General features: G+C 37.0%; 1 pseudogene; it reads right to left on the bottom strand.

Annotated features, from left to right (window-relative positions):
* Nucleotides 1–44,551: 44,551 nt before the first annotated feature.
* On the bottom strand, nt 44,552–96,704 carry LOC138434143 (craniofacial development protein 2-like; annotated as a pseudogene).
* Nucleotides 96,705–144,179: the final 47,475 nt, after the last annotated feature.

Here is a 144,179-nt window from a genome sequence, read left to right as displayed (position 1 = left end):
CTTAACATTGTCCTTGGAAGCAGAGTGAGTCAGTTTTCTAATATCAAACTCCTGTTCTATTAAGATGAATAGGAACAAGTGATTTTGTACTAATGAATGCAAAATATTGTATTAACTAGACAATTTCTGGTTCCCATCCCACTCTGTTATTCAGTCGCTTAATACTTAGGAAGTTACTTAAACTCTTCAAGTCGAAGTTCTTTCATCTATAAACTGAAGAAAATAAGGCCTACACAACTGTTTCAAAGGATTATATCAAAGATCAAATGAATTAATGTACTAAAAGTTAATCGCAGTTATAATAAGTGGTTAACAATTTATATTAACAATTACAATGTTACTGCTTTTGCTCTTCACAGTGGGAAAAATGGAGAGTGATCAGGTAGAAAAAAGTTAAGTGGTGCTCTTTAAGTGTATAAATTGATACTACTCTACCAACTACTCTGGATTCCACAGTGATTAAAATAAGGTTCATAAAGCAGTTCCAAAATGCATAAAGTTGCCTTATTTCTGCCAGGCCTTTTTCTCATATGAGTCTCTAGGCCAGGAATATCCTTTCCAACATATTGCCTGATAAATGTTTATCTGCTCTATAGACCCTAACTTGACATATATCTATGTCACAAAACTGTGCTTATCTTTCCAGCTCCTCACTATACATAGTACTTTCATCATCAACATATTTTGTTATGACTTTGTTAAAGCATCCAGCACATTTACCACCTAATTACTTATACGTTTGGCTCCCATCATAGATATGCCAACGTGAAGGACAAAACTACTTATTTGTCATTTCCCAGTGCATAGCAATGGGCTTCCCTGATGGCTCAGTGGTAGAGAATTCACCTGCCAATGCAGGAGATGTGGGTTTGATCCCTCCATCAGGAGCTCCCTGAAGAAGAAAATGGCCCACCCCAGTATTCTTGCTTGGGAAATCCTATGGACAGAGTAACCTGGCAGGTTATAGTTTATGGAGCTGCCAAGAGACAGACACAACTTAATGACTGAGCACTTGATACATGAATACATGCTTCCTGGATGAATGAAAGAACATATTAATGAATGAATGAGTGAATTTCTCCTGCAGGATTTGTTCATTTCTTACAAGTCAACAGCAACTGATTTGTAATAAAATCAATTGCTTCTTCACATGCTAGTAAAGTAATGCTCAAAATTCTCCAAGACAGGCTTCAGCAATACATGAACCGTGAACTCTCTGATGTTCAAGCTGGTTTTAGAAAAGGCAGAGGAACCAGAGATCAAATTGCCAACATCTGCTGGATCATGGAAAAAGCAAGAGAATTCCAGAAAAACATCTCTTTCTGCTTTATTGACTATGCCAAAGCCTTTGACTGTGTGGATCACAAGAAACTGTGGAAAATTCTGAAAGAGATGGGAATACCAGACCACCTGACCTGCCTCTTGAGAAATCTGTATGCAGGTCAGGAAGCAACAGTTAGAACTGGACATGGAACAACAGACTAGTTCCAAATAGGAAAAGGAGTGTGTCAAGGCTGTATGTTGTCACCCTGCTTATTTAACTTCTATGCAGAGTACATCATGAGAAACGCTGGACTGGAAGAAACACAAGTTGAAATCAAGATTGCCGGGAGAAATATCAATAACCACAGATGTGCAGATGACACCACCCTTATGGCAGAAAGTGAAGAAGAACTAAAAAGCCTCTTGATGAAAGCGAAAGAGGAGTGTGAAAAAGCTGGCTTAAAGCTCAACATTCAGAAAATGAAGATCATGCCATCTGGTCCCATCACTTCATGGGAAATAGATGGGGAAACAGTAGAAACAGTGTCAGACTTTATTTTTTTGGGCTCCAAAATCACTGAAGATGGTGATTGCAGCCATGAAATTAAAAGACCCTTACTCCTTGGAAGAAAAGTTATGACCAACCTAGATGGTATATTCAAAAGCAGAGACATTACTTTGCCAAGTAAGGTCTGTCTAGTCAAGGCTATGGTTTTTCCTGTGGTCATGTATGGATGTGAGATTTGGACTGTGAAGAAGGCTGAGCACCGAAGAATTGATGCTTTTGAACAGTGGTGTTGGAGAAGACTCTTGAGAGTCCCTTGGACTGCAAGGAGATCCAACCAGTCCATTCTGAAGGAGATCAGCCCTGGGATTTCTTTGGAAGGAATGATGCTAAAGCTGAAGCTCCAGTACTTTGGCCACCTCATGTGAAGAGTTGACTCATTGGAAAAGACTCTGATGCTGGGAGGGATTGGGGGCAGGAGAAGAAGGGGATGACCCAGGATGAGATGGCTGGATGGCATCACGGACTCGATGGACTTGAGTTTGAGTGAACTCTGGGAGATGGTGATGAACAGGGAGGCCTGGCATGCTGCGATTCATGGGGTCGCAAAGAGTCGGACACGACTGAACGAATGAACTGAACTAAACTGAAAATCAATTGTTTCTAGTCCTCTTTCTGAAAGCATTCTTTGGTTATGCTTGGGTGATAATTATCTATTTTAATACAGTATCTACCAGATATTTGGCATTGCCATCTTCTGTAATTATTTTTTTTTATTTCCCAGCGTGATATTTTCTTTATTGATTAAAGTGAAATAAAATAAAATGGAGATTATGCCGTCTTCTAACTTGCTATCCTTGTTTCTTCCATTCTTTTGCCACCCACTCTGCCTCAGCAGAGTAGGACTTACACTAAATCACTTTATAGACCTTATTCTACAAGTTAATGTGAGTATCTCCCAATTTTGGAATTCAGAAGTGTTTCTTTAGCTCCTATTTTCATTTTCTCCTTGAGGTATATTTGACCTTGCTGATCCTTTTTTTCCTTGCATTTTTTAATATTCTATTTCTGGTTTTCTTCCTCAAAAGCTAAGCTTTGCAAGTAATAATAGAGAAAAGTTAGACAATATAGAGTAATTTGCTCATTATGATTTTCTTTTAACATAGGAAAAAAATGGAAGGGGTTAACAGTGTTCATGGATATTGATGCTAAGAAGGAAATTCTGGGATAGTTGCGTTAATGGAAGATAAGAAACCTCTGGAGTATATATCCAGGTTATTGTTGATAAATTTCAGAGTTGAAGGTGGAACTGTGCAAGATTTTCTGGAATTGTAAATTGAAAAAGAGGAATATTTTTCAGAGGAATGCTATGACATACATATCTAATATCCATTATATATAGTATTGGACATATATAAAAAATTCTATGATTTCACTTGTAATTATTTATGAGCCATTAATATCCTAATCTGGTTTAAGTAAACCATTGATTATTGCTTAAAATCTATACATATGGAGAACTCAAAATACTCGTTGTTTAGTTTACAGCACCATGTTTGTTCACATGTTTAATGAGATCATGACATGAAATTTGAGCAAACTCTGGGAGATGGTGAAGAACAGGAAAACCTGATGTTCTGCAGTTCATGGGGTCTCAGAGTCAGACACGCTGTGTCAACCCAGCAACAACAACATACTGAAGCCAATTTTGCCAACCACCCACAAATATTAATTCTTTAATTATAAACCACAGATTGTATACTCTATGATTCTGCATTTTTAAAATCCAAGCAAGTTCAAGGGTATTCTAGTTAATTTATCAGACCATGAAAAGAATGATCTGTATCTGAAAAAGTTGGAGAGAAAGTATGGATGAAACTGTTAATAAAAATATAAATGTGAAATTGTTGATTAAGTCAAGAAGTTGAGTGGAAAAAAAGTTTCATTAAAGTATAAAATTTACGGATAAAGAACATGAAAGGCCAGGTAGAAATATACCTTCAGAAATTGTTTTTAAAAATAGTAGGTTGAAATACCAAGAGAGGAAGACACCGAGGAAGAAGGAGAGAGACACAGAAAGAAATATGTGACCTGATATATTTCTAAGTAAAGCAAGGTTTAGGAAGAAACTTTCAGGGGACCAAAGTTTGGGAGAATAGAGATGCAAATTTGGATGTACGTGAAAAAGGCTCAGCAAGGGCTCTTTCTACCAGTTAGAAAAAGGAATAAATATATTAGAAAGAAATAGAAAACTTCAGAAGTCGATGAGAAATGACAAGTATTCTCCAAGTAAACCTGAAGCAAATAAATAAATACAATCTGAAAAATATTTTAATTATAGTAAGTCCCCTATATATGAACCTTCAAGTTGTGAGCTTTTCAAAGATGTGAACATGCATTCTATCAAAGTCAGGCTTGAGTGAAATTGCAGCTTACCCTCTGTCTTCTATTGCTGATGATCCCTCAGCTCTACCATCTCCCATCTCCTCTCCATCCTCCAGTCAGTAACTTTTCTTGCTTGTTCACTCAATGCCAGCCCCCGTGTGCCAGCTGTTATACTGTACTACTGTACTTTTCAAGGTACTGTACTATAAGACTAAAAATGTTTTCTTCATTTTATGTATCATTTGTGTGAAAAGTATATTATAAACCTATTGCAGTGTAATGCTATATGGCTGATCGTGTTAGCTGGGTACATAGGCTGACTGTGTTGAACTTACAAACAAGTTGGACTTAGGAACATGCTTTTGGAATGAAACTCATTCCTATGTCGAGGAATTACTACAGCGGCAAAATGGGCTATTGAAGGATTTTATTTGTTAATGCTGTCAGTCTATGAAAGGACAGCTCATTTAGAAATGCAAATCTGAAGTCTGCTTCATTGGGCTCTACTTAACAGGATTTGTGACTTTTATTTTAAAAAAAAAAATGATTTTTTCTTTACCTGTGTGAGAAAGTTCCCTTTGGGATTCTCCGAATGTAGGTGAATATGAATTCAGTTTTTATAGAGCTGGAGTGGGATATTTGAGTGTGGCTCTTTCAGAGCAGCTAAAATTTGGAGTGATTGTAAAGTTCCAAGAAAGGCTATAGACCCAGGAAATTTTGCAAGAAAATGTACTGAATGTTAAAACAGAAAAGAATAAAAGACACTAGTTTAAAGCCTAAGAGTTTATTGTGACCTCCGTAGGTTAGTTTAAATCGGGATAAAGGACATTTAGCATTTCCTACTACTTTTAACTCTTGTAATCTGAAATTTTTGACAAAATGTTTCATTAATCAGTGTGATATTTTGCATGCATTTAGGATATTTAGCATATAACTTGTTGAGCATTTATTATGGGAAGGTAAGACACAAGGATATTCAGTTCAGCTCAGTTCAGTCGCTCAGTCGTGTCCGACTCTTTGCAACCCCATGAATCGCAGCACGCCAGGCCTCCCTGTCCATCACCAACTCCTGGAGTTCACTCAGACTCACGTCCATAGAGTCCGTGATGCCATCCAGCCATCTCATCCTCTGTCGTCCCCTTCTCCTCCTGCCCCCAATCCCTCCCAGCATCAGAGTCTTTTCCAATGAGTCAACTCTTCTCATGAGGTGGCCAAAGTACTGGAGCTTTAACTTCAGGCTCATTCCTTCCAAAGAAATCCCAGGGCTGATCTCCTTCAGAATGGACTGGTTGGATCTCCTTGCAGTCCAAGGGACTCTCAAGAGTCTTCTCCAACACCACACTTCAAAAGCATCAATTCTTCGGCACTCAGCCTTCTTCACAGTCCAATTCTCACATCTATACATGATCACAGGAAAAACCATAGCCTTGACTAGACGGACCTTAGTCGGCAAAGTAATGTCTCTGCTTTTGAATACACTATCTAGGTTGGTCATAACTTTTCTTCCAAGGAGTAAGCGTCTTTTAATTTCATGGCTGCAATCACCATCTGCAGTGATTTTGGAGCCCAAAAAAATAAAGTCTGACACTGTTTCCACTGTTTCCCCACCAAGGGTATAGTTAAACAAAATTGCCATGAATTTAATATGAACACAACAAACGTGAAAATGTTATTCTGATTTGTTCATGACACCAAAAAGAGCAGTTTATTTTCCCAGTATTCTGTATGTAAAATCAATTAACTTTTTTTTTAAGTTGTATTGCTTTATGTCAGACCCATTTATGGTGATTTGCTATTTGTCAGAGAAAGAGCAATCAAGAATTGTAGTTCTTACAATTGTTCAAAAAATGTCATATTATTTGCCATCATCATTAAGCAAACAAATAAATAAATCCCAAGTAAGCTACTTTTGAGCCAACATACTTTCTTAAGAGAAATAAAATTAGCAATTGAAATGCTAATCTATTGCAATACAATTTTTCATTCATTGAAATATTAATTTAACAAACATTTCATTTTATTCAATATTGACATATTTAATAGATGTCGTATCAATATTTGATCCAAGCCTAGGATATAAATTTAGTCTTAATTAAAATGTGATAGATATTGCTAAGTGAATTATATACTGGGTGAACTATATCTGATTCTGAAAGTGATTGGTCTTCTTATTGAAAAATTAATCTTTATCGAAAAGTGATACATCTCTTCCAACTGAACTAACTCAAATTTGCAATGATTTTTGTTTTGTGTGCAAAAGTAAGGCAAGGATCAAGTTTGCCCTCATGTGGACTTCAAAAGCAGATCAGAGTTCCCAGACATTAAGAGGGTGAAGAATGTTGGGATCATAGATTTATGTATTCAGATTATAGGCAAGCTTTTAAACAACATGTGCCTTTTCTTAAAGAAGCTTTTTTTTTTTCCCCCTATTTGGAAACATCTTACATTTTCATAGGTGCATACATTTTCATGACAATGATTTTAGTCATATTTTTAAAACTTCAAATATAATTTTTACCCATTGGTAATTTTGTCAAAATTTTAAAATGCTTTAAGGCAGCAACTTTTGCCCTAAATTGCGATTAAAACAAATTGGAAAATCTAAATTTTCCCCTCTCCAGTAGATATTCACTATTCCAAGAAATCTCAATAAATCTAAAACTAAATCTAAATGATAATATCCAGTTGATTTTTTTATTATAAGATGAATTAAATTACATTATTCTTATAACTTCAATAGGATTTGGCTTGTCTGAAGCAAATCAATTTTAATTTACTCCAAAAATAGAAATTCAGACTATGTATTTAACAAAATATAATTATTTTCTGTTACCCAGGACTTAGTTTTATCAATCAACAAGCTGTAATTTCAGTTAAACATTCACAATTTGTTCTGAAATAATCCTGAATTTTAGCCTATGTTATTTTCCTCAGTTTTAAGAAAACAGCATAGCATCTATAGTTCCTGGCAAATAGTAGTTGCTCATGAAATTTGTAATGAATGAATAGATAAATACCTAGCCTTTGCTGCTCTAATGATCTGGATTTTTTTTTTTTCTTATTGTCTACAAAATCTCTATGATTTTCATGTTGCGGAAAAGTGGAAATCAAATATCACATTCTTTACTTTTATTGTCAGTGGATTAAGGTGAAGCTTTAGAAAACATGTTTCTATTTTTAATGCTATTGGGGAGACTTTGTTTCATAGGTATGTACTGTCACTGTGCCGTGCTCAGTAGTGTCTGACTCTTTGCGACCCTATGAACTGTATCCAACCAAGCTCATCTGTCCATGGAATTTCCAGGCAAGGATACTGGAATGGGTTGCCATTTTCTACTCCAGGGGATCTTCCCAACCTAGGGATTCAAATCCATGTCACATACATCTCCTGCATTGACAGACAATTATTTACCACTCTGCCATCTGGGTATCCAGGCATAGATATATACTAAATAAAGTACAAATCATGAAATAAAGAAGTTAATTTTATAGAGGATTTTTCCTAATTGAAATAAAGCTACAGTTTAGAACTAAAAATAAACAGTTTACTTATAAGTAAGTATTGGCTATCTTGTGCTAAGAAGCCATCTTAAAGGTTTATTTGTCAGAGGTCAACAGAGGTCATCAGAGGTTTTGAACCATCTTTTTAAGGAATTTAAGCAGCACAAGTGCCCTTTGCTATGGCAAGGGGAAATAAGATGGAGAACTGGTCATCAGCTTTTAAAGCTTTCATCAGAAGGTGGTACAAGCTATATCTTGGTGTATTGCTCTTCATCCTGCTCACGACACCAATTGTCTTTTTGCATCTCACTGTGTGCAGTATTCATTGAACCCAGGGTAGGCAAGGCATGAGCTAAGAGCCTGAAAGAAAACTCAGAGAGCCTTAGGAACTTCAGATGCATTTATTCTCTCCTGGCCGACACAGCAACCATAACAACAGACACTGTATATTCTCTCCTCTCGTGACTGACCCAATGGGCACAGCCCTGATGCGGTGGTAAAATGCTGCTGCTTTTTGGTGGAGCTCATATATCTGGGCCACACAAAGTGTATTGTGACCAAGCAAGTACCTTGTGAGGTTCATTTGCAGTGCTATAATGATCTCAGCTGTTACATAGTCAATACTCACAAAACATGGGGTGAGAGAGCCTGAGCATGCTGTCTGCTAATTTGTTCTCTCCCCACATGTGGCCAGCCCAAGTTATATGGTCTGTGTGTTAGTTGCTCAGTCATGTCTAACTCTTTGCAATCCCATGGACTGTAGCCTGCCAAACTCCTCTGTAGCCTTTCCCTTTTCCAGGAAATCTTCCTGATCTATGGATTGAACCCAGGTTCCCACATGGCAGGCACATCCTGGGCCACCAAGGAAGTAAGTTATATGGGGATTCCTAAATTCAAAAGAGTGTGAAGTGTAATTCTCCCATATCCTCAAGAGTATAGGAAAACAATAGGTAGTGAAGAGTGGAAATGTCCATCATAGTTTGTAAGAAATGATGTAATTTAAAAGCTTCAGATTATTTGAATGTGAAAGAGTTTTCAATTTGTTTAAAAGTAAACAAAGGTCCGTCTAATCAAGGCTATGGTTTTTCCAGTGGTCATGTATGGATGTGAGAGTTGGACTGTGAAGAAATCTGAGTGCCCAAGAATTGATGCTTTCGAACTGTGGTGTTGGAGAAGAATTTTGAGAGTCCCTTGGACTGCAAGGAGATCCAACCAGTCCATTCTAAAGGAGATTGGTCCTGGGTGTTCTTTGGAAGGACTGATACTAAAGCTGAAATTCCAGTACTTTGGCCACCTCATGCGAAGAGTTGACTCTTTGGAAAAGACTCTGATGCTGGGAGGGATTCGGGGCAGGAGGAGAAGGGGATGACAGAGGATCAGATGTCTGGATGGCATCACCGACTCGATGGACTTGAGTTTGAGTGAACTTCGGGAGCTAGTGATGGACAAGGAGGCCTGGCGTGCCGCGATTCATGGGGTCGCAAAGAGTCGGACACAACTGAGTGATTGAACTGAACTGAACTGAAGCAAAATGATCACAGATGAAGAGAAATGCTGTGGGAAAAAAAAAAAAAAGGAGTTTTACATATGAAATGTGTGTAACTCAGTGATTCTAGCATAAAAACACTGACATACTTGACTTTTCTGCTTTATAATTTTTGGTTTATCTTTAGCTCATTTATCTGATTTATCTTTGCATATCCATAGCTCTTAGTGACTATAGCATTATACTTATCACATAGTAGGTTTTCAGTACATATTTAGCACTTAAAAATAAGTCAACAGTCACAAATGTAATACCATACCTAAAATCTTAGAACACTAATATTCTAAACTGTCAGATTATCATAGGAAGGAGGAGGATAATGCCGAGGATAAGTCTGAGGATGCTTAATGAGAGGATGAGCTTTTGGAATCTGGAATGTCCAGGGAACCAGCGCTAGTGTCATGGGTCTCAGAGAGCATTCTGAAGAATGTGGACACTGAATTGAAGGATGATAGAATTTGATCTAATGAAAATGATTCAGAATCCTCAGAGGAATGAAGACATTGGAAATATGTATTCCATGTACACAAATAACCACCAACCTAAAATTGGTCTTATGCACCTCAAGATTTCAAAACAAATTGACTAAAATTTTAAGAGCTCTTCTAATCCTTAATCTAAGATCCCTTTACAAATTTTTGCAGAGTTCTTCTAATGCCCATACATCTATTTCTCTGAATATCTTGCTGCATTATACAATTAAGCACCTTGAATTTATGCTGACTGTTCTTCATTTTTATTTTACTCTAAGAAGTTTTATCCAAGAACCCACGGTCTACATTTTATAACTTACATTTTTTACGATGAACTTAAACATAATGGAATTTAACACTATTATAGTAACACCCTGATTAACCAGAATTTGTTCTGGTTAATTGCATTTTCTAATAATTACATTTAACAAGTGAATTCTAATCCTTTAAAATGTTGTCAAGAAATTCTTTTCTTCCTCAAATGCATCTGTTCATTTACTAGTTTAATAAGTAAAGCATAAGTGAAGATAATTGAATCTCTATGATAATTGAGAATCTGGTAATGCCTGGAGGGGTCTCATTCTGAAACGAAATTCTCATTGTAAAATTGTACCATCTTAGAGACACAGATGTAAAGATTAATACAGTTTGACTGAGTGACTCCAAGACTAGGCCAGAAAACAAAAATTTTTATGAAACTCACTACACACACATACACACATATTTTCCTGTAGTTTATGAATCCTTCTAAAGTTCAATATATATCAAATAATTTTTGACGAGCTGAGGATCCAGCTTAGTTGAATTCTGTTGATTCAAGATCTTGCTATGTTGAAAAAATGAAGCTATTTTTCAAAGTTGAATTTTAAAAATTATAATTTCCCACTGTAATTAAAGTCTTGAAGGTCTGGTATTGAACATCTGATATCTACCTACTAATTATATAATTTTATATGTGTGCATGCAGGTAGATTATTTTTTGCCACAACAGTATGTTTCTTACATAGAAAAGCATAGGGAAATGCATAACAAAAACAAATATATCAATCTCCCAGAATAAACTTTAAATTTTATATTAGAGTTTTTATAGAAAATATCACCTTTCCTCTCTAAAGCTATTTATCTCAAATTTATCATTAATCATTCTGTTTTTATATTTTATTCTATGTGCTTTTCTACTTTTAGTATTTATGTTTTGTATTTTAAATTGTTCTTAAATGTATATGATTTCAGCAGTATAATTATAAACTCTATTCTCATATACATATGGACTTGAACCACATAACCTGAGTACTTTATACATAGAATATGTATATATAATTTTCATGTTATCAAACTTCACATGAATTATAAGTATTATTCTGCAATTCACTTTTTATTTATGAAAAAAATTAAGATTTTATAATATTTGCTTTTTAAAATTATAGTTCATTGACTATGTTGCTATGTGATATTTAATCATGTAACCCTAAACTTACTTACTTTTGATTAAATAAACACTTTAATTATTAATAAAGTCTTATTATTATAAACAGTGATGCATTAAATGTTATTATACATGTCTCCTTGTATACATCAAAGAAAGTTTCTCAAGAATACACGCCTAGAAATAAAATCGCTGGGTCTATTGCTAGAGACATAGTCATTTGACTGCATAAGGTCAATAGTTCTCCAAGTAAATTGAACATATTGTACACATATTTTAACAGGCTTTTATAGCTTCAAACCTTTGCCATACTTGTTATGATGAGAATTTTACAGAGTACTGAATTGTAGTAATAACCTACATTTCTGTGTGTTTTTTATTTCCTCTTTAAATATTCATTTCTCTTTTTTGTTTTCCTGTTCTGTAAATTGTCTGTTCATATTTTTTGCCTAGTTTCTTGGACAAGGCATTTATTAATAATTTGATGGCATATTATATTAGCAAGCAATGTCATATGCTACTGGTGAGAATAAAAAACGGCCTGGTCTCTATGGGAGTGGGGGAGTTAATAATGTTTAGCACAATTGCATTTATTTCTACCTTTTAACTGAGCAGTCCCATTCTAGTAGTCTATGCTGAAGACAAACTGGTAAAACTATAATAAAATTGACCACAATCTGTTTTTTACAGACTATCTGTGTAACAAATTTTAGAAATAATTCAAACATCCATCTGGTTGAACAAATGCCAATCTACAGAATGGAGTACTGTGAAGCTACAAAAATAATAAGAAATAACTTCACATACTATCATGAAATTATTGTTAAGTTAAACAAAATGAAGAATAAAATTGTATAGTATATTATCATGTATTATATATATATCATTTAGATATATATATAACATATGCATATATATATACACATAATACACACCTCTTTCATATATATGTATAAATCTTAGGCTTCTTTGAATATATCTTGTTTTATCGATTTCAATTTATAACCATATTTCAAGTAAAACTAAATACCTTACAAATTGAAATACATAAAATAAAACACATTTAAACTATTAACTTTACTATATATTCAGTTTGTGGCATAGAGATAAACCATTTCAGTTTAGTTGCTCAGTCATGTCCGACTCTATGTGATCCCATGAATCGAAGCACACCAGGCCTCCCTGTCTATCACCAACTCGCAGAGCTCACTCAAACTCATGTCTTTCGAGTCGGTGATGCGATCCTGCCATCTCATCCTCTGTCATCCCCTTATTCCTCCTGCCCCCAATCCCTTCCAGCATCAGGGTCTTTTCCAATGAGTAAACTCTTCCTATTAGGTGGCCAAAGTATTGGAGTTTCACCTTCAGCATCAGTCCTTCTAATGAAAACCCAAGGCTGATCTCCTTTAGAATGGACTGATTGGATCTCTTTGCAGTCCAAGGGACTCTCAAGAGTCTCCTCCAACACCACAGTTCAAAAGCATCAATTCTTCAGTGCTCAGTTTTCTTCACAGTCCAACTCTCACACCCATACATGACCACTGGAAAAACCATAGCCTTGACTAGATGGACCTTTGTTGGCAAAGTAATATCTCTGCTTTTGAATATGCTGTCTAGGTTGGTCACAACTTTCCTTCCAAGGAGTAAGCATCTCTTAATTTCATGGCTGCAATCACCATCTGCAGTGATTTTGGAGCCTCCCAAAAATAAAGTCTAACACTGTTCCCACTGTTTCCCCATCTGTTTCCCATGAAGTGATGGGACCAGATGCCATGATCTTCGTTTTCTGAATGTTGAGCTTTAAGCCAGCTTTTTCACTCTCCTCTTTATTTTCATCAAGAGCCTTTTTAGTTCCTCTTCACTTTCTGCCATAAGGGTGGTGTCATCTGCATATCTGAGGTTATTGATATTTCTCCTGGCAATCTTGATTCCAGCTTGTGCTTCTTCCAGTCCAGCGTTTCTCATGATGTACTCTGCATATAAGTTAAATAAGCAGGGTGACAATATACAGCCTTGATGTACTCCTTTTCCTATTTGCAACCAGTCTGTTGTTCCATGTCCAGTTCTAACTGTTGCTTCCTGACCTGCATACAGATTTCTCAAGAGGCAGTTCAGGTGGTCTGATATTCCCATCTCTTTCAGAATTTTCCACAGTTTATTGTGATCCACACAGTCAAAGGCTTTGGCATAGTCAATAAAGCAGAAATAGATGTTTTTCTGGAACTCTCTTGCTTTTTCCATGATCCAGCAGATGCTGGCAATTTGATCTCTGGTTCCTCTGCCTTTTCTAAAACCAGCTTGAACATCTGGAAGTTCACGGTTCACGTATTGCTGAAGCCTGGCTTGATGAATTTTGAGCATTTCTTTACTAGAGACTTCCCTGGTGGCTCAGACAATAAAGCATCTGCCTGCAATGCATGAGACCTGAGTTCAATCCCTGGGTTGGGAAGATCTCCTAGAGAAGGAAATGGTGACTCACTCCATTATTCTTTCCTGGAAATTCCCATGGATGGAGGAGCCTGGTAGGCTACATTCCATGGGGTCAAAAAGAGTCAGACACGACTGAGTGACTTCACTTACTAGCATGTGAGGTGAGTACAACTGTGCAGTAGTTTGAGCATTATTTGACATTGGCCTTTTTTTAGGATTGGAATGAAAACTGACCTTTTCCAGTCCTGTGGCCACTGCTGAGTTTTCCAAATTTGCTGGCATATTGAGTGCAGCACTTTCACAGCATCATTTTTCAGGATTTGAAATAGCTCAACTGGAATTCCATCACCTCCACTAGCTTTGTTCATAGTAATGCTTTCTAAAGCTCACTTGACTTCACATTCCAGGATTTCAATTACATATAAATATAATAATTTAATTATATATGTTAATCTATTTTATTACTTCTATCATTAGTAATAATATCACTGTTATATACATAAATTAGATATTCCTACAATTCAATATAGATAATATAAATGTAAATTTATATTGTTAACATTAGATCCAACTTGTTATTTAATACTAATATTTATACTAATTAACATTAGATCCAACTTGTTATTTAATATTGTTCTAAGGAAAATGAAAATTTTTAATTTATAGCATGAGTTTTAACATTTATTCTTACATGTGCAAGGTCAATTTTAAATGTACATATAAAAGTACTTAACTAATATGCTGAATCACCAAAATTACACACTTTCTATTTTCAGCTTAGACATACAAGTGTATTTCTTTATTAGCTCAATAATGGAAATCTGCACAAAATGAACTCAACCTGGTTGAATATTGCACATTCAACTAAATTTTCTACCACTGCTGCTGCTGCTAAGTCGCCTCAGTCATGTCCAACTCTGTGCGACCCTGTAGACGGCAGCCCACCCGGCTCCCCCGTCCCTGGGATTCTCCAGGCAAGAACACTGGAGTGGGTTGCCTATTCCTTCTCCAATGCATGAAAGGGAAAAGTGAAAGTGAAGTCTCTCAGTTGTATCCGACTCTACCACTGACACACTATCAAAAAGAGAAGGACTAAAAGGAAAAGAAAGTACTGCTTTTTCTTTTTCCTTCTCTGTCATCAATATTAGTATAAGTATTTGTTAACAGAGAAATATCATGAGTATGAAAGAATATGGTAGAGTTCATTGGTCGTGCATATTTCTTAGAATACCATTGATTTCTTTCTGCACCTGAAGCAAATTTGTTGTTCACATGCAAAGTATAGCTTCTCAATGGCTGTTTCCCCACTTATCCTGTTATATACTTGACATTCTTCTTTTGTACTTGTTTTGAGTCCTGCTGACCCCTCATGCATCTTTGCACCAGAATTCTGACATCTCGGCGGGACGTTGGAACCACCATATGCAAATAGGGCAACAGACAGAGCTGTGCACACATGCAATGCGTGTATCTTCTCGGCTAAATTGTATGCTCTTCTGTCCCATCAGACTTTGCTCACAAAATACATGTGCAAAGATAACATTATTAAGAATTCTAGGGCAGTGATAGCATTAAACTAAGCACAAAACCCTTCTACGCACAGGACCCTGTCTGACTTCCCAGGCCGGATGTCCATGAAGCAAACTTTGTTTATGCATATTCTCTTCATGTCTGAGCCCTCAAAATGTTGCTTCATAATGTGGTTAGTTACTATATATACTTCTAAGAATTAAGCAAAAAGCCGCAAATAAAATGTCTATATCTCATTATTAGATTTTTTCCATAACAAAAGAGGAAGAAATACAGTACAAAATGGAGGTTCATGAAAATGACTTAAAGTGAAAGAAAGTGAAGTCGCTCAGTCATGCCTGACTCTTTGCGACCCCATGGACTGTACCCTACCAGACTCTTCCCTCCATGGGATTCTCCAGGCAAGAATACTGAAGTGGATTGCCATTTCCTTCTCCAGGGGATCTTCCTGACCCAGGGATAGGACCCAGGTCTCCCGCATTGTAGGCAGATGCTTTAACCTCTGAGCCAAGAATGACTTAAATAGAGAATAAAAGTAGGCTTTAGTAAAAAACAAAAGATTGTAAGTAGAAGAGAGGAAATGATTGATGAAGAAAGATTTAAGAAGATCCAAAGGGATTGGTTCCATAAAATTTAGCATTTCTCTTTTTTTAATTTTTATTTTATAGTTGATTAACAATGTTGTGTTTGTTTCAGGTGTACAGCAACATAATTCAGTTATACATATGCATGTAGCTATTCTTTTCCAAAGTTTTCCCATTTAGGTCTTTACAAAATATTTAGCAGAGTTCCTTGTGTTATAGAGTAAGTTCTTCTTGGTTACCTATTTTAAATATAGCACTCTATATGTCAATTGCCTAATCAAAATCTATTTCTCAGATCACAAAGATGGAGTAATCACTAGGAGTATCTGATCATGTTTTATTTCATTGTACTTTGCCCTCTTCTCAACTGCTAAGGAAATTCTTATCAACAAGGAAATAAAGGATTATAAAAACTACCCAGGAGTAAAGCTATGAAAATATCTAAAAACCAGGTGAGAAGTACTTACATTTTAAAGATGAGATTTATACTTGATTTTAAGACTTGTTTTGTGGATTAGAATCCTATTTAACTATTTTTTATTTCTAAATTATATGTATATATCTCTTTTAAAAAATCTCGTTTTTAATTTTCTGCAATATTCTGGCAAGAAAAATTCTTCTGTATATATTGAAAAAGGTATTTAATGATGACATTTTAATATAAAGTGGGTCATAGCAAAATTTGGCATAATTTAATTACCAGATTGAGTAGCTCTTAATATAACATATTGTAGGAGGACTTGCATGCCCCTAGACTACTGTTAACAAGGAGAAAACAATTTATGAGAAACTTTGAGAAAAAATTCCAGCTTATTTAACATTTTAATTTCTGAAATTTCAAATCCTTTTTTTCTTTATAACTCTTTTATATGCCACTATGGAATGATTAAAAAAAGTTGCCTTCCTCCACCTCCTACTTTTTGGATATCAGTTACATGATTAACCATATTCACTGGGTATTTTTATCTGTATAATATTTAAAATGAAAAGTTGATATTGTTTTAAAGCAGAGATACAGATGACTACAGCATAATAGAGTACAAAGTGTAGGGTGAGGGTACAATGTGTGTGGAAGCAGGAAAGGCTGTAGCTAAAAGGAATCATGTCCAAAATGTAGAAACTGTTGGGATGAAGATATTGAAAGTAATTTAAAAATTGCAGCCCTAGTAGAAAAAAGAAAGACAAAGAATTTCAGAAATTAAAACAGGAAAGGTTTCAGATGATATGTTGCAGAAAGTTCCCATGCCTTTGAGACCTCAATAGTTATTCTAAAACAACAACCAAAAAGTTGTTCTGTTGTGAAATGATGTTTGAAAAAGTTATCCTTAACAAAATTAATCCATTTTCTTTTCTGTAAAATGTGTAATAGATTATGATATATAAATGTGTATTAGGATTTTTCAGACAAAGGTCACAAGAAATATTCTACAAACTTCTTAAGCTTTCATGTCCCCTTGTTGTTTATTATAAAGACACATTGAATTTTTGAAGAACCTATTTCCCTATATCATTTTCAGTTCAGTTCAGTTATTTCCCATGACACTGAGATGAGTAATTTTCTAAAAACACACAAATAATTAATGGGAGTGAGAAAAGGGCAAAGGATATTAGTATTGAAATGTGCAACTTCTATATGCCAATCATTTGACATACATCTTACTTAATTTTCATGATAACTCTAAATGATAGACATTAACCTCCATTAGAGATGAGGAAACTGGTCTTAAGAACAGCAGGTCAATTCAGTTGAGTCACTCAGTTGTGTCCGACTCTTTGTGACCCCATGGACTGGAGCACACCATGTTTCCCTGTCTGTCACCCACTCCCAGAGCTTGCTCAAGCTCACATCCATCGAGTCAGTGATACCATCCAATCATCTCATCCTCTGTCATTCCCTTCTCCTTCTGATTTCAATCTTTCCCAACATCAGAGTCTTTTTCAATAATCAATTCTTTACATCAGATGGCCAAAGTAATGCAGTTTTCAGGATCAGCCATCACTCCTTCCAATGAATATTCAAGACTGATTTCCTTTAGGATTGGCAGGTTGGATCTCCTTGCAATCCAACAGACTCTCAAGAGTTTTCTTCAGCACCACAGTTCAAAAGCATCAATATTTGCCCCTCAGCTTTCTCTACAGTCCAACACTCAATCCATACATGACTACTGGAAAAACCATAGCTTTGACTAGATGGACCTTTGTCGGCAAAGTAATGTCTGCTTTTTAATATGTTGTCTAGATTGGTCATAACTTTTCTCTAAAGGGGCAAACATCTTTTGATTTCATGGCTGCAGTCACCATCTGCAGTGATTTTGGAGCCCCCCAAAACAAAGTCTGTCACTGTTTCCACTGTCTCCCTATCTATTTGCCATGAAGTGATGGGACCAGATGCCATGAACTTAGTTTGTAAACTATTGAGTTTTAAGTCAAATTTTTAACACTCTTCTTTCACTTTCATCAAGAGGATCTTTAGTTCCTCTTCACTTTCTACCATAAGGGTGGTACCATCTGCTTGCCTGAGGTTATTGCTCTTCTCCCAGCAATCTTGATTCGAGCTTGCGTTTCATCCAGCTGAGCATTTCGCATGATTTATTCTGCAAAAAAATTAAATAAATGGGGTGACAATATACAGTCTTGATGTATTCATTTCACGATTTGGAACAAGTCCCCTGTTCCATATCCAGTTCTAACTGTTGTTGCTTGATCTGTATACAGAATTCTCAGGAGGCAGGGAAGGTGGTCTGGTATTCCAAAGTCTCTTCTGATTCACACAGTCAAAGGCTTTGGCATAATCAATAAAGCAGAAGGAAATGTTTCTCTGGAATTCTCTTGCTTTTACTATGATCCAAAGAATGTTGACGATTTGATCTCTGGTTCCTCTGCCTTTTCTAAATCTAGCTGAAACATTTAGAAGTTCACAGTTCACACGCTGTTGAAGCCTGGCTTGGAGAATTTTGAGTATTACTTTGCTAGCCTGTGGGGGCTTCCCTGGTGGCTTACAGGGTAAAATATCTGCCTGCAATGAGGAACACTCAGCTTGGATCCAGGACCTGGTTTCAATCCCTGGGTGAGGAAGATCCCCTGGAGAAGGAAATGGCAACCCACTCCAGTACTCTTGCCTGAAAAGTCCCATGGACCGAGGAGATGAGTGCAATTGTGCAGTACTTTCAACATTCTTTGGCATTGCCTTTCTTTGAGATTGGAATGAAAACTGACCTTTTGCAGTCCTGTGGCTACTGCTGAGTTTTTTTCCCAAATTTGCTGGCATATTGAGTGCAGCACTTTCACAGAATTATCTTTTAGGATTTGAAATAGCTCAACTGGCTTTGTTCGTAGTGATGCTTCCTAAGGCTCACTTGACTTCACATTCCAGGATGTCTGGCTTGAGGTGAGTGATCACACCATCGAGGTTAGCTGGGACATGCAGTTGTGTAGTTTGTTTTTTGTATAGTTATTTTGTGTATTCTTGCCACCTCTTCTTAATATCTTTTGCTTCTGTTAGGTCCATATCATTTCTTTCCTTTATTGTACTCATCGTCACATGAAATGTTCCCCTGGTATCTCTAATTTTCTTGAAGAGATCTCTAGTCATTCCTGTTCTATTGTTTTCCTCTATTTCTTTGCATTGATCACTAAGGAAGGCTTTCTTATCTCTCCTTGCTATTCTTGGGAGCTCTGTATTCAATGGGTATACCTTTCCTTTTCTCCTATGCCTTTAGCTTCTCTTCTTTTCTCAGCTATTTGTAAGGGCTCCTAAGACAACCATTTTGCGTTTTTACATTTCTTTTTCTTGGAGATGGTCTTGGTCACTGCCTCTTATACAATCTCAGGAAACTTTGTCCATAGTTCTTCAGGTACCCTGTCTATCAGATCTAATCCCTTTAATCCATTTCTCACTTCCACTGTATAATCGTTAGGGATTTGATTTAGGTCATACCTGAATGGTCTAGTGGATTTCCCTACTTTCTTCACTTGAAGTCAGAATTTGCCAATAAGGAGTTCATGATCTGAGCCACAGTCAGCTCCCAGTCTTGTTTTTGCCAACTCTATAGAGCTTCTCCATCTCTGGCTGTAAAGAATAGAATCATTCTGATTTTGGTATTGACCGTCTGGTGATGTACATGTGTAGAGTCTTCTCTTGTGTTGTTGGAAGAGGGTGTTTGCTATGACCAGTGCATCCTCTTAGAAAAATTCTATTTGCCTTTGCCCTGTTTTCTTTTGTAGTCTAAGGCCAAATTTGCCTGTTACTCCAGATTTCTCTTCACTTCTCACTTTTGCATTCCAGTCCCCTATGATGAAAAAGACATCTTTTTTTGGTATTAGTTCTAGAAGGTATTGTAGGTCTTTATCAGTTCAGTTCAGGTCAGTCTCTCAGTCATGTCCGACTCTTTGCGACCCCATGAATCGCAGCATGCCAAGCCTCCCTGTCCATCACCAACTCCTGGAGTTCACTCAGACTCATGTCCATTGAGTCAGTGATGCCATCCAGCCATCTCATCCTCTGTCGTCCCCTTCTTCTCCTGCCCCCAATCCCTCCCAACATCAAAGTCTTTTCCAATGAGTCAACTCTTTGCATGAGGTGGCCAGAGTACTGGAGTTTCAGTTTTAGCATCATTCCTTCCAAAGAAATCCCAGGGCTGATCTCCTTCAGAATGGACTGGGTGGATCTCCTTGCAGTCCAAGGGACTCTCAAGAGTCTTCTCCAACACCACAGTTCAAAAGCTTCAATTCTTTGTTGCTCAGCCTTCTTCATAGTCCTACTCTCACATCCAAACATGACTGCTGGAAAAACCATAGCCTTGACTAGATGGACCTTAGTCGGCAAAGTAATGTCTCTGCTTTTCAATATGCTATCTAGGTTAGTCATAACTTTTCTTCCAAGAAGTAAGCGTCTTTTAATTTCATGGCTGCAGTCACCATCTGCAGTGATTTTGGAGACCCCCAAAATAAAATCTGACACTGTTTCCCCATCTATTTCCCATGAAGTGATGGGACCACATTCCATGATCTTCGTTTTCTGAATGTTGAGCTTTAAGCCAACTTTTCCACTCTCCATTTTCACTTTCATCAAGAGGCTTTTTAGTTCCTCTTTACTTTCTGCCATAAGGGTGATGTCATCTGCATATCTGAGGTGATTGATTTTACTCCCAGCAATCTTGATTCCAGCTTGTGCTTCTTCCAGCCCAGCATATAAGTTAAATAAGCAGGGAGACAATATACAGCCTTGACGTATTCCTTTTCCTATTTGGAACCAGTCTATTGTGCCATGTCCAGTTGTAACTGTTGCTTCCTGACCTGCATACAGATTTCTCAAGAGGCAGGTTAGGTGGTCTGGTATTCCCATCTCTTTCAGAATTTTCCACAGTTTATTGTGATCCACACAGTTTATTATGATCAAAGGCTTTGGCATAGTCAATAAAGCAGAAATAGATGTTTTTTCTGGAACTCTCTTGCTTTTTCAATGATCCAGTGGATGTTGGCACTTTGATCTCTGATTCCTCTGCCTTTTCAAAAACCAGCTTGAACATCAGGAAGTTCACGGTTCACGTATTGCTAAAGCCTGGATTGGAGAATTTTGAGCATTACTTTACTAGCATGTGAGATGAGTGCAATTGTGCGGTAGTTTGTGCATTCTTTGGCATTGCCTTTCTTTGGGATTGGAGTGAAGTGTTCATTTTCAGCTTCTTCAGCATTACTGGTTTGGGCATAGACCTGAATTACCATGATAGTGAATGTTTTTCCTTGGAAACAGACAGAGATCATTCTGTTGTATTTGAGATTGCACCCAAATACTGTATTTATGGAGAAGGAAGTGGCAGCCCACTCCAGTATTCTTGTCTGGAAAATTCCAAGGACAGAGGAACCTGGGGTCACATAGAGTCAGCCATGACTGAGCACATCAGCAGCACTGCTTTTTGGACTCTTGTTGATTATTAGGGTTACCCACTTCTTCTAAGGGATTCTTGCCCACAGTACTAGATAAAATGGTTATCTGAATTAAATTTGGCCATTGAAGTTCATTTTAGTTCACTGATTCCTAAAATGCTGATGTTCACTCTTAACCATCTCCTTCTTGAACAGTTCTAATTTACCTTGATTCGTACCTAACATTCCAGGTTCTTATGAAATATTGCTCTTTACAGCATTGACTTTACTTCCAGCACCAGTCACATCCACAGCTGGGTGTTGTTTTTGCTTTGGCTCTGTCTCTTCATTCTTTCTGGAGTTATTTCTCCACGCTTCTCTAGTAGCATATTAGGCATCTACCAACCTGGGGAGTTCATCTTTCAATGTCATATGTTTTTTTGCCTTTTCATAGTGTTCATGGGTTTTTCAACGCAAGAATACTGAAGTGGCTTTCCATTCCCTTCTCCAGTGGACCACATTTTGTTAGAACTCTCCACCATGGCCTAAAGGTCTTGGGTGGCCCTCCAAGGCATGGCTCATAATTTCATTGAGTTAGAGAAGGCTGTGGTCAATGTGATCAGTTTTATTACTTTACTGTGATAAAGTAATATGATAAAACTTTGTTGTTTTTCATTCTGTCTGCCCTATGAAGGATAAGAGGCTTATGGAAGCTTCCTGATGGGAGAGACCTGTGGGGGAAAATGGGTCTTGTCTGAATCTTGTCTGATTCAGTAAATCATGAATCCAATTATCTGTTGATAAGTGGGGCTCTGTTCCCTCCCTGTTGTTTGGCCTGAGGCCAAACTATGGTGGAGGTAATGAAGATAATGGTGACCTCCACTATGGCATTCAGTGTCCCTGACCCTGCAGCTGTTGACCCATGCCTCCACTGGAGATTCCTGTACACTCACAGGCAAGTGTGGGTCAGTCTCTTGTGGGGTCATTGCTCCTTTCTCCTGGGTTCTGGTACACTCAAGATTTTGTTTGTGCTCTCCAATTATCTCTTTCCCTAGTTCTGTGGAAGTTCTGTAATCAAATCCCACTTGCCTCCAAAGTTAAATTTCCTGGTGTTGGGAAATCTTTTATGGGTCTTAGAACTTTCTTAACAGTGAGAGAATTTCTCTGGTATAATTGTCCTGCCATTTGTGGATAATCAGCTTGGTGGCTCTGTTATGAGTTTAATGGTGAACGCCTCTAAAAGGGCTTAAGCTACAAGCTGTGTGACCCAGGTAGCTGTCCCCAGAGCCCCTGCCCCAGCGACAGGCCACTGCTGACCCATAACTCTGCAGGAGACTCAAACACAAGTCTATCTCAGTTTCTGTAGGGGTCTCTGGGTCCTGGTGTGCGCAAGATTTTATTTGAGCCCTCTGAGGATCTCTGACAGGTATGGGGTTTGATTCTAAATGCAACTTCGCCCCTCCTACAGTCTTGCAGGGGCTTCTCCTTTGCCCTTGGATATGGGATATGTTTTTTTTGGTGGGATCAAACATTCTCCTGTCGATGATTGTTCAGCAGCAAGTTGTAATTTTGGAGTTCTTGCAAAAGAAGATGAGCATGTGTCCTTCCAATCTGCCATCTTGCCAGATTCTTGTGATGGCTTTAGAGAGGCTCTCTCAGTAAGTTGAGAGTGTGGGGTCTTGAGAGGTGGACCTGCTGACCAATCCCTTCTTCCCAGGTGTCCCATGTCTTTACCATCAATTTCAACCCCTAGGCCGATGAGTGTGAAGTTAGGAGTGTGAATTGCCCAGGATTGGGGTGTGCTGGGGCTGTGTTCACACCCCTCTCCCCACAGGGATCCTGGGTGTGGTGGAGGCCTACCAGAACTGCCTGCCCTGGGTTCAGTAATTTAGACATAAAGCTACAAAATAGAACAAACTTCATTTTGGTTCAAAAGATGATAATTTACTTATTCTACTTTAAAGCATGAAACAAGGTTTTTATTCAGTTCTTAATCTAAAAGATATATTGGAAACATTGTTGTGGTTCAGTCACAAAGTCATGTCTGTCTGACTTTGGAACCCCATGGACTACAGCATGCCAGGCTTCTTTGTCCTTCAGTATCTCCTGGAGTTGCACAAACTCATGTCCATTGAGTCAGTGATGCTGTCCAACCATCTCATCCTCTGTTGCCCCCTTCTCCTCCTGCCCTCAATCTTTCCCAGCATCAGGATCTTTTCCAATGAATCAGCTCTTTGCATCAGGAGGCCAAAGTATTGGAGCTTCAGCATCAGTCCTTCCAATGAATATCCAGGGTTGATTTCCTTTAGAATTGACTGGTTTGATCTCCTTGCAGTCCAAGAGACTCTAAAGAGCCTTCTCCAGCACCACAGTGAAAGCATTAGTTTTTCAGCAATCAGCATTCGCTATGATCCAACTCTCACATCCCAACATGACTACTGGAAAAACCATAGCTTTGACTAGACAGACCTTTGTCAGCAAAATGATGTCTCTGCTTTTAAATATACTGTTTAGGTTGGTCATAGCTTTTCTTCCAAAGAGTAAGCAGTTTTAAATTTCATGGTTCACAGTGATTTGGGAGCCTAAGAAAATAAAATCTGCCACTGTTTCCATTTATCCCCCATCTATTTGCCATGAAGTGATGGGACCAGATGCCATATTTGGATATGAATCAACTGTTTTTTGAAAAGCAATAGCTAATAATTAATAATTCTATAGTACTTGCTAACTGTCAGTTACTCTTCTAATTATTTTAATGATATATAGCTATACAGTATAATATAACAACACAGTGAAGTAAGTCCTACAAGAGACAGGCCAAATAACTTGTCCCGGGTCCACAGTTCATAAATCCTGGAGCTGTTATTTGAACCCAGATGTTGTGTTCTCAAATTTCAAATATAAAATGTGTCCTTGGGAAATAATATATTCTTTAAAAGGTCATTTGCAAAGTGAATTGCCATATATTGAATTAAATAACCAAAATAATTATTCCATAAATTTTTATGGCACCTCCTATGTGCCAGGCATTGTTTAAAACATTAGGGATAGAGTGCTGAATTAAGCTTAGTTCATTTCTCTCAGGGAGCCAACATTTTCATCAGGGGGAGAGTAATGTTAAATAAAATATATATTGAATTAAATAAAATATATATTGTGATAAAAACTAAGGAAAATGAAATAGATAAATAGAATAAAACAAAGGTGTGCCAGTGTGGAATTGGTTACTCTAGATCACTAGGATGGGTAGGATTTTCTTCACTGATACAGTGTGAGGGGAGATGAGTCCTGAATGAGAAGAACTCCAGATGAAGGTTTGGAAGGAGATCCAGTGTAGAAAATTTGCATCAGGAAAGACCTGCTGTTGGTGATCTTCGCTGATAGAATAATCAGAAAGTCAGCCAGGAGACCACAAGAGCTGGGACTTTTTCCTAAATAAAATAAGAAGCCTTTGCAGAATTTTAGGAAGGGGAAATTTAGTTTATGTACCCTGCCCATATTCATTGGGCCTGACCATTGAGCTATTTTTCAGCTGATTTGCAACTGCTTATATCTGTACATCTTTGCCTGGGCTTTCTCTAAAGCTTTGGAAGGCTGGTCTTTCCTAACAAAAGAAGGCAAAAATGCAGAAAAGGCACACTCAGACAATGATTACTGTATATGACTACCCCAACTCCTTCAAAAAACTCATCTGGTAAGATTACTCCAAAAAGACATCATCCAGAGTTTCTTGAAGAAATTAATATTTAAGAATTCAGGACCCTCTGGCTTGTTAACATCCTTTATTAGTTACCTTTATTTCTCTTCTCACTTCTTCACTCCCATGCCAAATATTGTTTTACTTCAAAAATAAGACTCTCACACATGAATCTTTGTCTAGCATCTGCTTCTGATGGGACCCAAATGGAAGCAATTTTGATTTATTGACTAAAATAACCACCTTGACCCTTGTGAAGAGTGGAATGAAAGCAAGGACACAAATAGTGGGCTGTTTTAGTGGCTCAAGGGAAAGATGATAGTGACATAAATTAAAAAGTAGAAATGGAGAGGGTGGATTCATTAAGAAAACACTTTGAGGGTAAGGTTGATAGGAATTGCTAGTATAATGTCTGTGTATGTGGCAGAATGTCACGTGTGCATGTGGTGCAAGCTCAAACACAACAGAATGATCTCTGTCTGTTTCCAAGGCAAAACATTCACTATCAAGGTAATCCAGGTCTATGGCCAAACCAGTAATGCTGAAGAAGCTGAAAATGAACACTTCTATAAAGACCTACAAGAACTTCTAGAACTAACTCACAAAAAAGATGTCTTTTTCATCATAGGGGACTGGAATGCAAAAGGAGGAAGTGATAATCTGGAGTAACTGACAAATTTGGCCTTAGAGTACAAAAGAAAGCCGGGCAAAGGCAAACAGAACTTTTCCAAGAGGATGCACTGGTCATAGCAAGCACCCTCTTCCTACAACACAAGAGAAGATTCTACACATGGACATCACCAGATAGTCAATACCAAAATCAGATTGATTTTATTTTTTGTAGCCAGAGATGGAGAAGCTCTATAGAGTTGGCAAAAACAAGACTGGGAGCTGACTGTGGCTCAGATCATGAACTCCTTATTGGCAAATTCTGACTTCAAGTGAAGAAAGTAGGGAAATCCACTAGACCATTCAGGTATGACCTAAATCAAATCCCTAACGATTATACAGTGGAAGTGAGAAATAGATTAAAGGGATTAGATCTGATAGACAGGGTGCTTGAAGAACTATGGACAAAGTTTCCTGAGATTGTATAAGAGGCAGTGACCAAGACCATCTCCAAGAAAAAGAAATGTAAAAACGCAAAATGGTTGTCTTAGGAGCCCTTACAAATAGCTGAGAAAAGAAGAGAAGCTAAAGGCATAGGAGAAAAGGAAAGGTATACCCATTTAATGCAGAGCTCCCAAGAATAGCAAGGAGAGATAAGAAAGCCTTCCTCAGTGATCAATGCAAAGAAATAGAGGAAAACAATAGAACAGGAATGACTAGAGATCTCTTCAGGAAAATTAGAGATACCAGGGGAACATTTCATGCAAAGATGAGTACAATTAAGGAAAGAAATGGTATGAACCTAATGGAAGCAAAAGATATTAAGAAGAGGTGGCAAGAATACACAAAATAACTATACAAAAAACAAACTACACAACTTCATGTCCCAGCTAACCTCGATGGTGTGATCACTCACCTCAAGCCAGACATCCTGGAATGTGTGAAGTCAAGTGGGCCTTAGGAAGCATCACTACGAACAAAGCTAGTGGCAGTGATGGAATTCCAGTTAAGCTATTTCAAATTCTAAAAGATAATTCTGTGAAAGTGCTGCACTCACTATGCCAGCAAATTTGGAAAAAACTCAGCAGTGGCCACAAAACTGCAGTTTTCATTACAATCTCAAAGAAAGGCAATGCCAAAGAATGTTCAAAGTACCACACAATTGCACTCATCTCCTCGGTCCATGGGATTTTTCAAGCAAGAGTACTGGAGTGGGTTGCCATTTCCTTCTCCAGGGGATCTTCCTGACCCAGGGATTGAAACCGGGTTCTGGATCAAAGCCGAGTGTCCCTCATTGCAGGCAGATGTTTTACCCTGTAAGCCACCAGGGAAGCCCCCACAGGCTAGCAAAGTAATACTCAAAATTCCCCAAGCCAGGCTTCAACAGTGTGTGAACTGTGAACTTCCAAATGTTCCAACTGGATTTAGAAAAGGTAGAGGAATGAGAGATCAGATCGTCAACATCCATTGGAGCATAGTAAAAACAAGAGAATTCCAGAAAAACATTTCCTTCTGCTTTATTGATTACACCAAAGCCTTTGACCGTGTGAATCACAAGAAACTTTGGAAAACTCTTAAAGAGATGGGAATACCAGACCACCTTCCCTGCCTCCTGAGAATTCTGTATACAGATCAAGCAACAACAGTTAGATCTGGACATGGAACAGCAGACTGATTCCAAATTGGGAAAGGAGTATATCAAAATGACCTCCCCAATATACCTCTCCATTTTCAGTGATACGAAAACATTTTTGTATTCTGTAGAATGGAATCAAGCAGAGAAGAAATTTTGAAGATTTCTTTAGTAGTTTGTTCAGCACGTACAGAGATAGACACACACACACTCACACAATTACAATATGACTGAAGGATAGAAATGTTTTGAGAATATAATTTGTCTGAATGATGAAAGATTGAGTGTTAAGTCAATATTGGGCTATAGTGGATATTGAAGCCCAGTATCTCTGTTTGATGACCATCTATGATTTAGAAATAATAAATTATGCTTAAAGTTTTATATGTATCTAATTAAATTTAAAAGCTATATCAGGCATATTTACATTTGTAGACCCATTTTAGAATATTTTTCAAAATTCTCAGTGGCTAATTTCCTCTGAGGTCATTATCCCACTCATTGCAGTATTAAATATACTCTTATTTTCAAATGGCACATACAGGAATAGCACTCACCTTTTGGGCAAAACCAAATATTTTAATTAAAAAGATTATTCCCATAATATGGTTTTGAAAAGAAATGTTATCCCTGGATTCATAGCTTGAGCAATTCTCAGAGATCTTTTGTCTTCAACTAATCTGAACAGTTGGCAGATTATAAAAATCATGTCAACAAGCTTTTGTTCAAATTTTTAGCCTTCATAAATTCAAAACTAAAAAAGGTTGTCTTTTTAGAGCATCCTCGTAAAGTCTGTTGCTTTGAAATTTGATTAGTGAGAATAATACTTGTTTTGAGTACCTCAATTTTCTTTAACATTCTTCTCTTTTGTTCACGTTCCTCATATAATTATAGTACTTGTCTAAGATGATTTTTCATGGAAGCTGCACTGTAGTACATGGCTTTGTGGTTTTTCCTATCGTGAGATGAAATGTTGAGGTGTCAAAACAGGTATTCTGACTTTAATTAACCTCACAAGGTCTAAAAAACTTTACAAATAGTACCTTTTTCTATGGAAAAAAAATGTGAGATAAATGGAAATAAATAACTAACAATGAGTTAGTTCTTAAAACTTCATTTTTTAATGTTATGAATGAATGCACACCAGATGACCCTGAAATGTTAAGATTATAATATAATACACTATTGAGCTTCCCCAGTGGCTCAGCTGGTAAAGAATCTGCCTGCCAATGCAGGAGATGCAAGAGATGGGTTCTACTCCTGGCTCAGGAAGATCCTTGGAGAAGGAAATGGCAACCCACTCCTATATTCTTGCCTGAAAAATTCCATGGACAGAGAAACATGGCGGGCTAGAGTTCATGGGGTCACAAAGAGTTGGACAAGTCTGAGCATGCATGCATGCACACATACTCATAATGTGATATTTATTGCTTTTTTCCTTGAATTATTACTTAAGTTATATAAAGCATAATTTCAGTCAAAAATATATGATGGTCTTTCTAGACTAATTTCAGGAACACACTCATTTTTGCTATCTATATTAACACACAATCTATTTATGTTTTAGTGTAACTATTTGCTAGTTCCTAATACTGTCCCATTAGTTCAGTTCAGTTCAGTTCAATTCAGTTGCTCAGTCGTGTCCGAATCTTTGCCCCATCACTTCATGGGAAATACATGGGAAAACAGTGGAAACAGTGTCAGACTTTATTTTGGGGGGCTCCAAAATCACTGCAGATGGTGATTGCAGCCATGAAATTAAAAGCCTCTTACTCCTTGAAAGGAAAGTTATGACCAACCTAGATAGCATATTCAAAAGCAGAGATATTACTTTGTCAACAAAAGTCCATCTAGTCAAGGCTATGGTTTTTCCAGTGGTCATGTATGGATGTGAGAGTTGGACTGAAGAAAGCTGAGCGCCAAAGAATTGATGCTTTTGAACTGTGGTGTTGGAGAAGACTTGTGAGTCCCGTGGACTGCAAGGAGATCCAACTAGTCCCTTCTAAAGGAGACCAGTCCTGGGTGTTCATTAGAAGGACTGATGCTGAGGTTGAAACTCCAATACTTTGTCCACCTCATGAGAAGAGTTGACTCATTGGAAAAGACCCTGATGCTGGGAGGGATTGGGGGCAGGAGGAGAAGGGGACGACAGAGGATGAGATGGCTGGATGGCATCAACAACTCTATGCATATGAATTTGGGTGAACTCCAGGAGTTGGTGATGGACAGGGAGGCCTGGTGTGCTGCGATTCACGGGGTCACAAAGAGTTGGACACGACTGAGTGACTGAACTGAACTGAACTGAACAATGTCTTATGTGTGTGTGTATTTATACACGCTTAAGTTACAAATTACTTTGCATGTTTCTAGTTCAAGATCATTTCTCACAATGAAAACATACATGTTGACCATCTATTGTGTGCAAGGCATGTTTTCCAGTATAGTGCTTGCCCAACAATAAATTTAAAATACCTAATTTTTTATGATATAGAATCACAGAATTTGGTCCTGAAGGTCTTTGGAGAATCGTCTTCTCATTTTCTTTGCAATTATCTTTTAAGGAAAAGAAAAAAAAAAAAAAAGAAGGGCTATAATGTAAATAAGCAGCTTATAAAATTCGAATAGAACTGAACAGAATGACTAAACAACTTCTTAATCAATTGATTCGTCAATATCTTTAGCACAGGCAAGGAAATAGAGTTAAGGGCAATAGCAGGCTTTTTTTGTTTAGTTTGGTTTTCACAAACTGCTGTCAGCAGACTGGAAACCCAGCAAAGCCAGTGGTATAATTCCAGTCCATCACCCCATGCCTGAGAGCTCGGGAAGAGAATATTACAAATCTCAATTCAAGAGCAGAAAAAAATTGATTTCCCAGCTCAATAAGCAGGAAGGAAGAGGACAAATCCTCCCTCTTCCACCTTTTCTAGTTAGTTCCTCAGTGACTAGGGTGATACCTATCCACACAGGGGAGGGCAGTTTACTGAATCCACTGATCTAGATGTTAATCTCATTCAGAAATACCCTAGGAGACAAATTCGGAAATGATATTTAATCTGTGCACCCTGTAGCCCAGTCAAGCTGACACATAAAGCATTCTATCACAATGGCCTTGAGTTATATAGTGATGAGAGCACAGCTAAAAAATACTGGAAGCTATACCACTGGTTTTGCTGGGTCAGCAATCTTAGTTGAATTGGTGTGTGAGGTTAGTGTGAGTACTGTATAAAAATTTCGTATAATCAATAGGCAAAAGACAAACAAGCTGGAAATAAAGTTTGAGCATATCACAGTAGGGTAAATAAAAAAGGCCAAAAAAAAAAAAAAAAGTTCAGAGTTGCTATTGCATTGAGAAATGAAAGTAAAGGTTACAAAGAGGAACCATGTAGTTCATAGTCAGTTGGTCAAAATAAATAAGTCTAATCTGATTTGGAAGGAACAATACACACAAAGCATATATATATATATATATACGTGTGTGTGTATATAATGTAATAGGCAAATCTTACAAAGCTGAACATTTGCTTTTCCAATGACTTAGCAGTGATGTCTTCAGCAGGAAACATGCATAAGTGCATTTATACAATGTTCTTTATAGCGGAACACTGGAAACAAAACAAATGCCCATCAGATGGGAAAGGACAAGTAGTAACTATATAGTTACACAAAGATATATTGCATGGCTTTAAAAATGAGCTACTAATAGAATCACCATGTGTCAACATGTACAATTCTTAGTAACATGATGTTAAGCGAGGAATGTAAGTTATAGTATAAACTGTGTAGCGTCTGACTAATACTTAATTGTAGGACTGGGCAATAATTTATGAATATTTATCATAGTATCAATGCAAATAAAGAAATGAAATAGGAGAGAACAGCACATAAACCCATAAACACAGTGTGTCTTTAACCAAGGATTGTGATTAACTAAAAAATATAAAAATGGAAAGCAATAAGTAAATTTAAATTAATAAAAATCCACATAATCACACAACTTTACCAGTTATCAGCCTTTAAGAAATCTCCATTTTCCATCATTAAAATGCACATTGTCTACATATATGTTTGAGAACTATATATTTGAGTAAGTTAGAGTAATATTTGACCCTAGAAACTACTGGTTTCAGTTCTCAAAAGATCCTAATTCCCTCTTCTTCTTTTTCTAATTATTCTGATTGAAATCCCACAATGTTTGACACACAAAGCTAGAAACCAAATAGAGTAGCTCTTCTTTATATCAGTCTCTTGCATTTTAATTTGTACGTATCTCATTCTAAATTCATCTTTATCTAAGATGCAGAGGGAATTTGAACTGTACAGCAGGAAATGACTTTAATTGAATGTAAATCTTGATTGTAATGCATTAACTTACATTAATAAGAGTAACAATAATCAAATGATGTCTAGGGCTTAAAATTTTCCTGACATTGTTCTGTGTTTGTTTGTACATTTCATTTACTCCTCATAACATGTCTAGGAGATTAATATTTTTGGAATTCACTTTTGTATAGATGAAAAAAACTGAGGCATAAAATAATTGTTATGGGTTGAATTGTGTGCCCCCCTCCAACTTCATACGTTGAAGTTATACACTTCAGTATCTCACAATGTGTTTGTATTTGGAGATAGGATATTAGCTTTAAAGAGATCATTAAGGTTAAATCAGGTCAGATATCAGAGAAGGCAATGCCAACCCACTCCAGTACTCTTGCCTGGAAAATCCCATGGACGGGGGAGCCTGGTGAGCTGCCGTGTATGGGGTCACACAGAGTCGGACACGACTGAAGTGACGCAGCAGCAGCAGAGATCAGAAATGGGCTTTCCTGATGGCTCAGTGGTAGAGAATTTGCCTGCCAACCAGGAGACATGGGTTCAAACCTTCAGTCAAGAAGATTCCCTGGAGAAGGAAATGGCAGTCCACTCCAGGATTCTTTCCTGGAAAATCCCATGGACAGAGGAGCCTAGTATACTACAGTCTATGGGTCACAAAAGAGTCATACATGTCTTAGCAACCAAACAAGAAAGACAGAAGACATGCAGACCTTAATCCATTAGGACTGCTATCCTAATATGAAGGGAGATTAAGACACAGATACCCACATAGGGAGAATTATATGAAAACACTGAAACACATCTCCAAGCCAAGAAGAGAGGTCTTAGAATAAATTAACCCTGCCACATCTTGATCCAAGACTTCTAGCCTCCATAAATGTAAGGAAATAAATTTCTGTTATTTATGCCACCTGTTTGTGGTACTTTATTATGGCTGTTGTAGCAAACTAATACTGTGACTTGTTCAATCAGTTAGTAAAATGGTGAAGGTTGAGTATAAATCAAGAAATTAAGGCTACATTATAAGAAACTCCACGACCTTTCACTGGTATGAGTTAAATTTTAAAATGAGAGGAAAGGATAGAGCCTAGAAGATGGTCTGTAATTACAATGTTCCCTGAGCTTTGCAGAAGGTTTAAGTGACATGTTCCTTTTCAGTTTTACATTATCAAATTAATTTATTTACAAATTCATTTCTCTATAGTGCTCAATTTGCTTAAATATCTGATATGCTTCAAATTATCACCATCTGAATATGTTGCTTTCCTCTTTGTATGCCTTTCTTTTATCTTGTCTTAAATGTTTTTTATTGAATTACTAGGGCTGCTGGGACAAAATATCACAAGCTGTGTGATTTAAAACAACAGAAATGTATTCTCTAACAATTCTGAGGACCTTTAATCTGAAATCTAGCTGTAGATAGGGTCGTACTATCTCTGAAAAGTCTACAATAGGATCATTGCTTGTTTCTTCATAGATTCCAATAGTTGCTGGCAATCCTTGGTGTTGCCTTGCTGATGGCACCTGGACTTCAGTCTCTGCCTCTATCTTTATATGGCCTTCTTTCCTATAGGTATGTCTTGGCACCTATGTTTCCATATTCTTGAAGAACACCAGTTACTGGATTTAGGGCCCAGTGTGACTCCATCTTAATTACATCCACAAAGACCTGTTTTCCAAATAATGTCCTATTCACAAGACTTGTAGGTTAGGATTTGGGCATACTTTGGGGAGGGACAAAATTTACTTCACAACACCCTCATAGACTATTTTCTACCATATAGTCAGATAAGTCTAAAATAAAGTCATACTCAGTCTAAACAGACCAAAATATTTACAATATGTATAGCCTATTTTTAAATTTTATTATTCAATGTCATATGAAGTCATTAACTGTATTTAATCTCCTATCAGATGTCAACATCTATGCTCTACTAGATAATTAATAAATTATTAGTCAATGAAAACAAAAAAAGTCAACAGGTTGATTTCATTCTTTGCTTTAGGCCAATTACACAGCCCATCTTCTTCATCTGCTATTGAATTTGAAAATATGATTCTAGCTTATGGAGAAAAGGAAGCTAGGACAAAATAGTGAGTAGCAATATTTATTACTTTATGTACATTATAAGCTTCCTAAAAACTAGTGCAATATGTAATGTCTTTATGGGGCATATTTTATCCCCCCTCCCCGATATCTCACACACTGTTATAACAGAAGTTCAGTGAGGGAATGATTGCTGCCTCCAAGTTTAGATCAAATTTCCTCTTGCTGGCCAACTTCATTTATTTATTTCATCAATATTTAGTGTTTCCAATTATTTTCTAAATACAATGCAGTGCATTTAAGAATGAATTTTAAAACATCTGTGACTTAGAGTTTCTGATCACTTTCAAATTAATTTTTTGAATTAAAGGATAACTTCTTCCAGTTTATGTGTCTTCTTGCTTATTTTATATGTTTTTTATTCATATTCTATTAGCGAATGAAATAAAATAGAAACTCTTGAAAACAGACTTTGTTGTTTCATGAGCATACCTTGAAGATACTATAAATTGAAGTATGTTGTAATAAGTCTAAGTCTAAGTCACTTCAGTCATGTCCGACTCTGTGCAACCCCATAGATGGCAGCCCGCCAGGCTCCTCCGTCCCTGAGATTCTCCAGGCAACAACACTGGAGTGGGTTGCCATTTCCTTCTCCAATGCATGAAAGTGAAAAGTAAAGTGAAGTCGCTCAGTCGTGTCAGACTCTTAGCGACCCCATGGACTGCAGTCCACCAGGCTCCTCCATCCAAGGGATTTTCCAGGCAAGAGTACTGGAGTGGGTTGCCATTGCCTTCTCTGATGTTGTAATAAACACACGTGAAATAATAGAGAAGTGAGAAATAAAATTAAGTTGTAACCTTAAACAAACCTTTATAGAAGAAAATTGATAGCATAGTTTTCATTAGCAAAGTTTAAATCTTTGGATTTAATATTATAAACATTATCACTCCCATCACTCAATATATGCCAATTGCCAAAAGAGAAATTTAACTATACCTGATAAATACAGTAGATTCACATGCAATTTGAGAAGTAGTTCTTGCTACTATTCTGTAAATTTGAGATTGTTTCAAATGTTAAAAAGTTAAATTAATTAAGAGAAGCTCTGAACCTATAATAAAATTCAGGATAGGAAAATTCACTTTTTTATAAAAGGTTTAAAGCATTGAGAGATTCTATTTGGATTCAAACTCAGTACCTGTAATGATAGCAATAATGATATATAGCTTGAAATGTGATAGAGATTAAAAATATTTCTGCTATAATTTTTTTCTTTTATTCTGTGTCTATATGAGATGATGGGCTTCCGTTGTAGCTCAGTGGTAAAGAATTCACCTGCAAAGCCAGAGATGAAAGTTTGATCCCTGCAGAAGGAAACGGCAACCCACTCCAGTATTTTTGTCCAGGAAATCCAATGGACAGAAGAGACGCACGCTACAGTTCATGGGGTCGCAGAGTCAGAGATGACTTTCTACTAAACAGCAACCACATATGAGACGATGGATGTTCAGCAAATTTATTGTGGTAATCCTTTTATAATGTATTTAAATCATCATTATACTGTATGCTTTAAATTTATACAGTGTCAAGTATATTCAATAAAACTCAAAGAAAATAAGTAAAAATTAATTTCACTAGACTTTGGTGGTAGAAACTTATCTTTTTAACTAATATATTATCAGTACAGTGTCTACCATTAATACATATTTATTAAACAAATGAACAAATGTGGTAAATAATAATCAGTAAATAAATGGTAATTTAAACTATTAAAAAATATATATGAGAGACACACCAAGACCTTTGCTAATGTGGATACCAAATAGAATGCCATTCACAGATTTAAAATAACATTGCTTTTTCTGAAAGGAAAATGTACAGACTTTATTCCAGGTCAACTAAAAACTTATACTATGCCTAAGAAAGTAGAACATTGTTACAGCCTTTTATGTTACCTTGGAAAAAGGTTATTTCAACATTATCATTAATTTGTTAGTATAAAACTGGCTAATTTCCCCAAGGTTCTTAAAATTTGAGAGCACATCTTTGAGGCTTCTGAAGTGCAATTATTGGAAAATGAATAAAAAGCTTAAATTGGAATAAATGTAATAATCTTTGTTTGACTTCTCCTAATATCACAATCAATCCAAAGAGAATTTTACTTTGTGCAGAGCTTAAAATGAAAATACACCTCTCTTGCAGCTTAGAGTTTCAATGTGTATACGCTTAATTTAATCTTGTTTTAAGCAAAAAAAAAATAATAATAAAGACATTTATGGAATCAATTAATCATACTTTAATATAAATAAAAATAACTATAACCTGAAACTTCTAAATTATTGATAAGTTATACTAGACTTCTAAGGAGTATAAAAAGGTCAGATATAATTTCAGACAAATTTTCCCTTTTGTCTGTGACTTTGGCCCAAAGACCAAACATTATGGACTGTGTTGAATTGGAAGAAAGCCTGATGACTCTGGTCTCTGAATCACATATGCATTCCTGACCATGTGAGATGGCCCAGCAACACTGCATTTATAAAAATAAGTTCGGCCAGAAGTCACATCTGAGATTTTGTTGTCTTGTGTGCCTCAGGGAAAGATGGAGAGAATAGTTTGTAGGTTAGGGAATGAGTAGTCTGGGAAGGGGAAAAAGCTGACTGGGTGAAATCCAAATGCCTTTAGTAGCAGAATGGCAGGAAAGTTGGGAAAGCCATATTTTAATACATTTTGTCTTATGTAACATCACCCTTTAACTTGTGTGGTAAATTAGAAACAAGTCTAACCAGTTTACTTGATCTTGTTTGTTTTCCTCCTTTCTTCTAACATCATTTAACATTCCAAGGACGAGAGCCACCTCCCAGGTAGAAGTTCTTTTTTTCAGATATGTGATTTCAAACCCATTTTGAGGAACTGAGCGAAGCATGGGCATAATAACCAAATGAAAACATTAGGAGAGGGGTCATAAATGTATATTTGTCCCTATTTTTGATATTCTGTAATTTTTTAGTCCTCACTAAATTTCATCTACTAATGTAGTGTCTAAAATGTAAGTTCCTAAGGAAGGTAGGAAAGTTATAATATGACAAACCTAGACAACATATTTAAAAGCAGAGATATCACTTTGCCAACAAAGGTCTATATTGTCAAAGCTATGGTTTTTCCAGTAGTCATGTATGGTTGTGAGAGCTGGAACATAAAGAAGGCTGAGTGCCGAAGAATTGATGCTTTTGAATTGCAGTGTTGGAGAAGACTCCTAAGAGTCCCTTGGACAACAAGGAGATTAAGCCAGTCAATCCTAAAGGAAATCAATCCTGAATATTCATTGGAAGGACTGATGCTGAAGCTGAAGCTCCAATATTTTGACCATCTTATGCAAAGTGCTGACTCATTGGAAAAGACCCTCAAGCTGGAAAAGCTTGAAGGCAAAAGGAAAAGGGAGCAGGAGAGGATGAGATGGTTATACAGTTTCACCAACTCAAAGGACATGAATTTGAGCAAGCTCTGTAAGAGAATGGAGCAGAGAGGTCACAGAGAGTTGGACCTGACTTAGCAACTGAACAACAACAACAAGCATTTTCTTACTTCTTGACCCTTTCAGGATTAATCATCTTTGGAGGCTTAGGGTTGAATCTTTGTACCTTAATGCTTAGAATGTACCACTGATAAAACATGTCTCAGTGAAAAGCAAGGTGCAAGAGCAAGAAAGCTACTTAGTTATTTTCAGATACATTTGAAAAATTCAGTATTTTTATCATGAATTTTATCATGAATCATTTCTGTATCATGATTGATTACAGAATTGCATTCTTGAATTATAGGAAAGATGATATCATTCTTTATCATTGCTTGCCTAGGAAGCTTGGAGAAACTTTATTCGTTCACTGTCTTCAGACTGAAGATGTGATATTCTTGAGGTTGAAGAAAATACCATCATATAAACTTTCCTTTAACTTTTTATTCAGCAAACTTAATCTAATTTAAAATTCTAGAATTTATAACTTGAATATATAGATTACTTTTAATAAAAAAGAAAATTAAGTTTAGCATCATAAACCAAAATATTTACTTTAAGAAATTAATGAGAGATTTTATAAGAAAAGACAGTTCATTGTTAATAATCCCTTAGCTAAGGAAAAAATACAGACATATTTTTCCAGGACTTATTTTAGATATTAAATTTTCTTGAATTTACATCTACAAAAATGACCTGAACTATAAGAGGTTATGCACAATAGAATTACAAAAATGCTTGAAAACTAAGGATTTAAATATCAAGCTAATGTCTGCTGAACAGTGTTCATGCTAATATCTTGCTCTACAATATTAAAGGATACCAAGTATCATGCGTATTCTCCTGTAAATCTAGATTAAAAGATGTCTCTTAAGGTTATACTTTTTTTGATTCATTGTTTGCATATTAATTTGGAAACAACTCAAATTACACACACACACACACACACACACACACAAACAGTTTCATAGCTAAATTACCCATTTAAGTGAAAAATGGCTCAGTTTAACAAAAGTTGTTCATTCACTAAGTTGTTTCTGACTCTTTGCAACCCCATGGGCTAGAGCACACCAGGCTATACTCCCCTCCACTATCTCCCAAAGTTTGCTCAAGTTCACGTCTATTGAGTCAGTGATGCTATCTAATCATGTCCTACTTTGCTGCCGTCTTATGCTTGGTTTTCAATATTTTCCAGTGTCATGGTCTTTACAATGAGTCAGCTCTTTGCATCAGGTGGCCAAAATACTGGAGCTTCGGCTTCAACATCAATCCTTCCAATGAATATTCAGGGTCAATGTCCATTAGGATCAACTGGTTTAATATCCTTGCAGCATAACAATAAACCCTGATTAATATCAGGCTTTATTCCAATTTAGAGTCAGTTGACACAGTCATCAATGAGTGGCTATTTTACAGGATCATTTTGCCCTCCAAAAACTGTAATGCTTCTTCTGAAACATTTGTCACATGGATGGCATCACCGACTCGATGGACATGAGTTTGAGTCAACTCCAGGAGTTGGTGATGGACAGGGAGGCCTAGCATGCTGTGATTCATGGGATCGCAAAGAGTCGGACATGACCGAGCAACTGAACTGAACTGAACTAGATTGGTCATAACTTTTCTTCCAAGGAGCAAGCATCTTTAATTTCATGAACTGAACTGAACTGAACTGAAACTCAACATACTAACTTTTTTCCACTCAGCACTGTAAATAATATGCACTAACATCTTATTTGTCAAACCCATTTTATTTTCTCTTTATAATTTCTGTTTGCAAGACCCTCTATTCCCAAGAAACTCAACACTAAACAGTTTTAGAATCAGTAGTAAATATATGTTTGATTTGGTCTAATTTGCTATGACTTAACAAGTAATAGTAACTAGTTAACTATTGGTAATTGGTGTTGAAACAGTGATTTTTATCCATCAGAGGTTTTTCAAACAAAAAATAAAATACAAAGCTATCACTCATTCACATTCATTTTGATAATCCTTGGTGAATGGGTCTAACAGCAAATGAATGTACAAGTTCCTCAAATGTTAAATTTGTCTTTATTATATATAGTATTTGCTCATTTATCTGCAAATAATGAGCATTGCACCCTTGATAAATCCGGGGAAAAACAGAACTCTTCCTCTCATAAAGTTTGCATCTATTTGTAAATTTCAGTTAACTCTTGTCAATATTAAAAAAAAAAAAAATGTCATTTGCAGATCTACTCTACTAATGTTGAAGCAAAATGGGACAATGGATAGGAGTAGTCATTCATCCATCCATCCATTTATTTCTCCTTTTCTTTTAAAATCCCTTCAAAACATTTATGCTATACTCTATGCTATACATGTATGCTAAACTCTTTCATTATGATGGGAAAAAAAGATGCAGCCTTCATCATAGGGCCTGCATCTAGGAGCTTGAAGTCTAAGGTACACATGGAAACACATAATTACCATATATCAAGGCATTCATTTTGCAAATGTTTATTGAAGTCTTCCTTGTCTCTATGACAGATGTGGGAGATATGACAGTACCAAAACTGTTCTGGTCCTGCCTTCATGGGTTTTTACAATCTTGAGAGGTTGCAAGGCTGGCGAGACAACAAGTTATAAAAATCATATTACAAATAAACAATAACTTTAAAATATGGGAAGTATTATAAAGTATAGATAAATAGGACATGAACATTTTTAGACTGAGGACAAAATTATCTATCACAAAGCGACTTCAGCTAAAAGCTGAGTTCTAGAAGGAAAAAGAAGAGAAAGAGAAAGAAGGAAAAGAGATAGATGACAAAAAGAAAAATAACTTTAATGGAGAATTAGCTAAAGTCATATTCTTGATAGTGCTGATAAGTGAAAATGCAGGATTTATTGGGGAAAAAATATGTGTGACCTTTACACACTTCATGCAAATCATCTTTCATTTCAGTTTCTCTTGATTTTTTTAAAAGCAAGCCGGACTTTATTTTCATTAGTACACATTTAAAATGCTGAATATATAGTGCCACTTTAAAATTTAGTAGATGACTTATTAAAGAAGCTATGTGCCAATACAGGAGATGCAAGAGATGCAGGTTCGATACCTGGGTTGGGAAGATCCCCTAGAGGAGGAAATGGCAACCCACTCCAATATTCTTCCCTGGAGAATTCCATGGAGAGAGAACTATTAGGGGCTATAATCCATGGGCTCACAAACAGCTGGACATGTCTGAACAATTGATCATAGCTCAGAGATAAATTAAATAAACATACTCTTTCTAGAATTTCTTTCATATTAATCTTATAAAAGCTTAATAATCTTATTCAAATCAGTTCAGTTAGTTTCAGTTCAGTTGCTCAATAATTTCTGACTCTTTGCAACCCCATGGACTGCAGCATACAAGGCCTCTCTGTTATTCACCAACACCCAGAGTTTACTCAAACTCATGTCCATTGAGTTGGTAAACCATCCAAGCATCTCATCCTCGGTCATCCCCTTCACCTCCCACCTTCAATCTTTCCAAGCATCAGGGTCTTTTCCAATGATTCAGTAATTTACATCAGGTAAACAAGGCATTGGAGTTTCAGCTTCAGCATCAGTCCTACCAATGAATATTCAGGACTGATTTCCTTTAGGATGGACTGATTGGATCTCCTTGCAGGCCAAGGTTCTCTCAAGAGTCTTCTCCAACACCGCAGTTCAAAAGCATCAATTCTTTGGCGCTCAGCCTTCTTTATAGTCCAACTCTCACATACAAACATGACGAGTGGGAAAACCATAGCTTTGACTAGACAGACCTTCTTTGGCAAAGTAATGTCTCTGCTTTTTAATATGCTGTCTAGGTTGGTCATAGCTTTTCTTCCAAGGAGCAAGCGCCTTTTAATTTCATGAATTCAGTCATTATCTGCAGTTATTTTGGAGCCCCCCCCCCCAAAAAAAAGTCTGTCACTATTTCCATTGCTTCCCTATTTGCCATGAAGTGATGGGACCAGATGCCATGATGTTAGTTTTCTGAATGTTGAGCTTTAAGCCAGCTTTTTCACTCTCCTCTTTCATTTTCATCAAGAGGCTTTTTAGTTCTTCTTCGATTTCTGACATAAGGGTAGTGTCATTTGCATATTTGAGATTATTGATATTTCTCCTGTCAATCTTGATTCCAGCTTGTGCTTCTTCCAGCCCAGTGTTTCTCATGATGTGTACTCTGCATATAAGTTAAATAAGCACGGTGACAAGATACAGCCTTGATGTACTCCTTTTTCTATTTGGAACCAGTCTGTTGTTCCATGTCCAGTTCTAACTGTTGCTTCCTGAACTTCATACAGATTGAGAACAAGAGGCAGAACAGGTAGTCTGGAATAATCTCTAAGAATTGTCCACTCTTTGTTGTAATCCACATAGTCAAGGGCTTTGGCATAGTCAATAAAGCAGTAGATGCTTTTTTGGAACTGTCTTGCTTTTTTGATAATCCAGAGGATGTTGACAATTTGATCTCTGGTTCCTCTGCCTTTTCTAAATCTAACATCTGGAAGTTCACAGTCCATCTACTGTTTAAGCCTGGCTTGGAGAATTTTGAGCACTATATTACTAGAATGTGAGATGAGTGCAGTTGTGCAGTAGTTTGAGCATTCTTTGGCATTGCTTTTCTTTGGAATTGGAATGAAAACTGACCTTTTGCAGTCCTGTGGCTACTACTGAGTTTTCCAAATTCGCTGGCATATTGAGTGCAGCACTTTCACAGCAGCACCTTTCAGGGTTTGAAATAGCTCAACTGGAATTCCATCACCTCCACTAGCTTTTTTCCTAGTGATGCTTCCTAAGGCCCACTTGACTTCACATTCCAGGATGTCTAGCTCGAGGTCACACCGTCCTGCCACCTCATCTAAGTTATCTGGTAAACCTGACATACAGTTTTCCTGACCTAGGAGTCGAACCCAGATCTCCTGCATTTTAGTCAGATTCTTTACTGTATGAGCCACCAGGGAAGCCCAAAAGAGTATATATCAACTCACCAAAGTTTAAATACTATACAGCTAGATGCAACTGTATGTCAAGTTTACCAGATAACTTAGATGAATAGATTGTTTTCCCTCTAAAGATAAATTATCTTGAAGATATCATTGGTAAAGTACAGAGTGTTTAACGTTCAACAAATCACATTTCAGTCAGTTCAGTCACTCACTACTGTCCGACTGTTTGCGACCCCATGAATCGCAGCACGCCAGGCCTCCCTGTCCATCACCATCTCCTGGAGTTCACTCAGACTCACGTCCATCAAGTCCGTGATGGCATCCAGCCATCTCATCCTCTGTCGTCCCCTTCTCCTCCTGCCCCCAATCCCTCCCAGCATCAGAGTCTTTTCCAATGAGTCAACTCTTTGCATGAGATGTCCGAAGTACTGGAGCTTCAGCTTTAGCATCATTCCTTCCAAAGAAATCCCAGGGCTGATCTCCTTCAGAATGGACTGGTTGGATCTCCTTGCAGTCCAAGGGACTCTCAAGAGTCTTCTCCAAGACCACAGTACAAACACATCAATTCTTCGGTGCTCAGCCTTCTTCACAGTCCAACTCTCACATCCATACATGACCACAGGAAAAACCACAGCCTTGATTAGCAGACCTTAGTCGCCAAAGTAATGTCTCTTCTTTTGAATGTACTATCTAGGTTGGTCATAACTTTTCTTCCAAGGAGTAAGCGTCTTTTAATTTCATGGCTGCAGTCATGATCTGAAGTGATTTTGGAGCCCCCCAAAAAATAAAGTCTGACACTGTTTCTACTGTTTCCCCATCTATTTCCCATGAAGTGATGGGACCAGATGCCATGATCTTCGTTTTCTGAATGTTGAGCTTTAAGCCAACTTTTTCACTCTCCTCTTTCACTTTCATAAAGAGGCTTTTTAGCTCCTCTTCACTTTCTGCCATGAGGGTGTTGTCATCTGCATATCTCAGGTTATTGATATTTCTCCTGGCAGTCTTGATTCCAGCTTGTGTTTCTTCCAGTCCAGCGTTTCTCATGATGTGCTCTGCATAGAAGTTAAATAAGCAGGGTGACAATATACAGCCTTGACGTATTCCTTTTCCTATTTGCAACCAGTCTGTTGTTCCATGTCCAGTTCTAACTGTTGCTTCCTGACCTGCATACAGATTTCTCAAGAGGCACGTTAGGTGGTCTGGTATTCCCATCTCTTTCAGAATTTTTCCACAGTTTATTGTGAGCCACACAGTCAAAGTCTTTGGTGTAGTCAATAAAGCAGAAATAGATGTTTTTCTAAGAATTCTCTTGCTTTTTCCATGATCCAGCAGATGTTGGCAATTTGATCTTTGGTTCCTCTGCCTTTTCTAAAACCAGCTTGAACATCAGGGAGTTCACGGTTCACGTATTGTTGAAGTCTGGCTTGGAGAATTTTGAGCATTGCTTTACTAGCATGTGAGATGAGTGCAATTGTGCGATAGTTTGAGCATTCTTTGGCCATTGCCTTTCTTTGGGATTGGAATGAAACCTGACCTTTTCCAGTCCTGTGGCCACTGCTGAGTTTTCCAAATTTGCTGGCATATTGAGTGCAGCACGTTCACAGCATCATCTTTCAGGATTTGAAACAGCTCAACTGGGATTCCATCTCCTCCACTAGCTTTGTTCGTAGTGATGCTTTCTAGGGCCCACTTGACTTCACATTCCAAAATATCTGGCTCTAGATTAGTGATCACATCATAATGATTATCTGGGTCATGGAGATCTTTTTTGTACAGTTCTTCAGTGTATTCTTGCCACCTCTTCTTAATATCTTCTGCTTCTGTTAGGTCCATACCATTTCTGTCCTTTATCGAGCCCATCTTTGCATAAAACGTTCCCTTGGTATCTCTAATTTTCTTGAAGAGATCTCTAGTCTTTCTCATTCTGTTGTTTTCCTCTATTTCTTTGCATTGATCTCTGAAGAAGGCTTTCTTATCTCTTCTTGGTATTCTTTGGAATTCCTCATTCAGATGCTTATATCTTTCCTTTTCTGCTTTGCTTCCCTTCTTTTCATAGCCATTTGCAAGGCCTCCCCATACAGCCATTTTGCTTTTTTGCATTTCTTTTCCATGAGGATGTTCTTGATCCCTGTCTCCTGTACAATGTCACGAACCTCATTCCATAGTTCATCAGGCACTGTATCTATCAGATCTAGTCCCTTAAATCTATTTCTCACTTCCACTGTGTTATCATAAGGGATTTGATTTAGGTCGTACCTGAATGGTCTAGAGGTTTTCCCTACTTTCTTTAATTTAAATCTGAATTTGACAATAAGGAGTTCATGATCTGAGCCACAGTCTGCTTCTGGTCTTGTTTTTGTTGACTGTAAAGAGCTTCTCCATCTTTGGCTCCAAAGAATATAATTAATCTGATTTCGGTGTTGACCATCTGGTAATGTCCATGTGTAAAGTCTTCTCTTGTGTTGTTGGAAGAGGGTGTTTGCTATGACCAGTGCATTTTCTTGGCAAAACTCTATTAGTCTTTGCCTTGCTTCATTCCTTATTCCAAGGCCAAATTTGCCTGTTAGTCCAGGTGTTTCTTGACTTCCTACTTTTGCATTCCAGTCCCCTATAATGAAAAGGACATCTTTTTTGGATGTTAGTTCTAAAAGATCTTGTAGGTCTTCATAAAACCATTCAACTTCAGCTTCTTCAGCATTACTGGTTGGGGCATAGACTTGGATAACTGTGATATTGAATGGTTTGTTGGAGACGAACAGAGATCATTCTGTCATTTTTGAGACTGCATCCAAGTCCTGCATTTCGGACTCTTTTGTTGACCATGATGGCTACTCCATTTCTTCTGAGGGATTCCTGCCTGCAGTAGTAGACATAATGGTCATCTGAGTTAAAATCACCCATTCCAGTCCATTTTAGTTTCTGATTCCTAGAATGTCGACGTTCACCCTTGCTATCTCTTGTTTGACCACTGCCAATTTGCCTTGATTCATGGACCTGACATTACAGTTTCCTATGCAATATTGCTCTTCACAGCATTGGTTCTTGCTTCTATCACCAGTGACATCCACAACTGGGTCTTGTTTTTGCTTTGGCTCCATCCCTTCATTCTTTCTGGAGCTATTTCTCCACTGATCTCCAGTAGCATATTGGGCACCTACTGACCTGGGGAGTTCCTCTTCTGGTATCCTATCATTTTGCCTTTTCATACTGTTCATGGGGTTCTCAAGGCAAGAATACTGAAGTGGCTTGCCATTCCCTTCTCCAGTGGACCACCTTCTGTCAGACCTCTCCACCATGACCCGCCTGTCTTGGGTTCCCCCTCAGGCATGGCTTGGTTTCACTGAGTTAGACAAGGCTGTGGTCCTAGTGTGATAATACAATGACAAGTAAAACTTTATCCTTAAAGACCCAACTAGATGGAGCATATTTTCTCTATCATTTGACATCAAGAATTCAAAACTGGTTACAGCTTAGGAATTGATACTTTACTTTAGTTTTGGTTTGCATTCCTCTAAATATATTTTAATACAATTTTAGAATGAAAAAGTAGAAAACTGCTTTCTGCTTTATTGAAAAATAAAAAGACCCTTTTAAATGAGAATGAAAAATGTAAAATAACGCATAACTATAGAAACCAAGCCTCCTCCTTTATGCCCTCACTATTCCTTATAATACACCTCAAACATAATACATTTAATGCATAGTGGCCTTGATTTATTTGTTTATATGCTTTTATCTCCTGCCAGTATTAGTTTTTTGAGATCAAGGATAATATCTCATTTTTCTTCATATCCCCAGCGCATGTAAGAATGTTCAGTAGCTCTTAACAAATCTTTATGAGTTGACTCCACACTTTGAAGTCTGAAAAATGTTTTCACATACTATTAATGTTTTTTCCAGCTATATAGCATTAGTTATAATTATGTTGTAAACAAAAATTTTCAAGTTCAGTGGTATAATTCTATAAGGTATGGGCGCAGCATAGCATAACACAAGGTATAGGCTTCCCAGAGCCTCAGTGGTAAACAATCCACCTGCCAAGCAAGAGATGTGGGTTTGATCCCTGGAACAGGAAGATCCCCTGGAGACGGAAATGGGAACCCACTCTCATGTTTTGCCTGGGCAATCCCTGGACATCGGAGCCTGGTGGGCTATAGACAACGGGGTTGCAAAGAGTCAGGCATGAGTAAGGAACTAAACAAGAACAACAAAGCTACATGTTCCTTTCTGGGGATTCTTGCTCATTCGGTTGTTGGAAGAATTCAGTTCATTTTGATTTTGCGACTGATGTCTCCATTAACTTGCTGGCCGTCAGCTGACAGCTGTTTCCAGCCTCTAGGGTCTGGCTGTATTCCTCTACCAAGCTCCTTTCCTGTTTCCAAAGCCAGTAACAATGTGAGTCTCTCTCATACTTTGACTCTCTGCTGCCTCTTCTGTCATCAGATCTTTGACCGTTCTGCCTTCCTCTTCAGCTTTGGGAACACATATCATTGGGCCCATCCAGGATAATCTCCCCACTTAAAGTCTTAATTCCATCTATAAGATCTCTTTTGTCTTGTAAAATAACATATTTAAAGGTTCCAAGGATTAGGGCAATTTGGGGGCCATTATCCAATCTGGTGGGCTTCCCTGGTGGCTCAGAAGATTAAGAACATGCCTGTGATACAGGAGACCTAAGTTTGATATCTGGGTCAGGATCTCCCCCTGAAGAAGGGAATGGGAACCCACTCTAGCATTCTTTCCTAGAAAATCCATAGACAGAGGAGCCTGGCCAGCTACAGTCTATGGGGTCATAAAGAGTTGGACATGACTAACAGACTAAGTATGCACTCATGCAATCTGTCATATGGAGTATTTTCCTAACAGACCTTATTTTATAAATGAAGCACCTGAGGGAAGAAGGCAAGGTGTTTTTCCACAGTTCACACATGTTAATCACAGAATTTCAACTCCAAACAACCCATCTGTCATCCATGTTGGATCTTTCCACTGTACCAAATTATCATTTTAAACCCAAAAGTAATCATTAGAAAACTCTTCTGAACGCATGTAAGAATTAAAGATTTTAAAATTAAAAAAATAAAAAATAAAAAATAAAAAAAAATAAAAATAAAAATAAAATAAAAAAAAAAAAAATTAAAGTCATCCAAGTACTTCCCTGGTGGTCCAGTGGTTAAGAATCTGCCTTGCAATGCAGGAGATGAGAGTTCGATCCCTGGTTGTGGAACTAAGTTCCACGTGTGGAACTAGTTCCCACATGCGAGGGGCAACTAAGCCAAAGTGTCTCAACTACTGAGCCTGCATGCGACAACAGAAGATTCCTTCATGCTGCAGCTAAGACCAAATGTAGCCAAAAATAAATAAATAAATGTGCTTTAAAATGAAATTAAATTTTTCCAGTAAAAGCAAACAGGCAAACATAGCCAACTGCAGCTTTTGAGATAAAAGGGTTAAAATAATATCCATTTTTAAAAAAATAAATAACTACCCAGAGTATATGCACATGCAAAATGAAGGTAAATAAAAACTAGGAAGAAAAGCAGGAGAGCAAAAGGCATATATATTATTGACCCCTATCCCAGTTTCCTTCATCATGGTTACACCACAAGCCTTCAGACCTAAAGCAAAATTGATGTCAGATAATGAACAGTTTGAAGAGTATAAGCAGAGATAAACTATTGCCCCTTGGACTAACAGTATAAGACTGCAGCCTATGGCATGGAGAGAGTATTTGTATAGATTGATCAGAGCTACCATAAAATTTCAGTTTCTTTATATGGCAACTTACTTCATGTTGAGACTTGGCATAGTTGTATACCTTAATAAATTTATACCAGAACAAGCCAAGCCTTATCAGAGACATAGAATGTCTTGACATACTCTAAAATTTCTGAGTTACACTGTGAGCATCAAAATATTTAATCTAATAGCTGTGCTTTGCAGTTAGTATGTGGTTTGCTCCTGTTGACATTAAAAAGAGGAAAAAACACCAGAAGCACACTAACCATCCCTTATCCCATAAAATACTTTAAGAACTGATGAAAAACAAAAACTCATGAATTCCTTATTTTAAATGTGGCTTTTTCAATAGAAGCAGATTAGTGTCTATCTATAGCCCAACCCCCAAAGAGTAACACTTATCCAAAAAACTCTTTCTCTGTATGAAAATAGAATGTAGCTATAACTTAATAAAACTCATCTAAAAGTATAATGATTAAAAATTGTAATAGCTAACTTCATATTAAATGAAATTATAACTATATTGTAACAATAAATTAAAACTATAAGCCAATTCACTTTTTCACATTTTACAAAACCAGTTAAAAAGTCCAATTTTGTTTTGTTTTTATTTTCTATTTCTTTCTTAGGTTAAAAAATTGAAATAAATAAATGTACAAATTTAAAACTCTGCACTCAACATGTGATTGTGCATACTAATGAGGGATCAAAGCATTGGTATTCAAAAATAAGAAGTAATCTCCCAAACATTCGTGCTTTTCATGAGAATGTGGTCATATATACAACTGGATAAACACACAGGCTCTGTCCACATGATCACAAATCAACTGGTTAAACAGTGAACAATTTAGGGAGCCTATGTTTGCTTTGTTTACAGGATGTCAAGTGTTTGATATTTTGTTTGTATATGTTAGCAATTCTACTGCTTAATTAATTTAAGCCACTAGACATTTTAATATATCTAGATTAAGCCATATTTGTATGAAAATATTCCCATGTGCAGATCCTCTGTGTCTAACTTCTGTAGCCATCAGAATCAGCCTTGTGTGATAGACACAGCATAATGAAAGGGAAACATCTAGAATTAAGCATGGAATTAATCATCTTTTCTCATTGAACCAGATATGCCTTTATGTGGGGGGGAGGGGAATACATGCACAAAAATATTCACAGGCAAAACTTGACCGGTGACTGCAAACATTACAGCTGTTGTCATTTTGTTATATTTTGCTTTGATTTAAGAGTGGCAATATGAACAGTCGAAGGAAGTAGCATGGATGAAAAGAGCACAGGGCTTGAGAACTAGGAGACCTGAGATATTTTGTTTCATCTAAAGATTGTCTTTTCAAGCTATTTGGCAAAATCACTTAACCTCTCTAGATCTTGGATTCCTCATCCTTAAAAGGAGTCTTATGTAAGTTTATTATCTCTAAGAAATTGACTCATTCCTGGCAGACAGTGTGTATACTTTCAGATAACATCAGATCTGTCTGGTTTCTCTTCTACAGCCAGCCTAGACTATGCCACAAATAGCAGCCCAAACCATCTGGAAGCTAGGAAATAAACCAGCTTCTCATACATGACTTAGATCAGAGTTCCTCAAACTTCTATGTGCATAAGAATCACCTTGAGGCTTTCCTTAAAGATTCCAACCTGTCCCAGCCTCAGTTACTCTGATTCAGGTGTCATGTGACAGGGCCTAAAAGCCTATATGTTGTCATCTAAAATGATTCTTCCCCAGATGATTCTCAGACTATACTTTGAGAAACACCTACCCACACCTAAGGGAAACCATAACTGTAGGGAGAGCATCATCTGTAGAGTGAGCAATTAACATTTGTCTTTGGATTATGGCTATAATCATAAATGAGCTCCTGGTATAGTCCTGATTGTTTAGCAGGTGGTTTAGTCTGGTTTCCCCAGATGACAACACTGAGATTAGATTTTGTGTACAAGGACTCTCAAGAGAAATCAGAATGGGAATAAGGAAATCAGGATAGCTTCAGGCCAAGAAATCTAGCAAGGTAAAATTGTACATTCAGAAAGATTTGGAGTATAAATTACCTTGTAGCTTATTGCATATCCAGGTAACACAGCTGAGCCTTTAAACTAAGGCTCCACACCTTATTGACTGCTGCAAGACCTGAGGTAACCAAAACTAGCAGGCATCTTGCTCTCTGAGACAAGTGGTTCCAGCATCAAAAAGACTGTCTTTGAAAATGACTGCAGATTTCAGTCTTGAGGAGGGGAGCATGAAATTGAGGTGCACTTTCTAAGGGTGTCTGATTGAGCTGGGATTCAACAGACTACACTTCAGATGACTTTCTCATATTCTGCTTTCCTTTGTTAAGTCTGCTTACATACTAAATACTTGCAAGCCTAACATTTCCTGCTATGACATTCAGTTGGTCTGAGAATCCTGAAAATGGAGTTTAAATACTGAAGGAATTAACCCCAAAATATGCCGTTCTGGCATATGGATTATTGTGAATTAAAAGCTATTGAGAGATAGCAGGTGTCATACAAACACTCTGACCTTCCTTTTTCTTTCTAAAAGCAGAAGATAAAACTCCATGTAAAAGGTGTAGCAGGAGGAAGGAAGACATTAGCAGAGATGGGAAAAGGAGGCTCAGAAATCTGTACAAACAAATATTGTTAAATTAACCCTTACTTCCTAGCAATTTTTCTACAATTGAGTGCCTATTTCAAACCTCTTTTATTCTCATATAAGTTCTCAGGTCGTCAACCCATTGAAAAGACTCTCAAGTAATAATTTAATCAAAAGTGCACCCTTTTCTCCTGTTAATCTGTTTAATTATTTCAATTTTTTTGACCAGCCACAGCCTCTAAGAAGGCCTAGAAGACTTGTTTCATCCTTAAAAGAGCCAATCCAATTGAATTTTTCTGCTTTACATTTCCTAATTCTGATCTCAGTGTGCTTTCTCAGAATTCCATCACAATGTAGCATACACTTGTCATAGAATTTAAAATTCAAAATATAACATTGCTTCTCATTCTTTCATGAAACCTTATGAATTCTGGACTTCAATCCTCAGACTACTACCTGCTAGGTACACACTATCTTCCTGAACTTCCTATTTGATCTCTCCTCTGTCATGCTTAGACTTCCCTAGGATAACTGCTCATCCAAACAAGTCTAGTTTGATTCAGTCGAAATTAAACAAGATTAACTGGAATCTACAGACCAGATTTGCAAGGAAAAAAAATAAAGTCTTTGTAATTGCATGATAACTAAAACTCAACATTCAGAAAACTAAGATCATGGCATCTCGTCCATGGCATCACTCCATGGCAAATAGATGGGGAAACAGTGGAAACAGTGACAGACATAACTTTGGAGGGCTCTAAAATCACTGCAGATGGTGACTGCAGCCATGAAATTAAAAGACGTTTGCTCCTTGGAAGAAAAGCTGTGACCAACCTAGACAGCCTATTAAAAAGCAGAGACATTACAACGAAGGTCCGTCTAGTCAAAGTTATGGTTTTTCCAGTAGTCATGTATGGATGTGAGAGTTGAACTATAAAGAAAGCTGAGCACCAAAGAATTGATGCTTTTGAACTGTGGTGTTGAAGAAGATTCTTAAGAGTCCCTTGGACTGCAAGATTAAGTCACTCTGTCCTTAAGGAAATCAGTCTGGAATATTCATTGGAAGGACTGATGCTGAAGCTGAAACTCCAATACTTTGATGGGAAGAACTGACTCATTGGAAAAGACCCTGATGCTAAGAAAGATTGAAGTCAGGATGAGAAGGGGGCAATAGATGATGAGATGGTTAGGTAGCATCACTGATACAATGGATGTGAGTTTGAGTATGCTCTGAGTGTTGGTGATGGACAGGTAAGCCTGGCGTGCTGCAGTCCATGTGGTAGGAAAGAGTCGGACATGACTGAGTGATTGAACTGAAATGAATAACTAAAAAGATGTGCTTATGTAACATTTGAACACTGAAGTTAAATGTTCTTAACTTCTCTATTTAGTTAATTTAATCCAAAGCACAAAATGGTCTGTTCTCTAAGTCCTATGCAAACTGATAGCTAGGACTATATAATAAAGATAGTAAAAAGTGTTCATTGAATTGGTTTAAAAAAATCAATTAAAATAATCTCATATCTTTTATTGTCCTACTATTGGGACCATTGAATTGCATATAAATCAAAGTTGTTTATTTATTAGAAATGTGCAGATAGGATTTTTTGTTTTCTGTTTTCCCTTGTAAAGATATTAGTGAATTAAAGTTCTAGAAACATTTCTATATGTAGTTATAATGCACTTCTAGTAATTAGGAATGAATAGAGTTAACTCTGGATATAGTGATCTAAGGTACATATCTGAAAAAAAACTTTGACAAATATTGAAGATATTTTTATAAGATGATGAATTTAGAGTAGCAGGAAGTAGTTGTTTACTTACATATTATTTATTTTATAAGATACTTGTCTACTTATCAGACAGAAGACAAAACCTAAAAAACTATATTGTGTGTGTGTGTGTTTATGTAACTAAAAGTGTCTTCAATATTGGAGAACAAAGAAGGTAAGTCAATCAGTTTTCATATTCCCTTGTCATTATTCAGTCACAAAATCATGTCCAACTTTTTGCAACCTTGTGGACTGCAGCACACCAGGCTTCCCTATCCTTAACTAGGGAGCCTCTCAGGGTGCTGGTAATTTATTTTTTCTTGTTGGTGGTGCTATTATGCAAATGTTTATGTCATGAAAATTTATTGAGATGTGTATTTAAAATATGTGTACTTTTCTGCATATGTATACTTGCTTCAAACTGGTCATTATAAATGGAGGCTGATGGCAGAATTTTTAAAGAGTTTTATGAGTTAAATTAAGTCTGAGAACTCCAGCACATGTATCAGTGTGTTTTTCTTTATTTTTTGTCATTTCTTAATTTGGTTAATTCACATTTTTTTTTAAAGATTCCTTTATATCTGTGTTCATAGATTATGCTGCTGCTGCTCCTGCGGCTAAGTCACTTCAGTCGTGTCTGACTCTGTGCAACCCCATAGACGGCAGCCCACCAGGCTCCCCCGTCCCTGGGATTCTCCAGGCAAGAACACTGGAGTGGGTTGCCATTTCCTTCTCCAATGCATGAAAGTGAAAAGTAAAAGTGAAGTCACTGAGTCGTGTCCAACTCTCAGTGGCCCCATGGACTGCAGCCTACCAGGCTCCTCCATCCATGGGATTTTCCAGGCAAAAGTACTGGAGGAGGGTGCCATTGCCTTATACTGGTCTATAGTTCTTTTTCTGTCATATCTTTTCATGTGTACTAAGTCCCTTCAGTCATGTCTGATTGTTTGTGACCCCATGGACTGTAGCCCGCCAGGCTCCTCTGTCCATGGGATTCTCCAGGCAAGAGTGCTGGAGTGGGTTGCCATTTCCTTCTCCAGGGGATCTTCCCAACCCAGGGATTGGGCCCAATTCTCTTTTGTCTCCTGCTTTGGCAGGCAGGTTCTTTACCACTAGTGCTACCTGGGAGGCCCTCTATCTTTATTTGGCTTTACTATCAGAGTGATGCTAACTTCATAGAATGAGTTTAGAAGTGTTCACCCCTCCTATACTTTATGAAAATGTTAGTAAAGGATTGGTATTATTTTTTCATTTATATGTTTAATAGAATGCACCAGTGAAGCCACTTTGGATTAGACATACCTTCTTTTTCTTTATTACCAATTCAATTTCTTCTTCTTTTTTTTTTTAATTGGAGCATAATTGCTTTACAATATTGTGTTGGGAGAGGGTGTGGAAAAAAGGGAACCCTCTTGTACTGTTGGTGGGAATGTACATTGATACAGCCATTATGGGGACCAGTATGGAGGTTCCTTAAAAAACTAAAAGTAGAACAACCATATGACTCAGGAATCCCATTACTAGGCAAACACCCTGAGGAAACAATAATACAAAAAGATATATGCAACCCAATGTTCAATGCAGCATTGTTTACAATAGTCAGAACTTGGAAGAAATCTAGATGTCCATATGCAGATGAATGGATAAAGAAGATGTACATATATACAATGGGATGTTACTGAGGAACAAAATTAAGTCATCTATAGTGATATGGATGAACACAGAGTCTGTCATACAGAGAGAAAGAAGTCAGAAAGAGAAAAACAAATATTGTATGATAACAAGAAGCGAAGTGAAGTAAAAAAGTTGCTCAGTTGTGTCTGACTCTTTGTGACCCCATGAACTATACAGTCCATGGAATTCTCCATGCCAGAATACTGGAGTGGGTAGCTTTTCCCTTCGCCGGGGGATCTTCCCAACCCAGGGACTGAACCTAGGTCTCCCACACTGCAGGTGGATTCTTTACCATCTGAGCCACCAGGGAGACCCAAGAATACAGAATGGGTAGCCTATCCTTTCTCCAGCAGATCTTCCTGACTCAGGAATTGAACCAGAGTCTCCTGTATTGCAGGCAGATTCTTTACCAACTGAACTATCAGGGAAGAAGGCAGTGACCAAAACCATCTTAAAGAAAAATAAATGCAAAAAGGCAAAGTGGATGTCTGAGGAGGCTTCACAAATAAGTGAAGAAAGAAGAGAAGCAAATAGCAAGGGAGAAAGGGAAAGATGCCCAACTGAATGCAGAGTTCCTGAGAATAGCAATAAGAGATAAGAGGATTTTCTTAAATGAACAAAGAAAATAAATAAAAGAAAGCAATAGAATGGGAAATATTAGATATCTCTTCAAGAAAAATGGAGATATCAAGGGAACATTTCATGCAAAGATGGGCATGATGAAGAATATAAATGGTAAGAACCTAACAGAAGCAGAAGAAATTAAGAAGAGGTGGCAAGAATACACAGAACTATACAAAAAGATCTTAATGGCCCAGATAACCACAGTGGTGTGGTCACTTCCCAAGAGCCAGAAAATCTGGAGTGTGAAGCCAGGGGGGCCTTATGAAGCATTACTGCAAACAAAACTAGTGGAGGTGAGGAATTTCAGTTGAGCTATTAAAATCCAAAGACGATGCTGTTAAAGTGCTGCACTCAATATGTCAGCAAATTTAGAAAACTCAATAGCAGCCAAAGGACTGGAAAAGGGCAGTTTTCATTCCAATCCCCAAAAGGGGCAATGCCAAAAAATGTTCTAATTACCACACAATCATTCTCATTTCACAAGCTAGCAAGATAATGCTCAAAATCCTTCAAGCAAGGCTTCAGCAGTATGTGATTTGAGAACTTCGAGACGTACAAGATGGATTTAGAAAAGGCAGAGAAACAACAGATCAAATTGCCAACATTTGTTGGATCATGGATAAAACAATAGAAGTCCAGTAAAATATGTACTTCTGCTTCAGTGACTATGCTAAAGCCATTGATTATGTGGATCACAACAAACTGTTGAAAAATTCTCAAAGAGATGAAAGTACCAGACCACCTTACCTATCTCCTGAGAAACCTGTATGTGGGTCAAGAAGAAACAGTTAGAACCTTACATGAAACAACTGACTGGTTCCAAATTGGGAAAGGAGTACATCAAGGCTATATATTGCCACTGCTTATTTAACTTATATGCAGAGTACATCATGCAAAGTGCTGGGCTGGATGAATCACAGACTGGAATCAAGATTGCCAGGAGAAATATCAACAACCTCAGATATGCAGATGATATCACTCTAATGGCAGGAAATGAAGAACTAAAGAGCTTCTTGATGAGGGTAAAAGAGTGGAGGAACTGATTTGAAACTCAACATTCAAAAAACTAAGATCATGACATCAGGTCCCATCACTTCATGGCAGAAAGAAGGGGAAAACATTGAAGCAGTGATACATTTTATTTTCTCGGGCTCTAAAATCACTGCAGATGGTGAGAAATTAACAGCCATGAGAAATTAAGATACTTGCTCCTTGGAAGGAAAGCTATGGAAAATCTAGCCAGCATAGTACAAACCAGAGACATCAATTTGCTGACAAAATCTGCTATGGTTTTTCAATACTCATGTACAGATGTTGAGTTGGACTATAAAGAAGGTTGAGTTCCAAAGAGCTGATGCTTTCAAACTGTGGTGAAGAGAAGACTCTTGAGAGTCCCTTGGACTGCAAGGAGATCAAATTAGTCAATCCAAAAGAAAATCAATCCTGAATACTCATCGGAGTGTCTGTTGCTGAAGCTCCTATACATTGGCCATTTGATGCAAAGAGCTGACTCACTGGAAAAAGACACTATGCTGAAAAAGATTGAGGGCAAAAGGAGAAAGGGACAGCAGAGGATGAGATGGTTGGATTGCATCACTGACCCAATGGACCTGAATTTGAGCAAACTCTGGGAGATCGTAGAGTATGCAGAAGCCTGGCATGCTGCAGTCAAGGGGCTTGCACAGAGTTGGACCTGACTTAGTGATTAAACAACAGCAACAATGAAATCTAGAAAAATGGTATTGATGAACCTATTTTGCAGAGCAGTAATGAAGGCACAGACCTAGAAAACAGACTTGTGGACACAGAATTGGAGAAGGAAATGGTGGGACAAAATGAGTTATTGACATATATACATTATAATGTTCAAAATGGTTTGCTAGCAGTATGCTGCTGCATAACTTAGAGAGCTCAGCTTGGTGCTCTCTGATGATCTAGAGGGTGGGATGTAGGAGTGGAGGGAGGCTCGAGGGTGAGGGGATACATGTATACCTGGTGGCTGAGATGGGAAAGAGTCTACCTGCAATGCGGGAGACCCGAGTTCCATCCATGGGTCAGGAAGATTCCTGGAGAAGGAAATGGCAACCCACTCCAATATTCTTGCCTGGAAAACTCCATGGATGGAGGAGCCAGCCAGTCTACAGTCCATGGGGTAGCAAAGAGTTGGACACAACTGTGTGACTTCACTATTAGCCTATAGCTGATTCACATTGTTGTAAAGAGCAGGTTTAAATCAATTTATTGTTTTGGTTCATCTAACAACCTAACACATACTGCTGCTACTGCTGCTAAGTCACTTCAGTCGTGTCCGACTTTATTTGCGACCCCATAGACAGCAGCCCACCAGGCTCCCCCGTCCCTGGGATTCTCCAGGCAAGAACACTGGAGTGGGTTGCCATTGCTTTCTCCTAACACATACTAGCACTAACTAAATAACTTTTTGGCCTCTCCAAGCATTTATTAAAATGTGTTGGCCAACAAGAAGAGTTTAGAATTGACAAATGAAGTATCTCAAGATAATATGGATAGAAAATTCATCTTCTGTGAATGGATAATAATGTAGGTACATAATCTTTCCAAGATGGCAGAAGTTGGGATGTGGATACTGAGGGAATTCTGTTGATTTTAGAAGACAGAGGACGTGACAAGTATAATCTTTTTTTTGTAAGAGAAAGGAGTGGTTATAGTTATAGACTTTAAAATATTTTGAGTTTCACTTGAACACATTGAATAACTATTTTCTGCTTAGAATTTAAAGAGATCTACTAGATTATCATGAGTAGCGAAAAGCATTCTTTCACGGCATGGCATAATTTATCTGCCAAACTCAAGTTAATTGCCTGAGATATTTTGCCATATTAACAAGCCAAGTTAATCCACAGGGATTGTATTTTTGTAACACTAATCAAATTCATTTTTTTTCATTGCTCAAAGCTATTCATAAAAGTTATAATAAAATCTAAGTTTTACCTATTTTGGATAATGCCTATCTTTTGTGCTAAATAGCCTTTATAGTTTGACATTTGAGATCCCACATGAATGATTTACAATAAATCACATAGAATAAAGTGCTATTAAATGTTAAGCTAGGTTACCAAAGACTGGTGAGGATACAAAAAGGATAAGACAATTTAAAAGGGCAGTATTTACCTATGTAACATCTATCTGTCATCTCTTAGCTATCTGTTTATTTTTTAAAAAAGAAATTCTTATATCTATAGAAACACATATATAAAGGAAAAGTGATTTTTTTTAAACCATAAAGGCATGTAAGACTGAAGTTTATTGAAGGACTACCATTATTTCTTGTCAATTGATTGACTTTAAATAAGAAAGCAGCCCAAAACTGCAATCAATTTCACATTATTTTATAAGGATTCTTTCATTTGTTTGAGTTACAAAAGTCATTTTTACCTAAGAAATAAGGCATGCAGGCTAAAATTTTCCAAGAATATTTACTTCAAAACCTCAGTTTTACTTTTATTTATTTCAGAAAATAGATCTTTATTATTAGTTCACATGCTCTATTACATTAACAATAACTAAGTCCAAAATAGCAGTAAAAACTCTGAGTCACTTAAAAAGTGTCATCTCTCTCAAATGAATAACCAAATGTGACATATATGCACCACTGATACTGTATAGAAAAGAGATAAGAAATAAGTAATACTACCCCTGCATAGCACAGGAAACTCTACTGATGCTCTATGGTGACCTAAATGGAAAGGAAATTTTAAAAAGGGGGATATATGTAAACATATAGCTGATGCACTTTGCTGTACAGCAGAAACTAATTAAAGATTTTAAAATTTAAAAAATAAAAAACTAAAAAAAAAAAAAATCAAAAAAAAAAAACTTTCAGTTGTAAGATGAATAAGTATTAGGAATATAATGTACAACATAATAAATATAATTAACACTGCAAAAAAAAAAAGAAACTAATATAACACTGTAAAGCAACTACATTCCAATAAAATTAATAAAAATGCTAACCAACTGTGATGCAGAAGTGAACACAGCTCCAATGCTCATTTAAATCTAGAATTATAAGAATCACTTACGTATGGCTTGTGATGAAAGCATATTGAAAGGAAAGGGGAGAAAGCTGCTTCTTCTTGTCAGATAATTTCATGGTAAGAATAAGTCTCCTTAGACATATCCTGCAGGGAAGTAATTTAAAGAAGTCCTTTCTCAGCTTGACAATTGTCCTCATGATTTCAGTTTCTTTATTAATTCAAGGATCCATAAACGAGAATGATAAATTAAACCTATGTCAAAATTTATTTAAAGGAATTCCCTATGATGAAACTATTGATTGAAATATGAAGATCTTTACTAACTTTTGAGAAATTTCTCCTTCCCATAAAAATGTTTTACAAATGTTTCCAAATTGGTGTGTGCTTTAACCTCTAAAATGACAGCTTAAGCCAATCATTAGGTTAGACACAAGATTTATCCAAGTAATAACAAGGCAATAATAAAAAAAAATGATATCATCTAGAACATTTTAAGTGTAAATTTTACTTTTGTTTTAGGTTATCCTCTTAGGCATAGTCTAAAAACTTACTTACATTTCAATAAGTAAGAATTCAATAACTGTCTGAGATTTACAGCTACTAAAAAAAGAAAATTTACAGGTATCAAAAAAGAAGAATTGATGCTTCCAAACTGTGGTGTCAGAGAAGACTCTTGAGAGTCCCTTAGACTGCAAGATCAAATCAGTCAATCCTAAAGGACATCAACCCTGAACATTCATTGGAAGAACTGAGGCTGAAGCTGAATCCCCAATACACTGGCACCTAATACAAACAGTCAAGTTATTGGAAAAGTCCCTGATGCTGGGAAAGCTTGAAGGCAAAAGAAGAGGATGACAGAGGATGAGATGGTTGGTTGGCATCACCGACTCGATGGACGTGAGTTTGAGCAAGCTCTGATAGTGAAGGACAGGGAAGCCTGGTGTACTGAAGTCCATGGGATTGCAAAGAACTGCGGGACTCAACAACAACAAAAGAAAATGCTTTCTATAGTTATAACTAATAAATCTGAGGTGTATTAAATATTATATGTATTGGAAATATATTCATTTCACTTACTAGATAGTGATATTAACTCAGTGATAATTAGTTATACCAAGAAATCATATCAAATAATTTTCCAAAATGATGTTATTGATTCAACATACTTTCAAAACTAAAAATATAAGTATAGTGTGCTTATGATAGCAGCACACACTATATATAATTACCATCTAAACACTGCATACCCATGTCAACCAAAATTGTCTTGTTCTTTTTAATATATAATATATTTAAATATAGTTATATATATTATATATTATAATTATATATAATTATATTTATATATATTTATATTAGATTTATAATATATTTATTTAATATATTGTATATTTTATATAATATTTATCTAATACATTATATATTTATAGTATATTATATAAAATTATATATAATTATATATTATAATTATATATAACTATATTAAATATAATGTATATTAAATTATATTATATAATTATATATATTATAATACATTTATAATATATTTATATAATATATTGTATATATTTATATAATATATTATATGTATTTAATATATAATATAATATTTGTATTTATATTATATAAAATTATAATTATATATTATAATTATATATATAATGATATTAAATATAATATGTATATTAAAAAGAACAAGACAATTTTGGTTGACATGGGTATGCAGTGTTTAGATGGTAATCTCAAATCTTTTATTTTTATTTTTTTAATTATTTTTGTCAAATATATCTATAGCATAGTGTCCACCACCATATACCTAAGATGGGTTAACAATGGGTGTACATTTCTTCCATTAAGAGTTGAAATCTATTTCTTGTCCCTTTGGGCCTGGGCTAAGCTTGCTATAACTGGGTTTGTTCAATAGCATCGAGCAGAAATGACATCATGCATCTTTGAAGTTGAGTTTTGGATCTACAAATTCTATTTTGGCTCTCTCAAAACACTTCATCTTTGGAATCAGTCAATTACATGAAAGATTTGTGGATTCTGCTGACTTATTCCGTTTGGATTAGCCCATCACCTTAGTCAAGTATAGGTAGGGAATCATGTCAGAAAGCCTCACTTCATGGAAAAGCCATGTAAAGAAGACTCAGGTACTCACTGATAGACCCAAATGACCTCCAGACACCAACTACCAGTCACAGGAATGAGCCCTGTTGGATACTTCAGTCCAGTCCAGTCTCTTGATGACTGTTGTCCCAAGCTAATACCACGTGGAGCAGAATAAGCATCCAGGTGATTCTTGTCAAACCACAGATTCATGAGAGATAAAAAGCATTTGCTTTGGGGAAGGTGGGAGGGAGGCTTAACTGGAAGGGGATATGTATACATATAGCTAATTCATGTTGTTGTACAGCAGAAACTAACACAATATTGTAAATCAATTATGCTCCAATTAAAAAGTAGATAAAAACAAATTTTAAAAACACTTGCATTGTTTTGGCACTGATTTTTGAGTGAAAGGAAATTGACATTCAATTACCTATTATCAGTTTATTGTGTGAAAACAGATCATTGAAGCAACCTTTTAAGGATTATAGAAAAAATGGAGTGTTTTTAGAGAAGAGGGTTCACTTTGACATCTTCACAGTTGTAAATATTAGAATGGGCTTTGAGATTAGTGTTACTGCTTTCAGCTTGTTGTCAATAATAGTAGGTGTCCTCAGCTTCCCTCTGAGCCATGTTCATTCAGTCAGGTCTTTGAGGCCCAGTCTGTGGATCGCTTTATGGCAAATACTCTAATGTCCTTGTGAAGACCATCCTGAGTTTTATCCTCAATACAAGAATGCAGCTGGAGCACAGACAACATAACTAACACTTTTCAGTCCCTCCTTCTGTGAGCTGACATGATTTCCTACATTTCTTGACTAGATGATGGGTTAATCCAAATGGAATAGGTTAGCAGGATCCACAACCCTTTCATTCAATTGACTTTGAAATCATATGGTTTTCAGTCCAACTGAAGACTCATGAAAAATCTATCTAACACTCTCCAGAGGCTTCTTTTAGAATATTGAATGATTTTATCATAGAGGTAGTTGAACTGTTTCAAAATATGTTTTGTAACTGTAAGTCTTATTGGAATTTCTTTAACATAACAGTGAATAGAGAAACATGATGATGTAAAGAAGACAAAGAAGAAAAGTATTAGAACTCTGATCTAAATATTTAATGAATATTGGTTCATGTATTTTCTGTTAAGTTTACAAATGAATAATATTGTTATGTTTATAATCTAGTTTTGATGCCAGACATGCAAACAGTTAACTGCAGTGTAACTCAGAATGAAAAAAAAAAAGAAGCTTAAACAACAACTTACATGAGTCCAGAGGAAAGAAAGTTTTATTCTGATTTTAGAATTTTACTGGAGAAGAAAAAATAGGGTTTAAAGATATCTTGATAAAGGAAAAATAGGAATTAGTAAAAGAGATGAGGACAAGAAGATGTCGCTAGGTAATGATGAAGGTAGCTGAATTCCAGATTGAGAAAATGCAGTGAACAAAGGAATAGCAAGCATAGGGAATTTGGAAATTTTGATATGAATAACATAATAGGAAGATAACTGAGAAACAGGGGTTTGAAGCCATAGTCTTGTATGGATGTTAGAGGTGGAGCATAAAGAATGCTGAGTGCTGAAGAACTGATGTTTTTGAATTGTGTTGCTGGAGAAGACTCTTGAGAGTCCCATGGAGAGAGCAAGGAGATCAAACCAGTCAATCCTAAAGGAAATCAGTCCTGAATATTCATTAGAAGAACTGATGCTGAAGCTGAAACTCCTAATACTTTGATATGAAGAACTGACTCATTGGAAAAGACCCTGATGCTGGGAAAGATTGAGGGCCAAAGAAGAAGGCAATGAAAGAGGATGAGATGGTTGGATGGCATCACTGACTCAATGCACATGAGTTTCAACAAACGCTGGGAGATAATGAAGGACAGGGAAGTCTGGCATGCTTGCAGTTCATGGGATCGCAAAGGGTCAGACACGACGTAACTGAATAACAATGGTACTAGGGAATGATTCTAGGTGGGACAGTTGGATTATATGACCAGACTGATCTTGTGGAAAGTAAACTGGTGACAGGATGGAGGATACTCTGAGAAGAGGATGGACGTGTAGCACACAGAATAGAGAAAAAGTGGAAATACCTAAGAGTAATTGGGAGTCAATTATGGGATAATCTTCTTAAAGACTATCTTTGGTCTTGAGGTTGGAAAGAAACAACTTTGAACTTTCCAGCTTGGGTGGCTGGGAAGATAGTGCTATAATTATCCTGTTGAATAGGACAGGAATCCTTTGCTACAGAAAAAAAGAAAAAGAGGCATAATAAAAGTGTTTTGGTCTTATGTGGAGATTGCATGTATTTGCAATTCATCTGTAAAACTCATAAGAAAAAAACTTAGAAAGTATTATCAGTAGAAAATAAACCATTTGTAGAAAGAAACTAAAGCCATGGGCAAAGAGGAAATGTGCAGAAAAGAGTAAAATAAAACCTCTGATAATCCCAATGATTCAGGGAAATAGAAACAGAGACACCAGTGAAGCGGAATAAGAAAATCATGAGAGTCACATCACTGAATCAAGCAGGTTCATGGAGACGGGGTCAAATATTACAAAAGGTTACAGATGATGAAAACCAAAAGCCAAAATCAGACCCAGTAATGAGAAGAGTATCATAAAGAAATTGAGAAAGCAGGCATGCACCAATATTTCAAGACAATTAGCAGAGAAAAGAAGAGACCATTACAAAAATGCTATCTGAGGTACCCAGATCATCAACATGTATAACAGCTTCTCAGAAGAGATCAGTTATAAATGATCCAAAAATGCATCGGAGTATAGAATAATGAATTTTAGATTAGTGATTTACAACATAAAGCATTTCATTTAAGGAATGTACTATTATAAATTCCTTAATGATATTGGCACTGCTAAAACAGAGAACACATGGACTATTTAGAAGCCACATCTGGGTAGTTTTCATTTATTTTCATTTAAAGTTATAGCCAAATTTATCTTAAACATTTTTGCATAATTTTATATGATGTGAATATGTATTGAGTACATACAAGGGAAATGTATAATTAAACTTTGATTATGATTTCATCTCAAACTATATTTCTTTTCTAACACCCAGGAACTAATTCATTATATTAATGCATACACAATTATTAGTGATCTTAAAATGTAATAATCAAACTTTTAATTCTACCTGGCTAGTCTTAAGATACTGAATAAACAGATTGTCATTCCCTTTAATACTTGGCACTGTTCATTAATCAAAAAAGGCTTCACTTTCATGCTGCTAAGTCACTTCAGTCATGTCCGACTCTGTGCGACCCCATAGACGGCAGCCCACCAGGCTCCCCCATCCCTGGGATTCTCCAGGCAAGAACACTAGAGTGGGTTGTCATTTCCCTCTCCAATGCATGAAAGTGAAAAGTGAAACTGAAGTCGTTCAGTCATGTCCGACTCTTCGTGACCCCATGGACTGCAGCCTACCAGGCTCCTCTGTCCATGGGATTTTCCAGGCAACAGTACTGGAGTGGGTTGCCATTGTCACAAAGTTCTATAGTTTACAATAATAGGGCAATGCCACAGTATTTTGAAATTCCTTTTTTTTTTGAAGAATGAACTATAAAATCTCCATGTTTATAAAAAACAACAAAAAAAATGAAATTGACAAAAACAAGGCAACTCTGTCTCCAAAATAGTTCATGAAATCCCTTGTAGACTGCTTTCAGTCTCTTATTAGAGGTGTCTCTTCTGAAGATCAACTTCTGCTTAAATTATTTTGGTTAATTCAATGTACGTAGCAGTTTCACTTTCTGTAGCAAATGTTGTCATGAAACCCTGTACTTATCCAGTCAGGTAATTCTGATCGACCATGACCAAATACTCTAGGAAGGATTCCAGGAGGTCAAAGCTGTGCATGTGAGAGCATGAGGTGTTGCTGTCACTACTTGTTTTTTTTTTCAAATATGTTTGGAAAGCTTGGGGAAATACCTCTAGAGAATCTGGATATTTTCCACTTGTTTGTGATTAAAAACAAATTTAAAAAAGTCTCCTTTAACAGAAGACACTTAATTAAAGCTAAAGGAAAAAGCTAACCACTTAACAGCAGGGGTACCCATGGATACAAATGCTTCATTAATTGGATGAAAACAGAGGAGAAAAACCTTTCCAAAAATATTACTATGTGTTTCTGAACACATTTCATTAAGTGCATTCTTTAATCAGTGATCAGCCTAGACGTCCCATAGTCACAGCTTCAAAACACTTTTAGATAAAACACTACAAAAGAAGGGCAGGATGGAAATTAGAAGCATATTCTTTTTTGCTATGAAGAGCAAAAAGAACATTATCTGCTCATATATTGAACTTGTGTATCACTACAAAGAAAAGACTGTTCATTCATTCATGAATTCAATCATCCCTAATGCCTGTGGTCCAATGCTAGATACTAAGTACAGATCAGTGACCAATAATGACGCTCATCAATAGGGAGCTCCAGTCTCCTGTCATAAGAGCCATAAGACAGATGCATACAAAGTGCTCCAGGAAGACTATGGTGATATGAAATATCAATAACTTCAGACATGCAGATGACATCACCCTTATGGCAGAAAGTGAAGAAGCACTAAAGAGTCTCTTGATGAAAGTGAAAGAGGAGAGTGAAAAAGTTGGCTTAAAGCTCAACATTTAGAAAACTAAGATCATGGCATCCAGCCCCATCACTTCATGACAAATGGATGGGGAAACAATGGAAAGAGTGAGACACTTTATATTTGGGGGCTCCAAAATCACTGCAGATGATGACTGCAACCATGAAATTAAAAGATGCTTGCTCGTTGAAAGAAAAGTTATAATCAACCTAGACAGTATATTAAAAAGCAGAGACATTGCCAACAAAGGTCCATCTAGTCAAAGCCATGGTTTTTCCAGTAGTCGTGTATGGATATGAAAGTTAGACTATAAAGAAAGCTAAGCACCAAAGAATTGATGCTTTTGAACTATGGTGTTGAAGACTTTTGAGAGTGCCTTGGACTGCAAGGAGATCCAACCAGTCCATCCTAAAGGAGACCAGTCCTGGGTGTTCATTGGAAGGACTGATGCTGAAGCTGAAACTCCAATACTTCGGCCACCTGATGCAAAGAACTGACTCATTGGAATAAAACCCTGGTGCTGGGAAAGATTGAAGGCAGGAGGAGAAGGGGACACCAGAGGATGAGATGGTTGGATGGCATCACCGACTCACTGGACATGAGTTTGAACAAGCTCTGGGAGTTGGAGATGGACAGGGAAGCCTGGCGTGCTGCAGTCCATAGGGTTGCAAAGAGTCAGACATGACTGAGCAACTGAATTGAACTGAACTTGGAGGACAAAGTGTGCTCTTCTGAGGAAATCACTTCTATACTTACACCTCAGAATAAAAAAGAATTAACTACTCAGAGAAAGAGGGATGGTATGTTTAGGTACTATTTAAAAAGATAAACTGAAGCATATTAAATATTGTAAGTCTGAGCAAAGGGGAAGTAATTGGAGCACTCCAGAACTAGAGCTTGGAGAAAAGACAATAGACACAGAAATAAAGCAGGGAAGTGATTTGATTGGCTGTAGCTTATGCAGTTGCCTTGTTTGGGAATTGTATGTTTGGCTGTTTGTGTATTGTCCGTAGATGTTGGTTTCCTAACCTTGAGGCATTTATGAGTTTATGATTTGGTTTGCTTATGCCAGCTGTTGAGGCGTTAGAATACCGTCAGTCTAATGGCCTCTTTGCGTATTTAATTTAATGGCAGAATGATATACATAGATACAAAGAAGCAGGGAGAACTTGGAACTTCTGCAAGTGATTTCATGTAGCTGGATGACAAAATGCTGAATGAACCACACGGAGTGAAAAAAGACCAAAGGCAGAGACAGCAACCAGTTAATGAGAGACTTCCTCAGCTATGTTCACAAGAATGGATTTTGCTTGAAAAAAATGTTTGTAATGCATGTCAACAATTGGACATTTTTGGAAAATGAATATTTTAAAAATATCTCTAAGCAAACTATGTAAGAAGCACAACTAAGTATACAAAATCTGCTTTTCACATCTATTTAAAGAAAGAATGGACTAGCAATATCTACATGATATTCTTATATGAACTGACTTAGCAACATCACAAACTTCGTGTAATGGTTTTACGAGGATGATATTACTGATCCTGTTGAATGCAGACCTGCTATTTAGCTCTAATAATAACAAATGTAAAAGTAGCAATGATTAATTTAAAATCAAATAATGCAGAGAAAAGTATTTCCAAGATTTAAAGTCAATATTTTATAAAGAATACAACCTTATCCTATATATGAGAAAACTCTTGATATAGGTGATGACAGAAACTACCTTTTATGCAAAAGTGGCATAATGATTGGTCCCTTCCCCCAAAACTGAATTTGGTGAGGTGATAATGTTGGCATTAGCAATATTGTTTGCATTGCATAGGATGTCCTTGTGGCTCAGCTGGTAAAGAATCCACCTGCAAGGTGGGAGACCTGGGTTTGATCCCCGGGTTGGGAAGATACCCTGGAGAATGGAAAGGCTATCTACTCCAATATTTTGGCCTTTGAGAATCTGGAGAATTCCATAGACTATATAGTCGATGGCACAGCAAAGAGTCAGACACAAGTGAGGGACTTTCACTTTCACTTTCCTCCGTGGCTCAGAAGGTAAAGAATCTGCCTGCAATGCAGGAGACCCAAGGTCAATCCCTGGGTCTGGAAGCTCCCCCTGGAGAAGGGAACAGCTACTTGCTCCAGTATTCTTGCCTGGAAAATCCCATGCACAGGGAAACCCGGCAGGCTACAGTCCATGGTGTCTCAAATAATTTAACAAGACTGAGTGACTAACGCGCGTGTGCGTGCGAACACACACACACACACACACACACACACACATTGCATGATTTAGATAATATTTTGGCAAATTATGGCTTTGCCTACTTAGCCAAGAATAAACAGGAGGCATACATTCTTATTTACCTATTTTCAAACAAAGAATATTCGGAAAATGAGTTGAAATTTTCTTTATGACATACTTACCAAGCTGTTTTAGGAGAAATTGAACCTAAGCAATAATAAGGGAAATTTTGAAATAGCAGCTAGATCATTAATTTGATGACATGAAAGCAGTCAATTTGCTGATAATACTAGAAGAAAAGAATGAAATAATAATAAGTTAATGGTAATTGAATGAACTCCTTAAGGCAGAAAAGGTTTAGCTTCTGGTGCACTAATCACTAATGGAAGTAATGATAATTCCTCCCTAACAAGATATGCCATAAATATCACCTGATAAGCCTTAAACTACGTTTTAACTTTAAGAGCTGGATTTTTCCCAGAGATACTCAGCCGCATAATGCTATGTATCTTTTAAGATCAGTTATTGCACATGTGCCATGGAAGATATTATAAGATTTGTAGCAAAAGCAGTTATGCTCTGGAGATAAGAATCCTGCTTTCAAAGGGAGCAGACTTGCTTCAGTGTTCTTCCATTTATTCTTTTAAAAAGTTGTAAATATTTTTCTCTTGTGGACTAGACTGATACTGATTTTATATGTTTTATAATCACTACTTATGACATAATTCCAATCTTAAAGATGTGTTACAAATGCCTCCACTTTCCATTGCTGGTTATTTTGATTAGCTGGAAATTGAGCACAGTCTTTGAACAGTCTCTTTCTGAGGATATTTCTATTATTGTGTAAGGTTAGGAGGCATTCCCTTTGGGGATTTGCCATTTACAGTTCCCTATTTTTTTAACCTGCTTCTTCATTGTATCATCATGATGTAAAGACAAGGGAAATAACAGTTTCCTGTTGTGACATCAGGACAAACTGCTTTCAGTTTAGAGATATTCCTGGTTAGAAAAATGCAGTAAACCGTGGTACCTACAGAAATACATTAAGCATTTTTTGAAGTTAAGTTGAGGAATTTTACATGGATAAAAACAGAGAGCGTTTGGGTGAGTGATTGAATTGTATCCTTTGAGAATGATAAGAGTATGCAAAAATTTTTCAGACCAACTCCCTGAAGTTGGGAAACATACTTAATTTCAGTGAATCTTTTAAAGCCTGGAGAAAAAGAGAATCAATGAAAAATGCAAGTCAATCTCTATATGAAGTATAACCTGAGACTATATTTCAATAAGCAAAGTGCTCTACTCTCAAGCTTTTTTGTAGGAAAATATCTGAAACTCAAAATATGATTTTAAAAAGGAAAAGTTAATGGTTAGTATTATTTTAGGCATCAAAAACATTTTATGTTCAGAATGTCTTTTATTTCTGATGCCTTTGTAATCATTTGTTCATTATATCTAACATCCATTATTATCAGTACTTCTCAGGATTTAGTGAAATAAAGAAGTTAAAATATCATTTCTCTTTTCTTCATGATAGTTGTAACAAATGATATCAGTACTTACAACAGAAATATAAAGGCATTTTTGGACATATCCCAGTTAGCAAAAACAGAGTTGTTAAAATCAAGATCTAATAAAACAGAAATTACTGGAAAATAATCTAAAGCTCATTCATTATATTAAGGAAAATAACGTAAAATGAAGAAAGAATCTTCTATACCAAATTGTATATTACCATTATATATGTATGGGTAGATGTCCATGTCAACTTGACTAAGATGTAGTATTCAGTTCAGTTCAGTTCAGTCACTCAGTCATGTCCGACTCTTTGTGACCCCATGAATTGCAGCATGCCAGGCCTCCCTGTCCATCAGCAAGTTCTGGAGTTAACCCAGACTCACATCCATCGAGTCAGTGATGCCATCCAGCCATCTCATCCTCTGTCGTCCCCTTCTCCTCCTGCCCTCAATCCCTCCCAGCATCAAAGTCTTTTCCAATGAGTCAACTCTTCGCATGAGGTGGCCAAAGTACTGGAGTTTCAGCTTTAGCATCATTCCTTCCAAAGAAATCCCAGGGTTGACCTCATTCAGAATGAACTGGTTGGATCTCCTTGCAGTCCAAGGGACTCTCAAGAGTCTTCTCCAACACCACAGTTCAAAAGCATCAATTCTTCGGCGCTCAGCCTTCTTCACAGTCCAACTCTCACATCCATACATGACCACTGGAAAAACCACAGCCTTGACTAGATATAGTATTAAATTTATTTAATAAAACGCTAATCTAGACAGGCTTCAACAATACATGAACTGTGAAATCACAGATGTCAAGCTGGTTTTAGAAAAGGCAGAGGAACCAGAGATCAAATTGCAAACATCTGCTGGATCATCAAAAAGGCAAGAGAGTTCCAGAAAAATATCTATTTCTGCTTTATTGACTATGCCAAAGCCTTTGACTGTGTGAATCACAATAAACTGTGGAAAATTCTGATAGAGATGGGAATACAAGACCACCTGACCTACCTCTTGAGAAATCTATATGCAAGACAGGAAACAACAGTTAGAACAGGAAATGGAAAAACAGACTGGTTCCAAATCGGGAAAAGAGTATGACAAGGCTGTATATTGTCACCCTGCTTATTTAATTTATATGCAGAGTTATTCCTGAGAAATGCTGGGATGGATGAAGCACAAGCTGGAATCAAGTTTGTTAGGAGAAATATCAATAACCTCAGGTATGCAGATGACACCACCCTTATGGCAGAAAGCAAAGAAGAACTAAAGAGCCTTTTGATGAAAGTGAAAGAGGAGAGTGAAAAAATTGGCTTAAAGTTCAACATTCAGCAAACTAAGATCATGGCATCCGGTCCCATAACTTCATGGCCAATATATGGGGAAGCAGTGGAAACTGTGGCAGACTTTATTTTTTGGGTTTCCAAAATCACTGCAGATGGTGACTGCAACCATCAAATTTAAAAATGCTTACTCCTTGGAAGAAAAGTTATGACCAACCTAGACAGCATATGAAAAAGCAGAGACATTACTTTGCCAACAAAGGTCCGTCTAGTCAAGGCTATGGTTTTTCCAGTAGTCATGTATGGATCTAAGAGTTAGACTATAAAGAAAGCTGAGTGCTGAAGAATTGATGCCTTCAAACTGAGGTGTTGAAGAAGACTCTTGAGAGTCCCTTAGGCAGCAAGGAGATCCAACCAGTCCATCCTAAAGGAGATCTGTCCTGGGTGTTCATTGGAAAAACTGATGTTGAAGCTGAAACTCCAATACTTCGGCACCTGATGTGAAGAACTGACTCCTAATAAAAGATCCTGTTGCTGGGAAAGATTGAAGGGGACAGCAGATGATAAGGTGGGTGGCATCACCAACTCAATGGACATGAGTTCATGAGTTTGGGTAAACTCCGGGAATTGGTGATGGATGTGGAGGCCTGGTGTGCTGTAGTCCATGGGGTCCCAAAGAGTCAGACATGACTGAGCGACTGAACTGAACTAAACTCTAGATATTACTGTGAAGATATAATGTAGATGGGGATAGAGGTTACTATCAATTGCCTTTAAGTAAAGAAGATTTTCCTTGATAACACGAATGTGTCTCACTCAATTAGTTGAAGGTCTTAAGAATAAAGAAGTTTCTTGGAGAAAAGAATTTCTGCCTAGAAACTGCAGCATAAACTGCTGCCTGTGGGAATGAACCACAATTTTTTGAATTTATTAGTCTTTACAATCACATGAATCAGTTTCTTAAAATAGTCTCTTTCTCTCTCTATCTTTCTGTGTGTGTGTGTATAGTTTTTGGTTTCTCTGGAGAACTTTACTATACAGAAGGTATCCCTTTACTAAATATTCTTCTCTTATTGAGAGAATATTTCCCTGATATCATCATTGATAAAGAAGATTCACTCACAGGTTTTATTAAAAAGAGGAATTTCTGCTAACAAATGATAACCAGATGTTTCTGAATGAAAATATCCCATCCTTCACAATTGCATTCCAAGTAATTTGTTTTATTTTCCAAATTATCTGAAAAAATGCACATTTTATTATACTTTTTTATTATTTATTATACATTTTCACAAAACCTATTGAGTTTCAAAGATATGCTCTTGGGCCTCCCAGCTTTCTGGTCAGACATCTGAAGGGTAGAACCTACATCGATTGCCATTCTTCAAACTCACATGGAACTCACAGGTCTCTGATAAGAGAAATAACTGCTGTTATTTTTTCACAATCTAAGAGGACTGGTCTGAACGTGCTAGTATGGTATAATTAAAAATTGTTTTAGATTAGTGTACCATACTTTGTAAAAATCCATATTGGTGAAAATATTTATGTGTGATGTATTTATATAAATGCATATGACAATGTGAACAGCTATTAAGGTATTTTATCCTAAATATCTAATGATATGCAAGTGCTCTGGATGTTGTTAAGATCGACATAAAGTTTAACTGAGAAGCTAGTGAAGGCATCATGCAGGCAGTGGGACTTGATACCAGCCCTAGAGAACAGCTAAGACTTAGGCAACCATACAGAAAACTCAGGAGCACACACAGCATCCAGGGCAAGTTCTAAGCAATGGTTCAGAACTTGTTAAAAACCAAACCATAGAATGTTGGGGACAACTACCAAGGTGGGTAGAGTAAGAGAGGTTTTCACATTTTTCCATTTTAAATGTAAGAAAACAAAACACAACTTTGTGTTTCCAGTTCTGGATCCCTGGGTGACTACCCAGCTGCCAATAAAGAAAGGTTTATTCAAAAAAAGAGAAGTTGGTATAAATTGCAATAAACAGTAACACTTTAAAATAATTGCCTAATCAATATTAATTCCTTTGGTATCTATTTAACAGAATTAATCACAGTGAACTCATTTAGTATTAATGTGAATGTCACAAGTAGTTCAATTGAATTTCCACTGTAATTCAGCATTAATTACCTTAACTGGGCCATTATTTTAAAGTGTTACGCAGTAAATTTGAAAGTAAAAACAACAAATAACACGTTAATGAATTATAATGAAGTGCTATAAAGTTTATCTCTATGTAATCACTTAATTTGTCAAATAATTTTTCAGATTGATCTGAAATTTTATGTTGAAAAGTTTAATATTTTAGTAGAATATACACACGTGCAGATACCCACAAAATTATTGCACTTCACACCCATACTTGTAAGAAAAAAGTTAAGTCTTCAGATTTCTCACTTAAGTTTTAATACTTAATAAACCATATTATTTCAACTGTTAACTCTCTGCAAGGAAAGATGTATATGACTTTTGTCACACAATATGATTAGAAGAAACTATGTTTTATGGTACTTTTGCTAGTTTGTCAAGATTTATTCAGTTTTTTTATTATCAGGTTATCAGCTCTCATATGTTACTTATATTTAAGAATTTGTCTTCCCCTCACTTTCAATATACTCCTTCCAATATACTGAATTCCATGAAAAATGAAAGGAAAAGAGGGAGGGAGGAAGAGGAGGGGAGGGAGGGAGATAAAAAGAAAAAAAGAAAAAAGGAGGGAAGGAAGAAAAAGTCAAGCTTGTTAAAAGTGTGTGTGCAGGATGAATCAGTAGATTCTCAGTGGCAGAAGGTGGGCCTCCAAATTATAAATATTAACCTTCATAGACTTGTTATGCATAGATACTTCACTTTTGAAAATCCTCAAATACTCTTGTGACTTAGTTTGTGTTCTAGGACTAAGAATTCCACATTCTGATTTCAAACTCAATTGTTCTAAGATGCATCACAAAATGTAAATGATATATCTAAACTTTGCTTTACATTTGTATTTCATATGTAAGTGCTCAAGGAAGTTTAGTTCAGTTCAGTTCAGTCTCTGTCGTGTCCAACTCTTTGCGACTCCATGAATCGCAGCACGCCAGGCCTCCCTGTCAGTCACCAACTCCCGGAGTTCACCCAAACCCACGTCCATTGAGTCGGTGATGCCACCCAACCATCTCATCCTCTGTTGTCCGCTTCTCCTCCTGTCCTCAATCTTTCCCAGCATCAGGGTCTTTTCAAAAGAGCCAGCTCTTTGTATCAGGTGTCCAAAGTATTGGAGTTTCAACTTCAACATCAGTCCTTCCAATGAACACCCAGAACTGATCTCCTTTAGGATGGACTGGTTGGATCTCCTTGCTGCCTAAGTGACTCTCAAGAGTCTTCTCCAACACCCCAGTTCAAAAGCATCAATTCTTCGGTACTCAGCTTTCTTTATAGTCCAACTCTCACATCCATACATGACTACTGGAAAAACCATAGCCTTGACTAGATGGATCTTTGTTGGCAAAGTAATGTCTCTCCTTTTTAATATGCTATCTAGGTTGGTCATAACTTTCCTTTCAAGGAGTAAGTGTCTTTTAATTTCATGGCTGCAATCACCATCTGCAGTGATTTTGGAGCCCAGAAAAATAAAATCAGCCACTGTTTCCACTGGTTCCCCATTAAGGAAATAAGTATGTTTTATTCAATTTTGTACATCCCATAACACCAAGAGCAGTATTCTGCAAAGCAAACATTCACTGGGGTGAAAAAAGGAGAAAATATTTATTTTTTGTTTCATCATAGGTGATAAATAAATATGATAATTATCTACTAAATCATTAATTCATAAACGTTTATATACCACATATTATATAAGGTAATATCCAATATGATCTTTTTTAGTAGTCCTTTGAAACCATACCTTTAAAAATCATGTAAAATGAAACCTTACATGAAGCCCCAATATATAAAAAGAAAATATGCATCAGACACTTGATTGGAGTGAGGGCAATGGGACCTGGAACACCAGCAGGACTTTCATTAAGGATTAGGGCAGCCTATGGGGATCTACCAGGAACCTCAGGGTTTAACCAGATAGCAAGGATATAGGAATCAATCTGAGCAAAAACAGAGCTCTATAGTTTATCAAGTATAGATTGTTGGTCATGCAGTTTAACTTCTCTGAGCCTCAATTTGTCTACCTATAAAATGAGACCAAATGTATCTATCAGTTACTGTCATTGTGAGGAGTAAAATGATAGATATAAGTATCACTACCTAAGGTTTCCCTGGAGGCTCAGACGGTAAAGAATCTACCCTGCAATGTGGGGGACCTGTGCTTGATCCCTGGGTTGGGAAGATCCCTTGGAGAGGGAAAAAGCAACCCAATGCAGTATACTTGCCTGGAGAATCCACATGGACAGAGGAGCCTGTAAGCCTACAGTCCGTGGAGTCGCAAACAGCTGGACACAACTGAGCAACAAAGTACATCACTACTATACTTATAATTCATTAATTCAAGAAATGTTCATGTATATACAATATAAGGGAGTAGTGTTGGCCATAAAAATTAAAGAAACTTTGCCATTTTCAACACCTTAGATGAGCCTTGAGGGCATTATGCTAAGTGAAATAAATCAGACAAAGAAAGGGAAATACCATAAAAATCTCCCTTTCATGTGGACTCTAGAAAAATAAAACCAAAAACAAGCTCATAGATGCAGAGAATAGATTGGTGGTGGCCAGATGTGGAGAATGAGGGACAGAGGAAATGGATCAAGGTGATCAAAGGTACAATGTCTTATTATAAAATAAACATAGGGATGTAAGATATAACATAGTGACTAGAGCTCCTAATATTTTATTACATATTCAAAAGTTGCTAAATAGTTCTTAAAAGTTCTCATCTCAAGAAAAATATCTAACTATGTACGGTGATGAATGTTAACTAGACTTACTGTGGTGATCACTTCACATTATAAAGTGTACATTATGACATGTACAACATGTCATTATGTTGTACAGCTGAAACTGTACATAATGTTATGGGCCAATTATATGCCATTAAAAATAGTCATTTAATTCCTACTTTGTTCAAAACTTAATAGTTGTTGTGGAAGTGAACAAAACAGACCAAGGTCCTGCCTGCATGGAGCTTATATTCTAGTGATTGAAACTGATGCTAGATAGATTAGTGATACATCACTTCAGATGATTATAACAGAGTAAGGAAAGAGAGGAGAGATATTTTTATTTGTCTAGTATTTAGATCTAGCACTCAGAAAAGCATCTGAGAAAAAAATGAGGGAGAAACCGAGAGGAAGATAGTTCTTGATATGGAGAATGGAGATTATAAAGTTCCTGGGGTGAAGTAGTCTTGATATATTGGAGGAACATGGCAGAAGACAGTGCTAGTTGACTGGATAGGACCATAGCCGGCCAGTGAGAAGAACTGAGGTCATGACATTATGAGAGACTTTGCTCAATTAAATTTCAAGTTATTTTATGACCTTCGGATATGACTCTGAGTTAGATGGGAAGATGGTGTGTGATTTTGAAAAAAAAATGCAGGTTGACGCAGTAGCTGAAGTAAGACTGTGACTGCTGTGTGGGAAAGAGATTGAAATGGGAAGCAGTCTGAGTGATGCAAAGAGTTCCAGCAGGCTTTGGTTACATAAGGGATGCTGGCTTATGCCTTCGCCTAGGGAGACACTGACAGAGTTGAAGAAATGTGTAGGTGGAACTGGGAGGTCTATATATTTTGTTTTTTACTACATCATGAATTATGTATCATGATGAAGTAAACACACATGCACATACACACACTTTGAGCTGGAGAAAGATTCTATTTTTATTCCTATCTGTATTGATACAAAAAGAGCTCTAGGAAAATATTTCATCTCTCTGTTTTCCTCCTACGTCTTGGTTTCCCACAGGTGTCCTTCTTCATAAATGTGTACTCCTACTCCCATAATTTAACCTATTTCAGCCTTCTTTGTTTGGTTTTTAAAATGCCCAGCATTGCTCTCTAGGTTGAGACTGAATCTAATGAAAGCAGGTGGTAATGCTTTGAAAACTGTAAAATCACCCACAGTTGTCAGATGCAGTCAATATGTTATAATATATCATAGCCCATTGCATTTTATTTTATGCTTACATATATTTACCTTGTGATTCTTGTGGTCCTTTATTATCTACTAACATGTCGACTTCTCCTTCTTTCAATGTGATGTTTCTTTTTCACTATATTGCTGCATATGAAGGAGGATGTTATTTGAGTCCTCATGTACTCTTCTACCTCAAGAGAATGTGTTGTGGAGGCATCTGCCGAAAGAACCCTCTCCAAACCCAGAATAACTACGACATTGCAATATGACATAACATACCACAGATGGGATAGTGTTATTGTCTTTCATGCATATAAGCATGTTGGAAAATATATTTCTTCATTGTATTTTTTAATTTGCCAGTAGTAGCTAGACTTTGTGTATGTGTGTATCTATCTGTCTAGAGGCTAATGCTATACAACTAACTTTTATGATTATTTTTGTATTTCCTATAGCTGTATACAATTATTACCATTTCATGTTTTATTGCCATGTTCTTCTAACTGGTTTTGCTCTTTGATCCCTGCTGTTGCTGCTGCTGCTAAGTCACTTCAGTTGTGTCCGACTCTGTGCGACCCCATAGACGGCAACCCACCAGGCTACCCCATCCCAGGGATTCTCCAGGCAAGAATGTTGGAGTGGGTTGCCATTTCCTTCTCCAATGCATGAAAGTGAAAAGTGAAAGTGAAGTCGCTCAGTCATGTCTGACTCAGCTACGCCATGGACTGCAGTATACCAGGCTCCTCCAGCCTTGGGATTTTCCAGGCAAGAGTACTGGCGTGGGTTGCCATTGCCTTCTCCCTTTGATCCCTAAATTCTGTTAAGTTGCCCAGTATGCTGCATATTTCAAGTTAAGATAATACATATGATCCAGTCCTTTGAGCCATGACATTTGAACTTTTTATCTCCATGCGGTAACAAAATTGTTTGAGTCTTCAGAATAATCTGACCAGCCCCGTTGATGGTAAATTAAAAGTTTGTGAAATTCTAGCTAAGGTTGATTAGAATCGGTACAAAAATATTATCTTGTGCTTTCTTTGTTTCTATTATTAATCTGTTTATCAAAGAAGGGTCAATTAACATTTTAGAGTATGCTACATTTTTTATATGTGCAAACTTTTCTAAGAACAATTGGGTTGTAATGACATTTCTATTCCTAAAATAATACTTTTTGATAATATTTTCACACATTTTCATTTTGCTCTCCTCATGCAAAAGAGATGATCCAAATTCCTGATGAAATATCTACACTATACTTATTTATAGTTTTATTTTTAGACAGAATAATTGAGATATAATTCATATACCATTCATTCAAAGTGTCCAGTTCAGAATTTTTAATACATTCACAGTTGTGTGACCACATACTATAATCAATTTAGAATATTTTAATCACTTCAAAAAGAAATCCTATATTAATCCTAGCAGTCTCTCCCCACTATCTCCAGTACCAGGTAAATGTTAATTTACTTTTTGTTTCTATAGATTTGCTATTTTGATGTTTCTTATGAAAGGAATCATACAGCGTGTGGTATTTTGTAATGAATTTACTCACCTAACATTAAAATTAAGATCATGTTGCAACATGTATCAATATTTCATTACCAAATAATATTTCATTGTGTGGATATAGTGCATTGTGTATATCCATTCATCAGCTGATAGGCATTTAGGTTTTGACCATTTTTTTAGTTATTGTGAATGTCTTCACTATGAGCATTTATGTCCAAATTTCTATGTGGATGTATGATTTCATCCTCTTGTATGTATGCACCTAGGTGTAGGGTTGCTAGATTATAGGGCAATTCTATGTTTAAATTTGTGAGAAACTTCTAGATAGCTTTGCAAAGTAACTGCAGCATTTTACCAGCAGTTTATGAAGGCTCCACATCTTTGACAACATTTCTTATCATCTGTCTTTTTTTAATTTTATTGACTCTAATGAGTGAAAGGCTATCTTATGGTGGTTTTAATTGGCATATCCCTGATGGATAACCATATTTTGTACCTTTTTATTTTGTCTTATTGACCATTTGTGTACCTGCTGTGCAGAAATGTCTATTTAGATGCTTTCCATTTTTAAACATTGTGATACTTGCCTTTCTATTCCTGAGTTGCAGTCCTTTGCATAACTTATCAGATGTTTTGTTTTCAAAACTTTTCTCCCAGTCGCTTACTTGCTGGTGTCTTTTGAACCATAAGATTTTAATTTGATGATGTTCATTTTATATTTTCCTTGTGTTACTTGTGCTTTTGGTATCATATCTAAGAATTTGCTACCTAATCTATACTTATGCTTTCTTTTAAGGATTGTATACTTTCAACTTTCATATTTAGGTTTTTTAAATCTATTTTTGATTAATTTTTGCATATAAATTAAGATAGGTACACTAACTATATATCAACTATTGCATGTGGATATATAGTTGTCCCAGCACCATTTATTGAAAATACTATCCTATCTCAAGAAATATTTCAGAATCAGTTCAGTTGCTTAGTCATGTCTGACTCTTTATGACCCAATGGACTGTAGCACACCAGTCTTCCCTGTCCATCATCAACTCTCAGAGCTTGCTCAAACTCACATCCTTCGAGTCAGTGATGCCATCCAACCATCTCATCCTTTGTCATCCCCTTCTCCTCCTGCCTTCAAACTTAGTGTAAAAATAACTAGACTTGCAGGAATTTAAGCAGCTATCTTTATTCCCATTTTATTCAAGAAGCATAAACTAATCACCTACACTAGGAACCATGAGGTGTCTCTCCTTGGGCAATTATAACCTAATTATTTCCTGTATGAGTGATTAGGTCTAAATAAACTAACACTTTCTACACCACACATAATAAATTTCTGTTATCTCTTTTCCTTTCTCTTTCTCCTGTGTGTGTTTGAATGTGTTGAGATTGAAGACACTGTTCAGCTCAGTTCAGTTCAGTCGCTCAGTCGTGTCCGATTCTTTGCGACCCCATGAATCGCAGCATGCCAGGCCTCCCTGTCCATCACCAACTCCCGAAGTTCACTCAGGCTCACGTCCATCGAGTCCGTGATACCATCCAGCCATCTCATCCTCAGTCATCCCCCTCTCCTCCTGCCCCCAATCCCTCCCAGCATCAAAGTCTTTTCCAATGAGTCAACTCTTTGCATGAGGTGGCCAAAGTACTTGAGCTTCAGCTTTAGCATCATTCCTTCCAAAGACACTGTTATAGATATATAATAGATGTAGAAATAGAATACGCTAATATGTTTGTACATATATATCATATCAATTATAGATAAATATTTCAGTTCCAACACCAAAAATCTTCCTTATCCATTCCATTTTGTTTTTCTCCTCCTGGTAACTTGATATAGTGGCTTCGTCCAAATGTGAATAACAAGTAACTTAGTGTTTATTGGTTCTTTTATTCAATCTCTTCTCTTACTATTCTAGTTTCTTAAGTGCCTTCTTTTTTGTCTCTTGTTAAATTATTTTTACAGACAAATAGATAGAGAACATGTACTGGTTTTCATGAATTCCCCAAAAAACCCATTAGTGTTCACAAACTGTACTCAAACTGTCAGGTACAATGGTTTTTGTGAGATTAGGAATACTGAAACTGACCTCTGAAATATTTTATTGCATCTGGCTCCGTATCTATCTTCGAGCTGATTGGGACTGATATGATACTTGAAATGATAAACACAAGATTGAATTTGTAACAGGTATATATATATTTTTTGTTTTTCAGATCATCTTCAAGGTATTTTGGGCACTTGTGGCTTTATAGAATTAGTTCACTTCAGTTCAGTTCAGTTCAGTCGCTCAGTCATGTCCGACTCTTTGCGACCCCATGAATCGCAGCACACCAGGCCTCCCTGTCCATCACCATCTCCCGGAATTCACTCAGACTCACGTCCATCGAGTCCGTGATGCCATCCAGCCATCTCATCCTCGGTCGTCCCCTTCTCCTCCTGCCCCCAATCCCTCCCAGCATCAGAGTCTCTTCCAATGAGTCAACTCTTCTCATGAGGTGGCCAAAGTACTGGAGTTTCAGCTTTAGCATCATTCCTTCCAAAGAAATCCCAGGGCTGATTTCCTTTAGGATGGACTGGTTGGATCTCCTTGCAGTCCAAGGGACTCTCAAGAGTCTTCTCCAACACCACAGTTCAAAATCATCAGTTCTTTGGCATTCAGCTTTCTTCACAGTCCAACTCTCACATCCATACATGACCACAGGAAAAACCATAGCCTTGACTAGACGGACCTTAGTCAGCAAAGTAATGTCTCTGCTTTTGAATATACTATCTAAGTTGGTCATAACTTTTCTTCCAAGGAGTAAGCGTCTTTTAATATCATGGCTGCAATCACCATCTGCAGTGATTTTGGAGCCCACAAAAATAAAGTCTGACACTGTTTCTATTGTTTCCCCATCTATTTCCCATGAAGTGATGGGACCGGATGCCATGATTTTCGTTTTCTGAATGTTGAGCTTTAAGCCAACTTTTTCGCTCTCCTCTTTCACTTTCATCAAGAGGCTTTTTAGTTCCTCTTCACTTTCTGCCTCAATAAAAATAAGTAGGTTGGATAAGGACAGTCCCAGAACACTGGGACAAACTGCTCTCTGAACTAATAACAATGTGTTTGAATTCCCATCTTCATCTCTCACAGATTGGTTTGGTCAATGCCTGCAGCTGTTATGGAAGCATCTTTGTGATTTCCTGGAAACTGTAAAGTCTTTGCCTAGATCAGCAGCCGTTGGTTGTGTGGCATATCTACCTCTAACAGCAGCTTTCATGAACGCAGAAGCAATCCCCACTGGAGATTTAAAATACTAAATCAATTCCTGTTTTAAAATCTAAACCAAAGTAACTAATGTTTGATGTTGCTGTTAAGAATTTTTAATTTTTATAAAGCTCCTGGGAGTTCTCCGAGAAAGCCTCTCAGAATATAAGTTAAATTTATTGTCTGCATTGCATTAAGTCAATTCTACATTCATTTGCCTTAAAGAGAAAGGTACCCCCTTAATGGTATTTTCATTCTTTATTCCTGAGCATATATGTACTTTGAATAACATTTTCCCATATCACAGAACAGCTTCTGTTCAACCCAATGGGAGATAGAAACTAGACGAACATTACCAAAAATGCTAATACTACCTGAGAAGTCCATTGGATTTTTCAAGTACATTGATCAAGTAGAGCAGACTCTTGTCAAAATAAAAAAGATATGCCCTCTCATTCCACATTCATTCTTCTTTAGCCTTTCATGGAGGTTCAGAAGAACCATGCACATAGAATGGAAGTTTTGAGCACAGTTACAGCTTTCTTACATTACTCTTACTCTTGAAACCATGGACATATATGGAAGGAAATCAGTTGAGGAAAATTCCACTGGACATGTGAAAAGGTGATTCTGGCATTTAAAGGAAAAAAATCTGCTGAAAAATTGCCTGGGAATAGTTTTCTTGAACTGACTTTAATCTGGTATTAAGAACACTGCTTCCATTTTCTGCAGCTACATTTGAAAAGTAGATTCCTTTCCATCAAAACATACATTAGAAGAGACCAAAATATAGATGTATGGATGCACTCATGGTAAGCACTCCAAAGTCCTATGCTTAGTAATTATGAGAATGAACTTTGAGGTCGGTAAAGTTTTAGCTATTAGGAATAATGGTGCAATGAACATTCGTGTCCACTCTTTTGTTGTCTAGCAACAATATTTATAAGAAATGCAACCTTAGAAAATTATCTTGACAATTTCTCCACATCTAGCAGCAACAGCAGCCACATCTGCAAAAGAGGTACCCTAATAATACAGGCTCCTTAGGGTTACTTTGAATATGAAATAAGATAGTGGATGTATAAAGCACAGAATAATGTAGGTTTAATTTTACGTTCACAGCAAAATTGCAACTTAAATTATAGCTGTTGGTGTCTAAAAATGCTCATAAGAAATTATAAGCTTTTTCAGGTGAAACAAAGAATAATCAAATATAGCAGCTTTGCACATTGAAGTGTAAGAAAAAACACTAACATTTTTCTTTCATTCTTCATGTGTTTATGTAAGACCTATAGCCACTCTTTTATGATTCCATAAAAAGAAAATGTCTGTCATACTTCAATATTGCTTGAAAAGTTCAAAAGGAAAAGGTCAAATAGTACACCCAACACAAATGAAATGTTACCATTTTTAGTTAATTAGTTATACACTAAACTGTTGTAGTCTTCAAAAGCCTTCAGATGCAAAAGGCATGTTTGCACACTTTGAGAAATTCAGAGAATGGATGATTGGCTTGCTTTAACCAGATTTTAATAGTACCTAGCTTCTGAAAGTCAGGCACATGTATTGATTTAAAAATTAAATGCCATATTCTCATTCGCTTTTCTATCCATGCATTTTTCCTCAGGCAGTGAATATAAATGTTGAAGAATGTGAGAGTCTAGACTTCAGTGAGTAGTCAAAGTTGGTAAAAGAAATGTATTGCATGTTATGCCAAAATAAAGCATTTGAGATTCTTGTAATCTCAAGTCTAGAAGGCACACCATCCTCCCTGGATTCTGCAAATGTCACAGAGGTTTCTAAAGGACAAAGGGATGTTTCTTGTTTTTTTCCCATGTCTTAGTAATTTTTGAGATTTTTCTCATAGAGTAATAATGTTCAAAACCAGAGAGAATGTGTCCATTGAAACTGAGAATTCATTGCATATATTTGAATCAAAGACTATCTTCTTGGAAAGAAATGCATGGTGTTAGTAAAGACAAAACTTTGTTTAATAAACCTACACATACCTATCTACCTTATTATTTATGTATTTCTGTGCTTAATTTCTCAGTCGTGTCCAGCTCTTTTTGACCCTATGGACTGTAGCCCACCAGACTCCTCTGTTCATGGGATTCTCCAGGCAAGAATACTGGAGTGAGTTACCATGCCCTCCTCCAGGGGATCTTCCCAACACAGGGATGGAACCCAGGTCTCTCAGGTTGCACAAGGATTCTTTACCATCTGAGCCACCAGGAAGCCCTATATTTCAAAGTATTTCTAAATTTTAATTTGGTTAATTTATAAATATACATTTATATTTGTAGATGATACTAATGGTAAAAATATAAGAAAGAGACCTGGGTTCCATCCCTGGGCCAGGAAGATAACCATTTAGAAGTGTGGGTTAAGGAGCAAGAAAAAAGGAAGCCTGGAATTGCATCATTGTTTTGTTTACCCAGATTAGAATACAGAATGAATGGCAATGGCTTATAAAAAAAAAAATGTTATAACATGCAAAACATTATCCAATTTGGTCCTATATATTTATTTAAGTTTTGACTTATTGAATCTGATCACCAGATAGAGTTGAAATATAATTTTTGAATTCAAAAGAAGGGCAGAGTTGAGTATGAAGCTTTAGAAACCAGCAGATTTAGAAATCCTAACTGAGGCAGTGGCAAAAGGCTAAAATCTCTGAGGAAAAATTCATAAGGCAAAACATTTGGAGGGATAAAATCAAAAGAATACCAATATTTAAAGGAGAGACAGAGGAAAAGGAAAGCCAGTTAGGAGCTAATTGTAGATAAGGGGCCAAAAAGGAGAAATACTTCCTGTAGGAGAGAGTGGTCAACAAGACAAGTATTAATGTTATAGCGATTAAGTCAGTTAAAGCCTCCAAAGAGATTGTGTGTGAGAGGAGGAAATCTGAAAATAATGTTAACACAGATAAAAAATGCAATATATTAGAAATGTGTCATTTTATTTAAAATCAGCCCTAAGGATTCTGTATATGTTACAAGTCATATTAAACATGATCTCAGGAATCAGAAGCATGTTATTCCTAGACTACTAAGCACTATGTCAACTTCTAATAAACATTTTTAGTCAAGATTGCCTTGAGAAATATCAATAACCTCAGATATACAGATGACACCACCCTAATGGCAGAAAGTGAAGAGGAACTAAAAAGTCTCTTGATGAAAGTGAAAGAGGAGAGCGAAAAAGTTGGCTTAAAGCTCAACATTCAGAAAATGAAGATAAGGCATTCGGTCCCATCACTTCAGTGGAAACAGTGTCAGACTTTTTATTTTTTGGGGCTCCAAAATCACTGCAGATGGTGACGGCAGCCATGAAATTAAAAGATGCTTACTCCTTGGAAGGAAAGCTATGATCAACCTAGATAGCATGTTCAAAGGCAGAAACATGACTTTGCTGACTAAGGTCCTCTAGTCAAGGCTATGGTTTTTCCAGTGGTCATGTATGGATGTGAGAGTTGGACTGTGAAGAAGGCTGAGCACTGAAGAATTGATGCTTTTGAACTGTGGTGTTGGAGAAGACTCTTGAGAGTCCCTTGGACAGCAAGGAGATCCAACCAGTCCATTCTGAAGGAGATCAGCCTTGGGATTTCTTTGGAAGGAATGATGCTAAAGCTGAAACTCCAGTACTTTGGCCACCTCATGCGAAGAGCTGACTCATTGGAAAAGACTCTAACACTGGGAGGGATTAGGGGCAGGAGGAGAAGGGGACAAGAGAGGATGCGATGGCTGGATGGCATCACTGACTCTATGAACGTGAATCTGACTGAACTCGGGGAGTTGGTGATGGACAGGAAGGCCTGGCATGCTGCGATTCATGGGGTGGCAAAGAGTTGGACACGGCTGAACAACTGAACTGAACTGAACTGAATGTCTTTCTGTCAGTCTATGTGCTCATGTTGATGAGGTAACAAATCAATATAATCTATCTCAATTTTATGCACCATATTTCCAGTTTCCTGAAAGATATAATTACTAGCCAATAATTATTAATTTTCTATTAATGTTAACATTAATATTAGAATATTTAGCAGTCTTGAATGTAAACAAAATAGTGAAAACAAGTAAGCCACAATATTAACCACATACACGAAACCCCATTTTGATGAAAGAATCAAACATTAGCATTTTTTTTTTCTGTACAAAAGCATTTCCATTGTGGTAGAAGTGAGATTTGAAAATTTAAGGAAAGAAATATTCCCCAAAAAACAACTTAGAAATGTTCTCATTTGTGGGAGAAAAAGAAAAAAAAAAGAAATCAGATGATGGCTTCCACAGTGCATAAGGAAACTCACACTTCTCTGCAGTTCAGTTCAGTTGCTCGGTTGTGTCCAATCTTTGTGACCCCATGGACTGCAGCATGCCAGGCCTCCCTGTCCATCATCAACTCTTGGAGCCTACTCAAACTTATGTCCGGTGAATTGGGGATACCATACAATCATCTTATCCTCTGTCATCCACCTTCAATCTTTCCCAACATCAGGGTCTTTTCAAATGAGTCAGTTCTTCGCATCAGGTGGCCAAAGTATTGGAGTTTCACTTCAACATCAGTCCTTCCAATGAATATTCAGGACTGATTCTTTTAGGATGGACTGGTTGGGTTTCCTTGCTGTCCAAGGGACTCTCAAGAGTTTCCTCCAACACTACAATTCAAAAGCATCAAATCTTTGGTGCTCAGCCGTCTTTATAGTCCAACTCTCACATCCATAATGACTAATGGAAAAACCATAGCCTTGACTAAATGGACCTTTGTTTGCAAAGAATTGTTTATCCATTTTCTTCCAAGAAGCAAGCATCTTCTAATTTCATGACTGCAGTCACCACCCACAGTGATGTTGGAGCCAAAAAAAAAAAAAGTCTGTCACTGTTTCCACTGATTCCCCATCTATTTCCCATGAAGTGATGGGACCAGATGCCATGATCTTCATTTTCTGAATGTTGAGTTTTAAGCCAACTTTTTCACTCTCCTCTTTCACTTTCATCAAGAGCTTCTTTAGGTCTTCTTTGCTTTCTGCCATAAGGGTGGTGTCATCTGCCTATCTGAAGTTATTGACATTTCTCCTGGCAATCTTGATTCCAGCTGTGCTTCTTCCAGCCCAGCATTTCTCATGATTTACTCTGCATATAAGTTAAATAAGCAGGGTGACAATATTCAGCCTTGTCATACTCCTTTCTCGATTTGGAACCAATCTGTTGTTCCATGTCCAGTTCTAGCTGTTGCTTCCCAACCTGCATATAGATTTCTCAGGAGGCAGAGAAGGTGGTCTGATATTCCAGTCTCTTGAAGAATTTTCCACAGTTTGTTGTGATCCACACAGTCAAAGTCTTTGGCATAGTCAATAAAGCAGAAATAGATGTTTTTCTGGAACTCTCTTGCTTTTTTGATGATCCAGTAGATGTTTGCAATTTGATCTCTGGTTCCTCTGCCTTTTCTAAAACCAGCTTGAACATCTGGAAGTTCCCAGTTTATGTACTGTTGAAGCAAGGCTTGGAGAATTTTGAGTATCACTTTGATAGTGTGTGAGATGAGTGCAATTTTGCAGTAGTTTGAGCATTCTTTGGCATTGCCTTTCTTTGGGATTGGAATGAAATCTGGCCTTTTCCAGTCATGTGGCCACTGCTGAGTTTTCCAAATTTCCTGGCATATTGAGTGCAGCACTTCCACAGCATCATCTTTCAGGAATTTGAAAAAGCTCAACTGGAACACCATCACCTCCATTAGCTTTGTTCGTAGTGATGCTTCCTAAGGCCCATTTGACTTTGCATTCCAAGATGTCTGGCTCAAGGTGATTGACCAAACCATCATGATTATCTGGGTCATGAAGATCTTTTTTGTATAGTTCTTCTGTGTGTTTTTGCTACCTCTTCTTATTATCTTCTTCTGTTAGGTCTATAGCATTTCTGTCCTTTATTATGCCCATATTTGCATGAAATCTTCCCTTGGTATCTCTAATTTTCTTGAAAAGATCTCTAGTCTTTCCCATTCTATTGTTTTCCTCTATTTCTTCACCATTGATCTTTGAGGAAGGCTTTCTTACCTCTCTTTGCTATTCTTTGGAACTCTGCATTCAAATGGGTATATCTTTCCTTTTCTCCCTTACCTTTCACTTCTCTTCTTTTCTCAGCTATTTATAAGGCCTCCTCAAATAGCCATTTTGCTTTTTTGCATTTTTTTCTTAGGGATGGTTTTGATCCCTGCCTCCTGTTCAATGTCAGGAACCTCCATCCATAGTTCTTCAGGCACTCTGTCTATCAGATCTAATCCCTTGAATCTATTTCTCACTTCCACTGTATAATCATAAGGGATTTGATTTAGGTCATACCTGAATGGTCTAGTGGCTTTCTCTACTTTCTTCAATTTAAGTCTGAATTTGGCAATAAGGCATTCATGATCTGAGGCACAGTCAGCTCCTGGTCTTGTTTTTGCTTACTGTATAGAGCTTCTCCATTGTTGACTGCAAAGAATATAATCAATCTGATTTTGGTATTGACCATCTGATGATGTCCACGTGTAGAGTCTTCTCTTGTGTTGTTGGAAATGAGAGTTTGCTAGGACCAGCGTATTCTCTTGACAAAAGTCTATTAGCCTTTTCAGTTAGTATTAAATATTTGAACACATGATCTCTTTGTTCATATGTAGATATATTGCTACACATTTATTAGATGCATATTCAAAATAACATTTTTTGTATCTTAACTTTAAAACTCAGTTTTCTTAAATTTTATCACCAAGTCAAAGATATTTTGTGTACAAAGTAGATCAAAATATAAAAGACACAACTATGTGTAATATATGCTGAAGCTACCTATGTAGATAATGCGTTTTTATTTCACAGCTTTGTTTTCTCCTAATTTGGGAAAACAGAATAATCATTCAAGAGTGTGTATTTCATGATGAATATCCACATAATGACCTCGGCCTTCTGTGTTGCCTCTGGGAATGTGCTATCAGGGTACCTTGGGAACACACCACTGCCAGTTTGTCTGTGGTTTTCTGGGAACTTTTGAGGTTTCAACTTTGATCTTTTCCCTCACACGCTGAGATTTTCTCCTGACTCCACTAGCCCAGACAGAATTTCTATCCTTGATCTCTAAGGTAACCTTAAACATACTCTTGGCACCGGCATCACTCAGTGGTAAAAGCTTCCCTCTTATGCATGGCCTGTTTACTCTTCAGCTTCTACCTTGTCCTTTGCTCATCTTGACTCAGAGTGACTTCTTTAAACTTTCTGACTGGGAAGAGTTTCCATTTTTGTTTCCTCAATTCTTTAAACTTCTTTTTATACTGAGGAAACTAGGCCGTTCTCTTTGATCTGTCAAAGAATTTGTAGCAATGTTTGACCACAGGGTGAACTCTACTTAAAGTGGCTCCATAATTTTGTAGAGCTTTCAGTCATTCCTTTTAAAAAAAAAAAAAAGAGTGCTTCTTTTCCAAGGCACCTTACACCTCAGACATTGATTTTTTTTTAACCACTTAACCCATTACTATAAAACTGGATTTCAGAAATTAATCTGCTGCCAGTAACTTCAAGGTTCATATGCCATTAATATTATGTGTTACTGCAACTAGAGGTATTGTAATTGAGCCCTAACTTTCACAGATGGAAGAACAGGAAAGATGTGTTTGATACAAAACATAATAAATTAACAAGCTATTGGCACTTTTGGAAGAGAAGGTTTCTTTAAACACTCCCAGACTGCAGAATTATTTTCCTTTTGTCATCTAATAAAAAGAAGCAGAACACATACAAGACAAGAGGATATTTATTAACCTATGTCTGAGTCAGTCTTCTGTGATAAAGAATGTGGAACATGTACCTAATACTTTCATAGCCTTTAAACCACTACAAAGAACTTTTGAGATATTATCTGATTATTAGTTCCTCACATCAAAAAAAATTTTTTTGTTAAATGTTATAATTGTCATCCCAATTTAATAAATACATTCAAAAAATTCCAAAAGAGAAAGGTTAGTTTTCCAAAGGCTTCCAATAAGCAGTGGTTGAATCTAGAATTCTCCCCCAGATTTTTTTCTTCACATCTTATTCACTTTCCCCTGCCATCATAACTGCCACAGTTACAATTTCATCATTTCTCAAAACCTACCATTTTCCCAGTTACTTCTTTTTAACTGATGCTTTGCTTTCACCAAGGGAACCACAAGGGCTTCCCGTGTAGCTCAGTCGGTATAGAATCTGCCTGCAGTGCAGGACACCCGGGTTGGATCCCTGGGTTGGAAAGATCCCCTGGAGAAGTAAATGACAACCCACTCCAGTATCCTTGCCTGGAAAATCTCATGGACAGGGGAGCTTGGTGGGCTGCAGTCCATGGGGTCGCAAAGAGTCGGGCATGACTAACACGCACACTTGCTTTCACCATATGGATCTCAGACAGCATTAAATGTGTTTAATACCAGTTGCAGATGGAATTCAGACTTAAATATTTTCAATGCATCCCTAAAATAAGTTGAAATAGTTTATTTGGCATTTACCTTAACTGGGATATAGTTATAGACCTGAGAGGTAATGCCAGGAATTAATTTATACAAATGTCAATGTTAATGTCCTTAAATTATTATTCCTCAAGTAATGCTATTTGACTATTAATATTATCTCTCATAACACTTGTCCTCCTCTGTAGCTCATTTTTAAAATCATTCCTTTTATTAGCTAAATAATTTTCACTTAGATCACCTGAATATTCCTCGAGTTGATGGGGGTTCTCTGGCAAAAGTAGCCCATTTATTCAATCTCATTACTATAGCTCCAAACAAGAAGGTACCAATTTTTAAACTGAATTAAATTCAATTTAAAATACTTCTAAAAGTTATCAAAACCTCTGAGGGATTAAATATAGAATTTTAACTACTAATACCTAAGCTAGTTATATTTAATCATTCATTTATTTGAAAACCTTGAAGTTTTCCAACTTTCAAAATAATCTTTGAGAAAGTTGTTATTGGATATTTTGTTTCTTTTTAAAATTTTTTAATTTTATTTTATTTCTATTAAGGGTCCCATCACTTCATGGGAAATAGATGGGGAAACAGTGGAAATAGTGTCAGATTTTTGTTTTTTGGGCTCCAAAATCACTGCAGATGGTGATTGCAGCCATGAAATTAAAAGACACTTACTCCTTGGAAGAAAAGTTATGACCAACCTAGATAGTATATTCAAAAGCAGAGACATTACTTTGCCAACTAAGGTCCATCCAGGCAAGGCTGGTCATGTATGGATGTGAGAGTTGGACTATGAAGAAGGCTGAGCGCCAAAGAATTGAAGCTTTTGAACAGTGATGCTGGAGAAGACTCTTGAGAGTCCCTTGGACTGCAAGGAGATCCAACCAGTCCATTCTGAAGGAGATCAGCCCTGGGATTTCTTTGGAAGGAATGATGCTAAAGCTGAAACTCCAGTACTTTGGCCACCTCATGCGAACAGTTGACTCATTGGAAGGGACTCTGATGCTGGGAGGGATTGGGGGCAGGAGAAGAAGGGGACGACAGAGGATGAGATGGCTGGATGGAATCACTGACTTGATGGACGTGAGTCTGAGTGAACTTTGGGAGTTGGTGATGGACAGTGAGGCCTGGCATGCTGCGATTCACGGGGTCGCAAAGAGTCGGACATGACTGAGCAACTGAACTGAACTGAACTGAACTGAAGGGTCCGTTACAAAACCATTAAAGAAAAATTATAACTTGTAATTTTAAGCTTGCTTGTTTTTGAGAGGAATAAAGAGGAAATTTTATGAAGGTAAAATCCACTGGTAATGTTATATTCCTGAGATTAGCTTAATTTTGTGCATCGTTTGTTCATTTTTCATACTTCTCTCTGTCTGAATTTAACATAGACAAGATCAAAGATACTGAACTAAAATCCAGTGCTTGAGTCTGAATATACTACTTGTTCTAATAGACTCAGCAGGATTTCTCTAACCTTGTCTGTTACCCTGAGTGCTGGGCTGAGGCCTAGTTTTTAACTGAGAAAAAAATAATTTTAACAGATGAGCAACAATTAATTCTTGGCTCATGCTAGGCTAGCAGTCTGCCTGATGTATATACTACTGCCCAGATCAGACCAAAAGGATTTTAAAGATCCATTATCATTCTCCCAGAATGATAATATCTATCTACTTCCCAGACCACTTTCACATCCTAGACAAGTCATTCAGTGGTTCTCCTCTACACCCTGGTGATTCAACACAACAAAACGGATCCTGCCAGCTGAATTTAATGGACACAGATACTCAGAGATTCAAGAAAGCCGGTCTTTTGTCCCTTAGGTAGAGACATATATTTATGAATATCCGTATGTCCACAGAGGAGCAAAATTCTTCGTGCACTGTGGGTTTTATACGAAGAGGGCTTGGATAACTGTCAGAATTTTTATAAGATGAAACAATACCATATACTCTTTTAGCCTTACGTAGATAAGCCAAAAAATTAAGCTTTGCAAACTGCTGTGGAGTTAAAAATAGGCAGGACCCTTGAATTTGAGAAGCATGGATGTAGAGAAGAAGGCAGTCATAGAACAAAGAAATGTTCCTGATTACAGTTGCCAGTTAATTATATAGACAATTTTGTTTAAGAGTTTGGAAATTACTTGAGATTTAGTAGGGAAGGGTCTATAGAGGAGATGGAATTTCAACTGGCTTGATGGCGACTGTGAAATTTAAAAAAAAATCTAAACTGGGGTTTTAAATCCAGTCTCTGTCACTCCATAGCTCAGCACCTTAATACATAAACTTAGCATATTCAATATTTAGCTTCTTAATCTTTAAAGTGTTATTTCATAGATTCATTTAGTGGATACACATAAAAATTATCAAACTTAGTGCCTTGTAGATAGTAAGCTCTCAGTAACGCTGTAAGAAGATGGATGAAGCTGTCATAAAATAGAACCTTGAAGTCCAAGTAAGGAAAGTATGATAAGCCAAATAATAGAGATGAAAGACAAAATACATTCAACCTATTAAGTATGCTGGTTATATTGACATGAAGGATCAATATAAGGGAGAATTAAAGGGGCCAGATTGTGAACCTCCCCCTGCAGAAGTCTGGGCTAGATCTTTGAGAATTGGGAAGTTATGAAATATATTTCAACATGAACAAAATACTCAAAGCACTATTTTGAAAGCTCAATTATCATCAGCAAATATTTTTGCTTAATAATTATGTATTTACTGCCCATTAATATGTGTATATTATAACCCATTTAATATTTTTATAATAATACTTATTAAAACTCAATCTTCAGTTATAATTCTCACAACGAACTGATGATGTAATGATGCAGAATTATTCTTTAGTACTGATTTATTATTCAATTAAAAGACTTAAAGACAGGAGGGTAGAACATTTTACCTAACTTTTTAAAAAGGCGTTCTAACCTCCCATAGAAATCAATTCCTTTAAGAAATTTGTTTGGTTAAAAGTATACTCTGACTATAAAACATTCAAAACAGATGAGGCTTCCCAAAACCTTAGAAAATCAAGCAAGAAATCATTTTCAATACATTGGGAAACTGGTTGAGACTAAGTGTTGTATTTGTTTAAAATGTCTGGTAGGTAGGCAAGGTAAACTTTGCAACCTCACTCAGAAGGAGGTGTTGCCAAGTGTCCAAGAAAAGTGGAAACAACTATCACAAAGACTGCCTTGAGACTTACGGTCAACATAGCTTCTGCTGTGACAAGTGTTTACTCCAATAAGGACTACCCCTTTGGTGGCATGTGTGTGTGTGTGTGTGTGTGGGGGCCCACACATGTGCATGCCGCAAGTGCAGGAGACTGATTGGTTACATGGTTACTCTTTAGAGCACTATACCAGAAACACTGCTGGTATCTGTGAGATGAAGTATCACATGTTATAACAAGTTATATCCATGACTGCTGATTCTTGTCTTGTTCCTTGAAACAGTTTGAGTCTTTGGCACAGTCACATTCTTAGTTACTTTGCAAAATCTCTAATGAAGAAAGGGATAAAGTTTTGTTAATATTTAATAAGCCGACTGATCAATTGCCTTGCCTCCTAAAATGTTCATCTCTTTGACTGGTGGGAAATGAACCTCATTAGGATTTCTCACTACTTTATAGCTCCTTGTTAACATTTCCCCTTTTGGGACCCTGAGAAAAAATGCAGTTTCTTTCCATGAATCTCTACCAAATATACTCTCCTGCACTAATTTCCATATTCATTTGCTCAGAAAAGTGGATGTAAATCTCATTTTGCAGGGAAAATATTATCAGATCTTTGTGATCTAAAGTAAAATTCATGAAATGGTATTTTTATGAGTCATAGAAATAACCAGTAGATTGATTTAATATGTGGAAGTTAGTTCTATATTTAGTTTAAAGCTATGAATATCAAAAATATTAAGCATACTTTTTCATATTTTAGCTTCATTTTACATGTTTTATTTGAAAAAGAGAAAGGAAAATGTAGAACTTTCCAAAAAGGGAAAATACTAGAAAAAGATTTGTTCATATAAAATAATTATTATAAAATTTATTTTTGTAAGGATTTCAAATAAAGAATTAAAAGGAAATAAAGTGTAACACATATGATACTGTAGTAAAAAGAGAAATACAAATGATGATTAATAAAATGATTAAAAGTGTGACACTTCAAGATTTTTTGGTATGTAGTTATTTCAGGTAGGCTAATGTGTGCATACATAAACGACACATAGAAGTTGATCTTGATGGTAGGAAAACATTGTAAAATGTATTGATAACTCAATATGTGTCCAAAATGTGTTGAATATTTGATACGCATTGTCTTATTCAATCCTTATGACCAAGAAATGGGATATATGCTGTATACTACTATTTTTCCTATTTTATTAATGAGAAAACTCAGGGAGAGATTACATAAGAAACTTGCCCAAGGTCACAGTGTTAAAAATGTTTTTAAGTATCCCAAAGGAGATTTCAATCAAAGCAGTCTGCTTCCAGAGAGTCCATGCTCCTAAAATCTATATATTCCTGGATGTGAGTACAAGACTCAAATGGGTCTCTCTTTTGAAATTCATCTATTTTCAGAGAAAGCAGAAGAAAACACCCAAACATAAAAGTTGAACAGCCAGGGAAAGGTTGCTTTAAGATAAGCAAAAATGAAAAGGCAGACTTCATTTTGATTATGTCAATCTGAATGAGAATATAATTCAGGAAGCCAAGAAATAGAGAATGGCCAGAAGTCCTTGTGTTTTTATTCTCTTACAATAATATCATTAATAATCAGTTACGGAAGACAATGTTTCTAACTAGTCCTTTTACTGATGGTGGAAGATTCTTGGTTTTCAAACATTTAAGAACTTTCACTGATGCAAATAAGTTTCCATCCATGAACAATTGCTACATATATCGCAGGGCCCCCTACAAAATGAAAATTCAAGCATCTTCATTCATTAATTATTAAGAATTTCAAAATGTTTATAGGAGACCATTAAGCCAAATTCAGAGACCTGTAGACTGCACAGCTTATATACCTATGAAGCCTGCCCTACTTGCAGCCACTCTGAGTGCTTATTCTGCGAACTCTTTAAAGGGGTAAGTTTTTGACCAGGTATAATATCCATCCTTGGCTAGAAATTATGAGTGTTGGTGACATACAAACAACTTTCTTTTTTCACTTGAGAGATTTAATTTTGATATTCAGTTATAACTTTCTTGCTTCATTCAGGGCACTGAAGGAAAATTTTATTTTATGAAAAAAATAAGCAAAAACCCCTGCGATTTCTGAATAATCTTCAAATGGACAAGACTTGCACAAGATAATATATTGAAATTATACTTTATTAATTTTAAATGTAGCCTATTTCTGGGAAAAGGCTATACTGATCTTTGAACCCCTAACTGAAAGCAAATAAAAACTAAATGGGAAAAGAATCTGAAAAAGAATAAATTTATGTACACGTATAATTGAAACACTTTGCTGTACAGTAGAAGCTAATATGACATTGTAAATTAACTATGCTCCAGTATAAAGTAAAATTTTTTAATAAGTAAAATCAAATAAATTTAATCATAGTTTATTCTTTTTTTAATAAAAAGGGCAAGACTATCACATGATTGTTTCAGAGAATATCCCCTATCTTGAATTTATTTCCTATATTGAGGGTAAGGGTGGGGAGAAAAGATGACAGGAAATAACAGCAAATTTTTTTCCCTATGCCTCATCCATAGTTTACCCTGCCTCCAGTTTTATTGTCTCATCATTTTCCGAGTAGAATTGGGAAAATTGAAACCAGGTAATCCTGAGAATAATAAACTAGTGAGCAAGAGCAAAGGCAAGGAATAGCTGTCAACCATGTTAGCACCTAGGATAAGACCTCTCACATAGAAGCTAGTCAATAAATATGCATGAAGCTAATAATTATATTGAATGGTTTGCCTTGGAAAAGAACAGAGATCATTCTGTCATTTTTGAGATTGCATCCAAGTACTGCATTTTGGACTCTTTTGTTGACCATGATGGCTACTCCATTTCTTCTGAGGGATTCCTGCCCACAGTAGTAGATATAATGGTCATCTGAGTTAAATTCACCCGTTCCAGTCCATCCTAGTTCACTGATTCCTAGAATGTCGACGTTCACTCTTGCCATCTCCTGTTTGACCACTTTCAGTTTGCCTTGATTCATGGACCTAACTTTCCAGGTTCCTATGCAATATTGCTCTTTACAGCATTGGACCTTGCTTCTAGCACCAGTCACATCCACAACAGGGTATTGTTTTTGCTTTGGTTCCATCCCTTCATTCCTTCTGGAGTCATTTCTCCACTGAACTCCGGTAACATATTGGGCACCTATTGAGGTGGGGAGTTCATATTTCAGTGTACTATCTTTTTGGCTTTTTATACTGTTTATGGGCTTCTCAAGGCAAGAGTGCTGAAGTGGCTTGCCATTCCATTCCATTCTCCATTGGACCACATTCTGTCAGACCTCTCCACCATGACCCATTTGTCTTGAGTGGCCCCACATGGCATGGCTTAGTTTCACTGAGTTAGACAAGGCTGTGGTCCATGTGATCAGATTGGCTAGTTTTCTGTGATTACGGTTTCAGTGTGTCTGCCTTCTGATGCCCTCTTGCAACACCTACCATCTTACTTGTGTTTCTCTTATCTTAGACGTGGGGTATCTCTTCACGGCTGTTCCAGCAAAGTGCAGCCGCTGCTCCTTACCTTGGATGAGGGGGTATCTCCTCATGGCCGCCCCTCCTGACCTTGAATGTGGAGTAGCTCTTCTCAGCCCTCCTATGCCAGAGCAGCTGCTGCTCCTTGGACATGGGATTGCTCCTCTCGGCAGTCGCTCCTGACCTTGGATGTGTGGTAGCTCCTCTCAGCCGCTCCTGCGCCATCGCAGCCTGGCATGCTCAGTAGCCGCTTACTCCTTGGAAGGAAAGTTATGACCAACCTAGACAGCATAGTTAAAATCAGAGACATTACTTTGCCCACAAAGGTCTGTCTAGTCAAGGCTATGGTTTTTCCAGCAGTCATGTATGGATATGAGAGTTGGACTGTGAAGAAAGCTGAGCACCGAAGAATTGCTTTTTGAACTGTGGTGTTGGAGAAAACTCTTAAGAGTCCCTTGGATTGCAAGAAGATCCAACCAGTCCATCCTAAAGGAGATCAGTCCTGAGTGTTCATTGGAGGGACTGATATTGAAGCTGAAACTTCAGTACTTTGGCCACCTCATGAGAAGAGTTGACTCATTGGAAAAGACCCTAATGCTGGGAAGGATTGGGGGCAGAAGGAGAAGGGGATGACAGAGGATGAAATGGCTGGATGGCATCACTAACTCTATGGACCTGGGTTTGGGTAGACTCCAGGAGCTGGTGACGGAGAGGGAGGCCTGGAGTGCTGCAATTCATGGAGTCACAAAGAGCCTGACACGACTGAGCAACTGAACTGAACTGAATAATTATATTAATAATACAAAATTTACCGTATATAAAATGCTAAGAAGATGTTGGTATAATGTACAGGAGGGATTCACAGTAGGAAAAACTAGATTCCTCTTGAGTAGTCACATTCATTAACTAAGTCTTTATCGAACAACTGCTAGGAGCCATTGTTATCTATAGAAGCATTGTTATCTATAGAAGTCAAAAGAGGTGCCCCTTATGACCATGAACACTTTGCATGAATGCCCCAAAGCATTCTCAGATTTTCTAACGTGTTCCCAGTAATGCTGGGTAAAATATTACTGATAACAATACTATTTAAGTTGAATAACACTTCAAAAACTAGTGGAAGTTATGACTACATGGCAAATGGAAAGAGTGAAAGAAAGAATGCTGGGTAAAAGGAGTGTCAATTGAAATAATACATAACGTAAAAGTTGAGTTGTCTTTTTCCAGCAGACAATCTGAGAATTTCAAGTCCATGACACAATATCTCAGATAATGCTGAGAAACTATTCCAAGAGGCAAACTGGGAGGGAGCCAGCATACATGGGAGTTTTTGCAACAAAGGCCAGGAAGTCAGAACAAAACTAAAGAAAACCAGATGTCTCAAATTGATAAAATTAATGCTTTTCCACTTAGGGTAAGCTGCAAAGTCTAGACTCATGAAATCATCCCTTTGACGTGCACCTCAGCTATCTGGGGCCAGTATCCTGTGTTTTCTCATCCTGAGTCTCCTCAAGGTGTACATTTGGTGATACCTGCAGCAGTTGACTGCTTGATTGCAGGCATCCTAATTTCATCCTGAGTTCCCTGAGAGCTTACTGCTGCAGTGGCTTCAGTGTGGTGGCTCAATGGCTGCTGCAATACCCTTTGTCTACCCATATGGCAGGCTGCATTCTTAGTTCACAAGAATGACTTTGAAAAACTTGTGAAGTACCAACAGACATCAAGACAATAAAATAGTATTTCTCATTTGGACCACTATTTGTAAATGAAATATTGAATTAACCCACTTAAAATGTATTTAAATTGACATATGCACTTAATACAATATATGTAGAAGCAAGCAGATTTCCTTGATGGCTCAGTGGTAAACAATCCATCTGCCAAAGTAGGAGATGCAGGAGATATGGGTTCAATCCCTGGATCAGGAAGATCCCCTGGAGGAGGAAAAGGCAACCCACTCCAATATTCTTGCCTGGGAAATTCTGTGAACAGAGAAGCCTGACAGACTACAGTCCATGGGGTCACAAAAGAATCAAAAACAACTTAACAACTAAACAAGAAACAAGCACCATATTGCTTCAATCCCTTCTTTAATTCTGTTCCTGAAGTTTTATTTGTGAGAGTTGCATATGTCTCCTCCCTTAACCTTTCCATCCTTCATAAATAATTTTTGATAGATTTTCATGTTTTCTGATTTATATAGAGACTTGTTAGTCTTGCCTTTTGTTGAATGCTTAATATTTAAATACAGCTTTTATTTCAACGGGAAGCTTTTCCTTGTAGCTAGAGTATGTTTTTTTTTCATTTTGAAAATAATAAATCTCTTCCCAAATGGCTTATATTTATCTTTAAAAGCAATTTATAAGGAAAATAAATCTGTCATAATCAGGTCACCCAGACACAGAACTAAAAGCATTCTAATATCCGATAAAGTCTCTGAAATAAGAAACAGTTCTGACTTTGCTCTTAAAATTCATCATATCTCATAATGGGCTTATATAAAGGTGTCAAATTTAGTGTTAAGTGATCCAAATATCTTAGAGAAAGAATAGTATGGACTGAGGTAGATGCGACATATGCATTGTTTTACACTAGTTTTTAACATAGTTTTCTCTAAAGTTTAATGATTTTCCCATTGATTAAACATGTCTAGTTGAATTAAGCTTGTCTGATGTACTGGCAACAATCTTAGATGAATCTTTGGGGGCTGTTAGATATACTTGGGGGTTTGGATTTCATTTGCAAGGCTTATTTTATTATAATATAATGAAATGCAGCAAATGGCAGCACTGACATAAGGCTGAAATAATGAAACGTTACATGCTAATGCTGGCTGAGTTTTTGCTTGTGTATTTTACCTGTTTTCTAAGAGGTTTATGTATTACAATAGCATTTTTCATGTTCTTTAAAACAAATTCAGTATAAAAAATCACAAGAACAGTTTGTTTCTTCTATCACAATTTGCTTTGTCTCTCCAAGAGTTCTTCAGTGCTACAAATAAATTGTTTGGTAAATGTGGTCAATTATTTTTATAATAATTGTATGGCAATTAGTATTGTCTAGTTATACTATTAATATTATCTAAATCAGATAGTAAATTAATGCCATTAGTGGCTATTTGGAAGGTATATCATTTGCTATTAGTTTATTATAAACTGAAAAGTAAGTTTTCTTCATTACCTAAGGCAAAAATTATAATTCCAAGAGTCTTTTAAATTAAAGGATAATGGGAATCCTTTGAGATGCTTTTGACAAGGAGCATGTTCTCCCATTGAGGGTCAGAGTTCAATTCCTGAAATCATCCATCAAACTCTGACTGGCAAGGACTGAATAGCTATAAAAAGTAAACGGGAGATAGGGCACCCTTGCTGACCTCTTAAATCACTTTCATGCACACGGTTCAGTAAATACACACACTCATTCACAAACACCCCACACAAATAGCTATACATTTCAGAAAGGGCATTTGTGATTAGGAAAAGCAAGTTTTAAGAGGACTGGAATGCCAAAGGATTTTATATATTTGAGATTTCCTTTCAAAACTTTATTGTACACCGGTGGTGGATTCATGCTGAAGTACAGCAAAACCAATACAATATTGTAAAGTTAAAAAAAAATTAATTAATTAAAAAAAAGATTTCAAAGAACAACAGAAAAAAGTTTATTATAATCTTTTCACAGGAAAATACCCCTTCATACCATTATTTCAGTTGCAAATAATCAGTTGAAAATATTTACTGATACCTTTTTATATGCCACCAATTTTGAGAATCATGAGATGTGCAAAAAATGTTTAGATAAAAACCCTTACCCCTAGTCAGTCCATCGAAACTCTGTTTAGCACTAAGAGTTCTGAGGATCCTATACAGAATGATGCTTCTGAACTAAATCAGGAATTTAGCATTAACTACAGGTGGTTCCAGCTGCACTGCTTAGCTACATTTCTTATTTCCTTCACTTATGATTTGGCCTTCGTATGAAGAATATAGGATGCATAATAATCTTTTGAAGTAACTTACCATCTATGGAGCCCCTTTTACTTACTAAAATATTTTGCAAATTTTCTTTTAATTATTAATTTTCCTAGCTAAAATGTGGGCTGCACTGTAACACAGAGCAGCCTGCCTCCATAGCTGGCATCCAGTGACCTGCATATTATAGGTTCCAATTATATGCTGAACTAAGTGATTAAACAACTCCCCTCCACAACCACCAATGTTTAGGCCTTAGGGAAGCTTTCCCATATGCGAAAACAATAGGCTATGCACAAGACAGCATTCGTCTCAGAAGTACTGATAAACTTTTCGGACAACAGTCAGACCACATCACTTCTATGTGTGCAATTGATACAGGACTGTCTAACTTATTTATAAACCAATAAAGTAACTAGGGGGATGCTTTTCTCCAGGTTCATGAAATTAAACCAATTTGGGATCAACATATTATCATCAGTAGGAGGGAAAGATTAGACTGAGCATACCTGACTTTCACTCATTCTCTGTTCATGGGGTCTGTCACAGTGCTGGGATTCAGCATAATTTTCTGAAACTACTCTAACTAAATTCAAGAATCCTTTATTCCTAAGCAATGTTTTAATTCAGAAGATTGCCTTTAAAAGTTGGAAAAGGGGGAATTCAAGAATGGATGATTGCATTTTTCAAAATTCCTTTTAAAATAGCCTACTAAGAAACTTGAGATATACCCATAAAGAGATCATCATGACTAAGCTTCTCAATAAACTCTAAATGTCAGTCTTAAAATAGTACATTAAATATAAAGAAATTCTTTTATATAGGATTTTATTGAATTTTTTTCTTTAGTTACTCAGCTAGGGAAATTGCCATTTAAATACATGTTCCAATGAAAACATCAAAATATCTAGATGTTATCAGTACTTCTGGGGAAGTAAAAGCAACAGTGATAGTGATAAAATATTAATTACAATATTTTCTAATTTATCAAACCATGATCTTTACCAAACTATTTTAATTTCCTAATGTGGGAAAATTATAAGATTAAAAATTAAATAATGGAATTGGCTTCCGTACTCTAAAAAGTACAATATTCTTTGCTAAGTCGCTTCAGTCGTGTCCGACTCTGTGCAACCCCATAGACGGCAACCCACTAGGCTCCTCTGTCCCTGGGATTCTCCAGGCAAGAATACTGGAGTGGGTTGCCATTTCCTTCTCCAATGCATGAAAGAGAAAAGTGAAAGTGAAATCACTCAGTCGTGTCTGACTCTTTGTGACCCAATGGACTGCAGCCCACCAGGCTGCTCCGTCCATGGATTTTCCAGGCAAGAGTACTGGAGTGGGGTGCCACTGGTTGACCTAAAGCAAAAAAGAAAAGAAAAAAAAAAAAAATATATATATATATATATATATGCATGTATATGTGTATATATATATATTTGTGTGTGTGCATGTGTGTGTGCTTGTGTGCGTGCATACGTACATGCTGCTGCTAAGTCTGCTAAGTCGCTTCAGTTGTGTCCGACTCTGTGCGACCCCATAGACGGCAGCCCACCAGGCTGCGCCGTCTCTGGGATTCTCCAGGCAAGAACACTGGAGTGGGTTGCCATTTCCTTCTCCAATGCATGAAAGTGAAAAGTGAAAGTGGAGTCACTGAGTCGTGTCCAACTCTCAGCGACCCCATGGACTGCAGCCTACCAGGCTCCTTCTTCCATGGGATTTTCCAGGCAAGAGTACTGGAGTGGGGTGCCATTGCCTTCTCCGGCATATATACATACACACATGCAAAAGTCTTAATTGATAAAGTCTTACTTGTCCAGAACTTCAAGTATTAATTAGACCCTCAGCTTAAAATTTGGGAAAAAATGTACTTATTAAAAAAATAAAAAATAAAAAAATAAACTCACTAGTTTCCTAAGATATGGCATTTACATTTTTGTAAAATTCAGAATGTCTTGAAGCATCAACATGTGTCATTCAAAAAAATCAAGAATTGTGAATATTTGTTCTAAAATTTATTTTAGGGGAGACCTTATGCATAGAAACCTATGTCCATGTCCACCCAAACACACGCACACACACCCCTTACTTCTGACAAGAGCTTGATAAAACATCTTGTTTGCAGTTCTGAAGTCCAGATTTCACTCAGCTGTAAGGTTACAGCACCCCCTAGCCCAGTCTAACAGAATAGCAGTCATTTCTGGCATGAAGCTTAAAGGAAGCTTTCAAGAATGTAAAATCCAGGAGCTTTTACAAAGTATTCTCCATTAAGAGAGGTATTTTATTTTATGTGGTGGCTATTGTTTTGTTTTTCATTATTGAGAACTTTGGGTATATAATCTGTTCTGATTATTAATTGTACCAACTGCTGGTGAAGTACAGAAAGGTGATTTATACTAAAGATCACATAAGCATTAATATATCATACAGATTTCCACTGGTCCTCTAAATTACTCTCAACCCCCTGACTCATCAAAGAGCCAGACACTTGGAGGGCAAATATGACATATAGGACACGGCTGTGATGGTTATTGGCAAATTTTATGCAAATAAGCAATGGCTCTCTGGAGGAAAAAAAGTGTGCGTTATTGAAAAATATATTTGGATATGACACATATGGCTCACCATTCAGGTAAGATCTTTACCATTATTCTTTTATTCATATATCACACATTAAGGTAAGAAATGAAAAAGGAAGAATTCTGATGTGCTTGTAATACATTTAAAATGTTTTGCTTGTCCTGTCTTTGAATCTTCATGGTTTCCTTATTAAGCTACAATGACTATTTCTAGCATATAATAGCACCACTTGCATAGCATCTGTCAGTAGGAATTCAGCAACATAAACCTTAAAGGCTTTGATGGGAGTGTAAATGGAATACCAATTTGCCAATGCAGCACTTAAGCCTGTAGTATCTGTAGAGTTCACAGGATTCCGATTAGTCTAACCTTTTTTACAGACTTCAGAGAAAGAACTAATGTAAAGCTTGGAAGCAAACAAAAGGCAAGTGTTCTCACCTTACTTGGCCTATATTAGACTCATTTCTCTGCTTCAGGAGTACTTGAAAGTTATCCTTCTTTATTCTGAGATACTGTAAATCTAGATACTATAAATCACTTGGTCAATGCACATTAAGATTAATTTAGTCTGACCACTGGTACCATTCAAAGACCAACAAATTGATTGTGTTACTAAAAGGTGATCACATTGATACTGCCATTTAATGAACTCCATGCTTGTACATTGCTCCTAATGTACACTATTTTAGATCACTTAGTCAACTCCAGTCTAATTGAATTTATCATTTGAAACCCTGACTTGATGTTAATGGTCCAAAAATAGCAGAGCCTTTCCAGAGTAGTCCTGTCTACAAAATGCCATGTATTGATGTTTTCCTGCAACAAACACTTGTCTTTCTTGTCTTTTTGTCAGGGCCAGTTGTCAGTTATTGAAGTACAATTATAAGAAAACGTGCATTTAGAAAAAGATATTATTGACCTCTGTAAATTGACTGGCAACATCAAAATTTGAAAGTGGAGTTCAGGCAGACTTAATGGGATATATGCAAATTCTCCAAACACAGCCTGAAACTGTCATATGGCTGTTGTTATTTTAAGATACGCATGATCTCCTCTTTCTGTTCTACCCTTTTTATTTTCATTAAGTGGTGGCAGCGTGTTTGCAAGACTAGTCTGGCCTATGAGAAATGGCAATAGCATTTGCTGGGTTCCACTGTGAAGGATCATTATCACTGCCAGTTGGTTTCATAAGCAAGCACTGCAAAAAAAGTGAAACTGATATAAGGTGACATTAAAAACAGGAAAAGAGAGTATAGAAAAGACATTATTTCTGTAGGTTTACAAAATCAAGGCAGCATTGTAGAAATTAGAAACGAGCAGAGAATAGTAACTGATTATGCTTTTTTTAATGAAAGAACCTAATTTAATGTTGCATTGTAGTTCAAAAATAGCTCCGCATAATTCATAAGGTGTTGTACTAGAGGAGCACTGAAATTCTTCATTATGATAATGTCTTTTGATAACTTTTATTGAACATAAGCATTCCTATGATTAAATCTCTTATTAGGCAGTCCTCAGTACTGGCTGCCATAATTTCAAAGCTATGCTATACACATTTCTGTACCCAAACAAGATGATATCTAACAGAGCTAGCCAAAAATCTAATGGGAGAATAAATGTATGGGAAAATAATCTAACTTGCCATAAGAAGTCTGTGGCAAATAGAAGGGAGAAAATGGAAGCAGTGACAGATTTTATTTTCTTGGGCTCCAAAATCACTGCAGACCGTAACTGCAGCCATGAAATTAAAAGACACTTGCATCTTGAAAGGAAAGTTATGACAAACCTAAAGCAGAGACATCACTTTGCTGACAAAGGTCTGTAGAGTCAAAGCTATGGTTTTTCCAATATTTGTGTATGGATCTGAGAGTTGGACCATAAAGAAGGCTGAATGCTGAAGAATTGATGCTTTTGAATTGTGATGCTGGAAAAGACTCTTGAGAATCCTTTCGACAGAGAGGAGGTCAAATCAGTCAGTTCTAAAGGAAATCAACCCTTCATTGGAAGGACTGATTCTGAAGTTGAAGTTCTGATACTTTGGCCACCTAATGCAAAGAGCTGACTGTTTTGGAAAAGACCTTGATGCTGGAAAGATTGAAGACAAAAAGAGAAGGGGATGAGAGAGAATGAGATGGTTAGATAACATTACCAACTCAATTTACGTGAATCTGAGCAAGCTCTGGGAGACAGTGAAGGACAGAGGACCCTGGCTTGCTGCAGTTCATGGGATGGCAAACAGTTGGACACGGCTTAGAAACTGAACAACAGTAACAACAACAAAGAAGTCCAATGAAAAAGTACCATCTATACAAAGTTTTGAATGAAGAAGTAAGATAGTCTTCATTATGGATTGTACTCATATAACCCAAACTAAATAGAAAATTAAGCGTTTTTCATAGTTACCCACCATTTCCAATCCCCTTTCTTTTATATGTGTTCAGTTCAACCTCACAACAAAAAAATAGTTAATTACACATTTACCTATACCACTTCCCCCATCATTTGCTATATGAGATTTGTTAGAGTCCTAAATTCCAGGTAATAAAATGTTATTCATGAGCAAAAACGATTGTATCAGTTTCTTTGTTGCTCAAGTCGTACAGAATGGTATAAGTGGCCCAGGTGGATGCTTTGCATGCAGTGCATTTGCATCACAGCTGAGGATCCCCGTATTTTGGAGACCTCAATCTTTCATAATGGATTGTAAACAAATCTGCCTAATCTTTGTCTGGGGGAAGATTATCCTTATTATACTAGGCAACACACCAACCTGCTCTTTGCTTTAAGGGACACATTATTACAACTGTCTAATGGCACCCCACTCCAGTACTCTTTCCTGGAAAATTCCATGGATGGAGGAGCCTGGTGGGCTGCAGTCCATGCGGTCACGAAGAGTCGGACACGACTGAGCAACTTCAATTTCACTTTTCACTTTCATGCACTGGAGAAGGAAATGGCAACCCACTCTGGTGTTCTTGCCTGGAGAATCCCAGGAACGGGGGAGCCTGGTGGGCTGCTGTCTATGGGGTCACACAGAGTCAGACACGACTGAAGTGACTTAGCAACAGCAGCAAGGCTGCTTTCTATATAAACATTCATAGAAAGATAATCTGTAATGAAGAAAATCAGTGCCTTTGCCTACACAGAAGCTCATTAAACTCATGGAGAATTGTCTCCTCAAATTCTCCTACCTTTGAACTCTCATGGAAGGAATTTTCTGTTCTGCATAATGCATAACCTTAAATTTATGTTTCATCAATATATTGTGTCCCCAAAATAACCCCAATCTTCAGGAAAAAGGAATTCATTTCAATACAGCTATATATCCTTAATGCCTAATACAATGTTATAACCTAATTTATGCTCAAGATGATACTTAAGAAATATTACTTATATTGATGACATTGATTAACTGATTTATGGTAGAAATGGTGTTCAAATTGAAAGATTCAGTCAGTTTTCCAGTAGTTTTGCCTTCATAATACCAACCATCAGGATTTTTACAAATCCAAAGAATTTTAGGTTTGTATTATGCAGAGCACAAAAGGATAGAGCTAACAGTTTCAATCTTTAACCTTGTTTTTGATATGTTATAGGAATAATCTCCATCCAAGAACCTGACCTGGTAAAGCATATGTACATTTAGTTAGAGAATGTTCTGTAGAACATGCCCTTGAAAAGAGAAGAAATAGAAGTTTAGAACAAAGGAAAAAATGGAGTTACAATGAATTCTAAGCCAAAAATCATGTTCACTTTTTGGCAGCCAATAGCTAGAAAGCTTGATTTGTCCTGTGGAAACAGAGACTTAATGTTCAAAGTACTTCACTGGTAAAACTGCCGGGAGTACAATTTGTTCAGTTCAGTTCAGTTCAGTTCAGTCGCTCAGTCATGTCCGACTCTTTGCGACCCCATGAATCGCAGCACGCCAGGCCTCCCTGTCCATAACCAACTTCCGGAGTTCACTCAGATTCACGTCCATCGAGTCCGTGATGCCATCCAGCCATCTCATCCTCTGTCGTCCCCTTCTCCTCCTGCCCCCAATCCCTCCCAGCATCACAGTCTTTTCCAATTAGTATACATAAATAGCTTTAAAGTTTCATTGTCTTTAAAATGCTGCTACTACGGACTCCAATAATATAAAAGGGCCCATTGCAATCAAGATTTAAAATATATATTAGGTATAAATGAACCATTGGATATAGAAAATAAAATTATAAGATCCTTACCTAAAAATAATAAATTGTTTGTATCAATTGAGTATCTTATCTCTCAAGTGAAACATGAGAGGAAATACCTTTTTATAGACAGTTTTAAATGTATTTTCATCTTTAACATAAACATGAAAAGAATATCAATATACGTTGCAAGTATCATGGATCTTACCTTGTATAATAAAATAAATGAAAGCTCTGTTAAAGTCTGAACTAAGAAAGGGTCAATTCTTTGAGAGAAAAAAGGAATCATTTGAGATGTAAATATCTGACAAATAGGTACACCAGCAAAGGGAATTTAAAAAGGGTTTTGGGAAGAAATGAACAGTTTCTAGTTGTTAAGGTAGTTAACCTTTTTTCCAGATCATTAAAAAATGTTTTTCCTGCACACTACTAATTTTCTTTCAGGTTACAGAGGTCACTGTTTAGCAGAACAGAAGGGAAGAAAATTGAGAGCGAGTATTCATCTACCTAATGCAAAGCAGGCACAAACAAGATTAATAATCAGTGTTAAGTTCTTTCTTACTAGCATGTGTCTCCCTGGCCTGGAATTCTACTGCAGCTTGGTGAGATACTACTCGAAAAGCAGCATCTATTGAAGTATTAATTGCAGTGACAATTATCAATGTAAAATAATTCCTTCAGTATTTTGATTATGGCCCACTATCTCTGCAATACTTCATGAAAGAAGTGGTGCTCTCTTTAGCACCCAGTTTTACATGAAACAATTTGTCCCAGTTGTCCTGCCGAGTGTTTTCTTTTTGCTTCTCTACCCCATGGAGCTGATTTCTAAGGGATAGCTGCTTTAAGAAGAAAAACATTATGCTTAAAGTATTCTAACAAAACCTAAATGTTTCGAGGCTAAGGTGATAGAATAAATAGCTACAGTAACATTCTGCCTGAGCACAAGGTCATACTGACCTCCTTAATTTCATAATTGCTTTAGCTTTTCATGTGTGGAAGTTTTATTTTATTTTATTTTATTTTTTAATTTTTATTTTTACTTTATTTTACTTTACAATACTGTATTGGTTTTGCCATACATTGACATGAATCTGCCACGGGTGTGCATGAGTTCCCAATCCTGAACGCCACCTCCCACCTCCCACTCCATATTATCTTTCTGGATCATCCCCATGCACCAGCCCCAACCATCCTGTATCCTGTATAGACATAGACTGGCGATTCATTTCTTACATGATAGTATATATGTTTCAGTGCCACTCTCCCAAATCATCCCACCCTCTCCCTCTCCCTCTGAGTCCAAAAGTCTGTTCTATACATGTGTGTCTCTTTTGCTGTCTCGCATACAGGGTCATCATTACCATCTTTCTAAATTCCATATATATGTGTTAGTATACTGTATTGGTGTTTTTCTTTCTGGCTTACTTCACTCTGTATAATCGGCTCCAGTTTCATCCATCTCATTAGAACTGATTCAAATGTATTCTTTTTAATGGCTGAGTAATACTCCATTGTGTATATGTACCACAGCTTTTTTATGGGTACTTCAATTCAATTCAATTCAGTCACTCAGTCGTGTCTGAATTTCTGTGACCCCATGAACCGCAGCATGCCAGGCCTCCCTGTCCATCACCAACTCGCGGAGTCCACACAAACCCATGTCCATTGAGTCGGTGATGCCATCCAGCAATCTCATCCTCTGTCATCCCCCTTCTCCTGTTCTCAATCTTCCCCAGCATCAGGGTCTTGTCCAATGAGTCAGCTCTTTGCATCAGGTGGCCAAAGCATTGGAGTTTCAGCTTCAACATCAGTCCTTCCAATGAACACCAAGGACTGATCTCCTTTAGGATGGACTGGTTGGATCTCCTTGCTGCCTAAGCAACTCTCAAGAGTCTTCTCCAACACCCCAGTGAAAAAGCATCAATTCTTCTGTGCTCAGTTTTCTTTATAGTCCAACTCTCACATCCATACATGACCACTGGAAAAACCATAGACTATACTAGATGGACTTTTGTTGACAAATGTCTCTGCTTTTTAATATGCTGTCTAGGTTGGTCATAACTTTCTTTCCAAGGAGTAAACGTCTTTTAATTTCATGGCTGTAATCATCATCTGCAGTGAATTTGGAGCCCAATAAAATAAAGTCATTCTGACTGGCGTGAAATGGTACCTCATTGAAACATGTATAATATGATATATGAAATGAATAACAAGTCCAGGTTGGATGCATGATACTGGATGCTTGGGGCTGGTGCACTGGGATGACCCAGAGGGATGGAACGGGGAGGGAGGTAGGAGGGGGGCGGTTCAGGATGGGGAACACGTGTATACCTGTGGCGGATTCATGATGTATGGCAAAACCAATACAATATTGTAAAGTAATTAACCTCCCTCCAATTAAAATAAATAAATTTATATTTTTAAAAAAATGAAAAATAAAATAAAATAAAGTCAGCCACCATTTCCACTGTTTCCCCATCTGTTTGCCATGAAGAGATTGGACCAGATGCCATGATCTTAGTTTTCTAAATGTTGAGCTTTAAGCCAACTTTTTCACTCTCCTCTTTCACTTTCAAGAGGCTCTTTAGTTCTTCTTCATTTTCTACCATAAGGGTGGTGTCATCTGCATATCTGAGGTTCGTGATATTTCTCCTGATAATCTTGATTCCAGCTTGTGCTTCCTCCAGCCCAGCGTTTCTCATGATGTACTCTGCATAGAAGTTAAATAAGCAGGGTGACAATATACAGCCTTGTCATACTCCTTTTCCTATTTGAAACTAGTCTGTTGTTCCATGTCCAGTTCTAACTGTTGCTTCCTGACCTGCATACAGACTTATCAAGAGACAGGTCAGGTGGTCTGGTATTCCCATCTCCTTCAGAATTTTCCACAGTTTATTGTGATCCACACAGTCAAAGGCTTTGGCATAGTCGATAAAGCAGAAATAGATGTTTTTCTGGAATTCTCTTGCTTTTTCCATGATCCAGAGGATGTTGGCAATTTGATCTCTGGTTCCTCTGCCTTTTCTAAAACCAGCTTGAACGTCTGGAATTTCACTGTGCACGTATTGCTGAAGCCTGGTTTGGAGAATTTTAAGCATTACTTTACTAGTGTGTGAGATGAAAGCAATTGTGCAGTAGTTTGAGCATTCTTTAGCATTGCTTTTCTTTGGGATTGGAATGAAAACTGACCTTTTCCAATCCTGTGGTCACTGCTGAGTTTTCCAAATTCGTTGGCATATTGAGTGTAGCACTTTCACAGCATCATCTTTCAGGATTTGAAATAGCTCAACTGGAATTTCATCACCTCCACTATCTTTGTTCATAATGATGCTTCCTAAGGCCCACCTGACTTCACATTCCAGGATGTCTGGCTCTAGGTGAGTGATATGGGTACTGAGTAACTTAAAATATTTTTGACTTTTGTAAGAATCTTTTGGAAAACAAGAGCTCAAGGGACTTCTCTGGTAGTCCAAAGATTAGGACTCCCTGCTTCCAAAGCAGCGGTGCAAAGTCTGCCTCTGGTCAGGTAACCAAGATTCCACATGCTGAGTCACAGCTTCAAAAAATAAAAATAATTTAAAAAAAAAGATATTTAAAAAGTTCAAAAGCTAACATCATGTGAATCTAGAAATTATGAGGACTAAATTTGATTGAGTGAGATTCTGGTAGGGTAGTCTAATCCTCTTAGTTATCATATCATTCAGTTTCTTCATCCAACAAACCAATAAATCATTTGCAGTGTGATTGTCCAAGAGTTCAACAGTTTGGAAAATGATACCAACAAATAATCAAGCTGGGGACATTATATAGAACCATGAATCTGGTCTACAGATGAAAGAAAGATGATATAGGAGAAAGTATAGAAATTCTGAAGGTATTTAAGCTTGGGTTTGAATGAGCCCCACACTGAAGTTTATTCAATTGTCTTGTTTAATGGAGGTTTTACTTACAGGATATATATACATAGATGTACACAGAGAAATCTGAACACCATTTCCTTGGTCTCAGCAAGAACTTGCACACAGAGGTGCTCTAGTTATTTAGTTAGTTCAGTCGCTCAGTTGTTTCTGACTCTTGCGACCCCATGGACTGCAGCACACCAGGCTTCCTTGTCCATCACCAACTCCTGGAGCTTGCTCAATCTCATATCTATCGAGTTGGTGATGCAATCCAACCATCTCATCCTCTGCCGTCCCCTTCTCCTCCTGCCTTCAATCTTTCCCAGCATCAGGGTCTTTTCCAGTGAGTTAGTTCTTTGCATCAGGTGGCCAAAGTATTGGAGTTTCAGCTTCAGCATCAGTCCTTCCAATGAATATTCAGGACTGATTTCCTTTAGGATGGACTGGTTGGATCTCCTTGCAGTCCAAGGGACTCTCAAGAGTCTTCTCCAAAACCACAGTTCAAAAGCATCAATTGTTCAGCACTCAGCTTTCTTTGTAGTCCAACTCTCACATCCATATGTGACTACTGGAAAAACCATAGCTTTGACTACAGAGACTTTTGTCGGCAAAGTAATGCCACTGCTTTTTAATATGCTGTCTCGGTTGGTTACAGCTTTTCCTCCAAGGAGCAAGTGTCTTTTAATTTCATGGCTGCAGTCACCATTTGCAGCAAGAACATGAGAACATGACACTTGTTAGAACGAGGACAGGGAGCTTGCATGTGACTACGTTGTTTATTAATGCAATTTATTTACATTTATTTGCTTACCTGTCTCTTTTATTTCTTTTTGTCTCATTTTAAGTGAAAAATTAACTCACGTTTTCATTTCAAATTCTTGAGAAAGAAACTAAAATTTCCCATTGTCTTTTTCTACCTGATCTACCATTTCTGATCAATAAAGGCACCAACCTGAGAGCCAATGGAATGAATCTGGGGTTAAAGGGCACCCTCTTGTGGTGGCAAATATGACAACATGATTCTGCTACCTAAGGACTAAAGGTGGACAAACATAGTTATTAAAATATATATATGCTCAGTCGCTCAGTCATGTCCTACTCTTTGCAACCTCATGGGTGGTAGCCCACCAGTCTCCTTTGTCCATGGGATTTTCCAGTCAAGAATACTGGCATGGATTGTCATTTCTTTTTTTTTTTTTATTTTTTATTTTTTTATTTTTTTTATTTTTTTATTTTTTTTTTTAACAGGCCAAAAGAGGTATAATTGTGTCCATAACATACCAGTTTACTGAACTGCTGAAACATGATCATTTACCTTTTTTCAAAAAAATTGAAGTCTAGTTGATTTACATTGTTTCAGGTGTACAAAGTGGTTCAGTTTTATATATATACAGATAAAGATATACATGTATTATTTTTCAGATTCATTTCCATTATAGGTTATTACAACAAATTGAATGTAGTTCCCTGTGCTATACCATTTATCCTTGTTGGATCATTTACCTTTTAAAAATATACAATGATCTCCCCACAAGGTCAATTTCCGCTGTTGTTTTCCTGGTGGGGCTTCAGACATCTTTTGACTCCACATACAAGATAGAATGAAAGAAAACAGAAACTGTTTCCTTCTGGAGCAGTCACGTAGTTTCAGTTTTCTTCTGGTGCCAAAAGGTGTGAAATAGGACTGGGTGGTATTTAAATTATTTCAACTGGGATTTTCAGCTTCAATGAGAATTAGATATTTCACATTTGTTTTTAAAAAATGTACATTAGTTTATTTAGGTATTTCAACATATATCGATAAGCATATTCAAGTATGAGCTGTAACTGTTACAACAAAAAGGACTTTTACTGGGAGGGGATCAAGTAGATTGTCTAAAATATTTAACATGTGAAATAGTTTCCTAACATTCGTTCTCGAAAACAGAATTACCAGAACAATCTCTTCAAAGGGTTGGATGTATCTTCACAAGCGTGCATCTGGCGAGCTATTGTTTTCAGTAGCTGGAGGTGATAATGTGATCCCTTCTGATGTAACACACCAGAATTTCTATTCAGTTCCTGGGGACCCACAAGAGACCCCAGTTTTTTGCTCTAACAGACAAAGCATTATTAGTTAAGAGACTGAGTGACTTCACTTTTACTTTTCATGCATTGGAGAGGGAAATGAGAACCCACTCCAGTGTTCTTGCGTGGAGAATCCCAGGGACAAGGGAGCCTGGTGGGCTGCCGTCTATGGGGTGGCACAGAGTTGGACATGACTGAAGCGACTTAGCTGAGGCTTCTATTTAAGGCTGTCAAATGTACCTTTTCTTTTTTTTACACACTTAAAATACCTGGTGTATATAAGCTCAATAGTAAATATACTAAGAGATGTTTGTTGTTGTTATTGTTAAAAATCGGATTTCCAAGGACAGTATTTCTGAAAAAATGAATGTTTTTAACCTCTTTCTTAGGGGATATTCTCTACGCAGGGATCGAACACACATCTCTTGTGTCTCCTGCACTGACAGGTAGATTCTTTACTACTGTGCCACCTTAATGTCATAATTCAAAATTTCACCTTTGGAAATACAGTAAAGATCTGACAAAACGACTGAACCAGCGCAGCCACCAGCATCCATCAGTGTAACCTGATGCTCTAAGAGGTAATCATAAATGGATGTTATTTAAGAACTTCCTCAGATGATATTTGTTTCCCCGACTTATATGATGCTTCGGATTACCATTCTTACTTTTAGAAGGAACTTCTGGAACAAATGGTCATTTTAACATGAAGTCAGCTACTGATTCTATTTCCTTCTTGGTGCCAAGATTGATATTCTTGAAGGGCACATATGAACATCCTGTAGTTTAAAATTCTTCACTGGCTTCCTATTTCCCTCCAGATAAAATGCCAGCTTCTTAGAACGCACCTCCATGTTGCTTGGTTCAAATTTGGCTTCACGTTTGATTTCAACATCGTCTTTGGCTGGTCCCTTCCACTATCACTTCAGACCCCATATTAAGGTTTTAACATTTATTCCCCATCCACCTTGGGAGATGGTATAATTACTGAGGTCCAAATACCACACCAGACAACAAGTATTTGATCAGTAAAATTCAGTGAAACTCTTTCTGTCAGAAATTGTACCTGATTCTCACATTGTGTCTATACTAGCTACCATGATTAAGAACCAACTCTCTGTAAAATCAACACAGACCTCTTCTAATTTTCACAACATCCTCATGAAGGACAAATTGTCATACATATTTTGCAGCTAAAGAAATGGGCTCCAGTGTATTTGAAAACATGTCCAAATTAAGGCAGTTACTAAGAGAGCCAGACAGAATTCAACCTCAGGTACATATGACTTTAAAATTCTTTTACTCTCCACAAGATGCTCTCTAGCCTTCATGTTAATGGAGAATCTAAGAACCATTTGTTGTAGAAGAAATTAGCTTATATTTGATATCTGATAAGTCATGAAGAAACACCAAATCTGGGGTTGGACATCTTTGCCCCTACCTTACACTAATTTTAGCTCTCAAGGATAGGACAGGAATAGATGCTCACAGTGCTTGCTGACTCTGTGTCCTTGTCCTTCTAGTGTCCATTTTTAAATGATGGGGAAAATAGTTGTTTGCTTACAGCTGTGGCTTTGATGTGAAAAGAATCTAAGAATGTGCAAAAGAGTCAAGGAAAGAAACAAAAATGGGAGAGACAATGGTGTGCGATTCCCTCCTATAGAGGAAAGAACGAGATTGTTTGTTTGCACAAATGTGTCAAGATTCTAAGATGTTTCATTCTTCATTTCAGTTCAGTTGCTCAGTCATGTCCGACTCTTTTTGACCCCGTGAATCGCAGCACGCCAGGCCTCCCTGTCCATCACCATCTCCCGGAGTTCACTCAGACTCATGTCCATCGAGTCCATGATGCCATCCAGCCATCTCATCCTCTGTCGTCCCCTTCTCCTCCTGCCCCCAATCCCTCCCAGCATCAGAGTCTTTTCCAATGAGTCAACTCTTCACATGAGGTGGCCAAAGGACTGCAGTTTCAGCTTTAGCATCATCCCCTCCAAAGAAATCCCAGGGTTGATCTTCTTTAGAATGGACTGGTTGGATCTCCTTGCAGTCCAAGGGACTCTCAAGAGTCTTCTCCAATGCCACAGTTCAAAAGCATCAATTCTTCGGCGCTCAGCCTTCTTCACAGTCCAACTCTCATCTTGGGTATTACTAATCCTTCATTGTGTTTTGCTTGTATTGCTGTTTTGAAAGCAAATCATTATTGTTTTGTTTTTGTTTGTATTTGCTATAACTGGTCATGTAAATTTTAAAATGTAAGCATATTTTATAAGATATAATTGTTTTACTTTACAGAGATTAACAGTTAAAAAAAAAAAAAATTCAAGTATTACACATAATCCCTGGAGACGGGCATGGCAACCCACTCCAGTATTCTTGCCTGGAGAATCCCCACCAATGGAGGAGCCTGGCAGACTACAGTCCATGGGGTCTCAAAGAGTTAGACATGACTGAATGACTAAGCACATCATTCATAATGCAAAAGTTCAGTGTAAATCCAATGCAGTAGCATGCTACAAAACATGTTCATGATTAGTTTTCTGAAAGATATGGTGACAGATTATGAAAAATGAACCTATTTGTCAAATATAGATATAGCACAATAAATTATATATGTAATATAGGTTATGATGACACATTATGAACTGATATTAAAATACAGATATTTAAGCATTTCATGTGTTTAATAAGCCATAAATTCTAGGACCTATACCAAGGTACTTGATACTTAGGCTGCTCTTAAACATTTGTTAAAAAAAAAAAAAAAACATCGCATTGTTTTTCAAATATTTGTAAACTTACCTTTTCCTCCTGAAACATCAGTGACACATTCTCTTTTCAGACTCTAGTCGGTCTCTTCTGAGCTCTCCTCTCAGCTGGGTCCTGATTTTGAGTGTCCATGTTCATGTCTTCATTGTCCACTTTTAGGAACAGTCATACTACTTGAGTTTAGCCATCTTCCACACCTGATTACCCATGATATCTGGTCACTGGTTTCTTCATCCTCCATCACCTCTGAGATGATGTCTGATCACCCTGGCCCACCTTCAGCAAGAATTGTGTTAGGTTGGTTTAGCCAGAATCTCCACTTACCCTGATGTTTCTTCGTTATTTTCCAGCCACTGAATCTCATCCTGTTCCTTGGTCACAAATTCCCACTTTTATTTGTTGTATTTGGAGTTTGGCCCTGTCTCTCTTCCCATTGCAAAACCTCATCACAATGATCTCTACACTTACTGTTATGGTCTTGAATAAATTCTGCCTTATGGTTCTTTAATAAATGTCATTGGATATTTCTTTTTTCTTTAACATCAGTATGCAGGGACTCTATAAGGAAGTCTCCCACTTTGTAGAGCTGTTTTAAATATTCAGTGAGTTAGCATAAATAACATTTCCCAGCTTTATTCGAGGAACTTAAGAAGCACTAACTACTTACTGCTGACAGTAAAATTTTCAAAATGGTAAAATCATGACTCTCATCAAACATAAAATGAACACATCAAATATTTTCTTTAGCTCATGAATTAGTGAGGAAACATGAAAGATGGTAAAACTGGTTCAAAGAAAAAGTGTGAGATTTATTTTTCACTACTAGACAAAATTCAGGCTTCCCAGGCAGCACTAATGGTAAAGAACCAGCCTGTCAATGCAGGAGACATAAGAACCCGGGGTTCAATCTCTGGGACGGGAAGATCCCCTGGAGGAGAGCATGGCAACCCATACCAGTATTTTTGCCTAGAGAATCCTATGGACAGAGGGGCCTGGTGGGGGACAATCCATAGGGTCGCAAAGAGTTGGACATGACTGAAGCAACTGAGCACCCACACAATGCAGATAAAATTCATTTGCATTTCTATGCACAGGAAACATTTACATTGTTGACAGTTTTCTGAAACATAACCTCCATCTCTATAAAGTTGTAAAATAGTCCCATTAGTTTAAAAGATAATTAAAGGTGCACAGCTTTATAGAATCAGATAATCCCCAGACCATCAACTAAATAACATTCACCAAATCACTTGAAAGAACAGCCAAGAATATCATTTGCCATTTCCAAGACAATTTCCTTTTGATAACTGCTTGCCCATTTCCAAGACAATCTTTTTCCTGGCACTATCTTCTCCATATGTTTTATTTACTTTAGAACTAAGACTTTGTTAACCTTTATATCCTCAGTACTTAGATATGCTTCAGTTCAGTTCAATTCAGTTTAGTCGCTCAGTCATGTCCAACTGTTTGCAACCCCATGAACTGCAGCATGCCAGGCCTCCCTGTCCATCACCAACTCTTGGAGTCCACCCAAATTCATGTCCATTGAATCAGTGATGCCATCCAGCCATCTCATCCTCTGTCATCCCCTTCTTCTCCTGCCCTCAATCTTCCCCAGCATCAGGGTCTTGTCCAATGAGTCAGCTCTTCACATCAGGTGGCCAAAGTATTGGAGTTTCAGCTTCAACATCAGTCCTTCCAAAGAACTTCCAGGACTGATCTCCTTTAGGATGAACTGGTTGGATCGCCTAGCAGTTCAAGGGACTCACAAGAGTCTTCTCCAAAACCACAGTTCAAAAGCATCAATTCTTCAGTGCTCAGCTTTCTTTATAGTCCAACTCTCACATCCATGCATGACCACTGGAAAAACCATAGCCTTGACTAGACGGACCTTTGTTGGTGTAGTCGATAAAGCAGAAATGGATGTTTTTCTGGAATTCTCTTGCTTTTCAATGATCCAGCAGATGTTGGCAATTTGATCTCTGGTTGCTTTGCCTTTTCTAAAACCAGCTTGAACATCAGGAAGTTCACGGTTGATGTATTGCTGAAGCCTGGCTTGGAGAATTTTTAGCATTACTTTACTAGCGTGTGAGATGAGTGCAATTGTGTGGTAGTTTGAGCATTCTTTGGCATTGCCTTTCTTTGGAATTGGAATAAAAACGGACCTTTTTCCAGTCCTGTGGCTCCTGCTGAGTTTTCCAAATGTGCTGGCATATTGAGTGCAGCACTTTCACAGCATCATCTTTCAGGATTTGAAATAGTTCAACTGGAATTCCATCACCTCCACTAGCTTTGTTCGTAGTGATGCTTCCTAAGGCCCACTTGACTTCACATTCCAGGATGTCTGGCTCTAGATGTGTGATCACAGCATCATGCTTAGTAGTCTAAAAAAATGATGGATTAAATAATTTGTCAACTGCCACTCTCACTTATACAACACGTTATTATATTCAAAAGAGCTTTCTACAAGGATGATTCCTGTCATCAATTCAATTATCTCTATGGATTATTGAAAAAGCAAAGATAGCCACAACTTTATTTTATTTTCAACTCAATTTAATAAACATTTAATGAGCACCTACTGTATATTCCCGGGGGGGGGGGGGGGGGGGGAAAGGAAGGAAGCTAATTGTAGTGGCTTGATTGAGATTTCTTCAGTTTTCTTCCCTGATGGAACATTAGACTTTTCTTCCTTATGCTCTAATAATAATATATCAATCATTACCATGGAAACTTCTACAGAGTTATAATACTTTTTATAGGGAGTTTCTACTCTGAGTTTGCAGTAAAAATCTTGAATACCTCTTACCAATTTATAATAAAACCTCACAATAATCCTCTTCACAAGCTTCTGAAGGGTTGTAGATTGGTCCAGGAAATAGCACAAAGGAAAAGAATACGGGGGGCAGTCATGACATCACTTGCATTTGCAGGGACACCCATCTGCTATTCCCTGTTTAGTCTCAGAGCCACTTTTCCTGCCTATGCTCTTTATCAGCTTTCTTTCTCTTTTCCTAATGAGTCTATACACTTTGCATCCCTTTTGATTTCACCCTTAAACCTGGCTTCAAAGTAGTGGAAATACCTCTCCAGCTCTTCTCTTCTTTGCTCCTCCCAGTGATAAGAGTTTTAGAAAGAAAAGCGAATGCTACCAAAGGCTCAGAACAGACTCAGATGCTTTGAATGAGTGAGGCCTCAAATTAGGTACATTTCATAAAAGGAATTATAGCTCAGAGAACATAAATAATTTATATATAATTACTAAACTGCAAAGTGGCAGGGATAGAATTCAAGATCAGGATCCAAAGTTCACACAGTTGACACAGTGCTAACAGCTTACATTTTGGAGTTAAAAAAAAAAAAAAAAGAAAAAAGAAAAAAAAAAAAGCTCTGTTTGCATCAAGGTCAGACACTCCCAGTGACTTTAAGTGTTACTTAACTTTCCATAATCACATGGATTTCTTCTAAAAATGTGGTGGTGATGGTTTAGTTGCTCAACTGTGTCCAACTCTTGAGACCCCATAGAATGTAGCCTGCCAGGCTCCTCTGTCCGTGGGATTCTCCAGGCAAGAATACTGGAGTAGGTTGCCATTTCCTTCTTCATCTTCTAGAAATAGTATATACTTATTAAGGTAGTTTTCAAGATTAAATTAGATACTACCTGAAAGTCAACTATTCAATAATATTTTAACTTTCCGTATTATTATCTCCAGTTAATGCTGTCTGCCAAAGCTTTTACTGCTAATCAATACCAAAAATCAAACAGATAATAACACATATGAAGTTACAAAGATCAAGATATTTTATAAAGTTGTTAAAATCTTTAGTCTTGTAACTAGAAACGTGTATGTGTCTGCTTTAGCAATTTTTTAAAGCAGGAGATGGAATTAACTTATCATTTCCATTATAGCCCTCCACCTTAATTCTCTTCTATTTTCCTAATATTCATCCTTCGATTAAGTGACACTTAACTTCATATTTTAGTAAATCTCCTTCCTAGGCTCAGATCACTCATAAGATCTCTTCACTCAACTGTGGCCACTCATTTTTTAAGGAAGTGACCTCCACCTCAGTGGTCTATGGTTCCAAAGCGTCGACAAAAAATTAATCATTCAATCTAAGAAAGAATTAGAAAATTTTATTTGAGACAAATTTGAAGATTATAACTTGGGAGGAGCATCTGAGAAAGCTCTGAAAATTGTATCACTCGTTGGAAGTCAAGACAGTTTAAGCAAGTTTTTTGAGAGACTGCTGTACCTCAAATGATGCATTATTGACAGTCTGATATCATCCATATCTAAGCAGCATCATGGTGGATCACGTGATCTTTTAAGGAACTGTGTCATTGATGCTGGGAGAATATTACTCTTTATGGTTGAGCAGGTATTCCTGTCAATGGGGGAGGTTTGGTCTCCCATCTGCATAAGGCAGATACATATTACACAGTGGAGGGAGAGCAGAGCCTAACGGACAGAGAAGAATTTTTATGTTTAAATTTTTCTTGCCTTGCCATAAAATATAAATTTTATTTCCTGAAAGAAACAAAGGGGAAAAAAGGAAAAAAAGAAGGAAAGAAAGATTTCTCACATACACACTTCTCACTTTCACCGTGCCATGCTCAGTCATGTCCAACTCTGAGACCTCACGGACTGTAGCCTGCCAGCCTCCTCTGTCCATGGAATTTTCCAGGCGGGAGTACTGGAGTGGGTGCCATTTCCCACTCTAGAAGATCTTTCCAAACCAGGGATCGAACCTATATCTACTGTATCTCCTGCATCAACAGGAGGATTCTTTACCACTCAGCCACCTGGGTATCCTTCTCACTTTAGCGTTTTAGAAATGTATATTTTTAACACTCCTCTTTATATACTCAGACAGATTCTGGTTTTCTTTCCAAGTCTTTTAACCATGCCAGAAGAGAAAGAACTCATCTATGTTTGAATAGACTCAATCTTTATGCCGCACATCAAAACTGGATTGTTACAGAACCCACTTTCAATTCTTAGTGTCTCGGTCCATAGAATTCAGTCAATCCAGAACTTTCAGGCTGGTTTGATCAGTAACTGGCCTATTCATTTCAGTTTATCAAGGATTCAAACTACGGCAGATATTCCTTTTCCACTGCTGACAAAATCTTTTTGTCTCAGCAGTCATTTTTGACTGAGATTTATTGACCTCCATCTCTTTCCTTATAATAGGCAATTAGTAATCCCTTATTCAGACCTTCAATTCTACTTGTCACAAACTTACATGAAAAGAGAAAAATTAACTCAAGTCTGGATGAGGATAGAAACTTTGTTTAAATTGTAATTTGAAAATCTTTTTTTGGAAAAAATTATTATTATCCTTGATAAAAAGTTTAATTAATGTTCAAATAAATTTTAATGAGAATAAGACCATTTCTGAGAACTCAACTATCCACTCCTTCAGTGGACTGTTAAACTTGGAAGGGGCCTAATGACCAATCTTGAAGTATTGTGCAATGATACTTAACTAGGTTCTTTTTTCTTTTATATAATACACCAAAGATTATCTAATCATGACTCTTTTCTGTACCATTTCCCCCATTAAAGTAAATCTAATTTTTAAACTGTTAAAAGTCTTTTCTCCTGCAACCAGGTTGTAGTAAAATTTTGGCACATGCACAAAAAAAAAAAAATTGTCTAAATTTTTTCCACCAGGTTATTATTTAAAGTTACTTTTTGTTTTGTATTCATCTTTTCAGCTACCCAAATAGATTTTAAGTATTTCAACAGCTTTCTTTATAGTCCAACTCTCACATCCATAAATGACTACTGGAAAAACCATAGCTTTGCCTAGACAGGCCTTTGCTGGCAAAGTAATGTTTCTGCTTTTTAATATTCTGTCTAGGTTGGTCATAATTTTTCTTCCAAGGAACAAGTGTCTTTTAATTTCATGGCTGCAGTCACCTTCTGCAGTGATTTTGGATGTGAGAGTTGTATGGATGTATGGATACCTGTATGGATGTGAGAGTTGGACTATAAAGAAAGCTGAGTGCCAAACAATTGATGCTTTTGAACTGTGTTGTTGGAGAAAACTCTTAAGAGTCCTTGGACTGCAAGGAGATCCAACCAGTCCCTCCTAAAGGAATCAGTCCTGAATATTCATTGGAAGGACTGATGCTGAAGCTGAAACTCCAATACTTTGGCCACCTGATGCAAAGAACTAACTCATTGGAAAAGACCCTGACACTGGGAAACATTGAAGGCAAGAGGAAAAGGGTACAACAGAGGATGAGATGGTTGGATGGCATCACCGACACAACGGACATGAGTTTGATCAATCTTTGGGAGTTTGTGATGGACAGGGAAGCCTGGCATGCTGCTGTCCACAGGGTAGCAAGGAGTCAGACACAACTGAGCAAATGAACTGAACTAAACTTCAACAGCAGAGTATACAAACCCTTTTCTCTTTTTCTTTTTCCTTTTTTCTTTTTGATTCCTGATTGTTGTTGTTTTTGAGTCACTCAGTCATGTCCGACTCTTTGCAACCCCATGGACTGCAGCATGCCAGGCTTCTCTGTCCTTCACTATCTCCCAGAGTTTACTCAGACTCATGTCCATTGAGTTGATGATGCCATCCTACTATCTCATCCTCTGTTGTCCCCTTTCCTCCTGCCCTCAATCTTTCCTGGTGCAATATCTAACACACGCTGAACAATTTTGCTGACTACATAAAGATCCACCAAAAAGGGAGAAATGGGCAGAGAGGTAGGGCATACAGTAGCATTAAAGAGGCTAAGGAAGGAAATTAATTTGATATTCCTTTTTTTTTTTTCTGAGTCTCTGGGATGTCATTACAATAGAACAGACCAAATGCATAATGGAATACTAAGATGCAAGTCACTCAAGTTCTCTGCTCAGTAAGGCATACAGAAACCATTTTGGTGAAGTACAACTTGGGAATACACTGAAGATGGTCAATAAAGCATTTTGTTGCATTACAGACTTGGAAATCCATTGAGGATGACTAATAAAATATTAAAATAATATAAATAATGCTCATGATTAGGTCCAAATAAGAAGACCATAATATACCCCAAGAAGTTCTCTGAAAACAATGAGGGAAACTTATTAGTGAGCTTTACTATGAATGCGTGCAGGCATACCTAAGTCACTTAGATATGCTAAGTCGCTTCAGTCATGTTTGACTCTGCCACTGTATGGACTGTAGAATACCAGGCTCCTCTAGCATTAAGATTCTTCAGGCAAGAATACTGGAATGGATTGTCATGCTCTCCCCCAGGGCATCTTCCTGATCCAGAAATTGAACCCATGTCTCCTGAGTCTCCTATATTGCAGGCAGATTATTTGCCCACTGAGATATTGGGAAGTCCTATGATAGAGGCAGTACATTTTAAATCAGCATATGTTTAGCACACCTGATATATATATGATAGAAATATGATAGTAATCTGAAGATTTGATTTAATGGAATTTGGATCACCATTGTCATCCTAAGAACTGGATTCCTCAAGCTATCCAGATGTTTAAAGGAATCAAGAGTCAGATTTAACAGCTGTAGTTAAATGTGCATCAAAAGACTTTGTTGGGCTGAAAATGTATACGGAATTCATGATAATATCAGGATGCTGAAAAGCTGTTTGATAGTGAATTAGATTGCATGGGTGGTGGGGTGGGGAGTGGGGCAAGAAAAGAGTAATACTTGAATACATTACCTAAACGTTTTCCTGTGATCTGTCTTTGTCAAGATGGCAGGCATAAGCCACACAGCAGAGACACTAGTCAGACTAGCAACCAGAAGAAATATACTCACTCCAAGGGTATATAGCTTATATTATTCATAGGACTTTTAGATAGAAGCCAGAGGACCCAGACAATGTCCACACTTCATTTATGCTTAGTGCTATTTCTTTTAGAGAAGACAAAAAATACAGCGAGTCATTTGAAATAACAATAATTACCTACATAATACTTTATGCCTGGCACTACTTTAAATGTTTTATGATTAATCTGTATATATTTAATTAGTTCTCAAAACAAGCCTAGGAGGTACATGGTGTCATTAGCCCCATTTTGTAGATGAAACAGCTGGATGAATGAGGTGAAATGATAGTCAAAAGTTGCACAGTTGGCAGAGTAAGTCTCCAACTTACCTATTTCAACTCCAAGCAGCCTTGCTCTAAAATCTGTGCTTTTATATGTATGTCCTTCTATTCGACCTATGAGTCTCTTCCATAGAATCTCCATTTTACTATGTAGTGTAACTTTATAATGAATGTGTGCTCAGTCGCAAAGTCCTGTCTGACTCTGCAACTACATGGACTGTAGCCCACCAGGCTCCCTGGTCCATGGGATTTCCCAGGCAAGAATACTGGAGTGGGTTGCCCTTTCCTTCTCCAGGAAATCTTCCCAACCCAGGGATCAAACCCACATCTCCTACATCTCCTGAACTGGCTGTCAGATTCTCCTCTAAAGTTTATAAAAAGAGATATTCTCAGAAAACATAGATAACTGGTTAAGATCTCAGATTCTACTTTGTGATTTGGTCTATGTTGAGTAACTGAAGTCTTTTTCCTCATGTGTTTAGCAATAGTAATAATAGTTTCTGCTTCATAGGATTATCACAACAATAAGATTAAAATGTAAAATGTCTACTACTGTTCTTGGTGTTTGGTATATTTAAACCTGCGTCTAAATTTGTTTAAATAGTGATATAGACCTAGATACAGTTATACAGATTGAAAGGTATAGATATCTATTATTACTGATAGCACTATAAATATTACTTTAGAAATGAGGACACTGCATCAACTCAGGTTACCTTCCTGAGTCACAAAACTCTTGAAACCAAAACATGGAAGACCAGTTTCTATAGATTATATTTTTAATCCTAATTGTCAAGAAGGCCTACCATTTGAATGGAAAAAAAATCAGTAGCTATCAACTAACCTCCATTCCTTACTACATGTCTGTTAAAACCAGAAGTCTCTTTATTTACCTTTCAACTCTTACACCCTAAAACTGCTCTAGAACACTGTCGAATTTTCCTTTCTATGTCTCAGCCCCTCTCAGGTCCTGTTGGTTTCTTCTTTTTCTCTGCATCCTCCTTTGATTATGTAGATAGCTTTAGCAGGTTGATCTACCTTGTGTCTAGCTCATAAGACCCCATACTAATATTTCTTATTTTATCCCATAATGCTCCCTGTGATAAATTTGACAGCTTCTGCAGAAGATCAAGTACTTCTCCAGACACATTCATTTACATTGTCTTGTGTAAAAGTATTTTTTGCATTTGCTTATTATTCAAAGTAGTCTTCTAAGTTTAAGGCAATCTGAGGCAATATTCATTGTTCATGTTTGTTAAATTGCTATTTCTCAGTAAGTTAAAATATTTATAATCAAGAAACATAACTGTGGTCTTTGGTGGGTTCTCACATTCCTGATGAAACTCTTCTCTTATTTATGTTCAACCGTTTACACAAAGGGCTTCCCTGGTGGCTCAGATGGTAAAGAGTCTGCCTGCAATGCCAGAGACCTGGATTTGATCCCTGGCTTGGGAAGATCCCCTGGAGAAGGAAATGGCAGCCCACTCCAGTACTCTTGCCTGGAAACTTCCACGGACAGACTGTAGCCTAGGCTGCAGTCCATGGGGTCGCCAACTGAGCAACACAACTGAGCAACTTCACTTCATTTACACAAATAGAACCAAATGCCATCTCACTCAATCTCTATAAGTGTGTGCTCACTAAGATTCTCTCAAAACTTATTTAATCTCATTGTGTATAAAATTTGTTAATATGTCTGCAACACATATTGTATGACCTTAAATATGTTGCAGCATATTAAAAATTAATTTTTAATTTCAAAGAAAAAAAAAAAAGTAAAGCAACAGCAAAAACTAAGATTTGGTTCTCCCAAGATAGAGTCTGATTCAGTTGCAACATCAAGATTGGATACATGTTTCCTGAAAACATGAACTCCTACAAAGTACAGAAGAACTTTTTAAGTGTGGGTGCATTCTTTTCATTGACTTAAAAATTCCAGGGCACTACAAGGAGCAGTGAGCTGCTATCCTGACTTATGAATAAGGAAATTTCCCAAGCTGCTTTGTGATAAACTCATTTCTGGTGTCACATACACTACTTGACACCAAATAAAACTTCTTTTTTCATATCACAGTTAAACCATAAATAATCTCTTGCTTGGTCTTCTCTATAAAGGGCTAAGAAGTCTAGCTGAGACCATGAGATGCTTTATAAACTCTGCATTCAGTTATTGTTACCAGCTACTGTGCTCTACGGGTTCATGCTGTCAGCAAGAAATTTCATTTGAATTACATTATTGGATTTGAGAGGGGGGACTATATTTTGTCTGCCCCAAAACTGACACCTATTGAAAAGGTACAGTTTACATATATAGAAGAACTAGCAAACTGTACATGTTTACTAAACCTATCAGTATAAGTCTGGATCCATGAAAGTTATGTCTATGCAATAGGTCAAAATATGTAAAGTTTTAGGCAGTAGTGACATCTTAATTGCCAGAAATGTTGCCTGCTTCTCTGTGATTTTTAATGCCCCCCCCTTGATCTCTTTAAGAATTTCCGTATTACACAAGTATTTCTTTTTTTTTATTTTCAACTTTTATTTTCTGATATACTTACTAAAAAGAAAATATCTGAAACACATGTTAAGCCTATACTATGAAAACAAGTTTCCAGTCATTTATCCTAATACTATAGCCAGTGGCTTATAATTCCAGTTCCTAGAATGTATCACTGGATTTTTTTGGTCCCTGTGTGTGTGTGTGTGTATGTGTGTGCATAGTAGGCATATTGTTATTAGCAATATCCTTTAAGAACCTAGGAATTTGAATTCAGAAAATTTGAATTCTGTCTTGATTCTACCACTTATTAGCTAAAGGATCTTGAAAAGTCAAGTTGTCAGACTCAATATCCTCACCTATTGCTGGACAAGAGTAAATGAGATACTATACGAAAAACCATTTGAGAAAGTATACTGTGATACAGTGTTTGTAACTGTTGTTACATTCAATACACTGTATCGGAAAAAGAGAAATTATCCATTTGACTTTAATATCTTGAATAAATTTCTGCCAAATTAAGCACTCTCATCATGTATGTTTTTAATGGTATTTAAATGATAACACAAGAGCAAATGTGTGAAACCCTGAAGATTCTGCTATTCAAGGTGTCAGCTAGTTCAGAGTCATACTAACAGTGCAATTACAGGGCCAAGGAAGTATTCTGTCCATCATTTAAGTATTTGACTTCATTCCAATCTGACCCAATTCATTTGACACTATCTGAACTGCAGGTGGCTAGTTAGTTGTGTAATTACAGTTCCACAGTTTTAGTTTAATACTTTGGACTCAATTTAGTTGTACAAAGAGAATGCAAGATCACCACATAGATTAAGTCTTTAAAGACTTTTGATCCTTTTGTATTTTAATAAATTTTCCAAATGCTATTATTGCTTCTCTTAAAGACTTGATTCCTGAAAGAGTTTGCTCTTTACAAGCTTAATATCTGCTGAAGAAAGCTACAGAAAAATGTTCAATAATGGGAACTCTAAGCCTTCATTCTCATAATCAACATAAGCTTTGAATCTTTATCAAACCTTTATCAAATGTTCATTACATTCTATCCTTTAAGCTCATGCTGACTTTACTCATGAACTCTTTATTGTAAAGTTTATATTTCTTTGTTTTGCGTTGGAAAATGCTTTATTAAGAGTATTTTTACTCTTGTAGGGAAACTATTATTTTTTACTTTTATTTTTCATATGGAACTTGTCAGAGGTTCAGTGTTAATACTTTTCTATGTAGTAATGTCAACATAAAACTAGTGAAGTTTATCACATAAGATTAAGTTTAAAATTCATATTCCAGTTAAGTTAAAATTTGTCTATAGTTAGGTTCATCTCTAAAAGAATTTAGCATTGGTTGCTTTCCAAATGATTTTTAAACATTTATCTTTAATAATCTCTACCTTATTTATGAAAATGATAATGATCATCTTGTGATTTATTTTTATACTTTAAAAGCTAAGTTACTGGGAGAAAAACTGGTAAAGTTTGTTTGAGTTGAAATACTTTGTGTTTATACATTTATTCATACCCTTTATTGTTCAACAATGATTCATTTGGTATCTACTCTGCACTGTGAATAGCACTGGACAGTGTGCTCCAAGCTGGGTAAGCTATATCCCCTGCCTTGAGGGGACTTGTGGTCTAGTGAGTAAAAGAAGTGTTAAATATACAAAAGTAAGTGCCTTAGTGCATATGCCCTGTAAAAACTGACCAGTACATGACTTTTTCTGCCTCAAAGATTGGGGGAGATTTCACAAGGCTTGATATTTGAGCTGAATTATGGTGAAAACACAGGACCATCAGATGAAAATGTATTTACAAAACTAAATAAGGCAATACATAAAAAGTAGCAACGTTATTACAGGCAGAAGTGTGCCATTACCCTTTGAATACGTTGGCCCTGGACGTTCCCTGGTAGAAATGAGTGAGAATGTCCTTCCTTGTTTTGCTGCATGTAGCTCTCTGGTAAGGATGTTTGTAGAGTTGGTGTCTCACAGGAGCTCCGGCCCAGGGCAAAATCCTAACCATGGCTTATATTCAAACTTTTCCAGCTTCATAGATGCATAGTTAGAATATTTTGTCTGCTTAAAACAATAGAAAAATTCAGAAGAAGAATGATCATTAATATGTTTTTAATTTAAATTATATTTAGTATTTGTAGGGTTATGGCATAGGTCCACTTTATGTATTTTTCCAGTTGCTATAAACAAACTTATGCAAAGTATTTTCAATAAGAGTAATATGCTTGGTATTCTGTTGTTGTTCCTTGAGTATGCAGAATTTTGAAGAGCAGCATTTCATACTATCTCTTTTTTGTGTTTTGTAGGATATGAAAATTCAATCTAGAGCACATATGATGAACTGTTATTTCCTAATAATTCATATGTATGGTAATTACCAAGTAATATTGACTAGATGTTTGTGTCCTCACAAATTCATATATTGAAGTCCCACCCACCCTTCATATGATGAGACTTAGAGATGGGGCCTTTGTGAGGTAATTAGTCTTAGATGCACTCATGGGTGTTCCTCAGGGTTCAATCAGTGTCCTTATAATCCGGTCCCATCACTTCATGGAAAATAGATGGGGAAAAGTGGAAATAGTGACAGATTTTATTTTCTTGGGCTCCAAAATCACTGAAGATGGTGACTGCAGCCATGAAAATAAAAGACATTTGTTTCTTGGAAGGAACACTATGACAAAGCTAGACAGCATATTAAAAAGCAGAGACATCAGTTTGCTGACAAAGGTCTGAATACTTAAAAGTATGGTTTTTCCAGTAGTCATGTACAAGTGTTGAGAGAAGACCATAAAGAAGGCTGAGTGCCAAAGAAATGATACTTTTGAACTGTGGTGCTGGAGAAGACTCTTGAAAGTCCCTTGAATAGCAAGGAGATCAAATCAGTCAACCCTAAAGGAAATCAACTCTGAATGTTCACTGAAAGGATTACTGTTGAAGCTGAAGCTCCAATACTTTGGGTACGTGATGCAAAGAGGCAATTCATTGGAAAAGACTCTGATGTTGGGAAAGATTGAGGGCAAGAGGAGAAGAGGGTGATGGTGATAAAGGCCGAGATCATTGGATGGCATCATCAACTCAACAAACATGAGTTTGAGCAAACTCCAGGAGATGGTCAAAGACAACGAAGCCTGACATGCTGTGGTCCATGGAGTCACAAATAGTTGGACAGGACTTATCAATTGAACAACAAAGAACAGAGAGACTGCTGCTTCTATCACGTGAGGCTACTGCAAGAAGGGAACTACCATCTGCAATACAGGAAAAGAGCTATCACCAAATCAGTCAATCAACATCTTAATCTTGGACATTCCAGCCTCCAGAACTGTAAGAAATAAATATCTATTCTTTAAGCCACCCTGTTCATGTTTTTTTGTTACAACAACCTAGGCAGACTGAGACACCATTTCATTTGTGCATTTCTGCACACTCAAAACTTATTTTTAGACAAACTAGTAAGTGTTAAAATGCTGAGTGTACCTTGAACTTAGGTAGGTTTTCTATATCTTTACTATAGATTTTCTACCAGTCACTACTCTCACTTTTTAACTCTAACTTCAGAACTTTACACCCAATGTTCTTATTTTCAGTGTGAGCTTCACTTTTAGTTTGTCAGAAGTGTCAGGAAATCTTGTTTGAGTAAATAAAATAAAATTTTAATGAAGTTACATACTGGTCATCGTTTTTTTTCTTTTAACTTTTTCCATTTTCATGCAGATAATAAGGGCATTTCCATCTTTGAACTCTGTCCTTGCTTGGCTCAGTGTGACAACTGCTTAGCAATATCTGTCAGGATTGTATTTCAATGATATTCTGGCTGTGAACCTGAGAAGACTATGCTGGGATAAGTAAGGTCCCAAGGACATATGCCTTAAATATTTGTGCTAAAGGCACAAATGTTGCTTGTTTGCACATCCTGTCGTGATGTCATGATCAAATCATTTTTTCATTCTCCAGCTTTTCTATTTTTAATGCACTGTTTCTAATCATATGGCTAAGAATAGATCTGTAATGATGAAGCCTTAATATATAGAAATGCTCATCCAAGGTTTTCTACCAGTGGATTGTTTTTCCTCCTTTTAACAAAATCAATACCTCAACTGAACTTACAGACCTTTATCTCCCCAAAAGAAATGTCCAGAATAACAATCTTTAGGCATTCTGTGTATAAGGGAATGTTCTATAGTCTGGCATTACAGTTTGTTTTTTGTTGTTTGTTTGTTTTTGGACTATGCCCTAAGATTCAGCCACATACTTGGAGAAAACGCAATATGGTAAAGGGGATAGGAAGCTGAGCTCCTCTCTTTTTCTTGACCTTCAGCTTCTCTATAGAATGCTCCTGAATTGGTAATACTCAGTGTAACTACAGAGCTATGAAACTAATACATAAATTTACCTTAAGAAGACAACACTCCCTTGCTTTTCCCTCCAGTATATTAGATACTCCTATGGCCTTATTCTCATACCAGAGCCCTTTATAATAAGCCTTGCAAATTGCTCTTCATTTTGTAGAGGGATCTATGCTAATTCAAGGTTTGTTCCTTGCCCACGTTCTTACTATGGCAAAACCAGGATTCCAACATTAGATGTTTTCTTCAAAAAACATCTCACTCAATTAGGTAATCATATAAATAGATCACTACAATAATGAACTAGACAATGATTCTATGTTAAAAATCAATGAAGAAACTATATAGTGAAGATTGTCAGAAGAAATGTAGAAACCTATGTGAAGAAAAAATTTAATGAAACTGCTTATTTAAGGATTTTTTCTACTAAATATTAACATATTTTTCTGATGCCATAATTCTTAGAAGAGCAAGGCAGTTATTTCAATTTACCTGAAGTCTAATGAGTACCCATGACACGCCTCTAACCTTGTGATAGACGGTAACACCCACTGAATTAGAAGTGGAACTATGGTCAGCTACTGAAAACTTCCTTCAAGACCCAAGGCCCTGGAAATAGAGCATCAGATGTGTAAGGCTGGTGTAAACTGGTGCCACTGAATACTATAAATACAGACTTTGAAACTGTTACTTTTCTGAGCCATTTTTAAAACAACTTCAGATCGATCTCTGCATCTGTGACTACCACAAGGACTGCCCAAATAAGGATTCTAGCCACCAAAACTTAAGCTTCAGTGCTATTTGGGCTTCCCAGAGGGCGCTAGTGATAAGGAATCTGCCTGCCATTGTAGGAGACAGGAGATGCAGGCTTGATCCCTGGGTTGGGAAGAACCTCTGAAGAGGAAATAGCCACCCATTTCAGTACTCCTGCTTGCAAAATCCCATAAACCTGAGGAGCCGGATGGGATACAGTCCATGGGGTTGCACAGAGCTGAACATGACTGAGCATGCACTCAGAAACTCGGTGCTATTTGCTGAAGGGATAAGTGCACAATACCATATAATTTTATTAACAAATTAGGATTGCCAGTAATTTTCCTAATGCTTTCTTCTTGACAAAAACATAAATAGTTTGATGTGACAGTCCCCTCCATCCTATGTAGTCTGCATGTCATCTTCTCTAAACCATTGCTTTCGTCACCCAAGCTAGTGTGTATGTTCACTCACTCACTCCCTAACAAATGAGAGTTGAATGAATAGATTCTATACGTTGGAATCATCATTCATTCCTTTGCTTCACAACTTCCAAATGATCGGAAATTCTTCTGATGCTGCTTTTAAAATCTATGCAGAAACTAATTACTACTTCTAACTATCCTCCTTGGCATAAGTCATGGACTCTTGACTGGAAATTTTCCAATAACTTTCTAGCCAACAGCCATGCTTTTATCTCCATCTACTTTATAGTCTATTCTCAACAAAATAGATTGCTAGTAATCCTCAAATCACTTCTGATTTACCTTCATTGATTTCTTGCTTCACCAAGAGTCAAATCCAAACATTCTCCTCTGGCCTACAAGCCCTGTACTATCCAGCCATTTTATCCTGCTGTTTTTCTGACCCCATCTCTCATCACTCTTGTCTTCTATGATTTCATTCTAGCCACACTATCATTCTAATTCTTTCTTAAACACAACTAACATATTCCTATCTCAATATCTTTGATTTGCTTTTCCCTCTACTGGAATACCTTTCCCTCAAATATTCACAGAGCCCATTCCATCTATTTACGTATATGTTTTCACACGTCATTTACTTTTTCTGACTGAGAGCCTTCCTTGACAGTTCTTTACAAAATGCTACTTATTCTCTCTTTAATTCTCATTTGCTACATTTTTTTCTTCATAGCATTTAACTATTCTGAAATAATACATATTTATTATTTACCTTGCCCAAATATAATAGAAGCTTATTGAATACAGAGATATCTTTCTTTTTTCTTTTTTTTTTTACTGTTGAAACTTTTTAACATCAATAGCAACTAGAATTGTGTGTGATATATATTTAATGCCATATTTAGTACTTAATGGTGGTCAAGAGAGATACTTTACAGTGTTCACAATATGAATATTAACACAATTTTTAATAAGGGCATTTATCTAAACATGTTATACCTTTCCTTATAAAGTACTGTTTCCAAATTAAAGTCCAAAATTTGATGCAAAAATTATCTCTCAAACTAACAGAGTTCCAGTATATGTGTTCTTGAAAGTGAGTCACATAGTCAGGTCTGATTCTTTGTGACCCCATAGAAAATGGAGTCCATGGAATTCTCTAGGCCAGAATACTGGCATGGGTAGTTATTCCCTTCTTCAGGGGATCTTCCCAACTGAGGGATCTAACCCAGGTCTCCCACACTGCAGGCAGATTCTTTATCAACTGAGCCACCAGGGAAGCTCTTCTTGATCACACCCCAACACAAGCCTACTTTGCTTCTCAAACTACTTAGGAAGTGGACTCTTTATATGTTAATACAGGGCTTGTACATTGAAAAGTATTCAGAATTATAGGTGTGATTAATGCAAATAATAGTTTATTTAAGATAATTACCTAAATAAACTTTCTCAGAGAAATAACTTGTTAGCAACTTTTAAAGAAGGACATTGTTTGTGTGTGCTGTGGTTAGCTTTCCGTGTAGCCCTTCTTGTAGATGTTTATTTGACCATTTCACAAGGGTAAGCACTAACATGTAAAGTGAAAGGAACTTCTACTATCAATGTTACTATGTCCAAGTTGTTATCCTCTCAATTCAGTGCTGATGAAATCCAAATTTTGTTTCATTTCTGTTTTAGAAACTCTCTAGATGTTTAGAAATAAGTAGAATGTAGCTCTCTCTCAAGTTTTCCAAATATTAATGAAAACATCCTGTAACTCATAAAACTATAGGTGTATCTTGAACCGATTTCATATCAATCTTATATTTTGAATGCTCATAGCTTTGACTTTGGCACAGAATACAAGAAATACACTTTATAAGTCTCTTGCTCCCAAGTCTCTAAATTGCACATTCTGAAAAACTGGCTATTTCCGCGCAGAACATAGAGATTGAATGCAAGGCTATAATTCATTTTCAGGTTTTCTGCTGATGACATAAACCACCAGAGCTTGTTGGTTTATGAACAGCAACAGGACACAGAGATTGAATTATGGCATGTGTGGGTGATGAGAGATAAAGGATTGGCACCCACAACCCAAAGATAATAGTTTCATTCCATTTAAATTTGACACATGAAAGAAAAAAAAAGAGTTTTATACATTTAAGAAATAGTTCATCTCTGTAAAAGTTCATATTTTATAAAAGATAACTAGCAAGAACAATTTAAGAAAATATCGAATCTATGCTTAAGAGAATGTAAAGTATAGAGATGATATAAGAAATTCCATAGGCAGATCTGGCATTTTACACAACTGAGATGTTTCTGAATCTGCTGAGAAAATTGCCATTTCTGCCTTCTGGAAGAAGCACCTTACAAAGCATTACATTAGTTCATTCATGGCCCTGGCTTCTGAAAGTGTTTTACTTCTTACCAGTGTAAGAAGGTATTTCTTTTTATTTCCTGATGTCTTTGAGAGGAAGAGGAGATGAGAAGCACAGGCAGAATAAGTTATTTTATAAGGGTAACCATTAAAGTAAATTCTGATAGCATTCTTTGTTTTTCAAGATCCCGCAGAGCTTCAGGTACCAAGTTTTTAACAGTCAGCTCTGCTACTAAGCTTATAAAAGCTGTCGTAGGTAAAGAGTGTCTTAATTTGGTTTTCCTAGAGTCAATGCCTGAGGCAAGGGTTCTAAGGCAAGTATTTCATTTGGGAGAAACAGGGAATGTGGACAGGGGGCAAAAAACAATGTCACAGGAAAGAGAAAGCAGCTCCTAAAGGCATGAGGTATTCAACCATTTACTTCAGTGGCTACTGGAGCTTAGTCCCGCAGGGAAACTCTCTGCAACACTGCAAGACAGGGCCTCTACTTTACCCCACAGGGTGAGGTGGATCTGTCAGTCATATGCACAGGGCAGAGGTAGGCTGCATCAATGCCCCCAAAGTATCAGTCTTAGAAGAACATATGTTGGCAATTAGAAGTCAAGGTCAGAGGGCTACTGACTAGGCACTACTCATGTCTGTTGTAGAGGGAGTTGTTGGGGACATTGGCACCAAGTTGGGGAGTGAGGGACAAAGTAGCTTGACTTCCATTCTTAGTTTTTTCACTCATCAGAAATGCAATTGTGAGCAAGTCCCAATTTCCCTTTATTTCAGCTAAGAAAATGGTTGATGCAGATAAATTTTAAGGACTGTCCCCTTGCACTATTTTGCAAACTTGGAATTTCCCATGATATTAGGTGATTACATACTTTAGAACCTAGACTATACCTTGAGGCTCCAAAGCCTGGCTTAGCATCAGGCAGTTCCACCATATGACACTGTATCCATATCCCACATGCCCTTCTCATACCTGCCTCCTCGTATGGATAATGGCAGAAGCATTTACCCATGTTTAAAATGATTTTAGTCTTGAATATATCACCGTAATACACTAATGAACTTTCACAATTCCCCTTATACAGATGAAACAACTGAGGTGGTGAGAAAGTTAGGTGCTTTGTCAAAGAGTGAACAGCAAATAAGCAGCAGATTTAACACAGTAAATTCTAGATGGTATACGGGGGTGACAAGCTCTACTCCAAATTATACAAATATGAAACTGAATTTTCATGGAACCAATAGTTAATAAATCAATGAAAATGCACAGAAAGTTAACTTGATGGAAAAGAAAGACTTCCAATCTAATCTCATTTTTAAATAAAATCAATAGTTCCAGAGGTGGTTGAATGCATTTATGACCTTAAAAAAAGTTTTATTTTTATCCAAAGAGATGTTGGTTAATAACACAAGCACAGAAAAGAAGTTAAGAGGAGGCACACAAATATTAGCAGGGCGTTTTCAAGTATCCGATATTTAAGAAGGAATTTTAATTCAAAACCAAGAATATTACTCTTATCAAGCAAATATCTTTTAAGAGAGCTTCACATTTCCAATTTTAGCAAAACAAGATTATCCAGCTCCTGGCACTCTGATTCTGTGTTCACCAATCAATCTTCTAAATTATTGCTCTTGTTTCCTCTCATCAATATTAACATGCCTTGCAGTGCTAAGTCACTTCAGTCATGTCTGACTCTTTGTGACACTATGAACTGTAGCCCGCCAGGCTCCTCTGTCCATGGTGTTCTCCAGGCAAGAATACTGGCAACATGGGTTGCCTTGCTCTCCTCCAGGGGATCTTCAAAATCCAGAGATTGAACCTGCATCTCTTACATCTCCTGCATTGACTGTCCAGTTCTTTACCACTAACGCTACCTGGGAAGCCCCTTAATATTAATATAGACATCAATAATCTCATATATGCATTATTTTAAGTCCTTTTAGCACCCCATGAGGCTAATACTTGGGTCCTCCCAGGTGGCACTAATGGTAGTGAACCCCCCTGGCAATGTAGGAGAGACAGAGATTTGAGTTCTATCCCTGAGTCTGGAAGATCCCCTGGAGGAAGGCATGGCAATCCACTCCAGTAATCTTGCCTGGAGAATCCCAGGGACAAAGGAGCCTGGCACGCTACAGTCCATAGTATCACCAAGAGCTGGATATGACTGAAGCGACTGAACACAGACACAGACACACAGACACACACACAGATGGCATTACATCACAAAATACAGGACATCCAGTTAAATTTTAATTTCAGATAAATAGTGGAGACCTTTTCAGCACAAGTATATCCCAAATATTGCACATAATCACCCTATGAGTGTCCACTATTACCATGTATAAGGGGCATAGTTATATTTTTAAAAGATTCATTGTTTTTTTGCTAATAAAGCTTAACTCTTAAATCTGGAATGGAGAATGGGCTAAAGTCACATTTGTACAGAAATGTAGGTTAACAATTCAGTTGATGGATATGAAATTATATTTCTGATGGAAATTCAAGGATCATTATAATTTAAATATGTGAGGCTGTGTGAAGGCAATACTATATAGTTCAGTATATCTCAGTATCTTCAGGCTTTTAGGCAGGCCTAGATTTGAGTCTTTGTTCATCCAACACAATTCTACTTGTGTGACCTTGGGCAAGTTACATACCTTTTTAAGTTTCAATTTCTTTATATTGAAAAATAAAAATGATAATCTGTTGATGTTTCATGAGAATTAAATGAAATAATGTATGCCAAATAAATTTTAAAATATCATTGGGTAAAACATCTGTAGGAATCTTCTTGATACTGTTACTAATGGGCTAATTGGGTAGGTTATTTTTAGCTCATCTAAGCAAAACATGACAATAAATCACACTGTTAAAACCAGCAGGTAGAAAACACACTCAACATCAAATCCCTTGTACAGGTAAAAAAGAAACTGAGAGACTGAGAATTGGAAGGTAGAGACTTTTACCTAAAGTATAATTTTATACTTTAATGGCTTCCCTTGGGGCTCAGCTGGTAAAGAATCTGCCTGCAATGCAGGAGACCTGGGTTCGATCCCTGGGTTGGGAAAATCCCCTGAAGAAGGGAAAGGCTATCCACTCCAATATTCTGGACCAGAGAATTCCATGCACTGCATAGTTCATGGTGTCATAAAGAGTCAGACATGACTGAGCGACTTTCACTTTCACTTTTATACTTTAATACAGTAGGCAATTTTTACTTTTATCTTTTAATCTGTACATTTATTGTTTATTGAAAATATTGAACAAAAATGCATTTAGCTGTCTCTATTGAACCTCAATGCCAAGCTTCCTCATAATCAGTAAGGAATAGATTACTTTTATTTTCAGTTCAGTTCAGTTCAGTCGCTCAGTCGTGTCCGACTTTTTGCGACCGCATGAATGGCAGCACGCCAGGCCTCCCTGTCCATCACCAACTCCCGGAGTTCACTCAGATTCACGTCCATTGAGTCAGTGATGCCATCCAGCCATCTCATCCTCTGTCGTCCCTTTCTCCTCCTGCCCCCAATCCCTCCCAGCATCAGAGTCTTTTCCAATGAGTCAACTCTTCGCATGAGGTGTCCAAAATACTAGAGTTTCAGCTTTAGCATCATTCCTTCCAAAGAAATCCCAGGGCTGATCTCCATCAGAATGGACTGGTTGGATCTCCTTGCAGTCCAAGGGACTCTCAAGAGTCTTCTCCAACACCACAGTTTTATTTTATAGAAATTCTAGTGGCAGAACAAAGCACAGGAGAGATTCAGGGGCAAGCATAGGTTACAGACACTTAAGTTCCTGAAATAGAAACAGTGAAACTAGAATAGCTGCAGGGTGTGCTGTCTGCTCCATTACTGTATCTGCCACAAGGGAGTCCACTCTGATGACCACCTTCCTAGAAGGTGGTCTTACACTCTTACACTTCCTAAGAGTACTATCTTTTCCTCAATAGTGTATTGGCTCCCCAGAGTTTGATCAGCAGTGAAATAACCAGAGTTCATTAAATAACTCTCATTCCAAAAGAATAATCATTCTATGTCATGGACAGCATCAGCAGGTTAATTAAAAATTCTGCCAAAGATGATGTATAAGAAATTTGACATATTCTCAGTTTCAGCCATCACTACTCAAACCAAAAGCGTAGCAGGTCTATCTTCAATACATCATGGGCTGGTTCAGGACACTTAATTTCTACTCTAAGTAAAAAGAGTCTAGCATTGGAAGAAATACATTTTCTAGACCACTGTTTAAAAAATTGCAAGCTAGTCAGTGACTATTGCATTGAATCATGAAGGATACCACTTTCATTTGATTGTAGTTTAAAGAAACAATGAGAAATGTAAAATGCAGACAGTACGCAGCAGTGAAAGACACATATTGAAGCGTTGGAGACTCAGCTTCAAGTCCAGATTCTACCACTGATAACCTGATAATATGAAAATATCTGGCTCTTGGGTTTAGGGGGATCTGGGGAATCTGGGAAATTTTTTCAGTGTCTTAGTTGTCCAAAGTTTTGAAGTTAGAATTTATTTTAATTCTTGGCTATGCAAATTACATGCTATATGGATGGAGTCTTATTTTTATCTACAAGTTGTGCCGAAAAATGTGGATCATAAAAGTACTCACATGATTCAGTAGGTTGTTCTGAGAACTATAGGGATAACACTGATCATAGTGGATAGCACGCAGCAAGATCTTGAGAAGAAAGTTTTCAGTTCTTCCTCTTCTTTTCCTTATCATTCCTTCTCTTTTCACAGTGTTTTCAACCAAAGTCTGTGATTTTGCATTCATGTATAGGGTTATTACTTTCTTTTAGATTTAACAATATAGAGGTAATCATATACTTCCATATCCCTATCCAACTTATTCTTCGTTAAAAACACACATGAAGGTCTTATAAGGAAAACAAAATGGTTATTATAAGGAAGAATAGTTATATTCAATAAGATAATGAACCATATAAACTAGAAAACTTAAGAATGGTTTACTCATATTGTAATGGAAGATTTTGAAATAGTTACTTGCCCATTTACAAGAGTTATGTGAAAAGAGAGCTGTTTCTGCCTGAACAGTTCAAAGTTGTCATCTTGATGTTGACATGTGAAACTTGGAAGGTGTAGATTATATAGATGGTAGAAAAGTCATTGTACACAGGGACAGAGACACTGAGTTTGGAAATAGCTAGAAATGCACAGGAATATGCAAATAGTTCTGGCTGCAGCATAAGAGTACAAGAAAGAGAAGAGAGGGAGGCAAGCCTGGAAAAACAGTTTGGTAAGAACTGTTGGAGGGCTTCCAGTGGATTAAAGGAATTGGGAATGTTTTCAGTTAACATTGGGAAACCCTCAAAAGTTTTTCATTTGGGGATGGGAAAGTACATGATCAGAATTTCACTTTAGGATTTTTTTGGCTGGCAGTATCAAGTTATATGAAATTAAAAGATGCTTGCTCCTTGGAAGAAAAGCTATGACAAACTTAGAGAGCATATTAAAAAGCAGAGACATTACTTTGCCAACCAAGGTCCATCTAGTCAAACCTGTTGTTTTTCCAATAGTCTTGTATGGATGTGAGAGTTGGGCCATAAAGAAGGCTGAGAGCCAAACAACTGACGCTTTTGAACTGTGGTGTTGAAGAAGACTCTTGAGAGTCCCTTGGACTGCAAGGAGATTAAACCAGTCAATCCTAAAGGACTGATGATGGAGCTCAAGCTCCAAATCTTTGGCAACCTAATGTGAAGAGCCAACTCATTAGAAAAGACCCTGGGAAAGATTGAAGGCAGGAGGAGAAGGCGATGGCAGAGGATGAGATGGCTGGATGGCTTTACTGAGTCAATGAACTTGAGTTTGAGCAAGCTCCCAGAGATAATGAAGGACAGGGAAGCCTGGCATGCTGCACTCCATGGGGTCACAAAGAGTTGGACATGACTGAGCAACTGAACAACAACAAGTCAGGTTATATAGATTAGAACAGAAAGAAACTAGATGCTGGGAAAGATTTTAAGGAGGTATATGGCAGTTAAGATAATAATAAATTCATATACTTGAGCACTGGAATTAACATGGAAAGGTAGTTCAAAGAAATAGCAGATATTTATTACAATCTCTAAGCACACTAAGTGCCTGAATTATCCCCCCAAAGTTTGTTCTTTCACATCTTCACACTTTATTTTCCATTTTCTCTTCCTAGATTATCTTTTTGCACTTCCTCTTCTGGTGAAATCCTATTCATTCTTTGAGAAACAACCCTGATATTTATCCTTTTTGGAAGCTTTATTTAACTCTGCATATTCAACTTTAAAAAATTATTCAATATCTATTTTACACCAGGTACTATTGTAAATTAACAAATGCCTAGTTTAATTGCTAAGTCATGTCTGATTCTTTACAACCCCATGGACTGTAGCCCACCAGGCTCCTCTGCCCATGGGATTTCCTAAGCAAGAATACTAGAGTGGGTAGCTATTCCCTTCTACAAGGGATCTTCTCGACCCAGGGATAAAACCCGCGTCTCCTGCAGTGCAGGTGTATTTTTACCGACTGACCCACCAGGGAAACTAGAGATATAAAATTGATAGATATCATTTTGTAAATGCATCAATAACCAGGGGGTTAGCTAATATTTACAAAGTCAGTAGTACAAATAGAGAGAAAGTGCTCCGTGACCAAAACCTTGCATGCAACCAAATATTTAGAAGTTTAGCAGAAGAGATTGAGAAAAGTCTGAGATGGAGTTGAGGGATAAGAAATATTAAATATGGCAATATAGAGGTTATAGTTGACCTTGACAATAATTGCTTCACTGGAGTTATGGGAAGAGAAGACTGTTTAGTGTGAGTTGAATATTTGAACTTACTGTCAGAGGAGCAAAAAGTATTATATATTACAATGTTCTTCTTATGCAACCCAAACATAGTTCTTGTGGCATTGCACTCTGTGGTGATGGAATTAATTCTGATAGACAAATCAAGACTATACGAAGTGAGAAAAAAGAGATAGTAAATGAATATCAACTAGTTTTTAAGAGAAATCTGATGATGAAAAGGGAAGGGATATTTTAGCTTAAGAGACTAGTGGAGTAAAGGAAAGGTACTAATAAGATTGTGAAAAATTCAGCAGGCTTGTGTGTAAAGTTACGGGAACTCTGATAGCCCCATTTTCAGATACCATCATTTCTTGACTGATCATCTATAAAAACTTCTCGACTGATCTTCCTGCATCTATTCTTGCTACTTTCCAATCAATTATCTAACATGTAGCCAGTAATTATCTTCAAATCGTATAATATCAATCATTCGTCTTATCATCTTTGCATAAGGATTAAGTCCAAAGATATTAACATAGCTGATGGGATCTTGCTAATCTTTTAGATTCTTTAGATCTTAGTATCTCTATCATCTCCCTGATAGTAATTTCCTGATTCATCAGCTAAGTTGAATGAAAGAATAAATCCCACATACAAAGATGGACTTCTGATGTAAGGAGGAGCGTAAAAGTCAAGGCAGAGTCTGGATGGTGTAAGATCCAGGTTCAAGGGAATAAAGAGGGCAAAGGTGAATGAATAAATACAATGTACAGAGCACTGAAATATAGTTCTCTTACCTAGAGGGTAACTGCCCGCTATTCCAATCATATGGAAAGCTCCTGTTAACCCTTTTAAGCCTAAACTGAGAAGCTTCTCACAATTCCACAGTGCTTATCCTCACTCAGATATAAGTAGCAATCACTTTATATGTAGTTTTAAAATTATATTGATGAACTTATTGTATTGTGTTATAATTTATCAATAAATTTCACCTCATAACAAAGTCCATAACTTATTCACCTCTTTATGTCCAATATTTCATACAAACCTAGACAATAGTGAGAATTCTGTGGATTGAATGCTTGACCATTCTTATTATAAAGGAAGAAAATTTGATTATATGTAGAATATGGGAAGGCAGAGCAAAGGGGGAGTGTTCAAAAACAGAAGAAGCAATGGGCAGACACAGTTTTTCAGTCGTGTCCGACTCTTTGCGACCCCATGGACTGTAGCCTCCCAGGCTCCTCCGTCCATGGGATTCTCCAGGCAAGAGTACTGGAGTGGGTTGCCATTTTCTTCTCCAGGGGATCTTCCTGACCCAGGGATCAAACCCAGGTCTCCCGCATTCCAGGCAGACGCTTTAACCTCTGAGCTACCAGGGAAGCCCAGAGTGTATTAGACTAAGTGAAATAATTCAGACTGAGAAAAACAAATACCATAAGATTTTTTATTTTTATGTGGAATTTAAAAGACAAAACAAATGAATAAAGTTAATAATCAGAAACAATAAATAAATAAATCAGAGTAATTTATTGATTAATGGATTATAAATAAAATTCATTATAAAAGTAATAAATAATAAATAAATCTGAGTAATAGATACAGAAAACAAATAGCTGGTTTCCAGAGAGGAGAAATAGGTGTGGGAGATTAACAGGTACAGACTCAGTTACAAAATGAGTCGTAGGTATTAAATGTACAGTGTGGGGAATATAGTCAATAATGATATAATAGCTTTATATGGTGACAGATGGTAACTAGATTTACTATGGTGATGATTTTGAAATGAACAGAAACATAGATTCACTATGTTGTGTGCTAAAAATTAACACAATGTTGCTGCATGTCAATTATATTTTGAAAACAAACAAACTCATAGGAAAAATGCAGATTTGTGGTTACCAGAGGATGGAGATGGTGGGAGGTGGAATTGAATGAAAGAGGTCAAAATGTACAAACTTTCACTTATAAAATAAATTCTAGGGATATAATATACAACAAGATAAATAAAATTAACACTGAAGTGAACTGAAGGTCACTCCATTGTGTCCGACCCTTTGTGATGCCATGGACTATATAGTCCATGGAATTCTCCAGGCAAATGCTGGAGTGGGTAGCCTTTCCCTTCTCCAGAAGATCTTCCCAACCCAGGGATCGAACACAGGTCTCCCACATTGCAGGTGGATTCCATACTAGCTGAGACACAAGGGAAGCCCAAGAATACTAGAGTGGGTAGCCTATCCCTTCACCAGCTGATCTTCTTGACCTAGGAATTGAACCAGGGTCTCCTGCATTGCAGCCAGATTCTTTACCAACTGAGCTATGAGGGAAGCCCAAAATTAACAATAGTGTACATTATATATGGAAGTTATGACAGTAAATCCTAACAGTTTCACAAGGGAAAACTTTTTCTCTTTTACTCTGTATCTATCTCTGTGAAATGATGGATGATCACTAAACTAATTGTGGTGATCATTTTATGATGCATTTAAGTTAAATCATTCTGCACACCTTAAACATACAGTGCTTTAAATAAATTATATCTCGATAAAATTGAAGATTTAAAAAAAACAGAATAGAAGCAGTTAGTTACTAACCATTGTTCTTTAAAGTATGCTAAGTAATCTACTAACGGTTAATAAAGAATTGAGCAATAGCAAATGAAGTTGGGGTTGGATATTATGATTGTTCAATAGAATAGAATGCTCTGGTTTTATTCTCTAATAAATTTATTGAACACATACAATTCATGACATTACCTTAGGTGCCAAAGATGAATAATTGATAATATGGACTCTGTTTTACACTCACAAGCAGTTTCATGACACCTACCCACAAACACAGCAGGTATAGGAGAAATATTAGTAGAGTTTCATGGATACATGTCATATTAAGGTTACAAAGGGTTGCTTAGAATTTGGGACTCTCTGCTGCTAAGAAAACTATGAT

The sequence above is a fragment of the Ovis canadensis genome, chromosome 1, assembly GCF_042477335.2.
Source record: "Ovis canadensis isolate MfBH-ARS-UI-01 breed Bighorn chromosome 1, ARS-UI_OviCan_v2, whole genome shotgun sequence".
In the NCBI taxonomy this organism is placed as follows: Eukaryota; Metazoa; Chordata; class Mammalia; order Artiodactyla; family Bovidae; genus Ovis; species Ovis canadensis.
Note: the sequence above shows the minus strand (reverse complement) of the source record. Positions and strands in the feature narration are given on the sequence as shown.